At 33.0% G+C, this 144179-nt stretch overlaps 1 protein-coding gene across 2 annotated transcripts; it reads right to left on the minus strand.

Moving 5' to 3' along the window:
- Positions 1–4819: 4819 nt before the first annotated feature.
- On the minus strand, positions 4820–71930 carry LOC150092777 (uncharacterized). 2 transcript variants are annotated; one of them, XM_090414732.1, is made up of 5 exons: positions 71836–71930; positions 27703–27795; positions 14281–14370; positions 7635–7868; positions 4820–5035 (listed from the first exon to the last, which is right to left on the minus strand). In XM_090414732.1, exons 2-4 carry the CDS (start codon positions 27771–27773, stop codon positions 7688–7690), a joined length of 342 nt encoding a protein of 113 aa, XP_090270858.1. In that variant the 5' UTR covers positions 27774–27795; positions 71836–71930; the 3' UTR covers positions 4820–5035; positions 7635–7687. The 2 variants fall into 2 exon arrangements, with proteins under 2 accessions (XP_090270858.1, XP_090270857.1); XM_090414731.1 differs by lacking the exon at positions 7635–7868 and adding an exon at positions 8112–8405.
- Positions 71931–144179: the final 72249 nt, after the last annotated feature.

The raw sequence follows: 144179 nt of genomic DNA on the forward strand, positions 1-144179 counted from the left end.
AAGACCACTCCAGGAATAGACAAAATAAGACTCACAGACCGACCTTACAACACACTTTGAACAAATAAATCTAATACTTTTGAAACTCGTGAACATATATTCGACAGTGCCATTATTCCACAATAACTAAAGACTGCGATAATTACGCCAATTTGCAAACGTGGTAAAAGAAATGATACACAAATCTACAGACCAATAGCTACACTACCAGTCATCTCAAAAATTCTAGAAAAAATAACACACACCAGACTACAGAACTATTTACAGAAGTACAACATCATCTCACAAAACCAATATGGCTTTCAGAAAACAAAAAGCACCATCACTTTATTAGAAGACATCGCCGACACAATAAACAAAGCTCTCGACAAAAACAAGTAAGCTGTTCTTTTACTACTGGACCTAACCAAAGCATTTGACACACTTGAACATGACATACTACTCACCAATCTATACTCAATAGGTATAAGATGAACACTACATGCATGGTTCAAGAACTACCTCTCAAACAGAACACAAGTAACAAAAATAGGTACATGTCACAGTCGGAGTATACAAGTAAAACACGGTGTACCTCAAGGTGCCATATTATCACCCACTCTATTCAACATATACATTAACGATGTTCATAACATATCCATAAGAAGTCAAATATTTCAATACGCAGATGACACTGCACTACTAGCAATCCACAAAGACATTGACACAGCTCTCTGCAAAGCACAGCAAGACCTAAACGAAATCACAACATACTTCCACCAAAACCCAATTCTAATCAACGGTACCAAAACACAGATATTGATCATATACAACCTAAGAATCATACGCCCCGCATCTATCGACACATTTTCACACATACCGCTGCATTAACAACAAAAATACCTGCAAATGTTCCGAAATCAAACCGGTAACACACGCAAAATACCTCGATCTCTATATAGATTCCCACCTTAAATGGACAAAACATATAGAATACCTACACACCAAACTCCGGATCATCGCAGCAAAACTCTTCCAAGTTAAAGACATTATTCCACCCAACATAAAAAAAACTCCTATATCACGGTATCTGCGAATCCCTACTCAGATACGGAATAACAGTCTATACAAATACATCAAACAGCCACCTAACAAAATTAGAAACACTACACAGGAAAATCGTGTCAACAGTGATCAGGACACTTTACACGCAACAACCAATATCCGACAAGCATAGGGCGATACACAGAATTCTGAGCATTAAAAATCTGAACCATGACATTAACAAGGAATTACTTCAACATCACCTATCGAAACAACAGAGACATTTACCGTATAACACGACCTACGACAACTCTCTACATCCCCACACCCTTCAACAACTCATACGGTTCTTTTGTGAGATCACATCAGATACCCACGCAACTCAACAAGCTACCAACAAAGTTAAAACACGTAGATAACTACAGAACATTAAAAAACGAACTCTGGAAAATATACCAACAAAGTTAAGAAACCATTAACACTAATATACACATTGCAAATCACTAGCATCCAATGCCTACATCCCATACATTAACAGTAGCAACAACACAAATAATGAAGGCTAAATCCCACTCTCCTCATAAAAGCTAACCCAACCTTCGAAGTAGGTGGGATTAACGTGCCTCACTCATCTACAAGTAATCCTTATAAGTAAATGCAGAAATTTGTATGTTTTATCACTCTTTCTCAATTATTATTATTATTATTATTATTATTATTATTATTATTATTCTGTATACTCTGTATTCAAAAATTCTGTATAGTCTTCATTGTTAACATTAGAAGAACATATGTTGTAAATACATAATATAGAAGCAAAAAAGTATTATTAAAAATTTTAATTGAAATCCAATGTAGGAATTGCAGCACTTAGTCCTGAATTCTGTTAAATTATAAGTTGCAATGTCACTCAAGATATTTATTGTATGTGTAAATATTTTAACAATCAATAAAAAAAATATTATTTGTCACCTCCAGGGAGTCCAAAGACTCATCGAGGGAGGGCATCTACTCTACAACTCTGCTTCCACCACTCACAATCCACTAACTGACCACAACTACACCAACGCCATCTACCGCTGATCACCACTACTAGTATTTCCACAGATAATCACATATGCTAAGAAGATATTATAAAGATATGATCCAATTATGTTACAATGCTTGAAAATTATATTATACAGAAATCTTTCTGATATGTCCTCTTAAAATACATAATTGGGAAGCAAACTGTGCTACAGAATAGAATTTCTCTTCGCGGATAATATTTCAGAAAGTAGGATGTGACACATTGTGAGGAAGTTTCCTTTAGTTATTATATTGCAATGAGTTACTCGTTAAATGAGAATATCATCTCAATAAAATGTTTTATATTTTTTTATTCCCGTGCTACGTTTTTTAAAGTATAATTATTTCCATAAAGCAACATTCGTTTTTTTAGTATGGATTGTACGTAATGCGCATGTGCGACTTGTTACACGCGATTTGAAAATTAGTGCATTTTTTATTTCTCCGCATTTCTAGTTCTTTCTTTTGAAAATGTCGATTCTTTCTCCATTATTTCATCAGCAAGTTAATGTTATTCCATACGCAAACGCTATTTTCTGTTTGTGTAAGTGGGATGAATTATAATATTCCTGGAATTTACTTCTATATTCTGTAAAATAATGGCATCTGCGGAAATTCACTCATGAGAATTGATGAGCTAAAAACATTGATGCAACCCAAACTGCAACACTAATGGCAAAGAAATCGATCAAAGAATGAGTAATACCTGCCAAAGAATGATTCTTTTAGATATAGAAAGATGGGCGCAATAGTTAACTAATCCGTTCTCAAAGTATCTCATAGAATTGCTTTGCAATACTGAAAACTTTTGTTGCGTATTTCAAAGAGTGGTGAGTGGCCGCGAACAAATATTATGCACTTGTTTTAAGAGTCGTGGAATTGATGTATCCATCAGAAATTCGTTTTTCCCAAAAGTGTTTAATCCCAAGTATATTAGAACTATGGAAATACATTTTAAATAAATAAACAGAGGAATTTGGACGCAAGCAGACTAAGAATTATCTAATTCTTAGCCTGCTTGCGCTATGGTATAAGTTGACTAAAAATAGTACTAATGTATTATGGGAGAAGCGCTTTTCGTGTTTCATATTTATAATCATATGAATAACTTCATATGATTATAAATTCCATGGTTCATTATATTTTGAAAAATTTCATTATATTAATGACATTCGAATGGGAGATTAATTGAAGTGAAGTACCATAAATGGTACTTCAATAATAATGGTACTGACAACATTTGCTAGGGTTAATTTTTTATGTTATATTTTTTCAAATATTTCATTTTTGTGATATATTATGTACTATTATAAGATGTCCTATAAAATCATATCAAGTCTCTTATCAAGTTAATTCTATCTGGAAAGTTTTATCAATTCATGCAGCGGATCTTTGATAACAGATAAATATACTGCACACCTCATCGTAGCGCAAATGTTTAAAATCTAAAATATGTAGTAAATATTAAATGTTTCTAATATTTCGTGATGAAAATGATAGATTAGGACATTAAATAAATCGGATTGGACTTTCTCAAAGGTAACAGTAGAACTTCAAGAACAATTGCATATGTTCTTTGGCTGGTTTGATATTTTATTGGTCAAACGTCTTTCGTTCTCATTCGAAAAGAACTTATAAATGGTCCAATTAAATCAGGATAAGATACTTTAAATACAACAAAAGTTCACACAATTTTTTTATTCTTAGAAATTCATTAGTCTGTTATATAAAACTGCTATGGGAGTTTAAGAGCTGCCTTATATTCTGGGATTAAATTTATATTTCAGTTTGTCGAAGCAGAATAACAAAAGAAAAAAATGGAAATTCTCACTTTAAGATTAATAATTTCTAAAACACATGGTTTATTACCGCACATTAACTGTTAAATTATGAATGAGCGAACCTAAATTAAAAGACAGCTGACATTAAAAAAATAGTCTCCGTGTTTACAATAGTTGTCAGGTTAAGCTGTTCTTGTCATTTATAATATATCGATTTAACTCTCTCTATCTGTGTGTGTGTGTGTGTGTGTGTGTGTGTGTGTGTGTGTGTGTGTGTGTGTGTGTGTGTGTGTGTGTGTGTGTGTGTGTGTGTGTGTGTGTGTGTGTGTGGTATTTATGTACACAGTTAATCGTTCACATAAAAGAAATAGCTGACAAAGACGATCATTGAAAAGGATGCTCATCCATGTATATAAAACCGGCATTTTAGAATTCAATGAGAGAATTGGTCTTCCAAGCGTGAAATGAATGGTAATGAAAATCATCATATGTTGACACGTTGGCGATTTTTAGACATTTTCTCCAAAGGTGTACTTTCATGATAATATATATCTTTGTTTATGTTTTGTTTTGATCCAGTTTACAAATAAAAACAATGTTTTATTTGTCTCAGTGAATTTCTCTTAAAGGTATCGTAAACAGTAAATAAAGGATACATATCATGGAAATAGTTTAGTATATAATTGCTTTTTTCTGTAAATAAATATAGTTAATATAATAGTAGTGTATTCTATGCTATTGAGAATGACTACCTTCTTCACAATTATATGCTATTGCGCATGACTAAATCCAGTAAAACTATAATCTTATATGTGCCACTCAATAATAATAATACACATAAACGATATTTGTATCTGATATGCATTATTAAGAAAGAGGATGCTTCATAGCAAACTTTTATTTGTATCTGTGTTTTTGAAATATAAACAAAACACAAGAGAGTCAGATGAACAAAATACGCTATGTTTATTCATTTATCATCTATCTATATTTTTGATATGTTACAATCACGTGCTATATAATTTATGATAGAGCCATTAGCCTTTGATTATTGGAAGGAAAATTTGACAAAAATGGACCCGTTTTCCGGGATGCAAGCGTGAAAGAATGAGACTGTGCTACGTAAAGATTACAGCAAGATGAGATCATGCAACGAAAGTTTCCTGCAAAAGAAAATAATATCATTAGATGTATGTTATGATTTAATTAAAATAAATAACTTCATCTCATCTTTAAAACAGTATATATAATTAATGCATAAACCATGCAATTAATAAAAAAAAACCGAGTTAAAGGTGTTTATATTATACAGAGTTGCATTATGATTCAAAAACATTCAAAAGAACCCCCCACAACTTTCACTTGCATATTTGTCTTGGAAATGAAGATTTAAATCAATAGTTACACGAAGTTGCAAAATATGAATCTGTCAAGAAACTTCCAGTTATTATTGAAGAATGAGTTTTTTCCTTGATAATCCATTTTTCAGATGGAGGAAAGGATGTATTCTATCACGTAAAGACAATGAGAATTTTGTCCTTTTGCAGATGACAAAATTCCTTTAGTCATCATTCGATGGAAAAAGGGAAAAGTTATCTATAAAAGAAATAAATTAGTGCACTTTAGATATAATGTTATCACGTATCGCTTTGAGGTGAATCGGCCATACTAAATAAATAAAATCTGCATTATTTTTAATATTGTAATACCAATTATACACATTTTATACAATATTTCTGTTTTATCCAGCGAATCCTCTGTTGTTTTATATCATCATCTGTGAAACTCATTATCTCAATAATAATCTCTCTCATTATTATCATTATTATGTTTTTTAACTGTTTCTAGTATGATACTAATCTTTTTTTCTTCCTTTTATTTCTTCGTCTTTAGCTTCTTTTAATTCACTGCCGGAGATAAGCCTCTTTTTGTAAGTATTATAGATACTTCACATATCGTTTTGTTGCTGAACTCAGATCGCTTCTTTTCCTTCTGATATTTCTAAGATCACGTCTCTCCATTATTCAACCGACAAATAAAACCAGTTATAGAATTCTTTTCTAAATTGAAAATAAACGCTTTTCCTGGGTGAATATCAAAAGGATCGATGGAAAAACAGTCCGCATTGTACAATGAGAACGTGAAAAATCTTTGATTACGATCACAAAGAAATGAATCGTATCCAGATCTTTTCAAAAATAAATAACTCTGCCTGCTAGTTAAATTATTATTTTTATTTTTCCACGCACTATACTACATTGTGTAAACTTAAGTGTAAGTATCGTCTTAGAGTAATTCTTTATCCAGTTTATCGTTTTTCAGGCAAACGTCATGATATCAAGAATTAAACCTTCAGGAGCAATCCATTCTATCTTATGGAGAATTTAAATCTACATAAAGTATTGCTCAGTTAACAAAATTCAATTAGTAAAAAACATGCAAGCAGAAGGTTTTATTGACTGAATTTTAATAAAAGTTACATGGATTTTTTAGCATATAATGGATATTTTATTGGATATTTGATCAGTCAGATATTTGATCCTCCACCAATTTCTGTAGCAATTTTTTGCAGACGTCAACTAAAATTTCAATCCTAAGGAATGACGTAATCCTGGTATTCAATTCATTGGAGACTGATTTTCATTCCGAGTCTTGATGATCTCCCTCTAAAAACATATATTGAATATTTTATGTATGAGGGGCGATAAAGGCATTTTCATCAAGAATTGATATACTAGTACTGAAATCTCACAAGGATCAATCAAGGTCCCCTCCAGCCAGGCAGTTAGTCTCAGTAAAAGATAAAAGTGTTTTTACCCTCTTTAAGACACAAACTTATGAAACCATTAAAATATCGTAAATCTTATTGATGTGGCATGTGAATGATCAGAAGAGTATCATGACGACCAAATTCATTCTCATCTCATCAGTTGGTCATCTCTTCAATCTTCAGGTAGTAGATCACACACACGAACACACACGAACACACTGAATTAGAGAGGAGTGAAGCGATTGTGTGAAATGAGAATGAATTAGCAAGCTACTTCTAGAAGAGAAATATGCTGCCAATTTTTCTGAGGCAAGGAGTAGTCAAAGGTAATGAGTAAACTCTGAGACAATACATCTCAAAAAGATGGTAAAGTGTTTTTGTTTCTCTTCTTTACGAGACAAATTCAACTTCCATTCACTATATTTTTGATTATTTCCTTTTGTATTACATCCTTCGTCGCACTCCTACATTAATATGCACGTACCTTAGACGTTCTGCTGTTCTCCTCTTTTAAATTAAGTTTTTATGTCAAGTGCACTTCTAATTCTGACGCAAGAAGAATTTGGCAATGGCAAGTGCTTATAAAAGACTAGTGGGCCAGCAGGAAAAAGATGTAAGGTGTAATAAAGGAAAACTGGCGTTTTAAAACGCGTCGGTATATAAAAAACGGAACTGTGGGTTGTATTCTAGAAAAGCTTAAGGAACAATTTATTTAGAAGATCCCACAACAATTTAATTAAGTTTAAATGAAATAAATATTAAATACTGATTAACCAAGATTATAATACAGAAATCACCTCCACCACTTAGAATAGAATAGATAAATCACCTCCACCATGTAGCTTAGAATGCATACGAGTCACCCATTCACATCAAATACCCATCATAGTACCACCATATGCACGTCCGCCATCACCACGATAACCATTACCATGTTTAAACCTCCACCAATTTCTGTAGAAATTTCTCGCAGATTAACTAAAATTCCAAACCTTTTTACTGTCCTAATTCATATAATCCTAAGGAATGACGTTTATCCTGGTAATCAATTCATTGGAGACTGATTTTCAATTCCGAATTTTGCTGATCTCGCTCTGAGAACATTGGATGGTAAGCTTCTCCTTTTTCCGATCCCTTCAGGATCGTTCCAATTGTCTTGATCTTTTCCAGCTCCAGTTAATTCATCGTATTGACATCCTGCAGCGGTATTAACGCACACTCTCTTGCTGTAATAAAAAATAATAACAAAACTTTTAATAGAAACACAAATAGAAATAATTGATCTGAGGTTTGAATACAAGACCCGTCGTAAACCTGAGTACTCACTGAACACCGATTTCCCTTTCCCCTAATATGAATACATTTTCAACCCCCTTTAATAATACAGAAATTAATATTTTTCGGCCATACTCTATTATATGAATGGCTTCTCCCAAACCTCAGATCGCCTCGATTAATAGAAATCTTACCGTGTTTATTATTACGTTATTTTCTGAACGATGGTTGATAATTAAAACACATCACGAGGAGTTCTCTACTTCCGGCGCTGCTGTGAAGCAAGGGACCTTAGGAACCTACTAACTGAAGAAGAAGGGGATGGAGGAGTATTCATTGACATGGAAAAATCGGATGGTGACAAGGACCGCCTCCGTCTGCCAGGAGTATGCTCCGAAGACCAGTAATTTTGCTCATCTACGGCACTTACCAAGTCTTTGTAGTCACAACTATGAGACATACCGGCGTTGAAGTAACACGTGCGTTTCCTGTTGAGGTGGATATTTTTTTTTCAGGAACATGACCATAAGAACAATAAAATTAAAAATAAAATATGTTATATTTCTGGAATACGGCGACTGATCAAATGATAAAGATGTATATATATATATAGCGTTTAACATTTAGTTTACTCTTCAATATTCGTAGATTAGACTAACGCTTTGCTTTTAAGGATCCACTGGCTTATCCAAATATTTTGCAGGGTATATGGAAGCTATGAAGTGATGAGACGTGCTTAAGCGTCTCGCAGGGGAGATTGCGAACTGCGAACTGAAATGAATGATCATTTGCGACTGAGATATAATGCAAGGTGCACAGTTACCGCTGTATTTCAGGATTAAAGAGGATTGTGATTGCGCATATTAATGTTTCAGCCCCCTTTCTGAAATATTATTACCATTTTCCCAATGTTTGTTTTTGGCTTTGATGTATTTTGAAATTGAAGAGAAAAAAAAAACCTGAAAGTATCTTTTTTGAGCTTATTTGATCAGTGACCGTATACAATTCCGGAAACAAAATTTCATATTGAACGAAAAGCAGTAACATTCAGGTAAAAAAATATTCACATGTTTTTTGATGAACTTAAAATTAAGATTAATATTGAGAACAAGATAGAACAATTAAATGACTTCGGTGTTATAATAAAAAATTTAGATTAAATTATCTGTAAATATGGACACTGCTAGGAAAAAATCATGGTTTTATTAATTTTCCTTACTGTTTTGTTTAAAAAAATTATAGAATAAATAATTACCTATCAAATTGCTTTGCGGATATTTATAACACTACGGTTTCGCACAGTGAATTAAGATTTAAGCCAATGATATTTGAAGTAAGAATGTAAGAAGGGTTCGTATCCTTACGAACAATTGATGAGAAGGATTAAACTAATTAAGAAAGAACTAATCCAAGCAGAAACGAAAACTATAATATTAACAAGCGTATATGCAAAAAAAGGAGAAAAACTGGTTATTAAACTGGGTATTTATCTACACAATCAAGTTTTTCACTGTGAAAAACTTGATTGTGTAGATAAATACCAATAAATGACCGATATAAATGATTTCATTGAGATTTCCAATAACAGTTCTAACAATGAGAAATATATATATTGTTGTGCATATCAAACGTATGCACAACAATATATATTTTGGAGGTTGATTGTTGTCTAGAATAAGGAACAATGAGAACAATATAAATCCAGGAGTGGATAATCAGTAGGAACTGAGGTTGATGAAAAGAATAAATTTTGCATTATTTCTCCAAAAAAAAGTAATTTTACTGTTATTTTTTGTGGAAGAATTTTTCATCATCCAACTTTTCTGAACTCTAGTTTAATGCTTGTGGTTTATTTTATAATTACTGCTTTTGTGAATTCAGTGTATGCGAAGTTTTTGTTCTAAGGGTTAGTTCTAACAATTACTCTCGAGATTACAACTGTCTATCTTCGTTAGAACTTTAATCTCTTTGGATTTCTAAAAACCAGTAATTACTCTTGCTTTTATGGAAGTTTAATTAAGGTATGAAGCATCATTGAATTACCTTGTAGGGAAAACTTAAAGCGATGAATCTCCAAAAATTATAAGCATGGAGATATGCATCTAATTATTTTGTCACCATTCTATAATCACAAGAAACAAGAAATAGTTAAGAAGACAACCAAGGACGTAAGAATGAATGACGTGTGTGTTTTTATTTCCCTTTTTTTTGTTAGAAATCTGAAAGAAACTTTTGTAGAAATGCTTAGAAATGATGAAAATTGGACTAAAAAGATTCATTAGTGAAAGTCGCAAAGAATGAAAACCTGATAAAAAGAAAGAACTGCTTAGAATAACATAATCCAGTTTATGTTTAGAGTCGGAGTTTGATTGCCAGATTACAAAGATTGCATTTTTATTTCCGATAAAAACGCAATCAACATTATTTCAGAAAACATAAAACATTATTTATCAAGTAATGTCAAGGTATTTACTTGTATTTGTCTAGTAATTTGTCAAGTATTTGCTTTTTTTGTGCCAAACATTAATTCTTTCTTTTTTGCCTCTCTAATGTTTGCATTGTTTTTAAAATGCGTTGATTTTTGAACTTTTCTCTTAAATTGATAATCCCGTTTGTTTAAAATCAGAAATAAGTTCTTTTTTGATTAGCGATTAGTTTTAATAAAAATTCCTGCCATCTTATTGTTGTATTTATTACTCTTATTATATTGTTATTGTTGTATTTATTATTCTTATTATATTGCTATTGTTTTTTGTTTATTGTTTTGATTTTAAACAATAAAATCAAAGAACTTATTTTTGATTTTATTGTTTAAAATCAAAAATAAGTTCTTTCTGATTAGCGATTAGTTTCCACAAAAATTCCTGCTCTCCTATTGTTGTATTTATATATAAAAAATATAGTTAAACAACAAACATCTTTTGATTATTTTTTTAAAATTTGAAAAAAATTCATTAGGTAGGATGTATTTTGTTCTCTGTATTACTGAAGAACAGATTAGACAGGGGCTAAGCAGAGTAATGGTCTGCAAAATAAGTTATAAAGCTAAGAAAAGTCAAATACTGGTTAATACACAAAATAATAGTTTCATACATAATCTCAAACCCAGCTCTTTGTTGAGAAATAAATAGTAACTATATTATTCTTGAAAGATAATCCGTCATAGGTTGTCGGTTATTCTTAGGGGATTGCTATTGTGAGTGTTCAGTATTTATGATGTGGCCATTAAATAAACAATCATCAAAAACTATTTGTGTAGATTTACACAAAAAACATTTTATTTTCCCAGTAGCCGCTGGATATTAACGCTAATCAACCGGCCTACGATATAACTTATTCTGGAATTGGCCTATCATTGACCTACTATCTTGCTCTCTCTCTCTCTCTCTCTCTCTCTCTCTCTCTCTTTCTATCTCTCTCTATCTCCATCAAATCGAAGTTCAAACTAGTTTAGTAAAACAAAATTACTGAAATAATTATAGATATTATTTCAATGTTAAACAATCTTAATTTGTCCAAGTTCACTGATAATATTTCTGCAGATTTTCTTTGCCTGTTTATTTATTTATTACGATTCAACAGACATCCACACAGCTTGAATATTGAAGTTCATAAGTGAACTCTCGGTTCTATGCATTAGTAATAAGAAACTGATACTTTTCTTATGGCATTTTTAATAAGAGAATGATTGCATTTAAAAATAAAAACGTAAATCGGAAGTTTTTTAATTGTTTTCTATATACTGTAAACATGTGATTTTCCTTCTGAAATGGTCCTAACGAAAGAATAATTAAAATGAGTCGTAACACTTTTGAGGAAACAGAAAATACAAAATTTTATTTAATTGTGTCCTAAAGAAGCACGTTTTGTTTTTCAATACATTTTGTCTCTGCAAATGTCCGGTCGAAACGATAATAGAAATGGCTGGATAAATTTCTTTATGGATTCCAAATAATAAATTTCACTAAAACTTACCTATTTCATGCAGAGGAATAATATAAATGTAAGACGAACAATCAAAATAGGTGCGATGCATATCTGTAAATGGTCACTAAATTGACTAAATCAATTACCGACTATTCTAGATGTTACCGGAATATCTGACATCGCACTGTTCCATATTACTAATATTAATTTAGGAAAGATAATGAAGGCATATTGATAATGATAGTCAAAAGATAAAAACGGCTGTTAGCTGAACTACAGAGGTTAAAAACTAAGACAGTAAAACGGAAATAAGGTGATATTTCTGGTGTTGGATTTGATTCAAAATACGGCAAGGAAACATTATACGTGTTCTTCGCCCAGCTTGCCTGAGAATTAAACAAAAACCAAATTTCCAAAGGGCAAATCTTCCACATCCGTACGAAACCAACTAACTCATCTTGATCTCAAAAATTTCTTCATAAAGTTCTTTGCGTCTTAGACTATTCGAACCCAGTCGTTGCTAACCAAAAGGGTCCTTACAACTGTTGTCCTTACAAACAGTTGTTCTTAGAACTGTGCTAGCGTATTAGAATGACCAACACTTTCTCTTCTTCTTTCTCTCTATTTTAAAACTGGAAACATTTCTATAACCTGTTTATCATCTCCGTCGAAGACAATTTTTTTTTATTAAAATTTTTATTTTTAATCTGCTAGTTCTAAACATCACGAACTCCTGAGTTTGGTTTTAATAAGAGTACTAATATAGTTTATTCTGCCTTTAGTGAATATAGTGGCATGCTTTAACTTCAGAAAATGTTTTGATATTACAGATAAGTGAAGTACGGACCATTGGAATCCCCAGAGTTAGCCATCGTATTAGTAAAAGACACTTCGAAGTTGCTTCAAACACAGCTTTCCTTAGAAGTACATGAAGTGTTCTACAAATGAATGAATCACTTTTAGTTAATAAAGCTAAACTGTGGTTGCTTGCTCTAAGAAAGGAAATGATTAACACAGTTCTCTATCGATGTAATGTTTGCTTCTCTCTGGACCTTCGTAGGAGATTGAAAGTCGACCGTGGAACGCTTCGCAAACATTTTACTTTGCTACTTGACAAGGTGACTGATTAAACACTTGACTTGGACTTCTGTCCTCTTTAGTTTGTCAGCAAGATTAATTGCAGGTGAGAATGTTTCTGTATGTTTGTATAGAGAAAGCTTTTGTACGTTCCCTTAGGATAAGATGCAATCATCCATAGTGCAGTTTGGTTGTTTCCAGTAGACGAAAACTCCAGAAATTCAAGTGAACATAATGTGTTTTATAATTAAAGTAATAAAACGATAATTATCAAATTATTTGTCCAGAAAAAAAAATCTCCTAAATAATCAAAATATTCTAAGAATAACTGCTGGAAATCAATCTTCAAAAGAATTGTTGCAGAAGAAATTTAAATGCATATAACAAGAATCATTAAAATGTTCTATAGAATTTTGAGAAATGAAGTCCGTTTTTATATTATCAATGGGATTATGTTTGGTTTATAACCACTTTTTATAGCCGCATCTCGTTCACCACAAGACTAGTCATTACACATACATTCACGTTTCGATTCTTAAGGATTAATCTCATGCTGCATTTCTCCAGTGTACTTAGAACAGGATTTTCTAAGGGTAATAGAATTGGCTTAAATACTATAATCGGTTTAAAGCTATAGTGGCTGGATTACTGCGATAATAGACGGTCAAAAAATTTACTGACGTTTCTAAAGTTGAAGCAATTTTAAAACTTGTGATAAAATAAATTTAAATTTATGAGCTAAAACTTCATTTTATCTCTTTGTGATTCAGTTATTTAAAAATCACGCATTGAAATGTGGGCAATAAATTTATTCTTTATCACGGGATGTCTAACTGAATTATTTCATGAAGAAATACGTGGATGTTCGTATGAATTTTCATAAGATATTGCCATATGTGAATTAGCATACCGATTGTGTCCATTGCGAAGTGCATAATTGATATGAGAATGAATCCCTTTCACTGATAGTGCGAAAAAGAGATGTAACAATAGGCGAACTATATCTTAAGTAAAAAAAAAATCACGGAATAATAGAAGTTATTTAATGGATCTTATAAATATCATCATTTCAGTACTTTCAAGAACGAAATTTGCATTTTCTTTTGGTTTTATTTTCTTAATTTTAATTAAGAGAATATTTCAAAAAATAAGGTAAATGTACACTTTACGCTAAAATAGTCTTTTAAAATATACCTCTGTTTATTTAAAAAATTAACAGAGGTTTTTTTTTTATCATAAACTGGTATTTGAAACTGCATGCTTCGATGTAAGAACTTTCAATTTACTAATCGCCTTAAAAATTTACTTAACGGTTTCTATTTACTAAGGGTGAACATTCCGAAAATGGAAAATACTTACTGCAACTTCAAGATTTGTGAATCCAGGTCCTGAAGGAGGTTTTTAATATAATCCAGATTTTTCCTTCTTGTTATCAAATCTCTGATAGAGCTGAAACAAAATTAAAAACGTAAAATGTCTGAGAACCTCATTTAAAACAAGCCGTTTAAATATATTATAAATATATAGCTTATTTGACCTTGCTTAACTTCAAATACTTCATGACTACCGAGATTATTATATATTATGGAATTTTAACCTTTGAGAAATCGCATTCAAATGACTCCGTCTTAAATAATGTGCCCTCATTCATAGTGATTAGAGAAGGAAAATCATAATTTAATGTTTAGGCTCTCTAGAGAATTCATAATGTTATGAGAGAGGTGTAGAAACATGAGTTTTGTTTAACGAAGTGTCAAAAATATCGTCTATTATCTGCACAGATTTATTAATACTTTCTTTCAAATGCATCTTTGAAGATTATGTCATTTTAATCAGCTGTATAAAGTGTTTGAGAATGAAAACAACTTTTAATATGCTCACATTATTAAAGAGAATATTTTAACAGTAATTCTGATTTGTTGCTTTAAGGGAATTGTTGCGTCATAAATCGCGTGAATGAACGTGAATCACTCTCGCAATCCGTTTTTAATGTATTAGTTAAAAAGCTATCCGTGTAACATCATTTATATTATTTTTCTAGATAGTATAACTTGATCATATTAAGATTTTTTTTTCTTTTTGGTACTTTCTTTCTTTTCCTTTTTTTTCTTTTTTCTTTTCTTTTCTTTTTTCTTTCTTTTTTCTTTTTTTTTGAATAAGGCAGAAGTAATTATTCCACCTTTTCTGGAAAAGAAGATCGTTACACTTCCTCTACAGGAAACCATTCAAATAGGCACTCCAATATATGCAGCTGAATTCAGCAAACGAAATAAAATTACGTAGAGGGGTCGCCGACAGGATACCTGCTATAAAAGAACTCTCTTTCTATAGACTTGTAACGTATTTGTCGAGCTTTCTTAAGAGTCATAATGATTATCTTCTTTTATCACGTTTATTAAGTATTTGTTCAACGTATCATGATTTTCTGATTGTAGGAAATCTAAAAATAAAATCATGGTTATTTATCATGCTTGAGTGATATTTTAAGGATTCATTTTTAATATAATAATGCCTATTACGAAAAATCTTTGCCTAGTTCTTCAAAGTTTAAAGAAGTTTCTGAGATTTGATGCGATGAAAAAACTTCTTCTCAGATGATTTTCATTTTATATCAAAAGTAAATTCCCAAACTTAAAAATATGACCATTGATGCTTTATTTATTGGTAATACAATCTGGACTCCTAGATTATAATTTCGTCTAAGAGGTGAAACGTTTGTGTGCTGTAATGGCGTTTCAACTGAAGGTGAGATAGTCAGGACTCATGCGAACGTTAATAGGATTATCCCCCCCAGAAAACATGCGATGCAAATTGGCGAACAAAGATACGCAATTCAAAATCATAACACGCTGACTATAGGCTTATTTGTTTCGTTCGTATTCCAAATAGAGTAAACCTTCGATTTAACGGACAAAATTTTTGATCCGTATGTCACATGTAAAAATGAACACCCTGTTATTTTTGAAATACTTTTAACCAAGATTTGCTTATAATTAAATTAACAGGTTTTTTTTTTTATTAATTTCCTGTTATTTTTAACAAATTTTGGCGAATAGGCCATCGTATGTTGGAAAAACACTGTAGTAATTTAGCAGACATAAACGAGTCACCACTCATAAAACATGTTCGGCGAATGATTAGCACGTGATCAAACCAATCGCACTGTAATTGGTTCCTTTCTCGCGTGGGGGGTGACTTTCTGCGGCAATTTTCTTACATACATGTTCGCAATTTTAGGAAGTTAATTATAAAAATCGAAACAGCAGAATTCAAAAGTTAAAAAAAAAACTTGATAGGTTTTTCGATTACCTAAACCAAGAGCTTCAACATCGAACATTAACTTCACATTAACGTATCTAAAAGTGTGAAAATTGTGTTAAAAATTGAGTGTAAAACAATTTTTTTTTTGTTATTACAGAGCTAATATTGATAAAATTACAGTATAATGTTACAGATATTTTTATTTTAAAAAGTCGTGATTTGACGGACTTTCAATTAACGGACAGCCCCTATTAGTCCGTTAAATCAAGGGTTTACTGTAATCCTTATAAGGAGTATTAGCAGTTAGTGCTTGTCCACAGTGTCAATGACTTTTATAATATTGCGAACAGAAAGATTTTTTATCCCTTTAAGTAAACAGTATTATCTACTACATGTTCATACCTGCTCATAACTACTTTATTCTACAAACGAAATCAAAGAAAAATATTCATATACTTATTTCACTACACGTTACAAAACTATATTCAAAATAAACTCAATTAAAATTTTGGAAGTCTCCTAGATTTATTGCAAAACTCATAATAATCCAATGGCAAATAAGTAATGTTTGCAAGATTAATTTACAGAGTTTTGTTAATAAGCATCGAGACATATTTTAGAACATTTGTAATCAAAAATTCATGCGAACAATGAAGTCTGAAAATTTTAAAGAAAATTGTATTGACTGCATGTTTTAGTGACACGAGAAAAGTTTATATACAAGGAAAATTTTAATGATATCATTATTGGAAAACACATTTCCAACTGTGTTGTTGTTTGACATAACTAATTGACATATCTAGATTAGTTTCACTTGATTAAAGACAGAAGGGATACTGTCGTACTAAATATTATTATATTTTCGAAATTTACTTAATGTCATGGGTGGAATATGAAGGCGATCATAATGATAGCTGTAACATTCTCTCAGGAAGAACGGATTTAATTTCATATAAATTTATAAGACTCGAGATAATTCTATCCGCATGTGTAAATATCGATCATGTCTGGTATTCTTTGGTACGTTTTTCATGAGGGATGAAAGAATTAGTTTTAGCAGAAGAAAAACTTTCCATCCCAATATAAGACCTGGTAACTCAAGCTCGTTTGAAAGACTCTCATAACACACTTTCCATCAGATCTATTTCCAACTTTGCAAAAACTAATGAACAATAACTAACCAATTCCATCCTGGGATATGCTTAATAAACACAAAATTTCAAAGATGCTGACTGATACATTACGCTTCATTATATCAAAAGAAAGAAAACGGTTTCGTTTATTTCAACAACATATAAAATAAGAAAATAATACACAATTATGTAAAATATAAAATAAGAAAATAATACACAATTAAAATGAAATGTTAATGCAATCATTAACATTTCATTTTAAATACGTGGGTGTCTGAAAAGTTTTAGGCCCAACAATGAAAAAAACGAATTTATAATTTCAAAATTTATTTTAATTTTCAACATAATCTCCCTTAAGGCTAATACATTTATTATAGCGTCGTTATCCTGTTCCTGTAGTGATTCTCAGTAAGATCTGCAAAATACCCCTCTACAGCTGCAACCTCTTGATTCGAAGAAAAATGCTGGCCAGCGAGGAAGGGTTTTAGTTTTGGGAAGAGACAGAAGTCAGAGGGAGATAAATCTGGGGGGAATAGGGTGGATGTTCCAACAATTCATAGTGCAGATCCCTTAATTTTCCCATTGCCAAAACACCTTTCTGGATAGGTGCATTGTCCTGATGAAAGATGATTTCTTTCTTCTGCAAACCGGGTTTTTTCTCACGAAGTTTTTCGTCTAGTCTGGTTAAAAGATCGGAATAATATTCCCCGATTACTGTTTTACCCTTTTCAAGATTATTAATAAACAAAATGCCTTTAGCATTCCAAAACACCGATGCCATGACCTTTCTTGCTGATGGAACCGACTTTGTCTTCTTTGGCGCTGAACAACCGGCTTCTGTCCACTGTTTTGATTGCTGTTTGGATTTTGGTGTGTAATGGTGAATCCAAATCTCATCCATAGTAATAAATCGACGCACAAAATCCGTTTTATTCTTGTTAAAACGCTTCAACCACTGTTTGGAGATTTTCAAGCGAGTGATTTTCAAGATTTTGATTTGCAGTGAGCAAGCGCGGCACGCATCTTGCGCAAAGCTTCTTCATTTGCAATTTTTCATGCAAAATATATCCTACACGTTCTTGAAATGCCTGCAGTCTCAGCAATTTCACGTCATTTGACCCGCCGGTCATCCAATACCATACTGTGCACTTGATCAGTGATTTCTGGTGTCAATTTCTGGTTACAACGTTTGAACGTCCTTCACGTAAGTCATCTTCAAGGCTGGTTCAGCCAGGTTTAAACTCGGCAGCCCATTTCTTAATTGTCGAAACGAAGGAGAAGAGTGCCCATAAACTTTTACGAACTTCGAATGAATTTCGTTTGGCGTCAAACCTTCTTTTACAAAGAATTTTATAACCGCACGATACTCAATTTTATCTATTTCAAGGGATACAAACAACACTTTGGCTTTCGATAGCTGTATAAAAAAACTACTTGATAGAATGATTTGCAATTTCATATGGATGCTTACAACAGATGTACCAACTTAGACCCCCCCCCCAAAAAAAGCCGATAGTGCTGCCATCTATGTTCGATGTCGAGAACTTTTCAGACCACCCACGTAAGTACAGTATATTGATTCAAATAAATATTAATATATGTATATGATAAATAGTTGTCACCATATAAGTTTATAATAGATTTCTAACGCACACTTGTGGAAACGTATATTTTGATTAATTATAACCGTAGAAACTTCAAGTTAAATCAAGTATTAGCAAGCTAATATCTAATTTAAGTCTAATTTTATTTTTACATTTTGTTAGACTACAAACGCGGATATAATGATGTGGATATACAAACATGGATATGCTTTATAAAATAAATGAGATCAGAGTAATTTTAAATTTTTTAAAACTCAGTACTGATCAAAATACCGTTATTATTTTCCTTAATGGGAAAATTTTGAAAACGTAGAGTAACACTCAGATATTGACGGCTAATATTAAAATTTGAAGTGTCGCTCTCGCGTTTTTCTGAACCAATTTTGAAAAGGTAGGATCTAAAGAAAATTAGTTGACCGACAAAACTGAATGTTGCTTTTAGAAATAGGAAATAAAATGCTGATGTGTTTTACAGTAAATGTTTCTCAGGCAATATAAAACCAAAAACTGACTCGCTACATTCATGTCTAGCTGTCAACCACTAAGCGATGTGTTTTCCAAGTAATTCAGTATGACTTGTGGGATTTTACTCTCCACCGCCTTTCGAAGGCAATCATCTTTTTTTTCTCGGGCCATACGTATCACTTTTGTAGGTCACCCGTAATATTAAACCAAGAGAAAATTAAGGCTGAGCATGCAAAGTGATAAAGAACGGAAACTTGCTGAGGACGTCATAACTTACGTTGTACGTTTCTTTCAAGCATATGATTTATTGAACCCGACTTGTTGAAAACGAAGGAAAAGCGGACATGTGCACTGTCGAATCCGTCAGTTTTCAAACTGTGGAATACACATATAACAGTCGTGTCAGAAACAAATTCTATCAAATTTAAAATACTTAATGCGACTTCTTTCCTAGTTGGCATTAGCTACAAACATCACGAAAATCGACATGTATTTTTTAATTTTTTTTTCTTAGAAAAACAGGGGGTTATTTCATAGAAATAACTAAACTCTTATATTAATTCATGTTTTTAGTTCTCAAGAACAATTTATTCTTCTGAAGTTTATGACCCTTATGTTATTAGAGTACTCTAGGGCTATGGGATCTTTCCATTTGTGACCTATATCCCCACTATAATCCGCTCGTTCCCCTTCAGCATATCCTATTCCTCCTAGGGGTTTAAATTTGGAAGAAGACTAGTTCAGAAGCCTTAAAGTAGCAGCCTTACCACTGGACTATCCATGAATGGAGACTAACACCAAACCTCAATAAGACCGAGGTGAGCTCTTTCCACCTAAATACCAAATTGGCAAATAGGAAACTTCAGGTCAACTTTAACAACAAAATGCTGCGATACTAGGATTTCCCTAAATATCTGGGTGTTATCTTGGATAGCACACTATCGTTCAAAAGACATCTGGAGAATATATCTTTAAAGATCAGAACCCGTTATAATATCGTAAAAAACTGTGTGGTTCTACATGGGGTTATTTTGTTACTACATTGCGATGCTCCGTTGGGCCTGGTTTGCTCTGCAGCAGAATGTTGTTCACCAGTATGGCTAAACAGTCCTCATATCAAGAAAATCTACACCCAAATAAATGCAGCGATGAGGACAATAACAGGCTGTGTCAAATCCAATCCCCTCTACTAGCTTCTAATCTTGAGCAACATTGGACAACCGAACTTGTGCAGACAAGACGTTCTCGTTAAAGAGTACAGACAAATAAATAGTAACCCCTGTTACCAATATATGACGACCTCCCACATTTAAGTATAAAGCGGCTTAAATCCCAACGGATTCCAATTACATTGGCTGAAGAACTTGTAAATAGCGATTGCAATATTAATTCGAAATGGCTACAAGCTTGGAAGGAAAAATCGCTACTGGACTTACACGAATATATAATTATCAACCAAAATCCCAAAGTGATTGAGCTTCCACGTCATCTATGGAAAAGTTTAAATAGGATACGCACAGGACATAGTATCTGTGCAGACAGCTTGCACACGTGGAGAAGATCACCTACACCTCAGTGTACCTGTGGGGCCACAAACCAAACTATCCAGCACACTGTGGAGAACTGCAACATAATAGCCTACCCTGGTAACCTGAGGGACTTTTTGAGGCAGATCCTTCAGGTCTTGAAGGGCTAGTTGAACACGCACGCATGCTATGAAAGAGATTTTCTTTCTTTATATAAATTATCTTCTTTCTTTCTTTGTAAACTATTTCTCAACTTCGTTGAGGTCAGTGTTCTGTTCTCGTCTTATTTCAAAAACCTTATATTGCGCGACCAAACAAAACTGCGATCGCATTATAAAAAGCCCCTATTTTATTCCCCCCCCCTTACTGTAAAAAGAAGGCAGATATATTTTTTTTCAATCAAAATATTTCGACAGCAAGATGGATGACCAGTAGCTTCGAATTCATCCGAACAAAAGTTATGAAACTTATATAAAATGTCTCTATTTTCCTATCACGCTACGATACTTGATTGAATATCTTCCTTTTACAGTTCCATCCAAACTTTCTTTTCCGTTAATTTCCCTTGAGTATGAAATGGAATAGAAAACCACCGCTACATATATAAAGTTGCAGATAAAACTCATCTTATCATATATCTTTTTATCTATCTATATATTTCTCCAATAGCTAAAAGCCAATTAAGAATTATGAAAAACTTGTAAATAATATCTCCATTTCTTAGGGTCGATCAGTTTTCAGTGTCTGCTTTCTTTTCTTCTGGTGAAGGTTCGATTCCATCTAGAAATGAACCAATATCATCTAGACAAATTAGTTCTTCGCTCTTCAGCAACATAATCCTAATAAAAACCAACACTGAAACTCACACAAGTAAGAGAATCCTTGTCTTTCTATTCTACCTTTCCCAAGAAATAAAATCACGAAATATCTTTGTCCTTCGCTTTGCTCTGTTTCCGTGTACTTTGGATTGCCAAAGCAAGCAACTAAATTCCAGTTAATTGAATTGCTAAATAATTCTGTTTCTATTTTTGTTTGCAGGTTTTTATTATTTTCTCTTCGTTGTTAACTAATAGCGAATCAAATATTTGAGAAGTCATGAATATTATCGAGTATGTGTTATAATAACGCTAGCAAACATCTATGAAATATATTTCCAATCAGGCTTTGTAAATCGATGATAGCCTCGTTATAAATCTACATGATTTTAAATTTACATTGTCAGCATATTATGTTCCTCTATATAATAAAATTTTACTATAAATACTTTTAACTAATATAAAGAATATATTTATCTTTTTGGCAGCTTGAGATAATAACATACTGAAGAGGTATATAATACTTAAAAAATAAATGCTAAATCACAAATTTTGTTTGAAGCACAATAACTACTGCAAATGTTGCAAGAAGCAAATGATGTTACAATAGGACAGGAAACATATTGTAATAATATTCAATGTCACAGGTTCGCGTGTTATTTATTGGAGCTGTTTCAGAATGATGCAGTACGCCATTTGAAGTTAATCTGGATTGGTGTAAATATGAGGTAGTATTTGACACAGACAATTTATTTCTTAAACAGATTGCTACATTTTTCTGTTAAAAACTATATAAATAATTCTCTGTACGCAAATTGTACTTTTTTCAGATTTACTTTTAGTTATATCATAAAACAAAAAAAGCAAACATATTTAATGATTTAAAAAAAACGTGCGTTATAGTGAGAGGGCGCTGTGGTATTATCTGAAATATAAGCTTATCTATGTCGGCTGCTAACACAGTATTCATTACATTGGACTTTATGTTATTATATAAATTCAAAGGTATATGTTTAAGTGACACCCCCATACAACAATAATAATAAAAGGGTTAGAAAATTAAGTATTTTCTTTAATAGTCAAGGTGCCTTTCAGACTTACAACATTCATTATTGACAAACTCATATGAAGATGCATTTTAAAACAATAACACGTCCCATATTTGCATGATTATTGATAAAATTTATTACTATGGCTTTCTTAAAAGCTATTTGGACTACGAAATGTTTATCAAGGACATAAATATATATAATTTGTTATATTCTGTTACGTTCAGGGAAAGATATATTCTTAATGAGCTGATCCCTTAGGTCGCCCAGCTATTCTTTTCAAGAGAGACCAGGTGGGTTATATGAGATTCTTAATGTGTGTTCTGAAAGGCGATATATGAAATGAAATTTCTATTTTCTATTTGAAATTATTTTTGTTCAGGAACTAAACAATAGAAGATTAAGTTGAAAGGGTTCTGAAATCCTGCATTGAGGTAATAACTAAACTCAGGATATTTTCGCATCTTCATTTATCTGGTATGTGCTACCAGATAACGGAAATTATAAGTATTTATCATTTCCAACAGGTGCTAATGGAAGAACTGAGACTTTAGTATATGTTAAAGGGAAGATTTATATGCAGTATATTAATAAGGTTTATTGCAAAGCTGATAAAGATGATACCAAAGCATATCCAATTTAATAAAAGTTTTTTGCTGCACACTGTTATAACTCACCTTACATAAATATAGTTTTTCCTTAAATAGTTTACTAATCACATGTGTGGTATTTAGGCTGCTAAGGTCTGCGTTACAATGATAAATGTCACCTTTCTATGCCTTACTAAAGATAGATTTATTCTTGGATGAAGAAAATTAATATTTGTTACATTAGCCGCAGCTGATGAGCAGCCTAAAAAATGCATGACAAATAATCACAATACTCTTCCTATATATAAATTTTTTTTCAATTAAACATGCAATCTAAACTGAATATAGTAATATAGGACTCTGTGTTGCTGTATTGAGGTTACTAGAACTGTTAACCGTCCTTGCGTCTACCGACTCGAGGTTCTAGTGATAATCAAAGGTTTTATCATTCTGTTCTGCTTTTGTTGTACCTGCGATCACCTCACCAATTTAATTTAGAGGCGAAAAGATAAATATTTCCATAGATGTCCTCGGTGTATATGTTATTATTGTACTTAGCAACGCTACATATACATCGTATATCCTAGTAACCTATCGTTATATTTTTTAAATTGAAAGCATTTTTGTTTGGTAAGGAATTCAGTTATGTTTTTTTTTGTATCCCGTATTTCAAACTAGGATAATTTTACGATTTAAAATGACAGGTACTTTCATCTAACAGCACTTAGACGATAATAATAAAACGAGAATTGGAAAAAAGTAGCTCTGATTTCACAGAAAAACGACATTCACAATTTATTGTGATGGAAGTAAACACAAAGACGCTGTGTACATACACAGGGTGTAGAAGTATTTTAATGCCAACAAGCTGTTTTACTTCCGTTGCAATTTGCATTGTATTCACTATGAATTTGATTGGAAGTTCCATTTTATCGTAGTCTATAGGAAGTCAACGAAATCACCACCAAAAAAAAAAAAATAATGAAGAGCCAAATTATTTTTGTCAATGTCTGAGCTTGTAAAACTTTGGATAGCTATAAAATAGAATGGATTCTGGCTTGAAAGAAAGAAGATGAAGAATTAGCTAAAGATAGCATATGTTCTCTTAGAGGGAACTACACAGAAAGAAAAAGATCTGTAATTGAGTCATAAGAAAATTGCTTATAGAATGCAACATCTGTCGTAAAATATTAAAGACTAACTGCTTGAAAATTTTCAAGTGTTAAAAAGGGTGTGCGTCTTTTCTTTAGCATTACATGAATCATGAGATATTTAAGATAATACTTTTCTTTTTGATTATTGGCATTGGCAGAGGAATTCGTATTGTAAAAGAAAAGATTTGGGAATCCATACTTAAAGTTGATAGTTCGTAGGTAGAAGGACCGGCTTTAGTTATTGTTATTTATAATGCTCTTATAGTTATTGCTGAAGAAGTTTTAAATTAGATTAAAGCTATGTCGGTTTCCATCCTCAGGAAACATGATGTATGAAAGTTTGACACGAATATGGAATTGTCGGCATTATGAAATAACTACGATTATTAAATAGTTTGCCTTCCGTTGCATTTGACACTAAGAGAATTTTTGTGATTAAATGTCAAGAAAGATATTTAAACTGTAAAGAAAAAATTGTAAAATTATTTGAACAAGGTTATAATAAAATATAACTAATGCAAATGACATATTGAAGTAATTTTAATAATATTAATATTTTGTACTAAACAAAATGTAAATAATTATTACACTGTTATTCCACAAATGGAGTAGGATGAACGCATTCTACTCGACAAATCCCACCCAATTTGTCGAGTAGTACTACAGGAAATCGGTGGGCAGTCCGTCCTCTAAATTCGATCATTTAAAGATGCGAATGAGAAGAATACAGCAGCCAGAGTTAATATGAAGTTATGTAGAAATGTTGATATTCTGTTCTATTATGAAAAATCTGATGGAAAATTATGAATTGAAGATGAGGAAGATGGTATTATATAGAAAGTGCATTGAATTGAATCACAAGAAAATTCATTAATAAGATCTGTAATTTCTCAACTAAGAATTTCCATTATCTCATGTTTCTAAACCTCACAGAAATTATTCTGTCATTATCATAGTTATTATATTTGTTACTGAGTGCGTTTTGTTTTTCTCAAATGTTATTTAAATATTACAAGTAATGTTGTTAATTGAAGACTTACATTTTTTAATAAAAATGTAAGATTTGGGAATCCATACTTAAAGTTGATAGTTCGTAGGTAGAAGGACCGGCTTTAGTTATTGTTATTTATAATGCTCTTATAGTTATTGCTGAAGAAGTTTTGAATTAGATTAAAGCTATGTCGGTTTCCATCCTCAGGAAACATGATGTATGATAGTTTGACACGAATATGGAATTGTCGGCATTATGAAATAACTACGATTAGTAAATAGTTTGCCTTACGTTGCATTTGACACTAAGAGAATTTTTGTGATTAAATATCAAGAAAGATATTTAAACTGTAAAGAAAAAATTGTAAAATTATTTGAACAAGGTTATAATAAAATATAACTAATGCAAATGACATATTGAAGTAATTTTAATAATATTAATATTTTGTACTAAACAAAAAGTAAATAATTATTGCACAGTTATTCCATAAATGGAGTAGGATGAACGCATTTAGTCCTACCCAATTTGTCGAGTAGTACTACAGGAAATCGGTGGGCAGTCCGTCCTTTAAATTCGATCATTTAAAGAAGCGAATGAAAAGAATACAGCAGCCAGATGTGATATGAAGTTATGTAGAAATGTTGATATTCTGTTCTGTTATGAAAAATCTGATGGAAAATTATGAATTGAAGATGAGGAAGATGGCATTATATAGAAAGTGCATTGAATTGAATCACAAGAAAATTCGTTAACAAGACAATTTGTAATTTCTCAGCAAAGAATTTCCATTATCTCATGTTTCTAAACCTCACAGAAATTATTCTGTCATTATCATAGTTATTATATTTGTTACTGAGTGCGTTTTGTTTTTCTCAAATGTTATTTAAATATTACAAGTAATGTTGTTAATTGAAGACTTACGTTTTTTTTTTAATAAAATTACATCATTATTAAACACGTTATCGCGTTTTGAAGCCTGAAAAATACTTCTAAGATATGTTTTTCATATCGTAGAAATCATTTGGAAACTAAGCATAACATTATCTACTTCATATATCGAATAAGCAGGTAGTGGTCTCGTACAGCGGGATCATGAAAATCGCCTAACATCCAAAGATAAACGTCTATACTCCGTTTATATTCGAATCCACAGATTGTTGGAAGATGGTACGCTCTGGCATCGGCAACTTAATTCACATTCACATATTATTTTGTCAGGCATCCGGGACAAAATTGAAATGGTTATCAATGAAACGTATAAAATACGGAGATTTTGTTTTTAATTTATGATCTCCGAAGTATAATATAAAATAGAGTGAAGTATTAATTCCAGTTGACGATATTCAAATACCACTGATTTCTTCACATATGAATTGAAACCTTTAAAGAGCACACTTTCCCAAGTGTGCTCTTTAAAGAAAAAATATTTTTTTTGTTTGAGAAAATATATTCTATAACTTCTATAGAAAAAATATAGATTTTGTCATCTCTATTGCTTGCTACAGAAAGTCTCTATGACATCATTTCCTCTTCTACTCCTCTATTCTGTTTTTCCTATATAATCTAATTCCTACTTTACAAATAACGCGTAATGTGTTTTTGTGACTTGCTGTCGCTCGAGTGACACTTGTAACATATTCATCGAATTAATAAACGCAATAACACGTCGGTCCTCCCCTTATGCTTCTTTTCATGTTATTCATCTAAAATGGGAAACCAGTTTTTCTTTTTTTCTAGCTGTTATTTTTTAAGTAACGAGAAAAGATGTTCCACAACTTCAAATCCGATCTTATTGATAGCCATTGAAGCGATACTGATCTTATCGATAGCCTTTGTGGGCAGCCTTGCGTTTCATGTTGACAAAAAAAACAATAGTTATTCCTCCGTCACGAGTCACGAACATGATCATGCACGAGCATGCTAATTCATTGTATCTCTTTCCTGATGTATTCGCATAACTTGAAAGAATCTGTGGTCATCAATGAACTCAAAGCATGCACTTTGAACTCAAAGTGCATGCTTTGAGTTCAAAGAAAATAATTTGGGCTTTTCGTCATCCAAATAAATCAATAAATAATAAAACAAACGAAATAAAAAAAGTAAAAAAATAATACTTTTATGATAACATATAGAAAAGTAAAGGAACAAGTCGTTCCCCTTTCATAAATAGGAAAGAAAATAAAAAGAGCCTACCTTTCTATTTCGTAGTCCGCAAGAACAACAGCTGCAAAGAACAGAACGCATAGAACAACTATTCTGGCCATTTTAGTAAGCAGATAAGATTGCCTGAAAATATAAATTATATTTATTTCATTTTCCTGAAGTACTTTATATATATATTCGGTTATAAAATCACGAGGCAAGTAACTGGATTCAAAATAATTTAATTCACATTAACTTTTACATTCATTAATAATATAAATGAATACAAAATTTAATGTGAATAATATGAGTTCAGTAAATAATCATATTCACAAATATAAAAAAGAATCAGTTGAGATGAAGTGCATTTGAAAGGGCATACATTAAATGTAAATTGCATAAATTAGAAAAATGAGAAATTCAGCAGTACATCATTTAATAGGTGATGGGTGTTCTGGTGTTGAATGCGACTACTCAAGTGATCGACAGGGGTGTGCTAGTGGTTTTTCCCTTCAGTCGTTTCGGAACCTAGGTGACTTTGTAGGCATTGCTCACAAAGTGTTCCAGGTGAGATTTTTTTACAGGGTAATTCACCATTGCTTCTCCCCCCACCCCATCCCCATTTTATCTGGTCTCGGGACCGGCACATAGCTGGGACGGTACGGACAGTTACTATTTGGGTGAAAATAATCAGATGTGGAAGTCGATTTTAATAACCCTATCTTTTGATTAATGTTACATGGAAAAACATTCCATCATCGTATGACGGGCTAGCACACATTCAGTTGAAAACAATGATAAAGGTTTTCGCATCTTAGAATTCGAATCCAACTCTGTCCAACTAATGGGCTTCGACGAGAATGACTGAACTACAGATGCACCTAATTAAAAAAAATACTAACATTAAAGGAGACTCTATGATATGATCACAAGAATGTCTATTTCCCTTGCAACAGAGTAAGGGATGTAAATAAAGTTTATTATTTATTTATTCGTATGGGATTTCCTCCTCTGTTCCTTCACCATCCGTTAGGACTGGTTGAGCCCTTCTAGTGAGGGATTAAGTATGTATTTTATGACTGTAGATCCGTTTGTGTGTTCATGAGCCGGTTTGCCTGTTCTGGGGGACGAAAAACTCCGGTTTCCGGGTGGAAAAACCCTCTACCCTCCCATATCAGAACCGTCTAACTCATCTTTAGTCGAAAGAGACCAGATGAAGGTTCCTCACGTCATGGACGAGAATGAATCAAACCCAGGTTTTTTTGACCAAAGGGTCAGAAAAAAGGGTCTTCATCTTTACCGACTGAGCTACAAAGACTCTAATGTAAGGAAAACGATGTTTATGTTAGTAGGAACAAATAGATTATCTACAACTGGGATTATTTAAAAGATTATGGGAGAATTGTTTGTCACTTATGTTTACTTGCTAAGTCCAGAAATAAAAAAGTAAAATTTTACTAACATAATGCAAAGGTTTGAGAGCCAGAAATCCATGGGTACGGTACATGCAACTAATTGGATTTTTAATTTAAATTGACCTCATAAATGGATACCTTTATGAGGTCATGTTGTTAGAAACTGCGATTGGTTTTCCGGCGATAGTATCTACCTATACGCTGTTGAAACCATCGCAATCAGTGGCCCCATGAACTCCTTAATGTTTTAAACAAACTTAGAAGATGAGAGGAAGGGATTGTTTATCAGGGAAGATTTGAACAATAGAAATCGATGATACATTGAAGTCCTATTTCGGGGAAAAGGAATTTATTTGAGAGAGAGTTGAGCATGAGTGTTGTACACTTGAAGTAAAAAATATGTTACTGTAGTGAGGGAAAGAAAGGATAATATTATGGGCTATTTAATTAAAGAGATAAGGAAAAGTAAAATAATACTGATGGGGGGATTTCAATACGGAAGATGTTAAGAGAACGAATGAAAAAATGACGCAACTGGTCATAAATTTTTATAGCAACTTCAAGTGGCTATTTAAGACAAAATAACCTACTAGACAGGATAGGATATGGGGATTTAATAATAACATGCGGGAATTATTGCTTGACCATATAAATTACTTGGAAATCCTGATAGTGATTATATGAATGTTCAGAGGCGTCAACAGCTAACGCTGGTCTCGTGGAATAAGAACCTCTGAAGAGGAAACAAAAACAAAAAATATTACACTTGGGCCCTTAAAAATCGAGAGCTCGGAGAGAACACTGAAAGGATAATAAAGAAAATTCGCCACCTGGGCGTTACAAACATCAAAGGCATGGACTTTGAATATCACCCAGCTCGATTGTTCCCAGGTTTCCAAAAAGTGGACACGGGGTTTTTCCCTCAATTCTGGTTGTTCATACAGTCCACAATGATGGCACTAACCTTGTTTCAATGTGCTTTGTTCGTGAAGCTGCATTAACTAAACAATTGCAATGCTGTTGGTGCACTCCGCGAATTTCGTCGTCTGAACAAATGTCGACGAGGTCCATTATGGCCATGTGCTCTTCGGCGAATGATTAGTCGTTTTGAAGACAATCAAACCAGTCAGTTCACAACAAGTGAATGAAGTTACTACTGCTGTTGTGGAGCAGGCTATGAATTACAGCGTTGCTGTATCATGATGCATGGATGTGGCTTACTCAACTGTCTGGAAAATTCGACGGAAGTTTTGGCATTTCTATCCATTCAAGATAACTCTGACACAGGACTTGTACCCACAAGACTGAAAGTCAAGTGACACCTGCTTTAACATTCCTTACTGGAGTGGAATTGGAGGTTGCTTGGTTATGAATGATTTTGTTGAGATATGAAGCTCACTTTCACCTGAACGGATCTATGAATACCCACAATTGCCGGGTATGGGCTACGCAAACCCGCATGCAATCCAACAAATTCCTCTGCAGTCATCCAAAGTTACTGTCTGATGCGGGTTTACAGCTTCATTTATCACTGGACCAAGCTTCCTTGAGGACATTCGCAGGCGGGTAACAATTTTGATAAACAATTTTGTTGTGCCACAGCCACAACAGCGTCTATGCATGGATGAAGTCTTCATGCATTATGACCATACATTGATCGATTAGTACAGGAGGTTCTTCGAGAACATTTTACGGAAGCGAGAGTGATCAGCCATGCATTTCACACTGCCATGGTCGCCTCGTTCATCTGATCTGACCCCCTGTACTTCAGGCTCTGGGGATTTCTCAAAGACAACTTTTATCGGGATCATCCTGATAATTTGCCAGCGCTGAAAGACAGAGCTATGAAAGAAGTAAAATTTGAATTACTCCTACTGTGAATGCAAAGATTAATCCAAACGGTTTTATAGATATGAAAAAAGGGAAATTATAACATGAACCAGTTTTTAGTTTAGTTACGTCATCCAGAACAAATTCGAATGATTCTGCTGCAGATGTAGAAACATATGGCGAATATTTTGCAAGTTTATAATGCAAATACAAGTCAGTAGAGAAATATGTCTTGAAGAAAAAGATTTATATAATCTTATTATCTAATTTCAAATCTTAAGGGCAGAGTTTCTCTCTTTGCTGATAACATAAAGTTACGTAGAGTAGTCAGACTTTGGAGTTGATTAAAAAGTTTCATTTGCAGGAGAAGGAATTAATGATGCCGTATATACAGCGCTGTATTCGGTTTTACGTCTCAACATAAAACTGACTTTGAACATAGTCTAGTTTTAATCACGTGTATATCCTGATATAAAGTTAAATTGTACTATATAGACCTGAGTCTCCTGGTGAAAGGCCGTAATATATTAATAATAACAACAACAGCAGCAGCAGCAACAACAACAACAACAACAACAACAACAATAATAATGCTACGATAAAGAGCCAAGAGGCTGTTGGCCTCTTGACTCTTTATCGTAATAATAATAATATATAGGTACACCGGTCTGGCAATTCGTTAGTAGGGGTCTATGTAAGTTCGGTTCACTTAAACCTTGGTATTCCAGGTCTACTTACTCACTGATGAGACTTCAATAAAGATCGAAACCGGTCTGGGTAGTGACCTCTCCTCATAATGTAAAACAGTACTACATCTCGTAGGGGCTGCGTTTTATATTATGAGAAAATAGTAAGGATAGTGATGGAACTTGCTCCACCTTTGCTCCGAGTTGTCCTAGTGTTGTACTACTAGGGCAACTCGTAAGTCAATTGCATGTATGCAATTGACTTACGCTTGGACTCGCCGATAGTTCTTCGGCATGAAACTCTTAGATTTCGATCTCCGAGTTTCGTATCCGGCTTTAAAATAATGGAGGATTTATTATCTCCTTAACTTAATAATAATAATGGCCAATTTCTTCAAGATACTGAGGACAAAATTGACGTGAACAAGACATGGCAATGGCTACAACACGGACATATTAAAAAAGAAACAGAAGGATTTATTCTAGCAGCTCAAGAACAGGCATTACAAACTAATGCAATCAAAGCAAAATTTTTGAACATCAATAATAGCAGCAAATGCAGATTATGCGACCAGAAAAATGAGACTGTAGAACATCTAATCAGTGCGTGTAGCAAGATAGCTCCAATTGACTATAAATACTGCCATGATGAAGTGGCCAAAATAGTTCATTGGCATGTGTGAAAAAAACATGACTTTCCTACTTCTGATAACTGGTGGCAGCATAAAATAGAGACAGTATTGGAAAACGAAACAGCAAATATTCTCTGGGACTTTAGAATACAAACTGATCGGCATTTGGAACACAATAGGCCTGACATCACAATTATCGAACATCGACAGGTTTGGATTATTGATATCGCAGTACCCAGTGATAACAACATTAACAACAAAGAATTGGAAAATATTACTAAATATCGAGATCTGGCAATCGAAGTTGGCCGGCTGTGGCTTGAACACACCAAATTTGTTCCAATTCGGATCCAAATGTGTTCAAAGTCCGTTTTATGTTGAGAGGTATAACCGAATGGAGTACTGTATAATGGCATCATTAATCCCAATAGTTATCGGTGCACTTGGTGTAACTTCAAAGAAGCTAGCCATCTATTTAACGAAATGATCCCATATGACCTATAAAAAACAGCATTACTTTGAGCAGTCCATATTTTACGACGCTACCTGACGGACTATTCTTAGATTCTTGGGTGGAATATGAATTGTTCTGTATCACCAGTCAAACTGTTGTTTAAATGATGTCTTGCTTTGACTGTGTATCAATTATGTGAATAAAATAATAATAATAATAATAATAATAATAATAATAATAATAATAATAATAATAATAATAATAATAATAATAATAATAATAATAATAATAATAATTTAAATGGATTTGAAACATATATTACTATTTAGGAATCAGATGGATAAAATGATCACAGAGCTATTATCAGAAAAACATTGATTGCGACAGAGTGAGTAAAAACTTATATAAGCTGATTTTTCTATGACATCTACTTTGAGAAAGATATTCATCCTTTTTAATTTTTTTAGGGTGAAATGGTATTATGTTCTAAACAATGCGTCTCAGTCAAAGGAATTTTACAAACTTAGAGTTCGGGACGATGACTCTCTTTTCAAACAGAATATTATCTTACCACTATCGAGCGCTCTTGCATAGACGTTGTTCTGCTGCCACATTTTCTCCTTTCTTAGTTCGGATATGAGCTTTGCGGTTCTTTCAGATAAATCAGAAAGCAGACGATAGTAAAGATAAGCCGAAAAGTGGAAGCGGATGGGAAAAATCTGAGAATAAACACTTTTAAGGAAGCAAAGATGTCTCAAAAATAATATTTTTGTTTCGGTCTTTTGTCATATTTCATATCAGTGGAATCGAAGACGTCGAACTGAAAATAAGGATATTACTTTCTATATTTTAGCATGCCATATTTCTTAGCTACGTGAATTATATGGTGGGGACATTTGCTGATCGTTTTAATAATATGCTAACGTTCAGTGGAGTAGGCAAAGAGAGTATTCAGTCTTGCATATTGCTATATTTATATATTTATAGAGTGTTATTTTATTCTTTATTGAGAGCTACATCTCCTTTTATATTTTAATTATTAATAATAAACACGATAAAACGAACTATTTTATTTATTGAAACTTTTGTATTTAAACGTTGGTGTTTTCAGGTGAGAGATGAATTTAAATCGCCAGCTATTTCTCTCAAACTAAAATTGAGTGATTAAAATATATTGATGATTATAATACTCCACAAGGAAAATGCAGTCTACCAAAATTCATTTCTTCTAAAGATATATTAAAAGAAAATAAAAAAGTTAATTCAAACATGTCAAAACCGTACAGACAGTGATTACCAACGTGTATTAAAAGAAATTATCTAACGTTTAGTACATTTTCGTTTGCTCTTTATAAACCTGACAAACAGGTCCAGTGTAACAGCCAACTAAATTGATCATCATCACTCTTACGTCCTTAGATAAATAACGCAGATGTTTCTGTATCAGTTATCTCGTTTTCTTTAAGATGGGAACAGCGATAAAAATCAATTTGCTTTTCACAATCTCTTCTGTTTGTTTGTCTGTTTTTGATATATTTTTCCGTTATTTTCTTCAACACGCAACAGCTTTTATTGCTCGATTAAGACTTCTTCAATTGGATAGTAAACGAACTTCTTAAATGATAGATAAATATAAAGTTTAAGAAAACTTCGTTGCTTTATTTGCGAGTTTTCAGTGCAAATTAGCAAAAAAAGTTAACTGATTTGTGTTCTGTTTACGAAACTCTTATATAAAACGTTAACTCCAATAAGGTGCAGATAGAAGACCAAATATCATAACTCCGTTGAATCAGAAACAATCTACACTATATTTTACAAAAAAACGCTTAATGTTATGTTATGAAAGACTTGTTCACTTTGTACGTTACTTCCATAGAGGATATAACGAACAAAATACAAATATATGAATGCAGTATTAGCTTTATAGATACGTTTTTGTACACTAGATAGATCCAATAAACTCTTAAGCAGATATATTTCTTCAGCGACAATTACATTGATATCATCTCTGCAAAGAGGCCATCAGTGTAGTCCTCTGGCATTCCAAAAAATCCTCCTGATCCGTGGAATTCCTCCTTAGTAGGAAGAGGAATTGCGCGGATAAGTTATCTCTCTGAATTTACAATGCATTGTAATTTCGGATGGATATCTTGTGTAATGGAAGAGTACATATTCTGACAGTACAGAACACAGAATTGCATTATTCCTGTTGTGAAATGTCCTGGAGGATAAAAAATAAAGTACTGCAATATACTAGTAGGGGTGGGTGTTTTTCGTGCTCAAAAATTTGAATGTCTAAGGGTTTTTTTGCTCCATACAATTACGATAGCGTAAGCGATGTTATGAACTGCATGAAAAAGATGGATTTATGAAACATTCAAATTACAAATGTTTTTGTAGATATTTATCAGAATTTCTTTGGAATGCAAAGAATAAGTTGCTTACTTGATCCAGAGAAAGAGAGAGTGAGAGAGAGCGAACTCCGATAATTTTATGAGTTTATCGATAATGTGTCCTCCATACAGAATTTGTAAAATTTCTGGCAATCAAAATTCCTTTGTAAAAATATTATAACCTACCACCCATGCGATTTAAAGATCATATTTTAAAAAAATATGCACTAAAACTTGAAGACTAACTCAAGAGCTAGTTTACGTATGCTGTCGGCAGAGATATATGGACACGATGTACGTCTATCAATCATCCAACATTCAGATCATTGACTGTATTGGACGTAACATCATCCTGTGAATGTAAAACACTAGCGACCTCTCATTTCTGAATTCTGAAACTTGATGTAAACAGAATGAGATATGAGTCTAGTATTTTCAATATGGTAAAGTATATTTTATCGCAATACAAAAAAAACATCATTTCTTTATAAATTATAAAATTGAAATTATATTGTTATAATAGTTAATAGTTATAATATATAACTATAGAAGTATAACTCAAGAAGCACATGACGATCTTCTACGTCGTTTTACTACGTACTACGTCGTCCATTAAGCACTGTCGAACAAAAGACCAACCAGTATTCTAGAAAATATCATTTTATCACCTGATGGACAGCTTCTTATTATTTATGAATAAACAATAAAAAGTTTTAACTTCAAGGTTGGATTTTTGTCTCAGGCTATCATTGAAGTAATCTTTGTCAGAAGCAACAAACAATATAAAAACAGGAAAGACGCACAGCAGCCACATGTACATCATACCTAAAAGTAAATGGAAGTATTTAATGCTTTCTACATTGTGGATACTTTACGTGGTATAAAAATGCAACCATCACAGGACTTTGCTGTCTCCATGGGCATTCCTTTTTACTCAGCATGTGATAAATTACACACACGCGCACGCACTCACAAAGGTATTTCATATCCAAATAAGCAACCTTTGAAAAGAACGTTGTTTTTCTCTCCTCTTTTATTTTTCCGGTAAGCACATGTAATGATGTTATTATTAGACCTACATCGCTTTCTACTCATTACAGCAACGTCAAATTCAGAGCTTTAACACCATCTCTTGTTCACTCAATCAATCTCTACTTCCGGTGATACTTCCTGTTATCAAAAATAAGAATATTATTTACATCTGATGCCGACTTCTAGGTAAGCTGCTCAGATTTCTATCTTTTGCTACTTCAATTTAAAAAAAACAACTTTTTTTCTTCTTCTTGATAATATGCAATTAATTCTGCACATATCAACTGATCATACAAAGAGTCCGTGAGAAAAACCAATATGTTACACACCGTATTAAAGGCGAGTGGATGCAAGTTTTCTCTCGTACTTAATGCTATATGAAAGCAAGTAATCTCATTTTCACCACACGTAAAGGCTAAACATATTTAGATTCATACATAGTACAAATTATGATTATAAGAGGAACGGTTAGGTACACGTCATCGAAACGTATATCTGATATGCGAAATACTTGATATTTAATAATTATTATATTAGTCCATAAATTTTAGTTCCTAGTTCAATAATCTGTTTCGAACATTCAGTGGAATGTTTACGACAGTTGTTGAATATTCATAACTTTCCTACATATTATACTATCCATATATTCAAATGACAAGAAGGATGGATTCGATTGATTATATCACCATATGTCGATGACACATATTGTAGACTAAAGGAGGCTTGTACTGCAATATGTCATGGAAGTTCTAGAAGGGTAAGTAGTAATAATAGTAGGTGTCAAACAATATTCTGGAACATTAGGGAGAATACATAGCTTCGATTTGCAAAACTATTGAAAGAAATGACACAAAGCCAATATTGTTCTGATGAACTTCATGGGCATAAGGAGATCAGTTAGGCTAAATCATTTGCTTAAAGACATTGACTTTCTAATAATTGGTGTTTATTTGTCAAATAAAATTGAGAATAAACTTACTGCCTTTCTAAAAGTCGTGCTATACTCTTCCAATATCATGCAAAGGATGAATCTGTATAACGGATTTCAAAACCATTAGAACTATGTAAACATTGTAACAACAATAGTATATATATCAACGGGTAAAAATGTTTATTCCTATTAATTACTGAGCTGCAATTTTAAAAGTAAAAATAATTTCAACGGCTTGTGTAGTACTGTGGAAGTGGCGTTTGCATCAATAACGCTAGGCCACACGAAGAAAGTGGTTCCCAGATCGAATCCGGTCACCAAGTAGAGGAACCTTTTCTAATCATTTCCTAGACTGGTTCCCGAGTTAGTCGATCTCGGGAAAGAGCAAGTTGGCTCCAAGAAACTCGTTTTTTTTGTCAATTTTCTACGGTCGAGTTCTATGGTCAAAAACCATCAGGGGAGGGACCCTGAGATGGTGGCAATTGTCTGCCTCTCTTCACCGGACATCGTACGTTGTTTACTGATATATAATGTCAATTTGGCTCTTTATATTTGAGCTGTGCATTAAGCTATCTGGTGGCTCCTCAGGATTAATATTCAGTACTTAATAGAATTATTCCTCATCAGAATGTAGTAGTGGCAATTATCATTGTTTGTCAAAAGAAATTATAACAGTTCGAAAAAATAGTTAAGTCATGATTATAATAAGTCCATAGATTGGCAGTTCGATTATACGTAATTAACCATATAAATGCATTTATTTCAGAGGACACAAACAGACAAAAGCGCCTTGCATGCTCTGATATAATACTGTCACCGAATGAATTAGCGAACAGAACTCAGTAAACTAGAAAATGCAGGCATTTAAATTGCATTCAAATGGTAGGATGAATCATTATTACCAAACTAAGTAATAGTGTTGTGCCAATAAGTGACAGAGAGAGAGAGAGAGAGAGAGAGAGAGAGAGAGAGAGAGAGAGAGAGAGAGAGAGAGAGAGAGAGAGAGAGAGAGAGAGGAGGATTTTGGTTGTGCAATGGCTTGTTTTCGGATCGTTTGCTAATCTCCGAGGCACTGATTTAATTTCCTGCATTTGAAATGAAGGATATTAATTCACCGCATTATTTGCTATCATCTTTCTTTTAACGAGACAACGAAGATCAAATTATAACAACAAATACTTAATTAGTTCCTGTTAACTAGACTTGCTAAATGCATCTGTTCAGTTGATGAAAGTGCATTCTGATTATATTTTTAAAGCTGACATTGCGCATTAATATCGTCATACTTTTGGCGTGTTTCTGTCATTTTCATTGATAAATAAATACGTATAAAGTTCATAGCTTAGTTCATAGTTCTTAGTTCATAGATGACTGAAATTTTGGAAAGTTTCTACAAGTTGTTAGCAAACAAATTTTCTTTGTTAACGTCTGTGGAACTAATTAAGTCAGAAGTGCTGTAAATATAAAGAGAGCTGTAAGCTCTCTTTATATTTACAGCACTTTCAATACTGAGATAGAGCGGTTATATATTTATTATTTGTTTTGGTTTTGATTTAGAATAATTATAGATAATTGTGTTTAAGATAATAAACACAATTATCTATAATTAGATCACCATTCACATTCCCACTGATCGTAGAATAATATTAAATACATCATTGTTAACGGATCACCTTCTATGACCTACGAGTGTGTTTTATCCTTAGCTATTTTGCATTGTAAAATTAAGATACGGGATGCTTAATCAACTTAGAAAATCAGTTTATATTCAACTTGTTTACAAATGTAATAAGAAAATTTAATTTAGTGTATGTACCTTACAAGGTGCCAGAATAATATCGAAACAAAGTATTAAACTGGATTATCACAAACAACAACTTGAAATTGGAAGAAGTAAGAAGGGATGTACAGTATCATAGATACCCTAGTTTAAATTAACATGATATTACTTGAAGCAAGAATATTTGTACGTAATCTGTAAATCCAAAGAGATTAGCATCAAAATCCTTTACACTTCGAATGCATTGCAATGTACAGGAATATAAAGAGCACAGTTTAGATTTTCAAAATGAAATTGTAACCGCGTGATAATATTAACTAAATCATTCTACAGCACTAATTTAATTAAATTGATAGAGTGCTGTGATTCAAATTCTTCGGGAGCTTGCAGCGATTTAATTAAAGCACTACGTGTTAGCAGAAATATTTATCAAGTGCAAAATTCAGTAGTAGTAGACTTATATAAAAGCGCTTCTGGGTACATGCATCTCTTTGAGATAAAAGAAGAGGGATAAACATTTGGGAATTAGCGGTCAAAATGGCTTCTGAGTTTAGAAATACTACAAAGATTAGGTTAAAAGGAACATCAGAACAATGAACTCGTTCAGGATTTCATTGTTCTGATTGTTGTGTACATTGGGCTAAGACGTAGTAGAACATATAAGAATCCTCCACACAAATGTACTTGGATCTTCCCGAACTTAACTATAACTCTTCTTTCACAGTCTTCTCCTAATCAGGAGTTTCGGCGCTCCCAAACAACATTCCAAGAAACCTTCGGTGGTTTTAGTAATGTAATGCTAGTAATTTGGTAATAAATGCCCTCAAATATTACATATATACAGTATTATACAGTATTCTATGTCAAATCATTTATAATGAACTGAATATATGCGAACTGAGATTGATCCAAATTGAAATGCAGTCGTATTCATAAATACAGTTGGTTGCTCGAAACAACCTAACGTTCATTTCACCATTAATACACCAGATATTCTATCTGTTCTAATTATCTGACGTTTCCTAAAGATACATTCGGTAATTTGTTAATAAAAATTCTGCTCGTTCTTCATTTTCTTCAACAGCTTTTCTTCAACATTTTCTCCATCTGTCTCTAGCATATGCTGCATGTGAAGTAACGAATTCGTTGATTTCATATAGCTTTAATGAATACACATCTATCTTGCTCACAGTCTTCCTACAACTCCTTTCTTCTCCAATGATCAATTTGTCATCCTCTCTCCAAACATGGTATCGAGAACCAAACCATTGATATGAAATACCAAACTTTATACCATGAAGGATATAAATCATGTCTTTGAAACAGATTTCGTATTTGTTATTGTTGCGTTTATGGAGTCTAATATTCCGATTGTTATGATTCAAATCCTTCTCGATACATTTCTTTTAAATGTAATAAATTTTCTATTTCTTTTTATTGTTGACGATGTTTCAGAAGCATAAGATAATATCTAGCATATAACTCAAACAGAGTTTTTACTTGTAGTTTCTTGAATTTGAGGAAATTTAATATAATATTCCAAAATAGACACGACAGACATTCTTAATTCTCTCCTATATCTCTTGGGAATAACGATAGCAGATTCATTTTATCTTCATTGTCTGATATGTCTATCGACGCGTCCCTTCTATGGCTGGTTTGTCTGCTTCACCGAAGAAAATCCGTGAGATTTCCTAAAGAATGCCCTCAGTTTGAAAGAGAAAACACATTTGCACTTAAGTTCCTAGACGTGCTATTCTTGTCTCGGATGGAATTCGAAATCATGTTTTACCAACCAGGAGGCCTTGATCTTACCGAAACCAGCATGGTTAGACATCAGAATCTAACATTAAAGAACACTGATAATACAAATGATTGAATTTTAAAATGACAAAGAACATTAGCAGTCTTTAACAAATACCACGAGCTGTTTATTGAATTGTATACCCACACGAAAAATGATAGAAATGACCACTTAGGTAAATGAACCATTTAGTTATTTCTTAATATCACAGTTACGCTTCTATGGACCGCTTCTTCACTACTTTAACATACCCTTGTTCTAATCGACTAAAGACTCAATATCTTTTTAAGTCTTTTTCAATCCGGAGTCATTTACGTAGATCCAGACAAAGCATGGGATTTATTGAATTTTTTTCTCAAGCAAACTCCAGTTTTGATTCCACAAAAGAGAACGCAGTCTGAGAACATACTTGATATATCATACCAGAGCACTTTGTCTGTCTTCTGGTTCCTGTTCAAAGACGCTATTCCAGCCATCTACAAATGCAATTACTTTTGATATGTTGTACATTCTTGAGAATGAATCAGAAGTCAATAGAAATATCAGAAAATAATAAACCTTGATAAGAAACTGTTTTTGTGAAGCTATACTATTGCATTATTTGAAATAAATAGCATTGATAAAAATCTATGATTTTTAAAAAGGGTTACACCAAACTCGATCTAGTTAAAGGTATTAGCATTGCTGGTATGCGATGGTAAAATTAATCTTTTTTTTCGTTTTTTTTTTTGGATGTATTTCCTCTTCTGTGTTAACATTCCGACTATGAAGTAGTTTTATTCTTATGAGCCTGGAACTGAAATAAAGTTTTTTTTTTTTTTAAGTGCAATATTTCAAAGTCTAAGATGTTTTTTTTTTAGAATATGTCTTCAGGGAAATTTTCTAGAAACCTGACAGTGGAAAACAACATTGTTTATCTCGCGAGGAGTTGTAAGCAACAATGAGGAGAGCAAAGAACACAGCATCAGTAGACGCACGAATTGTAGAGTCCATTCATCATCAACTGCCCAAAGGTCACATCATAGCCATTCAACTCATTCCTCCTCAATTCTCTCTTTGTTTCTAGAGAAAACTATAGGTATATGCCTAAGGAATCGAAGTATTCCTATCTTGAAGATGATACAGTATCTAGAAAATTATTTAGGAAAAACATATCTGATGTTGAATTATATTATTACCTATTGCCGCTTGGAAATACGAATAAGGCATAGAAATCATTTTTATGCTTCTCTTTGCAGATGAGTGAATAAAAATACATTAGAAGGCTGTATTGCCCTATAACGGAAAAATGATGTGAGAGATTTCAAATAAATGCCCAAATTCGTCATTTATTAATCATATTATACATCTCTCTTAAATTACAGATACTATTGCATCTCATGACTATTAAAAATCAATGTGGACTGCAAATTTACATAGGCAGGATTTAAACCCAAAGCCTTAGGGGTTGAGAACGCTTACGCCAACCAAGCCGGGTTATACGATATATCTGGTATATTAGTAGCCAACTGAATGGATGAGATAGCCAAATGTATCGTTTTGGAATTAGAAGTTGCAGATGAGATAATCATATCACCAATGACTTCTACGATTTAATATAAAAACCTGGCAAGGAATTTCGGCTCATATGGTAAAACATGAAAAGCTATACATATAAATATGATAAATTTATAGTGCATTTCATACAATAATGCCATTATATGTATTATTGTATAATGGAAATAATAAAAACACAAACATAAAAATTCTTTCAGTGCATTTTCAATTACTAACGGAAGTGCAATATTCTTTAACAACAAATTTTTGGGAATCGATTAACAGCATATCCTCAACTTTCAACATTGAAGAAGGTTAAGTGCATTCTAGACAGTGTGATAAGATGAAAGGCGAAGAGAAAACACACCATCTCTTATTCCTAATCCCTAGTAATATACTATTAGGCTGCAAAATATTGGGCATTTGTATCTGCGTTTTTTCTGAGTTGGAGGGATTAAGAAAACACGTTTCTTCTGGGAAAAAATACTACCCACCCACCTGGCCAAATATCGATTAATTAAGTAAATATTTGTTGAAAGAATAAGAAGTTTCTCAACCCAGTGACTAGAATCTGAATCAGGTACTTTACCAACGTATAGATTACATAAACTGATCACATAATTATGTTTTATAATATCGGATATTTTATAAATATTACATTAATTTGTTAGATAAGTGCAGTATGGACTTGTCATTGGCTTCCTCATTTAGGTATCTCCATGAGGTAAATGCATCCTCCCAACCTTCTCTTTGTTGTGACATCATTAATACGCATTCATCTTATATAAAATCTTATTCAAACACTAATTTTCGATTTTTCACACAGCTATTTTCTTAATTACAAGGCCAAATATTAATTGATTCTAATTACGTAATATATAAACATGCTTTGAGTAATTCTAAACTCCCAGTTCAGTTGACATGCAAATAAATCCTTAGAAATGAGACCCTTAATAAAACCTACTTAGCATTGCAGAATTCTAAGTAATTTATTTGAAATATTTTGTCTTGTAAAGGACATGAGTCGTTTCGAATAACAAACAAAAGATCCTTTCCACACAAAATGATCGTAATCTTCGTTAAAAATTAAATAACATTAAATAAATTGAACAAAGCTATTTCAATGCGTTACCCGGTTAAGAAAACACAAAGAATTCACTTAATATTTTAATGTCTTAATTTCGTTGATATATTAACAGAAATTAACTAAAGAAAAGACACAATGAAACAAAGTCATGAATCATGGAGATAATTTTTTGCTTCGGAGCTTTCTTGAAGATATTACGAACATTTGCCCTTCGGTTGGAATGAAGTCGATTAAAATTCCATCTGAAGGGCGAGAAGGCTTTACAGAGATTTCAAACAGAAGGAGAATTAGCCGAATTCAGGTAGCAGACATCCCTGACACCCACCTCCCATTTGGTATTCTGCGAGACAGACAAATCGTCATATAAACTCAAGTTAACAGCAGTTAAATTATTCTTTGTTGCTCGCTCTGTAATTCTAACTAACGAACCATTAGGATGAAGCGGAATGTTAGGCGCAAGCCAGAGGAGCATCTTCAACAGAACTATATGGATAGGAGGAACAATGGCCCGATTTTAATCCAAATCGGACGGATGGTACGCCTACAATGATCTATCTAAACCAAATGGATTGCAAGTTATTCAGTTATTGAGTTATACATCACAGATATCCAAAATACAGTTTGGATATCTGTGAAATACCAATGTAATACAAATATTTAATTCGAGTAGTATATTTAAAGTACTACGTAGCGATTTTAAACCAAAGCTGTTTTCTGGTTCACAGTGATCAAAATATAGTTTTTATTCCGTGTTTTCATTAAATCATTGCAATGTTTAATAAACGTCAACGATATTAATCTTTAATATATTTTGTGGAAACAGTGACAACAATGATAAAGAAGGTTTGATAGAACCATTCTCTTTTGAAAAGTAAAGCTTCGAAATAAGCAACAATTGTACAGTTCCTTTTCTTAAATAATTTCCAATGATTTGATCATTATTTGTAACGTTAGTGACTTGAAAATGCTCCATCGTTAGGTATAGAGAACAAGTAATGATCGCCTTTTTTTTGTCTGTCAATCAGACACATCTACGTCAACCTTTCACTGTGTCGAAATATGAACTTAGCGAATGTCATGGATCGTCTTCGTTATTGACAAATCAATAATAACGAAAAATATTCTGATTGTTCTGATATCTTGGTTATTTGTTTTAACAGATATAAACAGAGTAGTAGCAAAATTAAACACAGAAAGAATTTTTTTAGAAATATTTTTCCTGGAACAAAATACAAAATAAAAATATTTCTAAAAAATTCTTTGTGTTTAATCTAAGAATTTATTTACTTTCAATATATTCTGCAAATTATTAGTATTATATGAAACCGCCACAATGTCTCAGGACTCATTGCGGATGACCACAGTGCAATTTTCATGAAGCTCCAACGACCCTTCAGAATTGTTCCTGCATTCTGCTAGTTTTGCGAAGAAAAAAACAATATTGATGACATCGCCACATGATAACAGTTAATACATTTTCAGTTGAGGGAGAAAAAGGAAAAACAAACTGTTATATTCTTATGACATGATGAGAATCGAACCCACATCTTTTCCATACCGAAAGTCACATGATGCTTTGTGTAATATGTATTATGTAATATGTAATATGTATAATACGCTAGCGAGGAAGAATGTAGAGAAAAATTTTTTATTCAAGTTCACATTGTTGAGCAGAATGTTTCAAAATCATATCCTTAAACTGAGGTTCCATTATTTATTCTAGTACTCTGTTTAAGTAACAGAACTAACAGAACTGAAATCAATACACTGATGCATTCCATAATTACGGAAGTCTAGTTTATAGTCACGTGTTCATTTAAAGGATAACAACTAGTTAAAAGTGTTTACTTCCTTAAAATATACTTATGACATCGTCAAAACTGAGTGCGATGGCTTTTAGGATAAACTCATTCACAGAGAATAAAATCTACTTACCGTTACAGTTTTAAACAATTTGATTTCACGTGTACCATATTTACCTGAGTTCATTATATATATATATATATATATATATATATATGGAATCAACCCAGATGATATCACTTTGTCTGATTACTTCATTATGTTAATAAATATGCAGTGAATATGAACACAGAGGAAGAGTTAATTGACATCATGGTAGATTATGCTATAAAATTGTGGGTCAAATCTAAGTTGATTCTATCTCTCAAAAACTTCTCAAATTGACGTAATCTACTGAAAACCAAACAACATGAACAACACCAAACGAACAAAAATATCCCTATCTCTCGTTTCCCTTTTCTTTCACCTTACAGGTTTCGTCATCTTTCTCTTTCAGCGAGAGCGCTACAGAAAACCGACCGAAGCAGAAGATTACTGGATTAAATTTTGGGTTTCGTGTTGTCGCCTAATCCAGTATGATTGTTTGGTCTGATTCCAACTCACGCTCCGGCAAACGAGATCATGAATAAGTAACGTACTCAACTAAAAGACTCGTTATGTTACAAGGTTCCAAATTATTATCACAAATAAGATTTACGATCAAGTTCCTTCGACTTCTATTTCCACAAAAGAATCGGTAGGTAGCCGCAGGAAGTAGCTCATCTATCAACCACCAGAATGTTTTTTTTTTAGTGTTCTTAGGTACCCGTTACCCGTAATTTATTACAGATACCAATGTTATCGATAATCGCACCTTAAAAGCCATTATATATAAAAGTAGATATATAATATATAAAGGTGTTTTAATAAAATTAATCAGATATTCATTAAACATAAAAAAAACTAAATTTTTTCCTTGTAATTCATATTTTATTTTTGTTGCTCTTTAATTATTATCAAATATTTTTAAAATATAGCTTATAAGATGATATTTTTAGAAATTAAACTTTATAGACTATTTATAATGCAAATCAATATAGTAAATTTATTTGTTGATTGAAACAATTAAAAACTAGCATTTAAAATGAATAAAGCTTTATTACTTCACTTATTCTTACAATTTAAGAAATTTATCTGAAATAAATACGATCAGTTTCAGTTCTTTCATCGTTCTCTGATACGAAAGGACCTTTTGGAGGTTATAGATGTGATTTGTTTCCCTCTTTGTATTAAAGAGAAAAAAAACTCTCTATAGGGACATGCGTGCTTATTACATAACTATTAATGAATGATGAGCGTTTGGCATTCACCAAAAAGTTCTATTTATGTGGAAAATTAATAGGTGTGCCGTATTTATTTTTATTGAATGGTATTTAAATAGGACAGCCACGCATATTTTTCGCATTTTCATGCAAATAAGGAATCTTATCCCTAAATTTCTCATATGGAAATGACTTTGTTTAAAACTTGATGGAATTTTTACTGTTTATTGTTCTGAATCACATTATTGTTTTTCAGAAATTCTAGAAAACATAAAGTCCGCCTTTGAAAAAATCGCAGTTATTTGAAATATGACTTATACACAAAACAGAACTAACTATTAATAATATATTCCCTATTTTATATTCCGCTTATTTATTGCTAACAGTAAAAAGCGCAACCGACTTCGAAAACTAAGGTCAAAGGGTTTCCAACTTTTCCATATTTTATACATAGTGGAATATGTCATTGAATAGTCAATGGTTTCTTTTCGCGTAATATTTACATCGCTTTCAAATAAAATCAAACAAAGGACCTACGTCCATTGTAACATATCGTTGTGCCTATTGAAAAAATAAAATTAGTAATTAAAAATTAAATACCAATTTTTACATTGCAATAATTGTTGAATAGCAGAATGTTTGATGCTTATTACTATTAAGTTATTCCTCTCTTGATCAACAATTTAAATCTTTGTTCCTACATTAATATAGATGACACAGTCTTTCAACAGTGAGAATAGATTTTATAATAGACAACCAGTTATTTTAAAATAAATCCGAAACTGCAAATATCATATTTATGAATTATTCTCAAAACATTGTTCTCTTCAAATCTTTGATGTCATTAGTGCATAAATTTTAGGTACAAATTATATAATAATTTGTCAACATCCATTAAGTTTTTATTCAATCCGTAGAGAAATTTGAAAGTATCAAAATAGAATTTAGACAAAGAAACTTACGAATAACATTTCTGGCTAGATGGGTGAAGCAAAATTGCTTTTCGTATTCTCCTTTGTCTGAGATGAAAAACTTTGAATGGATTGTTTATGAGCACATGCTCACCCATTGAGGGCAGTGAAATTCGTTGTGTTCAGCTGTACTTAAGATATATTTTGGCCTTTTATATTTGTAGCTTTCCGCTTCGTTATATTCCGAAGCTTCCTTGATCAACGGGTTTGGGTGGTTGCTAGTCTTGGTAATGACTAGCAACCACCTTCTCTATGGATCTGGGTGTTTCTGATAAACCAAGGGGCATCCAGAATCATTCTCAGGCCCTTATTTTGCAATCTCTGTAGTTTTAGAATATTTGTATTTGCGGTGTGGCTCCATGCGGGGGACGCATAAGTGATGACCGGCCGAATCAACATCTTGTAAATTGTTCATTTTGTTTGTGTATTCAATTATCTTTGTCTGTTGATTACAGGGTAGAGTTGGGCTATGACCTTGGATATCTTTGAAGTAATGTGTCTTATATGATTGCTGAATAGAAGTTTTCTATCGAGGATCACTCCGAGATATTTGAGTTTGCTCTGCCACGGAATCTTAACTCCCAAAAGATGAATGTCCTCCATACTGTGGATTTTCTTCCTTGTAAACAGTATGGCTGAACTCTTCTGTGGGTTAACTTGGATCCTCCAGTCCGCCAGCCATCTCTCTAATACATGTATACTGGTTTACAATCTTTTAGTTGCCAGTTTTGGGCTCAGAGATCTTGCCATTAATGCAGTATCATCTGCATTAATGGCAAGTATCATCTGCATTAATGCAGTATCATCTGCATATAATGCAGTGAATGTTGTTATCGGGTTCAGAGGGATATCTGCTACGTACGTAGATTGAAAACAGGAGAGGGGCCAGAAGACAGCCCTGGGGTACTCCAGCGAAGACCCTGCGTCTGGACGAAATCGATTCTCCGATCCTGACCTGCATATATCTGTCTTTCAGGTATGAGTGGAGTATTTTTATCAACTTGTTTGGAAAGCTGAACTTTGTCAAACGCCTTCTCTGCATCGATGAAGATGGCTGCAGTACTGATTTTCCAATTGAAACCTTTCCTAATGATTTCTACTAGCCTGTGGATTTGTTGAGCTGTACTATGGCCCTTGGGGAAGCCAAACTGCTCGTCAGGCAAAATTCCTAACCTATCCGTTTCTGCTTGTAGTCTTCTGAGGATCACTTTCTCTGTTACCTTTCCTAGGCTGAATGGTCTATAGCTCTCGGGAAGGTGAGGGGTCTTTCCTGGCTTCTTCAGTGGCACGATGGTGGCTGTTTTCCACGCAGTGGGAAAATGCTAGAATCTGAAAATTGCATTGGTAATATTGACGAGATGAACTATGGTCTTTCTTGGGAGTAGTTTTATTATTCGGTTAGTTATGCCATCAGGTCCTGGAGCCTTTTTATTATTTAGGGACGATATTTATTACTTCAACCGGAGTAGTCGGAGTGATGTGTTCAGCATTAACAGTGTGCTGCCATAAAGTTGTCCTAACAGGACGGTGAATCTTGTGCATAAGGTTGATATTTAGATTTGTATAAGATGGACTGCATTGAGATTCAAGGTTATTTACTAGTGCTTCAGCTTTCTCTTCATCTTTTTGAACTGTTCCCTTTTTTGTTTGTATAGGGGGTATGAGTTGCATTTTGGTGCGGATGGCTCTTAGGAATTTTCAGAAGGAGTGATCTTCAGTCTTGATGTTAGCAAATTTGGATTCCCATTGGTGGTTTCTTTGTTTTTGAAGAGTTTCACGCACTTGTCTATTTAGGTTATTCAGGATTGCTTTGTCTTGTGGGGTCCGGGTGTGTGGTATCTCTTTCTGGCTCTATTTTATGCTCTGATTTGATCCATGATTTCCTCTGGGATGCGGTTGGTTGTGTGGAAGACAGTGCATTGCCTGACTGATTCTGTTGCTTTCTGAATTTGTATGGTTAAGTTATTTACTGCTGTGTCAATTTCTTCCTTTTTACTGATACTGGACCAATATAATCTGGAAAGACCTTGGCCAACCTATCCCAAGGTATGAATGTGTGTGGAGGAGAGAATTGATCTGATGAACCTAGATTAAGCACTATGGGACTGTGGTCAGAAGATAATTCGTTGACTGATTCCAATTTGAATTGGTATCGTATATTTTTAAAAATGACGATGTCTAACACATCTGAGCTACCTGATGGGCTAAAGTGAGTGGGCTCGGTGGGACCTGTCAATACTGCAGAGTTCAGCATTGCGTAGTTGAATAGTGTGTAGCCTTTGCGGTTAATTGTAGAGCTGTGCCAAGCTGTGTGTTTTGAATTGAGGTCTCCTGCTATTATTATGGAATCATTTTGTCCAAATATGGAGTTCAGATCAGTTGTTAACAGAGGAATGGTCGGGGACATATAAGCAGCATAAATCTTGAGACTGCCAGCATTGCTGGTATGTACCTCCACCCCCTGTCACCTTGAGGTTTACGATTTGAGGGTTGGCTATTGTATTATGATTCAGGTATCTCTTAATATATATGGCAGTGCCTCCCCCTCTCGCACCAGTTCTGTCATTTCTGTACATAGTGTATCCACCGATTTTAGGGTTATTGGCTGATCTTAGGTGTGTTTCACCAATCAGGATAATATCAGCACTGAGACGAATCGCAAATTCTTGAAGCTCCAAGACCTTTGTTCATTAATCCATTCGCATTCCATGCCACTATCATGAGAGACTTGGGTTTAAATTTTTTACTCATGACAGATGGCTGTTATAATGGTTTGAGTGCCTTGGAGGAATCCCTTTCTGGAAGATGGTGAAGGGCTTGTCTTGCTGAATTCCTGCAGCATCGTGGCTAGAAAGATATAGGTAACTCACTGCTTGCAGCCTCAGCATATGTTTCGATCGTGGTTGTGGGTCGTGTTCCTTCCTGTGTGGTTGAAGGTGAGGCGTGTCGAACTGGGGGACGGCCCACTAGGTTGCTTATAGTGTCATTACGAAGAGGAACAAGATTAGCGTTTGCTGACCCTCGATTTTTTGGATTGAAAGGGCATCCCTTGTAGTTGGCGGGGTGAAGTTCTCTGCAGTTTGCACAGCAGGAAGGAGTAGTGCTTGGCTTGGAGCAGGTGCTGGTCTGGTGTCCCTCACTGCACTACAAGCACCTGGGCTGACTTACATAATTTTTGGGTGTGCCCGAACCTTTGGCATCTATGACACTGTCCAGCTGATGCCCTCTTTCTAAGTGGCTCAGTTGTTATTTTTAGTCCGTCATCTGTCTGTAATCCGAGACAGTAGTGGGTTGTATTTTAACTCCCTCATCTGAGTTTTTGGTCCATAAAAATGAGAGGTTTCTCCGAGGGCTGACGAGACATGGATCCATTTTTCCTTATCCCTTAAGATGACTGATGGTATTTTTTCTTTAGGAACATTGAGTGCTTTCATCCCTGTTGTTTTGGGTTCTTCCACATTGGTATTGGAGATTTTACTCTTCTTTTTGATCATTTGGAGCTCTGTATCTGTTTCCAAGGTATGATAACTGCTGTCTTGGGATGTAGCATCTTCCATACTTGGGAAGTGTGCAAAATCTGATAACTCTGACTGAATCAGAGTTATTGGCTCTTCACTTATGTCATTCATATTGCCCTCTGTGACTGCTGAGAGGGGGGGAATGTGTCAAAGAGCTTGACTTTTCCCGGCCAATTATCATTCAGCATCTTTCCTAGTCTGAGGAATTCCATGTATACTTTCTCGAATTTGGCCTCATTCAGAAGCTTTGCCATGACAACAATAATTTAGAAATGTGTAAAGACTTTAACCTGCTCAGGTGTCCTGAGCAGGTTAAAGATAATCCTGTGGACTTTTGAGGGTTCACTAGCAAATCCCGTAGACACTCTGGGGTGTCTACCAGCAATAAAATACAACTAGCTGTCCTACAGTAGGCAAAAGGAGTGTCACGAAATCACTTGGCCACACATTGAAATCCTATCTCCCTAAATAAAACCATAAATCCACCACTGGTCCTCATTGCGGGTGGGACCTGCCGGCCATTAGACCGCTTGCATGTTTCATGCAGACGGGGACAGTGTGAAACAAACTGTGTCTGCGCCAGTGCAATGCGCATTTCGTGAAAAACCTTGTAAACAAAGTAATCAGGCTCATTCTAAAACAATACGTCCGTTCACATCAAAAGCCAAAAGCAGAGAACACACTCTCAATGATTCCCACTTGACAAATATATAGTCCTTATCCTTATAAGGACTGGCTTAAATCGGACGATCTCTAGGCCACTCATTCGTGGGCGAAAGACCGTCCAAATCTCCGCGTTGGTTCCTCAGTGAAACTCGACCACCGAGCAGAACCGCTCATTCCGAAGAAAATAATTCACCTGCAAGTACGCCTCAGCTGGCCGTGCCGGAGAACACTTTCCCCGGTAACTCAATTGCTCCCTTAGGGCAAAACCTAAGAGAGCGAACTCATTAACCCAGGATAACAGCAACAACCGAACCTCAGTTAAACTTCATTGGTTCAGTATGGGCATCTCATATAAAATCAATCACCGTATGTGTAAGTAAAGGTGATATCTCAAAAATATCGGACGATCTCTAGGCCACTCATTCGTGGGCGAAAGCCCGTCCAAATCTCAGCGTTGGTTCTACTCAGTGAAACTCGAGTACCGAGCAGAACCGCTCATATTCCGAGGAAAATAATTCACCGGCAGGTATCCCTCAGCGGGCCGTGCCGGAGAACACTTTCCCCGGAGACTCAAAGTGCTGCCTTAGGGCAAAACCTAAGAGAGCGAACTCATTAATCCAGGATAACAGCAACAGCCGAACCTCAGTTAAACTTCATTGGTTCAGCATTGCCATCCGTTACCCTATATGGGCATCTCATATAAAATCAATCACCGTATGTAAGTAAAGGTGATATCTCAAAAATATCGGACGATCTCTAGGCCACTCATTCGTGGGCGAAAGACCGTCCAAATCTCAGCGTTGGTTCTACTCAGTGAAACTCGAGTACCGAGCAGAACCGCTCACATTCCGAGGAAAATAATTCACCGGCAAGTACCCCTCAGCGGGCCGTGCCGGAGAACACTTTCCCCGGAGACTCAAAGTGCTCCCTTAGGGCAAAACCTAAGAGAGCGAACTCATTTACCCAGGATAACAGCAACAGCCGAACCTCAGTTAAACTTCACTGGTTCAGCATTGCCATCCGTTACCCTATATATGGGCATCTCATATAAAATCAATCACCGTATCTCACGGTGGATTCGTACTCTCACCCTTCACCCCTTGCGAAATAGTCCTTATAAGGACTGGCTTAAAGGGGCGAAGCAAGAATGCTTTTCATATTCCCCGTTATCTGTAGAGGACAGTGTAGGGATAAGGTAGTATTGAGCAATTAAAGCTCTGATCATGGCAGGAGGGTAACAGCAATAGCCAAGCCTCAGTTAAAACTCATTAGCTACAGCATTGCCATCCATTACCCTCCAAGGGTATTGAATTGAATAAATCAATCACCGCATCTCACAGTCGATTGATTACAAAATTCCCTTGCGAAATATGTTTGCGTTTATATAATATGTAAAATAGATATATAATATAAAAAGGTATTTATATAAAAGTAATAAAATATTCATCAAACATAAAGAAAAACTAATTTTTTCCATTGTATTTCATATTTTATTTTTCTTGCTTTACAATTATTATCAAATATTTTTAAAATATAGCTTATCAGATGATATTTTTAGAAATTCCAGCTTTATATTAATTTGTATTTATAATGCAAATCAATAATGCAAATCAATAATGCAAATCAATATTGCAAATTTATTTGTTGATTTAAAAAATTCTGTTTATCATTAAAGAGACCGACTTTCTTTGTTATATATGCTTGAGTAAAGGACGCATAGACATATGCATTTTTTTCATCAGAAGCAAAAAAATACGGTTAACCTTAAAAGGATAAAGTATCGTTGGTTGCAAAAGAGTCTTGGAAGGAGCTTTTGAAATATTGTTTAAGTCTTGGCTACATTTAAAAACTCTACCTTAGCTAACCTAACCAATCTGGCTGCTTGAATATTGTTCCAGGTACATTAGCTGATTACGGTGTAGACTTCTTTTGTATTAGGAACTGAGTATGATATGCAAATTATCTGCCTTCTACGGACATGAACTGTTGTTGGTATTTGCGGTTTCAAAGAGACTGGGAAGTCTTCAGTTTTTATTAGGTATGTTTCGGCAAAAAAGTTTAAGTAGCTCTTCGATTAGTTTTTTTTTTGAGTCCGTCCCATCCGTCTGTAAGCATAAAATAACAATTCTTCTATGAGTGAACGGAATCTATTGAAGTTTAGTTTTAATTAGACCATTTCAGTGGAGAAATCAGGCAAATAATTCGAAATAATGCGAAATATGTTAAAAAGAATGATAAATTGTCGAATGCAGTCGTACATACTACGTCACAAACAGTTTTGATTCAATTGTTTTAATAACGAATAGCAAGTAATCAAATAAGAATGCTATTCGTTATTACAACAATTGAATCAAAACTGTTTGTGACGTAGTATGTACGACTGCATTCGACAATTTATCATTCTTTGTAACATATTTTGCATTATTTCGAATTATTTGTCCGATTTCTCCATTAAAATAGTCTAATTAAAATGCGAAACAAGGATTTTTATGATTGTTTGGAATTACTTCATTACGTGTGTTTTTTTTATAATAATTTTTTTGTGAATAAGAGATTCAACATTTCTTTGTTTGAAACTAGTTTAAATTAAATAAAAAATGTTAGTCAATGAGAAAAAATAAGTAACTAGTCTGTGTTTTCATTTCATAAATGCCGCAGATTCGGCTACAAATACATGTAATCAAAAATATTTATTAATTTTATTTTAGTGTTATTTTTTCTATCTTTATCATACTGTAAAAATTAATTCTTCAGTCTATTACAATGAAAAGCGTGAAGAACGTCAATTCTTTGCCTGAAGTAAGTGCTCTTTATCGGAGGATTGATGTAACATTAAAAATATGAAGATTTCTCGCAGTTATAAATATAAGAATTTACGAAAATATTTCTCAGAACTTGCTACCTCAACGCCTACGAAGCTAAGTAAATCTTAAAACGCATAAGTATATTATCAAAAAGGAAAGAAGATTATAAGTAAATTTCCAGTTGAAAGAAGTGAGATGCGGACTTTCTCGCAGCTCTTATGTTTAATACTCAACACGCTCGAATGGATTTCACTGACGTGATTTCTGGATGCGCACAAACACGACACTCTAACGAAAGATAACTTTAGATTTAATTGATATTTTAAAAACGCTAAAGTTATTATATTAGAATGATGTTTAAATATGATTACAATTTGTCTACGTCTTCTCTAACAGAAACTGTAGAACACGTGTAGTAAGTATTAAAGTGATAAACAAATTCAGTTTTATCGGCAAGCAGAATAAATGCGTAATATATTATTTTGTAAATAAATAACTATTTATTTATTACTTCGTGCACTGATTAATATATTATTAATTTTAGTTATTATTATATGTTAGACTCCTTTGTAAGTAATGAAAAGAGTTCGGGTCTTTTAATTAGTACGATAATGAACAGTTTATCTTAAGAGTTATATTTTTTCTAGTACTACCAATATTTCGGAAGCTATGGAAATTCATGCCTAAAGTTGTTTGCATTAATGACATAACATCAAACTATTATCCCATTATTTTTAATATACGGAAAATGATTTACGTATCTTTTTGAAAGGCAATATCCCGTTCATATTAGCGCATAGAAATAATCCCATCGCTAACTCTCTACCTCCGAAAACCAAGTAGTTGATGTTGAGATGCAAGAAGTCTAAGAGCATTTAATAGACACGAATAGAATTGCCATTAAAGTTTAACTTCTCTCTCTATTCTTGATAAAAAAGATAACAATTTTATATCAATTTCTGCAGTATATTGTGCAAACCATTTCTTTTCCATTTTGTTTTTTACATAAGCATTAAGGTGCATTCTAAATTATATTTATATATAGAACACGACTTTATGTACTTCAAGGATGCGATGTTCCACTTAATTTTTTCTTAAAGAAAAAAATCTGTTTTGATTTCATTTTCTAAAGAAACTTCTAACACAGGAAACTCTCGTCTGGACTTTCCTCTCTTTTAGAAAAAAAAAAAGTCACCCGATCCTGTACGAAAGAATTCATCAACAGTATATCTCTATACCACATCATTAACGACATCTTTTGTGCATATAATACAGAACGACTTGGCATTTTTTAAATAAACAACTTCCTCGCGTTTCTAACAGTAGCGCATAGCGTATTCAAGTAGATTAAAAAAATGTAATGATAAAAACATTAAGTACGGTATTTTGTTGAAAGGCGATACAGCATGGAGCCTGGACACATACACACACACACATGTTTTCTAGGCTCCATATATATATATATATATATATATATATATATATATATATATATATATATATATATATATATATATATATATATATATATATATATATATATATATATATATATATATATATATATATATATATATATATATATATATATATTAGGGTTACCAAGTAATTTTATAAGCTTGGTTATTTAACTCCTAATCCCAAGTATGCAAACAATTAAGTTTGCGCCTGAAACAAAGTTCAAGTCTAAAGATGTTACAACACCAGGGCAACTCATTGTAAAGGTGAGTAAAGCTCTGATAACTATTCTTAGTATTTTCCCATAATGTAAAGCACATCTCACTAGAAGATGTATACTGCAATGCATTATGGGTGGGGTCAGTATACATCTCCTAGTGAGATGTGCTTTACATTATGGGAAAATACGAAGAATAGTGATCAGAGCTTTACCCACCTTTACAATGAGTTGTCCTGGTGTTATACCATCTTTAGACTCGAACTATGTTTCAGGCGCAACTTAATTGTTTGCATAGCTTGGGATTAGGAGTTAAAATAACCAAGTTTATAAAATTACTTGGTAACCCTAATATACAGTATCCCCAAGTTAAGAAATTAATTACACATATATATAAAGGCTTACGTTTTATGGCATAAATGCACATAAATAAAAAGCTGGACCCAATGAAGTGGACTCAGAAATGGACGTGTGTAAGAAGATGAATTTTATGTAATTTATATAAGAAGATGAATTTTGTATAATTTATATTTTGAATATACGAATAGCCTTTTGGTAGGAAAGACGCTAGGAATCTTTATCTGGTCTCTTTAGGCTAAAGGTGAGTTAGCCAGTCTCATACGGAGGCAGAGGTTTTTTCCTCCAGAAAACTGCAAATGAAATCTGAAGATGCTGTAAAGGTATTATAGAAGGATAACACTGAGCTTTTGTTCTAAAGATTTGAGTTTGAATACAGGGAGAGACGTATCAAGTGTTTAAAAGAACTGTCAAGTAAAAAGCCCCCCCCCCCTCCAAAAAAAAACAAGGTAAACATTAGCAAATGTATTGCATTGATGGACAATAGCATTCCAGGAAGACTGGTTAAGGAAATTACAGTGGAAGAATAAATTTTTGTGGTTATTTAGAGACATAACGTATGAATGGGATTAACACTTTTATTCGCATATATATCTTTTTTTAACCAAATTTAGTTGCTTTTATTTGTCTTTACAAATATTTGAAGTTACAGTTTCGGATTTGAGCCAATTTCAAAAACTTTAATTAAGTTAGAAATATTTGGATTTAAAATAATGATGAATTCATAATATATTTTCACTATATGAAGCAAGAACTTTTCCACTATTTAAAGAAATATTAATATTGAGTTTAAATGGTGTGTTTTCCTTATTCTTAACAATAATAAATGACATGAAGCTTGCGCCGAAATCATTGAGAACTGATTGGCGATTTATTTTGATAATATTTTTATTTTAGCATACATTTTCACATTTAACTAGTGATCCTTAAACATAGTAAGAAGCGATGAAGTAATTCCAGTCAAAAATCTGTTTTTTTTTTTTTTTTTTGGTGGAAAACGTCATCTAGTCTGTAATGTGAATTACATTTTCATAAGGTTTAGATCTCTTTTTAAAACAGCAGGATAAAAATTACTAAACAAGACGTACAAATTTCCAATTCAATCCGAAACGCAACTATTCGTGTTTTACAGGCTTGTAGGGTAAACAGAATGCTGATTTATACGAATTGCTTCCTTAGATTTCACAACCACAAATATCACGGAGAAGCAATAATCCACTGTGGATTTGTAGACCATTGCATATTTACTACATGCTTCAAACTAAACTATAGTAAACTGCGAAGTCTAATTTATATATATATACTCCCACATCAGCAAACGATGCCTAAAAGTGAGGATAAGAAATGAAATAATAAAGACGTAGAACTAAAATGAATATTTTGAGAGTCATCGCTTAAGAAAAAAGAGAAATAAAACTAAAGATTCCAATTATGGTTTCCAGAAAATCCGTAGATGGAAGTGGGAAATCAAAAAAAGAGAAAAATAAAGTAATAAATAAATAAACAGGGAAGAGTAATCTCATAAATAGGTAGTACACGTGCATGTGATCCGGAGGATTTATTTTGTCACATGACATTTTATGGATAACTTTATTTTTTTCTTGCATCTATATCTTGGAATGTCTCATCATAAAGGCAAATTGTGTCCATATTCTGGTGGTACTGAAATGTTGCGTGTAAGTCCTTTTACGTCAACAATTTCCGAAAGCCTATCTGTAATTCTAGCACAATAAACAAAGGCAACCGCTTAATTCTGTACATTTTAATCCCACTCATCGATTCTTGAGTCATTTAGTTTCGTCACAGCATTGAGAAAGAGATTACAATGTTTTGATTGTCCGGTACTCGCTTTGAATGGGTAGGATTCCTCAGAGTATAAGCGATGTTTCTTGGAAATATAAGCAAAATTAACGGATTAGAAAATTGCGTGCAACACCACACAACACGTGGTTGCAGATATGTTTATTTCTAAGAACCTCCCTCTCACCTACAAATGATAGAAAATGCTCATAACGTTATATATTTGATACAAATAAACGTGTCATTTTAAACAATCATTGATGAAACAATGAAATCAATGAACCAATCACAGCGCTAACTATATATCTGTTTGGTAACAATCAATAAATATACCATTCTTGGTTTCCATCTTTTTTGTAAATATATGTTCTGTTGGTCTTTCCCAGCTGTCCTTGTATAACAAATAGGAATGCATCGATTCGCGAGGTTATTCATCAATTCTATTAAAACAATTTCTCTGTTCTCTTCTTGGTTTTATGTTTCAATATATTGTATTGATTACTATTTCACGAAAGTATATTTTTAATATAAGGAATGATTAAAATAAAATTAAATTTTTATAAATTGATTTAAATGCTCATAACAACAGAGAATGACAACTTATGTATAATATGAGGGGTGAGATATTAAGATGAAGCGAAAGAAAACTTAAAGAAATGAGTTAAGAAGGAATCACACGTAAAAAAAAACAGAAATAAAAACTCCCTAATAATCAAAGAACTATTAATGGAAGGATGCTGCATATTATCACAAACTGTAAACTAATGTGCTACGAGAGTCCAACGCGAGATGTTATACGGAGGATTAGGGATGCACAATTATTAATTCTTCAACCAGTCGATTAAAGAAAATGACAGAAGACAGAAAATATGCTTAATTGAAAGGATTATCAGAAAAATTGCAGTAAATCAAGATAAGGAAAAGAAAGCGAGATGAATGCAATACATCTCTATACGTAGGCTAAGTATGAATAAAAAGTATGAATTGAAAAAAAAACATAAAAAACAAGAACAAATGGTGAATAAAGCAATAGAAACAGCAGCTGTGCACTTTCTGGTTAACCCTTCTCAAAATAAGAAATAAACATGTCCCCACAGAAGTTCCGCTAATACTGAATGGAGCAAATCCTCTGTCTAGAGAAGCATGTCTTCATTGATTTCTAAAACATAGCAGTAAACCTTTCGTTATAATTAAAGAGGATTCTATTTCTTTAATGATTCGTTAAAGTTCATTGTCTTCTCTTCAGTTAGCCAAATTCATTTTCTCTCAGGTCACAGAACAACTATCTCCCAGTTTATAGCATGCTGAGTAGTAACATGTATCGATGAGAGAAGAAAGCTACAAAGGTTCATAGGTTGTAGCATAATTATAATTTGCTAAGATTTCCCCAAGTGGCTAAACATAATCTTTTAATGGCTTTATCATTTTATGTGAATCGCACAGGAGAAAAGTCGAAAAATTATCGCACATTGGCCGAATAAGAGTTAGTCTATTCTAGAGACCCAACATCGAATTTTTCAAGCCTTTCAAATCAGCAGTTATCAAGGTGATGGTGGCTTACCATTAAGTAATGAAATCACAATTTTCCCACATAGAAAATTGTGATTTTTCTATGTGGGAAATTCTTACGTTTCATCATGGAGTTCTACTGCGTTGCTTACCATTAAAAAGCGTTTAGCATTTTATCCTGCAAAAAATGTCAATACACCTATGTATAATGAATGATCTTTATGACATTTCAGGAAATTCTAAAATATTGAGCAGTTGGATGCATAAACGGAATATTAGACAGGCGCCATTACTACATACAGAACGATAGATAAATGGGTTTTGGATCATAGAAATTTTTGGGTGTTGACAATTAAATAATAATTATTTCTCGATCATAAAAATCATTATTCATATTTTCTGAAAAAAAAAAGAGACTTCATTGTGATCCTCATCGAATACCAGATGCTTTCTCATTAATGTCCAATATGAGTAACACAAATAAGGACATCCGTGCAATAAATGATCATATAACCAGTGCCATAAATCTTTGTGCATTGCATCAGATGATCAAAAACGATTTTTCGTAATGCGAACTGACGAAAGATCAATCGCACTGTAGGAAGAAAAAAAACAGATAAAATATTTGAATGTTTTCCTTGCAATACAGAATATTTCTTTTTTTTCGTAAGTCCTTAAAAGGACTGGCTTAAAGGGGCGAAGCAAGAATGCTTTTCATCCTCCCCGTTATCTGTAGAGGACAGTATAGAGATAAGGTGTTATTGAGCTATTAAAGCTCTGATCGTGGCCGGAGGATAACAGCAATAGCCGAGCCTCAGTTAGAACTTCATTGGCTACAGCACTGCCATCCATTACCCTCCAAGGGTTTGAATATTCTCGCCAGCAGATATTCTGAAATTAAACTCTACACATACAATTCAAATAATGTGTTAAGTCAAAACTGTCAATGATGACTTTGAGTAAAGTGTGAGTGAGAAGAACTGCAGAGATTCTGTTTTGATGAAAAGTCAACTGAACTTATTTTTTTAAAAACTACAGTCCTTCAGAATATGTTCAGTACATGATTGTACAGGTAATGTGCATTGTGATTTGCAATCAGCAATTTAAAAACAGAATATTAAAAAAGTTAAGGTTATGTGTCAGAACTTAATAAGGATGTCCTAACCTGTATATAAAATAAGTTTTATTTCTGTTGTAAAACTTGTGTTTATTACTAACTACTAAACTCGAAAAATAAATGTAAGAAATTTGATGTTGTAACACTCAAGAATGATGACAGCATGTAATAGATCAAGAAAATATTCGCATTAGACTTTCATGTATAAAATGATGTCGTTACTCATTCCATGCCAATAATAATGTTTTATTAAAGTTGTCATGGAAACGCTTGGAAGAACTATTTTCGTGTCATCGTTCGCAGTATTGGTTTTGTCAGATTTCAACAAAGACATTTCTAGGTGAAGATGGTTTCTAAATAACCATTCGATGCATTACATGATTTATATCTGCCTATCGTAATTTGGATGACACCTGGGATGTGTTCTCTTCATCAATTATTGATGCAGTTTTAAAATGGTTTATCACAACGAGTTACGTTTATAATGTGCCCATCGCCTACACTTGCTGTTAGATGTTTCATCATCTCATGTTAACAAGATAGACAACTGGCTGATAAACGCATTTTTATTTTGTTAAGAAAGCAGGTTAAAGCAGATAAATGTTTCATAATAGGATTTGACAGTATTAATAACAATTTATGTTGGATATCACTTTTTATCATTCAAAAAAAAATTTCTAATTCTGAAAGTGAGAATTTATCTTGCGTGTCTGCAATGTGGAAACCATCTTTCTTGAGACCATCGAAATAAATAATTCTGGTCTTGTTTTGTAACGACGTTTCGTTAAGTAAAAAAAAATAAGTGTCGGTTTTAAGGATAAATCTCTGACGTGAATAGTGTAAACATTTTATTAATCTTCTTTCTAAATAACCACATTTTTCTTTTAGATGTTCAAAGATGTTCATAGAATAGTTTATTATGTTTTATTAGCGTTCTCCCTTTCATGGAAGTTTCTTAATATAAATTGGTCTGAAGTCTAACGGCACGAAAAGCAAAATCCACACACACACACACACACACACACACACACACACCGCAATAATATGCTGACTGTCGATATATCCCAGTTACTGCAACACAAGGCACGCAGCGTCTGCTGAAGCTGCTATTTTGATTACAGAATTTGAAATTTGTAATCAACAAGCTAGACATTTGTTATCATTACGACAATTGGTCTAGAATGATCTGAATATATCAACAGTTATAAGAATTCTACTTAACTAAGAAAACAAAATTAGTGTTCTTGTGTAGCATGTTCTGTTTTACGCTTACGCAAAAACCTATGACCCCATCATGTCATGCAGGATTTCAAAACACATCGGATACATGAGGATGAATACAGCACAAATCTTAATCTCCTAGTCGCTTATATATATATATATATATATATATATATATATATATATATATATATATATATATATATATATATATATATATATATATAAGCGACTAGGAGATTATATATATAACTCACTTTCCGGTTTTTCTCGTTCTAGGCGGGATTCAAACTTAGGTTTTTCCACCCAAATTTATCATCGAAATCGACTGAGCTAAGGAGGTTCTCTTTTATAACCGATTTGAAATTTTTCTTGGCTCCACTAAATAAGGAAGAAGTCAATCTACACGCGCGCGCGCGCACACACACAGGTGTCAGTTAGCATTTTAAAATTCAAGAGATTAGAAGCATTAGTTTACAAGTATTATAAGTCTTAGCAGTTCATTTGCGGAAGAGCTTGTCTGCATACCCAAATATTTCATCAATAAACGAAGAAGTCATGCATACTTCTAAGCCAACGTTTTAAATCAACGTATTCGTTATCAACAAACCGCAATGTTATTCTATTGAGCAGAAGTTTCATTTCCGAAATTATGTCTTAACTGAACAATAAAACAAGTTCGTATTCTTACAGTATCATTTATTGCACTAAACTAGTTACTGTAATTACGGTGATTAGTAGAGCCCTCCGCCATGTAGTCGGTAGCAGCGACGCTCGTTTGTAATTAAGACCTTGGCTGGAATTCTATCTAGGTAGCAATAAGGACATATGACCTGACATTATATTAACCGGGGTCATATGGTATGACACCCACCAACCCGCCAACCAACCCACACACACACACACACAGGCGACGAATTAGTGCTGAGAAAACTAGTGCAGAGCGTACCTCAGCCTTTCCGACAGCGAATGTCTTGTGAATCTGACCGCAAATACTCTACTCGTTTCCATGGAGATTTTGTTGATTTTAGGGAACGCTTGGGTGATACTGTTTGAAAGAAACATGTTTTTTTTTTTCAGGTTTTGGTATTCACAGGTTTATATAACACTAGTAATTTTAAAATATGACATTCGTGCGTTTTTGTTTTTAATGCTAAACTTCATCAAGAGTAATGTTACGGTTTCGTAAATCATTAGAAATAAATGCTACAACATTATTCCTATTCATTTTAGGAGTGTTCTGCCACAATGATCGGTGTCCAATGAGCGCACATCCACTACATTTTACGTTTGGGATTGTTGAACAACATTGAACAACTCAAATTCAGTTTAGTCTGCCATCATATACACAGTTCGGTTATACCAAGAATAGTTTTCATATCCTTCTCTTCACTAAAAACACAATGATGACGTTAACCAGAATTTCGTCCATCGTATTGCTGCAGGCAACTTTAATTAGTAGCTAAGTATCAAAAGATATGATGAGTTTATTTCACATTCAGTAACGACTTTCGGTTGTTATAGAATTGCATTCAAATATTGGCTGTGGCTCTACTAAACGGAATTATCATAAAAAATATTTTCATTGAGGATTTCATTTATCTCTTAAATTACAGTTTCTAGCAGAATAACATTTGAGTCGCATCTATGTTGCTCAAATCAATTAGAGGATATTTTGGTTTTCTTGTAATTTATAAAAGTTAAGTTATAAAAATAATTAACAAATGTAACACATTTATTTTAAAATATTCTTAATATACAACAGTGTAGAATACGCAAATGCGTAAAAAATCATGTTAAGACTTGTCGAAACGTGTCTTAGCCGTATTAGCATTTGGGGGGGGGGATATAAAAGCGTGGCTTGTTGCGCTCACTTCCACAGTGCATAATTATAACTTCAATCGTAAACTTTTGTCACCTACCATCCATTAATTTATTAAAAATGGCAGAGCAACATAATATCCCGGAATTCATGGCTTGGAGAGCCATTGGTCGATTAGAAGCTGGACAAATGCAGCAAGTTGTCGCTGAAGCGTGTCGTGTAGCTCAAAGCGTAATTTCGCGACTTTGGAATCGCTTTCTGGAGACGGGAAATGTTCGAAATCGTCTTCATGCCATAGGTGTATATGCTCGAAGACCAATGGTTTGCATCCACTTACTGCAAATCACAAAAGAGCCCAAAGAATATGGGCACAGGAACACCGCAATTGCACAAATGAGGACTGGGCTCGTATACTTTTTAATGATGAGTATGTTCAGTCTGCAACCAGATAACCGACGTATCTTGATATGACGTGAAAGTGGAACAAGGAATAATCCACAGTTTGTTCGTGAAAGACCCCATCATCAAGGTGGAAGTTTGATGGTATGGATTGGAATAAGTATAGGTGGCCATACTGATTTCTATTTTATCAGAAACGGTTCTTTAACAGCCCAAAGGTATCGCGATGAGATTTTGAAACCTATAGGTCGTCCATATGCTGCTGCAATTGGCCAAGAATTCATTTCTATGGATGACAATGCTCGTCAACAGCGTGCAAATTTGGTACAAGAGTGGTTTGAGGAAGAAGGTATTGAACGAATGGACTGGCCTGCCTGTTCACCAGATTGTAATCCAATTGAACATGCCTGGGATGCACTAGGTAGGTGTTTCTGCTCGACTGGTGCCACCATGATAGCTTCAAGAGCTCGAAATTCTCTTCCAGAAGAGTGGGGAAATATCTCACAAGAACTGTTTAATCATCTTATCCGGTCCACGGTCCATGCAATCAAGATGTACCGCTGTTTTGGCTGTTAATGGAGACCATAACCCCTGTTAAAAATTAACAAAAGAGTTTGGGGCTATTTTTATTGTTATTCTTGTTAAAATTATTTCACGCAAAAATGTATAATTGTTAAATTTGTAATAAACATCGGTTATTTAAACAATATCTCATCAATTACACCCTTTCCATAAGTAAAAAATATTTATTCATGCGTAAAGTACCCAATAGTTATAATTATTTGCAGAATTTTATAATTATCCGACAGAAACTGAAATATCCTTCAATTGTTTTGAGTAGTGTATTTGAAATTTGGAATTTATATATCATTTAACTTTGAAAATTAGTACAACAAAAGAGTTTATTTTTAGTGAAATCAACCAACCTGAATGGAGCAGTATATGCACACCAACTAATTTTGCTACAACAAGATTTTCTTTTAATTTCCAGTATTTGAGAATTTGACAGTCCTTGTATGATTTTCACACTTCAGGAAATTATCACTATCTTGTTTATTTGAGGCTTGGATCGGATAAATATCACAGTGTTTGACTTCAGTATAGGTGACCTGGTATATAGGTTCAGTGTTAGTCTTCCGTAGGGTAATGTGCTACAGGTTGCCAACCTTTTGTGGATGGGGTTATCATTAACATAACCTCAAAAGTTAATGATGTGGACTATCTTCAAATGGAATGCGATAACAAAATTAGAAATCGATATTTTTACGACGTGTTATCCGAATATCGTGAACCTTATACTTATTAAAATTTTGAATTTTAAATTTTCATAATGGGATTCAAAAAAGAAATTATCGAACTCAAGTTAATCGAAACACAATATACAGATAATTTTTCAAGCATTACGTTTCATTATTCATGAGTTTATTTACAAAAGGATCTCTGGTATTGCTCACGCGACACGGTGTGAATAGACATGGCGATGAAGGCGTCACATAATTATTTTTTGCATATTTTATAATATCATCCTCTACATATAGAAGCGTCATGAAGAACTTAAAGATGTATCATAGGATGCTGTTAAGATATCTCAAAACCTTTCACTAGTTCAGCAACTCATATTTTAAAAATAAATATAAAAGTATTATAAAAAAATAAAATCTGGATAGAAAAAAAAGTAAACGAAATTGCAATTTAGCTTTATCCGTTCTAATGATATAATGCAATGTATGTACATTGTATAGTGACAATTATTTTACAATAAAAAGCTGTTTTGAATTTCATGTAAAATGTGAGGGACTACATGACTGTCAATGGTTCTAAGCCTTTTTTAAAAGGCGTAAGTCACTCTGTCTCGGCCGTTATCGGCAGAGACAGAGTGACTCGATGGAATGTAGTAATGACGACTAATTCCATCTACGGCTCGAAGAACCTTATAGAGGTTTTGAAATAAAGGTGCATGGCTTTAACTAACGGAATAAGAATAACCATCTGATTCATCTACATTAAGTTCACAAAAACTAAGCATTCTTGTCAATTCGTGAATTGTAAAAGGACCGTAAAGACGTGTGCATTTTATAGCAGTAATGCAAAAGGAGTTATAGCGTGATAGAAATACATAGAATATAATTAGCATAATACGTTTTAATAAAATATTTTTAATACAAAATGTAAAACTATATTTTAATAACGATATAAATAAAAGAACAATGATCTATAATTTGTGAAAGTTTGGTCAAATTCAATTCAATCCCATGATTAACTGCTTAAAAATCAAGAGAATTTATCAGGATATCAGTTGTTGCTCATGTGGAATTTCATATGTGGGGAAAACCGGGAAGTCAGGAGAGATACGGATGTCAAGAGCATCTGTACACGTATTCCCTAATGTACGTATAGTTATTTCTATACGTATATTAGGGGAAAAAATCAGGACTAATGGAAGACATACAACAGAGAAAATTACCATCGAAGTTTACTGAAATTAGCCCACATTGATTAGTTTCTTCATCAGAGCTTCCAAAGTATCGGAAAATATTTAAACAATGCCTAATTAATATAACAGGAAACAATGTATGAGCCTAAATCAGGTTTGGTTATCTTTCATCACAAATTGGCGCATGCGCATCTTGTATATTCAACGCATAAGATAATTTTACGCTACCCAACGTAATACAACATGAATCGAGCATCCAACACTGTTAGTCTGGTTGAAATATTCAGAAATACATACCGGACATAAACGTTTAATAAATGACAAAAATTTTAATGATAATTAGAAAATTATGTTATCATATTTTTTTAATTATCATATCATATCATATATATGTTAACGCTGAAATTTAAAATAACACAGAGTGTAATAAAGTATTTATTGTATATTACATAAGATGCTACGTATTCCACAATTTAGATTATATTGAAATTTAATACACGTATAGAAAGTTATTTTAAACTTGTGAATTGAATTTCAGTACGAATTATAAACATATTAAATAATCAGAATCGGAAAAAAGTCTGTTGTAAGCATGCTAATTGAAAGAGAAAAAACAAATTTCCCAGATATATTCATTGCCTATCATTTGATGCCATACCGAAGTCACACCGTTTTCTATCTGATATATACGAAAGCTTTTAGTAAATCTATTTCGCATTTTAATTTAATTGCAAAGATCACTTGATCTTTTGAAGAAAATTCCTTACAATTCATTACTTGGTGAACGATTATTCCATCGGATGAATTGCTTTTCGCTTAATTGTTCGTCGATGCTCACCAGAGACCAGTTATTTATCAGCATAAATGTGTTACAAAACCCATTGTAGTAATTATATTGTTGCATAACAATGTCTAAAATCACAAGTTTTAATAACATTGCTTGAAACGACAATAATTGCATAGCTTAATGAATTTCTAAGGCAAAAAAGTATAATTTTTTTAATATATTGCAAATTCTTATTTATGATTTTAAGTCCTAATTCTAAGATTCTCCATACAGAAATAAACAGCAACCACACCGTTTAGTTAGAAATATCTAATTTCGAATTATGTCTAGAATGCGAAGAATCTTTACAAGGAATTTTCAACTGAATGCGAGTTAGCTGGTCTAAGGATTTTTCATCCTGGAATGTGGCCAGAGAACGTATTATCAAATTAGATAGAGAAATATCCGTTATCATTGTTAACTGATTAAGATAATGGAGAGAAACTTAACTGGCAAAGGAGTAGACCATTGAGTCTGATATGTTAAGGAGAAGAAAACATGGACACAGAAGATTCTTAGAAGCCGAGGAATAAAAAAAATATCTTAACCTATTATTATCTTGTAGAATTATTCACACATTACCTATTACCATCATCAAAATTTATCATCACAGATGTATATGAAGCTATTGGCATACTTCATCTAGATCTAGACAGTGATCTAGACTTAAGTCTCATAGCATTCTGATACATTAAAACATTTCTTAGTAGTGTTCGGGTAGGATGGGCAGTCCTAAGTGACTGCCCAGAAAACAAAACTTAGGACTCATGACTGAGTCCTAAGTTTTGTTTTCTTGAAATGGTACTGCACAAGTGAAGTACCATTTCGATAAAACTAGTACGAGTATCAAAACTTCACTTTACTTGGCAGTAAAGTGAAGTAGCTGGTCATATCTCAATCGACACTGGTGATCTAGTTAACATAAAGCAAGAGAATAGATGCGTTTCCTTCTTCCATCCTTCCTTCCATTGATTGTGCATTAAGCATGTACAATCAATTTCTTGTAGTACGTATTGCAAAGAAATCTGATGCTTTGTATCATTACTAAAATTTGTCAAATCACTCCCAGTTGCTATTAACGCGAATAATCATTTCAGTAGAAGACAGGGGTATATGATATAATTGTATCTGGATAGTTCATGGAAAAGGCAATTAATCGAATGAACAATTCATCGAACGACAATTCGTCGAAAATGCAATTCATAAAAAAAAAAAATTCACCGACAATTTTCGAAAATGTTATGATAAAAGTGATCCATTTAGAATAAATACTGAACCGTGCAGAGTGAAAACGCAATGCTGATTTAATAGGGAATAATTATAGAAGAATATGGTTTCCTATTATCATTCTTGTCCGATAACTGTTTCATGTCTGTTCATAGGACTGATTTGTTTGCCTGTTTCCGGAAGGAAAAGCCCAGCCTACTCAGGTTCCATTATTATTATTACTAGTATGGGACTTCAATACAGCAATTATTATGAGATGAATTTTATTCATCCCATATTAATTCAGATAGAATTATTATGGGATGAATAAAAGTTTCAAATAGTGGATCTGATTCAGATTCGTTTTTTGAAACGTTTACAAGAAAATATTGAACTGTTCAGTTTTTAATTCAGCTATATGCGGGGGCAACAAAAAACAATGTGTGCACCAAATTATGTATTACAATAACTCTCTGACTTAGTGGAATTAGTAGAAGCTGTCTGAAGGGTTCGGTTTTTGTTCTAAATGAATCACTTTTATCATAACATTTTCGAAAAAAGTTTCTAAATTATATTAGCAATTTAGCTTTGATTGAATCAATTTAATGATTTTAGTTAAAATTTTTGATGAATTGTTTTTTCGACGAATTGCATTTTCGATGAATTGTCTTTCGATTAACTCTTTTCGCGATGAATTTTCATCGAACCGATATAATATTACATGCTATAAATGACAATAATAAATTCTTTAAGAAAAAATTGGATTTGACTTTAAATCATTGCGTAATGATGTTGCTGAGAAAAAATTGCATTGAAAAACGCGTCTCAAATCATTTCATGCTTTTGTATGTTGTTTACAGTTTACAAAAAAGAGGCCTTTACAGTTTCGTTTTTATTAAGCTCTCAAAAACGCGTCACTTCATTAAAGTTAAACAATGCTAAGATTAACACCAATAAAAGTATATTCGCCGCGCTTACGCAACAATATTGAATAAGACGAGTATGGAAATATTGCACTAATTCATAGGATTATAATTAATATATTTAAAGATAGCTAAATAAGGTTATGACACAGGATTTATCTGTTAATCTCATTTGTTAACTGGTTTGTATGGTTTGCGGAGATAACTCGTGTCTTGCTATCTTAGCTGTAGTATAAAAGCTCGTAGAGAAGTTTTTTGTCTCTTGGTGGGATGGCTTTGAATCTAACTCTAAGAACCGCAAGAGCATTAAAACCATTTAGCAACATCTATCTTAGTTTAAACCTTGAATGAGTTCGAAATAATTTGAAAAACTTTTACAATTCAAAAAATATTAAATAAATTTTCATTGTAGTATTGTGAAAACGTCAAAATAAATTGACAGAACTGTAGAGTTATAAGAAAAAAAAAATAATATCGGCAGATCAATCAATGGGAACATTGTTCAGCTAAGTCCGATGCCGTAGGGGATACATCCTTCTTTTAATAGCACATTATAATCAAAACTATTTCTTTCATTTTGCTGCTTTTTCCAACATATTAAGGCTGTGGTCTCTTTGAGTGGGAGTATAGTACCTTTTTCTTCAACGTGTATGCACGTTCAGGTCGAATGTTGGTAGATGACTCTCGCATCTCGATGAGGAACTCTGCCCTTTTACAAGAGGACTGAAGTTGAATGAAAGGAAAATCTTAAAAGGCCCGTAATTTTCTTAGATTGTCGGGCCTTGTGAGAAATTGTGTTCAGAGAATGCAGTGATGTGCTTCTTTATTTACGTAATGATGATGATAATAATAATAATACACAAGTTTGAACATCGAACGACTGAACGTACTTAAGCCCCTTTATATGATGCATCACTGCCTAACACCTCTGCTTAACGTGAAAGAGATCATTTTCAATTCCCTTATTCAGAAACAAATTTAGAATGCGTGAAGTACGACAATTCGAAAAAAATTTAAAAGACCATAATTAATAACCAAACAAACAAAACATTTTCTTTGAAGCTTTCAAATAAATGCCCGTTCATTTCAAACATATTTATTGGTATTTTCAGAGAAAAATAGTTAAAATAGCAAACAAAGAAGTATAATTTACTAATTCGTCTGTAAGGATATTAGCTTCCATTTTCTTTTTCTAATACAGAACAAATTACTATGCTGAAGTGATTTACTATAAGAAACTGTATCAGAAACGTTACTGCCTATTTGTATTTGTGATATACCTCCTCCTCCCTACCAGTAGGCTCGATTGCAATTTCAATTAAAACTAATTTCTCAGAAGATGCTAATAGAAAAACCTTAGCGCCATTATTACGTTAACATATGAAACGGTATTGCACAAAGAACTTGTTAATCAATCCCAGAAATGGTAGAGCACTACCGCTCTGAAGTTTCAATGAGAAACAAATATTTATCGCAGTGATTGCAATGTAACATTTTCGAGACATATGTTTTGTGTTGATGAGAAATAAAATTAATTATTGATTTTGTCATGATAAAAGCTAATAATATTACATTTATTATTGGAATGACGTAATTTTTATCGTTATTTCTTGGCAATTGTTTGATATATGATATTTATATTCTGTTCTAATTGTTGTCGTGAAAACAAGAGACGCGTGGTGCATTGTTACGTTTAACGTTTCTAGTGTAAACACTCAGTTTTCATTGTTATCACTGAGCTCCCAAATATATTATTGTATCTTTACCACTTCTTTTTTTGACGACAATATACCGTTCATTTTATAAGTATTGATTATATACTAATTTTGATATGTTATTCCCAAGAAAATCCAAGATAAAAATAGTACTTTTATTTTGCAGATTATTGCCAATAGAATAACATGCGCAAAACATGTTTTTCACTGTTATTGCTATTTTGTTATTAACTGTAAACTGAATTATTATTGTAACAATCCTCATAACTTACATAGTTACAAGTTTCGTCAAAGGAAAACATTATTATTAAGGATTATATTAAGACAAAACAGCAAGAAAAACATCAAATCTTTTGAAAATGCTGACATCTACATTTTTAGCTTTGTTGAAAATAATGAAACAAGCAAGAACAAAATAAAAAGACGAAATAGAGTACAAAAGCAATTTACAAACTTATAAAGAGGATTTCTAACCAGAGGAGTGTTCTTAAATCTCATCCTTTCGTTCACTTGACCTAGCGAAAGTTTTTCACTTACCTGGTTGGATCTTTTTCCAGTCGACCGCAAAACGATTACACACAAACTCCGTCCACCGCAGGAGTGCTACGTCCAAGACCGAAGTTGAATGTGGTTCTCTGAATGGTCAGAATTGCTTTTATAGGTTTCACTCGAACTAGCACAGGTGGCACTTTTTAATTAGCAAGTCCTTCTCGACTGTTTACTTTTTTTTTCTCTCTTTCTGTCGGCAGCAATCGAAGAGATACGAACAGAATTAAACTGGTGTCGTCATCGACGAAGCGCTCTTTACGAGGTGCGCAAGATACTTACGCATGTCGCGCGCACTTGCTATTGGCTCGTTTCAGTACGTGTGTGTGTGTGTGTGTGTGTGTGTGTGTGTGTGTGTGTGTGTGTGTGTGTGTGTGTGTGTGTGTGTGTGTGTGTGTGTGTGTGTGTGTGTGTGTGTGTGTGTGTGTGTGTGTGTGTGTGTTACGCACATGAAGGAAGACAGACTTAGAATATCATAGACAGCTAGATGGGCAACTGTATTTAAAGTATTGAAAACTGGAGATAAAAATAAAGATATATATATATACAATACTTAACTGAGTATTGTTTACTTGAAAAAAAATACTTTGAATCTAAGTTTTAAAAATATGGAAACTATATTATAAATTGAACATAAGTTTTAAAAAAAAACGAAAAAAAATTGAACTTGGAGTTTGCTGGTCGAGTGATTACCGCCCGCTATCCAGCAGGTTTGAATCCCAAGTTTGGAAGTGCAAAAATAATTTAAAAATGGAAGATGAATAATAGAATTCCTTAGCTCACCCATAGTATTAATATGCCAGTTTACATTCTTCGTAGGAGTCACATAACAATATGAAAATATCATTTTTTTCTCTTTGAAATCTATAAGTATGAATAATAGGAAAATAACTCCTTATCAAAACAGTTATACTGAATAAAATGAAGTATATATATAAACGAAACACTATGTTGCGTTATGCTTTTCTAGACATTCATAGTTTCCTTTGTCTGACACACGATAAGTTATTGTTCATTATACAGACAATAAATAATAGGAATATTTGTTATCGTAATGATATGTAATTATTGAGGATTTATAACGATAGCAACTGGGTTATGTTTCATTTTTAATGGCGAGACTGAGGCTTATGATAATCAAAAATAAGAGACAGAGTCGTATACAAACTAATTGATGATACCAAGACAATTTCCTCTAACGCACGCTTACAATGTTAAGGTTTTTGTGTATAAATGAAGCGAAATGCAATAAAAACTTAGGAAAATAAGTAGTTTGTTGTAGTGTTTAGGAATATCTCGATGAGATGATGTCACAAGGGAACTATATACTGTCTATAAATTGATTTATGAAAAAGTAAGTCGGAGTTTCCGGTAAGAAGCTTTCCCTCCTGTGTATAAGAACTATCTCACAGGTTAAAAAATCTCTTACAAGTTTTTATTTCTTGCCAGAAAGAAATTTATAAGATCTATTAAACTTAAGAGAGAGAGAGAGTTAAGTAGTCTCACATCCTGATGATGATAGAACTTTTTTCTCCAAATTACTAGTTCTTCTTCCATCCGGGGAACTAATTCGTTAAACAGACGCAATAGTGACGTCATGAACTTAGTTTCCTTAACCAAATAAATGGTACCGTGGAGAAGGGATTTGAACCGTTATTTGCAATCCACAAGTATATGTTGTTCTCGCAATCTCGCTACGAGGATTGGGTGAACAGCACGCGACAAAACTAGAGCCTTCTTTAAAAACCTATAATTCGAATATGTGAAGTGCTATTTTATATTTCTCATAATTTTAATGAATTAAAAATGTTCAAGATATTTTGCAAACTTCCTTGTGAGGTAAGAGTTTAAGCATGGAGATGTGCTGGATCTGTTAGGAATTGGAGCTTCATCAAAGGATGATCCGATTTCAGATCATCCATAACGTACTGCTAGATAAGTCACAATTATTCTTAGACAGGAAATCTTGATTGGATCACTAGAACTTTGATTTGTTATCTTGGCTTCCATTATTCTTTGCAAATAATGCATTAGATGCTTCATCGATTTCACTCATCGTATTGTTAATAACAGGAATGTTTCCATCATGCTGACATATTGGAATTCATTCACGTATGGATATCTAGGAGGAAAAATAAATAAAAGATGCCACAAAAGATACGTTCATAAATATAAACCATTTCGCATTAACGATATTTGTTTTTGTGGCTTTCAGAAACGCCAAAACGTGGTAAAAAGAATTTATTAGAATCACTGGAGTACTGCTGACTTTGTCTTTCATTTTGTTTCCTTCTGTGTTTCAGACTCAGTTTTCTATTATGGATATTTATCGATGAAATTTTTCCTATCTGCCACGATATCTAATTATTTATGATAAATAATGGCCAGAATGACATTTATAGATCACGTGATACGTTAACAATGTACATAACAATGATTGTTCGTTTTATATATATTTAAACTAATTGTCTAATATGTATTACATCATCACAATTCTAATTTTAAACATAGGAAAATAACAATATACAAAGTTTAGTGAAAACCTTTGCGAAAGGTAAACTCCAAGGAAACGTGCATTGGACAAGATTTTATTAAGCTAAGTAGTGCGTGTTTTTTTTTTTTTTCGCGATGACCAATAAAAGGAGCAATCCAATTGTTTCGAAAAACTTAGAAATAATAAAATTACGAACTTTGTTAAGAGAGAGCTGCGAAGTAGCAAAGAAGTATTTTCAAATTCAACCCTTCAATCACTGCCATAGGCAATTCCATGTTTTTTCGTTGGAGAAAATTGACGCAATTGGACACTCTCAGATAAATTCTGCGCACAGTGACGCAATCATCACCTCACATGACATACTATAGAAAATTGTTAGTTTCGTGCTATATGCTTAACAATAGCCTTAACTAGGTTGATTGTTAAACATCAGACTATTGTTACATTTATTTACGTTGCACTACTAGCCCTATTTTTAAGTCATAATGGATGAACATAATCGTGTTTCTAAAGTATCTGTCTACCAGTCAGATTTGAAGGGCTTATGTTGAATTTATGATATTAGTTAAAAACTTTAAATTGGTTTTAAATTTATGATACAGTAATTATCCGCTAATTTGTAGATATACTGTAGACATTGAAAATAATACTTGATTTTCAAAAATATGTGCAAAATAATTCGTCAAATGCATCACTACTTGTGCTAGATAACTATTTAGAATGCCTGTGGTCAGTAATCAATAGTGTTGATCATAATAGGAAAAACAATGGATTTTTTTTGGAGTTCGATAAAGGGATTTAAAGTCAAATTTAAAGTCACTGCTTATCCAAGAGGCGTCACTGTGGTCTTAAGACAATTCGTCAGGAACGAGATCGCCTTCGTCTGAGAAGGTTGCATGAACAAACAGAACTTTGTGTGTGTGTGTGTGTGTGTGTGTGTGTGTGTGTGTGTGTGTGTGTGTGTGTGTGTGTGTGTGTGTGTGTGTGTGTGTGTGTGTGTGTGTGTGTGTGTGTGCGTGCGTGCGTGTGTGTACGTGCAGCAGTTGACCGAAGCATTTAATGAAGGCTGTTCCTGACTCATATCTCACCGAACTATGCACAGAAAATTGAAGAGGATCGGCACTCGCATGCCTATACAGAACCTGCTGATTTTTGTGAACAATCGGATAGTTCCTCTACAGTGGTGTCAGGAACGCAGTGATTGGATTGGACACTGGAAGACTGCAAAAGAGTCATGTGGTCCGACAAGTCACGGTATACCTTGTTCTGTACCTAGAGTTTGGTGGAAATCCCATGAAGCAATGAACCGGGCTTGCCTTGTAAACGCAACGCAAGATTCTGGAGGTTGTGTCATGGTATGGGGCATGTTCTGTTGGTACGAAACGGATTCCTTGATATTGCTGGAAGGTCGAGTGCCCGTGTCCACCTAGAAGTATCTGAACATTGCTGCCGATCAAGTTTATCCTGCAATGTTGACCTTTTATCCAGTTGGTGACAGTTGTTTCGTGGATGATAATGCAACTGTCCACTACCCGAGAATTGCCCAGCAGTGGTTCAGTGAGCACGATAGCGACTTCCACCATCTCCCGTGGCCAACAGAAAGCCCTGATCTGAACCCTATTGAGAATGTATGAGATCTTAGAAAAATAGATTCGGGGGGAGAAGTCCTCTTCCTTGAAATCTTAGCCATTTGAATGCGTGGTATGTTGTAGACTTAGATGCTAAAAGATTCTAATTCAGTGGCCTGTATACAGTATAACCTTCATTTTAATGAATACATAAATCATATTTAAGCAATAGAAAACCTTAAAATTCAAATTAATCAGAAGATAAATTGCAAGAATTTCATAAATTAAAATTATTTATTGCATAAGTTCTATCGCTACCTTAGGTTTGTATACTCAATATAATACCAGAACTAATAACAGAAACAAGAATTGGTTTTCAATGCCTGTTTATCTTCGACTGAATGACTTTATAGGTCTCCAATTCATTTTGGAGATGTTTTGATAGTTTCCAAGGTAAGATACGGGAATAAAAACAAGAGTAGTTTAACTTTATCGCGTATCTTTTAAACAATATTTTGAAATGGTAATATTTTATTAACCCTTGGACTCCATTGAATTATGTATGATAGTGGAAATAGAAGAGAAACATTTTCTCTATATATACAGTATATTCTTTGTATATGACTCACCAATGCTTGTTTTTGATTATGCCAAACTAACTAAAAGGATGAACACTTTTATTCTGTGTGTGAATTTCATCTTCACCCGGTTAAAGTATAGAGTTACTAAAGCTATGAGGTTGTTATTAATTGGATATTGGCTTCCTGCCTTTTTTTCCTGAGATGGAAAACTGGATTTTTCGAGGAGAAATGGAATGTACCTTGCCTGTTTAGATTTAAAAGGTTTTCATTGTCGTATTGAGAATGCTACGCAGAGTATTGGTGGTCAATGAAGTAATTTGAAAACTTCACTGCGCAGAATCTGTAATTGTTGGAGAATCCACTCAGAGTTCTAACGTACTGTGGTTTTTATGAGTGGAATTAACATTAAAACATTTTTTCAAAAACTTAAGTGTATTGGCCTTTATTAATATATTTTTATATTTTATTATTAATATATATCTGATAACATCAGTAAACAAGCTATTATTAAATATCTCTCCGATATAAACAAAATATAAACAAGAAAGGCTGGAAATATGATAAAGAAGAAATAGAGAACCACGGACAAGATACAGAGTGGGAGTTAAGGAAGCAATTGATAAGATAAAGGGTAATAAACAATTAAGGAATTAAATGGCAAATAAAATGATAGAAAATAAACATGACTGATGAATATAGTAAGAAAATAGGGTGGGAATGGATGGATGGCATAGCACGTCTTTTGGCCAAACGGATGAAGGCGAAGAGTTGAAAAACCAAGTGACGATTCAAAGGGGCGATGGAACCCTTGGCAGAGCAGAATCTGTGCTAGTTATTTATTTAGTTAATATGGCAAAATATTAAGAACTAATTAAAGGAAAGATTGCATATTTTAAATGACTTTGATGCATTATCTTAATTATATTATTTTTATGCTGCTCATATTATGCCAGTAATACGTCACATTTTTATGCATTTAAGCCATGTGGGGCCATTTAATAAAAAATCATGATGGATATTGTATATGTCGCTGAATTCGGGAAAAATAATTCCTCAAGAAAGCAAAATAAGCACAATAAATCACATATTATTATTAATCCGCTATATATATTTTCTGCGTTATTCCTATGTTACGAATATTACATCGATTTTTAGAAATATACGCAGTCTTATGAAGATTAGCAGTAATTCATATTTTAATATTCGGAAACGGTATTTTATGGGCTAATTCGATAATAAATTTTGCTTCAGTGTTTCCACGTGCATTTGTTCGTGCCTAATGAAGAAATAATTCAAGTACAGAGCCGTAATAGATAGCGAGCTATTTTATTCTTTTCATTATAGGAAAAAAAAATTTCTTTTGCAATTTTAAATGCTTAACGCAGACATAAAAATAATTTCTTCAAATAAAATCATCGCAGTGAAATTTAATTCCCTTTTTCAACAACATATTATTTTAATTTATTATTTGACACCAGATATTGTGCAATTTATAACATTTGACAGCCCATTGTTATCGCTTCGGTATTTGTATTAATTTCCGTGAAGTTGCATTATTCTGGTTTCAGAGTTTTATTAAGATTTGATTACTGCTCTGAATGTCTAGTAGAGGTACGGTAAGGTAAACTGTAACTATTTGGAGAGTTTGAAAAAAAAACAAAACACGTGGCAATTTAGTAATTGAGAAACTGATATTTCGTATAGAAAAGGTTTTATATCTAGAATAAGAAGTTTTTTTAACGTACAAAATATCTTTTATCCCACACTCTCTTGCATAATGAGATAAAATTGAAGAACTGTTGTTGTTCTTTGGGTGTTTAAAATGATTTAGTATCGTTCCTAAGAGTGTCAGGTGATTACAAGTTACACAATGTGAGCTTGGTGTTTGAAAACTGGCATAAGGTAATATTTTTCTAATAATATTTTCACTATACTTGCAAGCACTGTATTTTGTTTCTGTTTTAGCAACTTTGTTATAAGATGAAACATCAAGGAATTCTATAAAATGTATATTAATAAATATTCTATAATGGGACATTTGTTCTAAGCGGAAAATTTCTTTAATTAGTATATATGCATTATCATTTCAGCATCTCAATAAAATAAATATGCCGTTACTTTACATTATAATTTTAGCATCTCAATGTGACGAAGAATTAAATGTATATGGATACTTAAGATGCTTTGTCATATATGGTATTTTATGTAGTGTTTCACTAAAAAATTGATCTCGGTAAAGCAGAGTGACACGAGAAATTCAAACAAACTTCGGTAAATTAAATTCTGGCTATTGCTAAACACAAAATATCCAACTACATCAAGTAAAATCATACAGTGACAGCATAGTGGTCTACGATAAATTATTCATCCAAAGTTTAATACTGAATTATAAGCGTTACAGTCTCCTTTTGAAGGCAACAGTGAAGTAAATAAAAGACAAACTAGTTACTGTTGTATGGCAATAAACGCCGAATGGGTCGTATTATGTACTTGTGTGAGATACGCCACCAGTGTGGATCACTGATAACGTCATTGTGTGTAAATTCGCAGAGTCATCTCGTGCGTGTAGTCCAGAAAGACACCATCACGCACACGAAATATTCAGGGCAATATTAAACAAGTAATGTCGATGTACACAAAATATTCCTGTCACAGCCTCATCGTGCAACAGCAGTTTGTGTCTGATTAACATAAGTAAACGAAGGATCTCAAAGGTATACGAAGTCCTGGGACTGTGTATTAGTTTTCCAGAGCAAACAACTCTTTCAGTTTTTCTGTTAATTTTTGTTCAAATTTATTTAAAATAATTTTAATTACTTTATAAAATATTTTAAAATTTAATTTAAAATTCAAATTTAAACATTTAATATTAAAAATAATATGCATTTCAAATCATTTTAAAATAAATCTCTAAAAATGCTCAGCCACAAATCTCATAGAAAATAGCTTAATAAATAATAAATGATTGCACAAAAGATTGCACGTAATTACAGTATTACTTGAGTAATTGTTGTGAGTCTTGTTCACATTTCATTATTCACAGTTTATTGTTTACAGTTCATGACCGAGAGTGTCATGTATCGTAGACATGATTCGCGTTAGTATCTGAGACAAGACTTTCAATTATGAACTGCAAGCAATGAATTGTGAACAATGAAACGTGAACAAGACTCACAACATGAACTGTAAGCAAAGAAATATGTGACTGACAACAAAGAAATGTAACAAGACTTACAACAATGAATAGTACGCAATGAAATGTAAACAAGATTCACAAGAATGAACTGTAAGCAATGAAATGTGAATAAAGCTTACAACTTGAACTGTAAGGAATGAAATGTGTGACGAACAACAATGAACTGTAAGCAATGAAATGTGAATAAAGCTTACAACATGAACTGTAAGGAATGAAATGTGTGACGAACAACAATGAATTGTAAAAAAATAAATGTGTGAAGAACAACAATGAACTGTAAACAATAAAATGTGTGACGAACAACAATGAACTATAAACAATAAAATGTGTGATGAACAACAACGAACTCTAAACAGTAAAATGTGTGACGAACAACAATGAACTCTAAACAATAAATGTAACAAGGCTCACAATAATGAACCGCACACAATGAAATGTAAATATGACTCACAACAATGAACTGTAAACAATGAAATGTAAATATGACTCACAACAATGAACTGTAAACAATGAAATGTGAACAAGGTTCACTACAATGAACTGTAAGTGACGAAATGTTAAAAAGACTCATATACTGATCTGTAAGCACTGAACTGTGAACAATGAAATGCGGACAAGGCTCACAACAATAAACGATGAAAAATAGCAGTTGTATTTTATAAACCTATATTCAAACTTTTATGCATTGTTTAAGATTCTGTGTTAATATAAGCCTAGAAATAAGTTTCGAGTGATTAATTTTTTAAAACAGGATTATTTTTAATCTGATTTTCCCTTTTAGTCGTTTCCGACCGTAGGTGACTTTGTAGGTATTGCCCACAAAGTATTCCTGGTGAGACGTTTACAGGGTAGTTCACCATTGCATTCCACACCCTCGACCCCAGTTTTATCCGGACTCTGGACCGGCATATGGCTGGGACGTATTTATGACTGTAATCCATGTCTGTTCACGGGGACGAATTGCCTGTTCTGGGGGACGAAAAACCCGAGTTTCCATATATAAAAAACCCATATGAGACGGACGGTTAACTCACTGTTAGTCGAAAGAGACCAGATTAAGGTTCCTCACTTCACTGACGGGAATCGAACCCAGGTCTTTCCGACTAAAAGCTTTGTCTGTACTGACTGAGCTACGGAGGTTATCCGTTTTTAAGCTTATTTTTAAGCCTGTTTTAAATTATAGTTTAATTTAAATTATAGTTTAAAGATAGAAAATTATAGTTTTCTATCTTTAACCCTTTAAACTGGTGTCTTTTATTCCCAATAGCTACTGTTTTGGACAAAATCTGAAAAAATTTACACCTTTGAAAGTTTACCTTGAATTAAACGTATTTCATGTTAATCCAAATAGATCAATTTGAAGGTAAATAAACTGTTCCTCATCGTTATCGCTTCGCAATCATCTCTCGAACGATTCATGAGAAACGTCCAACTATTACTTTCACTGTTACTCAAAATGCGATATTTGAAAACAGATGAGCGGGTTAATATTGCTCGTAAGAACTTACTGCTTTATTACAAACAGGAATAGTGTTGATCACTTTAAAGTCTCGCTGTCGTTTGAAGAGCTGAATAATAAGCCTGTATAAGAGATCCTGAATAATCTGTCTTGTACCGACAACTAATATCTCGCTTCGTGCATTTACAATCAGCAATAACCAAGGCTTTATTAGTTCTATTAATTAGCGTTTGTCAATTAAGTTGAGTGGTTTCCCGTGTGCACTCCCTTCCTCTCAGATGATGGAGAAACCTTAAATCTCTGTCTTACTCCTCCCCACTTTAATCTCCAACTACCCGTTTTAATCTGACCAGATTAGTAATGCAGTGAATCTTTAGGTCTGTAATTTATTTTTAGGACTGTCCTTTTGAGAATATAGAACAGAATATTCCAGCGTAATTTTACTAAATACAGACACATACTAATATTAAAATTAAATGATGGATAGAAACAATTAAGTTCTCTTTATAAACCATTATCAGAGAAAATTATGATTAAAGCGCCGTATCAAGGAGACTATAATCTATAGCATAACACTCTTTTCCTATTTGTAACTAAAGTCGAATTCGTATGAAGATAAAATACATTTAATGTTGCTATACTAAACTATACAGAATTAAGCACACTGTGTATTAATAGAAGTGGCCGATGAAATCTACCAGTACAGCAAACAATAATAATGATTGAATATTGTTGTGAGATTATTGTCCTAATGTTCGAACAATTGTTTGTTGATTAATGATTTTCATTGTTCACTGATCGACAATAGCGAAACATTCGATGAGAAAGGTAGTCATATTTTGAGAGAGTACCGCGTGTTATTCAAACCTGCTCTTTGATATTTTTGGGTTATTATTCAGCAATTTTTTCGAGTCTTTTTAGTACAATGTGAAGTGTGCCTTCTAAACAATAGTCTGTGGGCTTGAATTCCACTGCAGCATGGAGTTTTGTAAAAGTGGTAAATGAAATACATTGTTGCTTATGATTTTCATTGTTGCCTGATCGACAATAGGATTAGTTTTCAGCGAAGGTTATTTCTGTATAGGAGAACAAGAGCAAGATAGAACCATGCATTGGAGAAGTCCAAAGATAAGAAGCTATTCTCCATTGTATATCGCGATAACATTTGCGCATTGTTGCATTACGTCTTTCTGTTATTTGTTCCTCGTAATCCTTGATAAAATTAAATAAGGAAAGTTATTATTGCTACTCTGAACGGGTTAATACCGGTTTGTTGACCTTAGAATATTTGAAGAATCTGACGAATAAGAACAACTATAGAAAAACTGAAAACCAAATAGCCTAATGTATTAAGTTCATTTTGATGTATACTTAACTACGTTATACCAAGTATGTAAAAGTTGTTTAGTCAGTTTTATGTTTGTGAGAAAGAAACCTAAGCACCTGCAAGATAGCCAAACACATACCTAACACCTGACAAGTAACTAAATAAAAAAAACTGAATTGGGGAAAAAAAAGGGAAATAAAAAAACGATGTGAACATTTTGTTACTTTTATACTATTTATTTCTTTCATCCGTGTGAAGTTCCTCCTCGTTCCTCAAGCCCTCCTAATGAGAGATTAAGTACGTATTTGTTGACTGTAGCAGCGTGTGTTCACCGGACTGGTTTGCCTGTTCTGAGGGACGAAAAACCTAGGTTTCCTTTAGAAAATAATCTCAACCTCCGTATGAGACAGGATAACTCACCTTTAGTCGAAAGAGACCAGATAAAGGTTCCTCACGACACCACTGGGAATCAAACCCAGGTATTTCCTACGAAAGGGCTTCGACCATTAAAAACCTTGTTGAGTACAGCTGAGATCCGTAATCCAATATTGTTCTGACCAAAGACATATAATTTTACCATATCGTGTTTTCTTCTACATGTTAAGCTTCTTTTAATTAAACCTACACTTTACTGTGTTATACTACTTGGCTTACTAATATCATTTGGGCACTTAATTACGCAGCTGTGTATCAAAATCCTCAGGTGCCTACGTGTAACTTTCAACTTGAGTAATAGAAGTGCTATTAAGAATTTTTTAAATCACCAAAGAGCTTTTTCTTGCAGAATTAGAACCGAAATACGGAAGTAATTTATATCCATTTATAATTTAAAAAAAAACTTAATGAACTAGTGGAAAAATGAATGAACCTGGAAATCTAAAGTGATTATTGTAAGCTACTTGTAAGCAATAATTTGTGAAAACATTTTCCCAGGAGAAATATCGTGTGCTAGTCTCTTTATTTGTACAGAAAACCGACTAAAATTTGAATACCCCTTAACGTCTTGAAAATGCATGGATTCTTCCTTCCTTGGAGGTGAGAAATATTTATAAGATGTTGTAAACCTCATAATATGGTTTCATATCATAAGCATGTTTTCATGCTTATGATATGTTCAATAAATGCCGTAGAGATACAGCGAGGATGTTTTCCTTCCTGGTAATTTTGATTTTTACTCCCATAAATAGATCTAGCTGTATAAAAACCCATGCCATTGAGGAACATTCACAGACTCTTGATGGCATTAGTTACTTAGGCGCAATAATAAATAATCAAAGTCACATTTCTTTAAGATAAAGACCGCTTCTTTAGAAAGAGGTGTTTCTCCATCTACCATTCGACAAGAATTTATTGGAGAAACGATGCATTTTTACACTGAAAGAAAAGTAATCTTGTCGAGTGCGTGAGGATGCTGGAATACGTAATTTCATGAAATATTGGATCTATTTTTAACAAGTGCCTTATTCTACGAAGCATAACTTAGTGTGCGTTTCTTTGATAATCCTAAATTGTGATTATTTCAGCACTTGTTATGACGCTTGAGTAAGCTGCAGACAATCAATTCATACGGAAGTTCAGACTATTTAAAGCTACTTTATATTATTACGTAAAGAGAAAGTGAACATTGTTACAACATAAGAGCATACATTGTTAGAAGATCACATTGTTAGAAGCTCACAGCAAAAATATTTGCTCAAATTTACAAAAAATGTTCAAGTAGAAAAAATTAAACACTGTTAACATAATTGCATCTTTTACTTTTTCATCTTCATCTTTTGTATTTTGCATCTTTTTTAATTTTTCTCTGCATTTTGTTATTAATAAATAGATGATACTCTTTTCGTTAAGTATATTTCATCAATAACTTTAATATAAATGCGGAAAAGAAACATATCAAAGATTCTAATGACACAATAAATCCGTTATATTTTTAAAATGATGTACTCAAGGTAATATTTATAAGGAAGAGTTTAAATGCTCCGATTGTACCATAAAAAGTATTTCATAAAAATATGATATCAATATGTTTTAGTAATTCAAGAATATCAGCAGACTTTGATGTTTATTGCCAAAAATATTCCGAAACTATATAATACAATCTCTGGTCCATCACTCAAATCAATTTGTCTTCGTCAAGAATCCTGCAAGTCAGGAAGTTTAGACGGGAAATGGGGGAGTAGTTAAAGTTCGGGTCGATGCTTGTGTGGGAAATTCAAAACTGCTGACGGGGTAGATCATGTTAATTCCATCGGATAAATTTCGTAACAACTAAGTTATAGTTTTACTCACAAATAAATGTGAAGTTTTATTCATATTGTGAAAGCATAGATACTTTACAATATGTGCATTAGAATATGAAAGTGAATTACTTTATATATAAAGATAAACCAAGGATATATTTTTCATAACACACTGTTCTAAACTAGTAGAGAAATCAAGTGTGTGTGTGTGTGTGTGTGTGAGTATGTGTGATTGTCCTACATTGTCATGATCAGCAGCCAATGCACTCTATTTTTTACAGACAAGCCTTATAAACTCAAGCTCATCTACAGCAAGCTTTTACAAACATCCGTGGCCAAGGTGGGATTCGAACCCACCTTGGGGAAGGGATATGCTGTCCACTTGCCCAGCTAGGCCGATTGATTGAAGGGAATAATCTGTCCCACCCTCGAAGTTACATTCGTAACGAACGTCCTTGTTTCGGTTCCGATTAAAATCCGGTGCATGAACATTTAATGTTTTATTTATTAATTATTTTTAATTATAATGAAATACGGAACTTGAAGTTTTTTTTGTTAGTTATGAAAATCCACCCATATACCCCTTTGGACCACCCTGTAGTTGGATACTAAATGTTTATTACACGTTCTTCCGAAAATGGACCCAAATCGGGGATTCCGATACTTATTTGGATAAAATGTACGTTATTTTGTAAAGGGCGTCCCAAAATTCATGCAAGATTTAAATTTAGCGCCATTTGTGCGGTAAAGTGTTGCCAACGAGAAACAAAAGACAGCGTGACAGCTGACAGTTCAGGGTTATTAAAAATGGAGCGCTACACGAAAGAACAACGCATTTTCATTGTTGAGCAATATTTTAAAAATAATGAAGGTTTGGCAGCTACAGTTCGCAATTTTCGTACAAAATATGGTCGGAATAGTGATTTAACTTCATCAACTGCGAAAATATTAATTAAAAAATTCAAGGAAACTGGATCAATTAGTGATCTTATACACTCTGGCCGTCCTTCAACAAGGCGTTGAACAGAAAACATCGAAGCAGTTCGTGAGAGTGTTGCTGAGAGTCCAGGAATATCAATTCGGCACCGTGGTCTTGAATTGGATATTTCGAGAAGCTCTTTACAGCGTATTCTCACGAAAGATTTGCATCTTTATGCTTACAAAGTTTAATTGACTCAAGAACTAAAGCCTACTGAACACACACAGCAAAGAGAGTTCGTTGAATGGATTATGGAACAACAAGTGGATGCTTATTTTTCGAACAAAATCATCTTCAGCGATGAGGCTCATTTTCATCTTGATGGCTTCGTTAATCAACAGAATTGTCGCATTTGGGGTTCAGAAAATCCACGAGTGATTGTTGAGAAACAAATGCATCCACAATGTGCCACTCTTTGGTGCGGATTTTGGGCTGGAGGCATCATCGGTCCATTCTTCTTCGAAAATGCGACTGGTAAGGCAATAACAGTTAATGGTGCTCGCTATCGCTAAATGATAATCCAGTTTTTTGTGCCTAAATTGCAAGATATGGATGTGAACGACATGTGGTTTCAACAAGACGGTGCCACATGCCATACAGCCCGAGAAACAATTCAATTACTGCATGAGTCATTTCCTGGTCGTGTAATTTCCCTTTTGGTGATCAGAATTGGCCGCCCAGATCATGTGACTTAACGCCGTTGGACTTTTTTCTTTAGGGTTTTTTGAAGTCTAAGGTTTATGCCAACAATCCCACGACCACCCACGCCTTGAAGGAGGAAATTGAGCGCTGTATCAACGAAATTCAGCCACATTTATGCAAAACGGTCATGGAAAATTTCGACAAAAGAGTGCGTATGTGCAAGCAAAGCCGTGGAGGCCCTTTACCCGATATGCTATTCCATTCATAACCCTATACTGTATACTTTATGAATCAATAAGAAATTACAATTTTTAATTAAAAACCTGTGTTTTCTATCAAAATTACTTCTTATGTGAATTTTGGGACACCCTGTATATTGGCTACCTTTTGCTAGAGAATCATGTATTACGGCGAACTTATGCCCAAGGCACTGAGCGAATGATTTTGCACGATGTGCAAAAAACTGAAACACTTCCATAAAGTATATTATTTACATAAACAATTTTAATATAGAACTTTACTAGATGCTTAAAACAAACACCGGAAATAACGTTTACAACGGTAATAGAAAACTTCCCAAATGAGAAGCGATTTCTTTTAACGGATAAGCAATTTAAATAATTACTGAAAATACATTTGGTTCTCAACAAAATATCGCCACTTCTAATAAAGCAAATAAAGCGAAAACCGCAACAATCACTAGAAAAGAATTAAATTTCATTGTTTGTCTTTATTGTTTGCCAACAATTGAATTATAAAAAGCCAATGTTTCATAGCAGAAATAAGTATCGAAGATATTTAAATGAATTTCAACTATTACGTTCATTTAATATAAGTGGAATAAACAGCAAAATTCGGCTTTGAAAAAAATGCGGTTCTAGATTATTTAATTAATCTCATGAAATTCATTAACATCGATATAATAATAGTAACATTTACTACAACAAAAGATTTTTATTTCTTTCTTCAAGTTTTCAAATAATCCAACATTTCTCTTTTGGATGTGCAATCGCGCCGTCTACATAGTGATGAGAAAAGCAAAATAAAACACGCGAAAAATATTCTCCACAGAGAACATTATATCTTTTCCCCTTAATGACAGTTTTCCAGGAGAGAATAATTTTATTCATCGGTGCCCATCACAGGAATAGTCCGGAACACACAAAATAAATATCGAAGTGTTTCTTTCCGCTCACAATAATTTGATACTCAAGTAGAAACGCCTAGCTGTCCGTCAGCGAGTAGCGTTCAAGGCGCGCGCACACACGCACACACGTACGAAACCATTACAGTGCTTACTCACTGTTCCAAGTTACTGAATATCACTTCAGTAAACGAATGGGCGCCGAAGTTAAATTGCACGAAGGCAAAGTTTCTTGTCGATTTTGTTTGCATCGACTTTGCGAAGACACATTGCGACTTCCCGCACTGATTTCTACGTATTGAATAAACCAAAAGACGTCTTTAGATTCGTGCCCTGAAAAGTTAAAAAGTAAAAGAAAATAAAATCTTCTTAGGAAGATAGACTGTTATACTAAATTTTAAGTCTTGAAACTTAATATGATGGGAGTCTTAATAAATGCAATAAAATTTTTCGTAAAAGAAAATTATGACTTTTTTTTTTTAAAGTACTATATTGTAAAAATAGTATAAATTTTTCTACTAAAAGTGAACTAAAATATTATCAATTTCTCACCAAAAAGGAATCGCGTGATTGAGTTACGCGCATGACATTGATGCGCGTGAAAATTTGGCACATTGGCTTTAGCGCTTATTCCATTGTTGGAAAATTCTCGAGTTTCATCACACGTGCTACTAGTGGTCGAGACGCATTCGATTGCAAAATAGAGAACTGACTATTCTTGTGAAATGTAAAGGTCCTCGGAGAGAAAGATAGAGAGAGATTTTCAGCTGTCTAGTAAGGTTGGAGTATTCTTTTTGAATTTCAAGTACCAAATCGAACATAACAATGTTACTCGTAATAGAAAGGAACGGTAACCAGTATTTTTTGTAGATTTTTCTTTAACCCGAAACATAATAGCTAAAAATAAAAAAAATCGATTAAAAATAAGCGGTAAACGATTGTAAATTTTCACGAGTTTTTCAACTTCGACATCGGATGTACCTGTAAGTTAGAAGCCCTTCTGACACACACACACACACACACACACACACACACACACACACACACACATACACACATCCATATATAGTATCTGGAGTAGGATTTCCTAATTTAAATAATCTAATCCTCATATTTATAATCTGAAAATATAATTTGGAATATTATTTAATGTTTTTACCTTCTAATAGATAAACTAATATAACTAATATAACTAATTAAACTAATAGATAAATTTCTATAGATAAAACTAAAACAATGGCATTTTGTGGACAAACTCCAGTTAGAAGTAAAATAGTTATTAATAATAAAATAATAGAACAGATAAATACTTTCAGTTATCTTGGATGCGAAATATCATACGAAGGAGAAAAAGACATAAAATTAAAAACTTCAAAATTTTTACAGATTACAGGCCTGATAAATAGAACACTCAACCCAAATACAGTACAAAAAGAAACACGCTTGAAAATATACGATACTTTAGCAGTGCCCACATTATTATATGGCAGTGAAATTTGGGCAATAAATAAACATGATAAACAAAGAATAAAACAAGAGAAATGAGATTTATGAGAAGAACTGCAAAATATTATTAAAAAATATTATTAGATCAAAAAAGGAACGAAGACATTGTAAAAGAACTAAAAAACAAAATCAATAGAAGAAAAACTAAACAATTATAAACAAAAATGGATTGAACATGTAAACCGAATGGCCAACACCCGACATCCTAAACAAATACTAAAATATAAGCCAATTGGGAAGAGAAGGCAGGGTAGACCTCAAAAAAGGATATTGGATGGATAATGAGACCGGAACAGACCAATATGTTCTATACCCGTTATTAGTCTTATGATGATAATGATGACCTTCTAATAGAACATCCTTTGGACTTAATTTTATAAAACGTGGGTCACTATTTTACATATATGAATAGATTCGGTGTTTTCATAAAATTTCTGAAACACTGCATTAGCACTGCTTTCTGTATGAATTTCAATTAGATCAAATTTAAATCAACGGTATTTAATGTACAAGTTGTAGATTAAAATAAATTGTTCAATATTTAATTAAACTATTAATTACTTTTAGCTGTAGAGTTCGTAAAACTTTAATTTTCTGAATAGTTTGCTTTTAATTAACTGAAATTATTGAAATTAAAGAGGAATAATTTAACACCATTTAATTTAATCCTATTAGTCTTCAATAAGCCAAACACCAGCTTAGAAAACACTCAAATATATACTCTAATTTTAATGCAGTAAACAATACAAAGGTTAGCAAGTGTTCCATGCAGTGTTTGAGTCCTAACTGCGTACTTTTATAAATCGATACGATGATTCCTCGTTAAAAATAAATTTAATAAGATTATGTAACATAAAATAACATAAAATAACAAGCATATCAATACGTTTCCTTCGATGTTTAATTCGCATTTAATTGCTACATCATGCTTCCTCTCTTTGTGTTCTTTTTTGTTCATCTGTAGCGTATGCAATTCAAAGTAAGGAAGCATGCGAAAAAAGTTTTTTTTTTTTTTTGAAATAATTTTGTTATTCCTGTCATTCCACTCTTTTTCACAATTAAATTTTTCCGAGTTGCTGAATTTCGTTTTTGTAAACGAAGGGTTGTTAAGTCGCAAGTGGGTAGTTTTGTGTACATTTTCACTTCAAGATAAGCTTATTTTATTGCGTACCTGCACTTCAGTAGAGAGAGAATAAAGAGTAATAGAAAGAGAGAGAGAGAGAGAGAGAGAGAGAGAGAGAGAGAGAGAGAGAGAGAGAGAGAGAGAGAGAGAGAGAGCGTAGAGAAAGAAGATCAAAATAGCTCTTCATCTATATAATCCAGTAAAATATCTTAAGAGCACGACTCCTACTTTTACAAACCTTTCAGATTGTAAAGAGTGTTTCCTATTATGCATTAATTAATTATGTATTACTTAATTAATGACAGTATATGTAATGCACATTCATTAACTTATGAAAAGTGAGATAAAAAACAGACACTTTAGCCGTAACGACAATGGCATTTATGTAACTTCTACAGCGTATGATGAAAAAAGCTCATAATAAACATAAAAATAAAAAATTGCGTGACGACAAAATACATTTTGACGTCACACACACAGTGAAGATAAAAATCTTCACTGCTTTCTTTAAAGGAGCTGCAGTTACCAAACTAAAACCATCTTACTCAACCTTTTCCTATCTACCGTTGTGGCATTAGTGGAAGCATGGATCCGGTCCAAGGAAGAAAGAAAAGATACCATAAAGGGACTTCAGTGATGATGGCATTACAACTGAAGTACTATGGCCAATTATAAGGAGAATATTCTTATAAGGATGCTGTTGGCAAGGCAACGATCATTGCACCGTATTTTTGAATTATTGTTTATTATTTCAACACTACCAGTACAACTGGACAATGTGATCATCGAGTTGAATTAGAGAAATTCATATGGTGATATCATTCAAGTACTGAGTCCACTGAATCCTCCATTCTGCTTGATACACTGCAATATTCAATGATATTCAGCCTTTGTTTCAGATGCAAAAGCGAAGTAAAATTGTGATAGTGGTTGGAAACCCTGTGTTACAGACATAACCTTCGGCATACGCAGTGGTAACACAGAAGCAAAGAACAACAGGAAGATTGAACATCAAAGTGTTCGTATATTCACGTTTCATTACTTCATTTTCACCTTCCAGTGTGTCTGACAGTGTCCACCATATTTCCATGGCACGAGTCTTAAGTTTACCTTATTGATTCAAACAAAAGAATTGATTGCATGAAGACTTCTAGCATTGAGGACAAATGACAATCAAATTAGTAATTATAATCAAAATACTTTAATGTCAATTTTCATCTATTTTTAAAATGCATTCATTTTTATTTGGCATCTGTTCTGAGAACTTATCCTATCACTAATAAAGTGATAGGATAAGTTCAGTCTTTTCTAAATTAAGAACAACATCAAGTAACAGCCAATACTTGTCCATCACCTGGAAATAATCTGATTACAATTATAGATTTTTGCATTCATCATCCGATAGACATTGGATTTCCTACTGAATTTCTTTTGCTACGCATAAATATGGAGTGTTTGTTATCTTTAAAGCCTTAAGGCTTCTCTACCTTCACTGATCTAGCTTTTCGTTTATCAATAAATATAATAAGAAATATTATTTCAATTATTCCTTATTTATCGAATGCAGGCCAGAAGATTATTTTTTGCCAAATCTTGAAAGAATATTCAGGATAATAACTTCCTAGGGAATCGATGTGTCTTATGATGAAACTTGTCATTATATTACTTTGGAAGAAGTGCAATGATGATCATTCATTGCTATTTAATAGTAACTGACAAATTAACTTACAGTGTGCAACATGTCAATTGTTCCAATAATACCCGGGATATCTCCAACTAACGTAAAATCCCATTTACTACCTCATGACCCAGAGTTTATTCCTGAGCTTGAATCTTTTCCCACTAATTTTAAGATATGTTACTCACACATTAAAAATTAAGCGATACGCTGCATCAATGCTTTACTCTTCACATTTACCTTCAAACTGTCACTATATTACACCAATAGAGTGATCGAGTTTATGATCAGTTGGGAGTCTTTATGAAAATCTTGAGATTTAAATTTCCCTAATCTGATCATATCCTCACAAAAACATTTTTTTGTGTGAAGTGTTTCAGGATGATCTAAATGGATTATCTACCATGCCAAAATTTGCAACTATATCACTGAATTTAATATAAATGTATGATCGACGAGTTGCATTTATGTATGAAATATTAAAACATTTTTTGTCTCTCTCTCTCACACACACATAGGGACTATTTAATACTTATGTTCAAGTTAACTATTAAATAAAAAAAACCAAACAGGTTGAATTAATAAATGTATACTTGTTTAATGCTATTGATTTAGTTCTTCGAATTGGACTTCTGTTTATTTGGTTCTTGGAACTGGATTTGTATTTGTTGGCGGATAAGAAGAAGGAAATATTACTGATTATTAAGAGAATCATTTGGAACACAGACACGTGGATAAAATGTACAGAAGAAACAAAATAAGAAATTACAGCAATTTATGCAGGAGATTACCCATTATAACCAAAAATATCTGAAAACAAGTTGTCTACCGGGCAAATCAGAAAACGGAGATGACATGTGTGTGTGTGTGTGTGTGTGTGTGTTATCCCCGATTTGACTGTTTTGCTGGACGAAAATCCAGCATAACCAGAGGGAGGTTAGCTTGCCATCTACGAATGAGAACTTTTAACTGACCTTTAGTTAAGCGCTAATATACGAGGGTAGTCTGAAAAGTTATCGGCCTAACAATGAAAAAACGAATTTATAATTTCAAAATTATTTTTATTTTTCATCTAAATGCAGATACCAAAGAAAACATAAAATTAAACACTGAACCGAAATTAGAAGAATTTCTAAATTACTACACAGAACTGTGGACAGACAAATATTTTTAAAAAGACAACTGGCAAACAATTAACGAAAATGAAAAGGAAATAACTGAAGAAGAATTAGAAATCAGCCTGAAAGAAACAAAAAACGGAAAATCACCTGGAGAAGATAAGCTAGGTTCAGAACTATATAAATACTCAGGGATAAGATTCAAAGAAAGAATCTTATTATTTTTAAATAAAATTTACTCAACTGGTATCCCCCCAGTAGAATGGAAAAAAGCAATTGTGATTCCTATCTTTAAACAAGGTAATAGAGATGACCCTAAAAACTATAGAGGTATCAGTATACTAAATTCATGTTAAAAATGTATAGCAAAATCTTAAATAACAAACTAATGAAATATTCCGAAAACTTTACTCTAGAGGTAGAGAACGGATTTAGAAAAGGGCAATCATGTATAGACCCATCCTTTTTGCCTAAAATTAATAATAGAGAAAAGAAGAGAATATAATTTAGAAACACATATTGCATTTATTGACTTTGAAAAAGCATTTGACAAAGTTAAAAGAAACATTATTTAACATATTAAAAGAAAGACAAATACCAAATAATATCCTAAAAGCTATCACAAGTATATATGAAAATAATCAAATACAAATAAGATTAAATCACGAGCTATCATATACGAGAGAGATAAACCAAGGGGTCCGACAGGGATGTCCTTTCTCAGCAACTCTTTTTAATATCTACTTAAATGAAATAATAATAAAATGGAGTAAAAATTTACATCAAGGAATTAAACTTCCTCCTATTGAACTTAAACACTCTTCTCTTTGCCGACGATCAAATAATAATTACAAATTCTGAAGATAACTTACAGAAAGCTATTTTAAATCTAAATGAGATATCCAAAGATTATGGTATGATAATATCAACGGAAAAATCAAAAACTATGGCCTTTAAAGGACAAGATCCAGCAAGAACTAAAATAGTAATAGATAACAAGATCTTAGAACAGGTGAATTCATTTAACTACCTAGGATGTATGATCACATATGAAAATGAAAAATATATAAACGTAAAAATTGCAAAATATTTAAAAATAACAGGAGTAATTAACTCTATATTTAAACCAAACCTAGTTCAAAAACAAACCAGACTAAAAGTATACAATACATTAGCCCTACCAGTCTTAATGTATGGAAGCGAAATCTGGACAATAAAACAAAAAGACAAACAAAGATTAACAACAGCAGAAATGAAGTTTATGAGAAAAACTGCAAAGTATACCCTATTTGATCACAAAAGAAATGAAGATATTATGAAAGAATTAAGCCAAGAACCAGTAATAGAAAAAATTAAAAAATATAAACATAAATGGATGGAACACGTTCAAAGAATGAAAACAGAAAGATTACCAAAACAAGCCTTAAAGTAGAAGCCATTAGGAAAAAGAAAACCAGGACGTCCTCTTAAACGATTCAACGATGACTTCTAAGGCCGGAACAGGCCATGATAGGCCTAAATCCTTCATACGTATGATGATGATGATGATAATTTTTATTTTGCAACATAATCTCCCTTAAGTATTAGTATAAGTATTAAATGTATTAGTCTTAATCTCCCTTAAGACTAATACATTTATTCCATCGATGCTCCAGCTTCATTACCCCGTCCTTGTAGTTGTTCTCAGCAAGATCTGCAAAATACCTTCTACAGCTGCATAAACCTTTAGCGTAAACGGGCCCTTGATTAAAAACAAATTATCTTTAAGTAGGATGCGGAATTCAGACGTTGAATGAATATCGCGATCTATTATAGAGGCACAAGCGCAGAAACTCCCCCCCCCACACGAGCACTTGTCTAGTATTTTGCATTATACAATTTGGAATGGACACGTAATATTTTCTTGGATGAACACTCAATTCCATGAACGTTGGGATGTACCTAATAAAGCGCTCGTGACTGCATGTACAAGGGTGGTCTGAAAGTTATCGGCCTAACAATGAAAAAGCGAATTTATAATTTCAAAATTATTTTTATTTTTCAACATAATCTCCCTTAAGACTATTACATTTATTCCAGCGAAGTTCCAGCGCCATTATTCCGTCTCTGTAGTGGTTCTCAGTAAGATCTGCAAAATACCCCTCTATAGCTGCAGTCACCTCTTGATTGGAAGAAAAACGCTGACCAGCGACGAAGAGTTTTAGTTTTAGGAAGAGAGAGAAGTCAGAGGGAGCCAAATCTGGGGAATAAGGTGGATATTCCAACAATTCATAGTGCATACCTCTTACTTTTCCCATTGTCAAAACACCTTTGTGGGCAGGTTCATTGTCCTGATGAAAGATGATTTTTTTTCTGCAAACCGGACCTTTTCTCACGAATTTTTTCGTCTAGTCTGGTTAAATGATCGGAATAATATTCCCCAGTTATTGTTTTACCCTTTTCAAGATAATTAATAAACAAAATGCCTTTAGCATTCCAAAACACCGATGCCATGACCTTTCCTACTGATGGAATCGACTTTATCTTCTTTGGCGCTGAGCAACCGGCTTCTGTCCACTGTTTTCACTGCTGTTTTGATTCTGGTGTGTAATGGTGAATCAAAGTCTAATCCATAATAATAATTAGACGCAAAAATCAGTTTTATTCTTGTTAAAACACTCCAAGCACTGTTCAGAGATTATCATGCGAATGCCTTTTTGATCTGCTGTGAGCAAGCGCGGCACCCATCTTGCGCAAAGCTTTTTCATTTGCAGTTTCTTGATGCAAAATATATCCTACACATTCTTTTGAAATGCCTATAGTCTCAGCAATTTTACTTAGTTTGACTCGCAGGTCATCCAATACCATATCCTGCACTTGATCAATGATTTCTGGTGTTGTTACACTTTTTGGAGTTCCTTCATGTGGATCATCTTCAAGGCTGGTATGGCCACGTTTAAACTTGGCAGCTCATTTCTTAATTGTCGAAAACGAAGGACAAGAGTGCCCATGAACGTTTATGAACTTCGAATGAATTTTCTTTGGCGTTAAACCTTCTTTCACAAAGCATTTTATAACCGCACGATACTCAAATTTATCCATTTCAAGACAACACTTTGCTTCAGACAGCTGTTTAAAAAACCTACTTGATAGAATAACTCCCAATTTCACATGTATGCTTATTACAGATGTACCAACTTCGAAAAAAAATCTTTCCGATAGTGTTTCCATCTATGGTCGAGGCCAAGAACATTTCAGATCACCTTCGTAACTTTCAACCAAAAGTGTTTCTAATCCAGTAATTTATAGCGAAGGAGAAATATCTTGGAGTTCTAGTAAATGCGCTATCAGTAAATACAACCAACCATATATATATATATATATATGTCATCACCTATGAAATAATTAATTTCTCTTGCTCCGAGAAAACATAATAATGGTTATCAAAACAAAAAAGTTGAAAGACTAGAAATATTATTCATGCTTATTTTGAGGTTATCCTTAGCGGTTTCTAGTTTTTTTTTTGTCTTCCTGTTACTTATTAATTCTTTTGTGATAACAAGTATGTCACTCAATTAAAACTTTAATTTTGTTTCCAAAAATGTTAGATTTTTTTTTGTATCTTTTCCCCTGCTTTCTTCGAAGTTTATCAAAGCAGATGCCTGTCATTAGGACAACAGAAAAATACGCGTGGATTTTCTTATTACTTAATATCTGTGTTAGATAATTGTGACAATTTTAAAAGAACAGTTTTAGGCATCTGATCTTCTCTCTCTGAGAAGCCACCTAGATGTCTCATTTAAATGTTTAGAGAAGTACGCGAAATTTCCGAAATTATGGCAAAATAATCATGTGAGTAAAAAATATGTTGTAAAAAATTTGTGAAAAAGTTTTAATTATTTATAATACAATGAGGGCCAGCGATGCACTACATAAATTAATTCCGAGCATTGTGATAGTAACATGGGGAGAAAAAAGGTGTGTACACACACACACACACACACACACACACACACACACACACACACACACACACACACACACACACACACACACACACACACACACACACACACACACACACACACACACACACACACACACACACACACACACACACACACACACACACACAAACCGAAAACATTTTTTCAAACAGATTTCTCTACATCAGCTTTCATGTGATGCCTAGTTTTTCTTCAGGGAGTAAAAACACAAGAATGTAATACTATCATCTAACTAAGTCGACAAAGATTTTTACTTCACTCTGCATATTTATACAAATCACCAAAGACCAGTCAGTTATCTGAATGCTTTCTTTTTTTATGGAAAAATCAGCAAAGTAGTGTCATGTTTTAGAAATCACTAATTTAAAATGCAGCTTTTGTATTTACACAAGCTTTTCACACAACTGCCAGATAATCCTACATTACCAAAGAACGCGTTGCTATGCAAATCGTATACTCTTGATAAGAAATTTCCAAAACCTCATTATTTTTTTGCATCAAAGCAACGAACATCATTTTCAAAACATACCACAGCACGCAATATATATTTAAATAAGCAAATACTTTCTGATGTCTGATATTAAAGGTCATATTATATGTCCATTGAATGCCTTCATCTATTTTCTTGTGTAACCCGAACATAGAACTAAATATTGATACTTACAGAAGAAATTATTCGTCTTATTTCTTCCATGATCACATTCCATAAAATACATTAAAATTGAAAACCCACACACACACACACACACACACACACACACACACACACACACACACACACACACACACACATAGTGTATCTCCATCGTCACTGGTTAATCAATTAATCATTATAATCACCATGATCATAGTTGTTATTAATATTGCTATTTTTTCATTTACTGAACATCTATATTTCAAACAGAATGCAGTGTATTAACTATATACATGTAAATAACCTGAATGGTAATAATAATCTCGCTGCAAAATGTATATTTATTAAAAAATGAATGAATTCAGAATTGTACAGTAGCGAGCAAATTAATCCGTAAAACTCACATTTTAAAAAAATAATTTTGCAAGAAAATAAGGAAAAAAATTAAACTCCAACTTCACCTAATAATTTACATGTGCTTCTCTGTTCCTAATAAGTTTATTAATTCGCTTAGGCATGGACTCTTCCAATGAAGAACATATTTTTGTTATTTCTGCATCTCGAAACCATACTTTTACAATGGGTTGCATTATCCTTTCTGTCAAAATTAAAGTTTCGAAGTCTCGTTTTCTGTATGGTCCACAAATTTTCTATTGGATATTAATGTCAGAAGAGTTGCCTGACCACTGAAGCAATTGAATGTTGTGACTTTTGAGGAACTCTTTCACTTTTTTTGAAGTGTGGCATGGAGACAGATTCTGTTGGAAGATGAGTTCTTTGTCTTTCTGAATCTGTAGGACCACTCTTTTCTCCAATATTTTTTTGTATTGGTCACTTTTCATTATACCGTCAACAGGCACAAGTGCTCCTGAACTATCATGTGTGAAACAACCCCCAGAACATTTTTAGCTAGGTGTTTCAGGAGCTTGTTAAAGGTGAGGAGTCTTCTCAGCCGCTGTTTTGCCAACATAGGGAACTCGCTCTCCTTGGACAAAAAATGGCTCACATCTGGCCAGCTGCAGCCATGTGTACAGCATTTGATCTGCCAAGTCTATTTAAGTCTACATCTGAAAATATTGTGTTCATTTTGCTTTTCCTAATTAGTAAACGATCTTGAGTCTTGTAGTTTTCCTTTTTCGTCCCCCACATTTTCCTGTTCTGTCAGGAGAAAAGGCACCTGTCTCCCTAAAGCTCTTGAAACAAGCATTAATAGTAGCCAATTGTATATAAGTCAATTGTATATAATTATAGCCATTGTATATAAGTCATTACAATGCATGCAAAATTTTGTGTTTTTATATAGAATTATGCATATAACAAGTATTTGTACGCATATATGTGTACATGTATATATTGTAATAGTAATTGTAATGTATATATTTTCAAAGTATGTTCGCTTCAACATCTCGATTATAATCTGAGTTGTATTTACAATTTTTGTTTATGTGACCCGTGAACTTAAACCTTCTCTCCATCATAACTCTAAGATCTCTAGCATCATCAGTTACTCCAAGAATAATCTCCCCAATATAATACGCAGTTGAATATCTCATCACGTCAAAATGCATAGGATAGTTATACCATTTGTCAACACTTCTAGCCTATTCAAATCACCTTGCAGATTCTGTATATCAGTAGCAATTTTGACTGTTCTTCATATCTCCGAATCATCAGCAAACAATTGAAGAGCTCATATCACGCCCTTCCCAAAATCATGAATATAAATTAAGCAACAATGGTTTAAGTACTGATCCCCGGAGAACTCTGATCACCTTCAATGTATTCACCCCACCATATACAATTTTCTGATTTCTGTCCATCAGCCATCCATTTATCCAACCCAACAGTTTATATTCCATTCCAATATTTCCAGTTTACATCGATAGTCAGACGTATCAGTCTTTACACCACCTTTGGGCAATGGGATTTTCATGCATTTTTTCCATTTCTGTGAGATATTTCCTGAGTTAAGATTAAAATTACACAAACACGTCAAGAGTCTAGCCAGATCGACTGAACATTCCTTTAGCATACATTAGGATATCAGCTTTTGGTATACTTAGAATTATTCTTCCGTATTCATTCTTTCTTTTGCTTGCAGCATAATAATAAAATTCTTTTGGGTTGATTTTGGCCTGCATAGGTAATTTCTATTCAAACTCCAACTTAGCTTTACTTTTTTGGCCTGAGATTTATATATTTCATAATGTCTCTCACTTTTATTCTCACAATATTTCTTAAACATCATCTTCTTCTTACGAACATCTTGCCTCATTAGACTGCACATCTATTTCATTCCATTACATTTGTCCCATGTAGCAGAGGCATGGCAAGCTGGCTACATTATTATGCCAGTAACTTTCATGAGCAGGAGAAAGTCTACAAACCGAGATAATGCTACTGTTTACGGGACAACCGACGCGCCGCCTACTCAAAGACCTCATAGAGTAGGTGAGAAATCAGCAATGTGGTCAGCCAAAGATGTGAAACATGTAGCCACCCTCAACATAAGATCGCTATACCGACCTGGGAAATTGCAATTAGTCCAAGAAAATTTAAAAAGACCGAAATGGAGTATTTTAGGTTTATCAGAGACACATTGGTGCGGAGATGGATTCATGGATTTACCAGAAGGAAGACTGTACTTCTCAGGAAGAAAAGATAACATACACAGAGAAGGAGTTACATTACTAATTGAAAAGAAACTTACACACTCAGTAATTGAAATAAACCCAGTGTCTCCTAGAATAATAACAGCTAAACTTCAAGAAAGAAAAAGGTCAAACAATTAAAATAATCCAAATATATGCGCCAGACAGTAACCATTCAGAAGAAGAAATAGAAAATTTCTATGAAGAACTACAACAGGAAATAGATAATCCCAAAAATAGAGAACTCATGATAGTGATGGGAGATTTTAATGCTAAAATAGGACAGTTCACAGCAGACAAAAAAGATGTGATGGGGAAATTTGGATACGGAGAGCTTAACGACAGAGGAGAACAATTACTCCACTTCTGTAAAGCAAACGATCTAATGATTGCAAACACATTGTTCTATCAACGCCCTAATAAAATATACATGGGCATCCCTCAGATGGTAATATAAAGAACTGCATAGACTATATCATCATAAAAAAACAATGGAAAAGATCAGTAAATAATGTACGAACATTAAGAAGTTTTGATTTTGACACTGACCACGAAATATTAACTGCCAAAGTGAAGATAAAATTCAACAGGAAAAACAATATCAGAAAAGAAGAAAACATCAACCTATCAAAACTAAAAGATAGCTCAAGCAGAAGTCGATTTTTAGAACAGATGTGCTTGAAATTGAAACCCTCCATCTTACAGAACAGCGGAAAATATTGGGAAAAAGGAAACTTAGGAAACAGTGTTATCAATTGCAAAAGACACTCTAGGTTCTAAACCCAAAATAAACAAACAGTGGATAACCCAAGAAATCATAGCTACCATAGAAGTGAAAAGAGAGGCCAAGATACTTGTAAACCAACAAAACAATGAAGAGAATAGAGAAAATACAGAGCACTAAAAATAAAGTTGATAACCTCTGCAAAAAAGCCAAAGAAAAATGGTTAGAAGAAAAAGCTAAGAAATGCCAAGAAGCATACCAACAAAACAACCTAAAAGTCTTCCATGATACTGTAAGAGAAATTACAAAGGAATTCTCAGCAAAAGCAGTAACAATGATAAACAATAAGATGACTGAAACCGGGGATATTGAATATATAAGAAAAATCTGGTCAAACCATTTTAAGACTATCTTCCACCAAGGAAACAAAACTACAATGCCAACAATAGAAGAAAATAATGATCACCCAAAAATTGTACAAGAAGAAGTTAGATACGCCATAAAACAGATGAAAAACAATAAAGCACCAGGCATTGATACTATCCCTACTGAACTGTGGTCATATGGAGGCAGCATATCAATAGAATATTTAACAACCCTATTCAATAAAATACTACAAACAGGAGATCCTAGATGACTGGAGAACTGGAAAGATCATCGCAATATACAAGAAAGGAGACAAAAGAGACTGTAGAAATTACAGACCAATCAATTAACTCCCTCACACCTATAAAATATTCATAAGAATTATACAAAATAGATTAAAAAACACCTACGAAGAAATGATAGGCATAGAACAAACTGATTTCCGAGGAAACTATTCAACAATAGACCAAATTTTCAAATTGCACCAACTAGCAGAGCTCAGTTGGGAAGACCATAAAGAACTATATTGTTGTTTTGTGGACTTTAAACAAGCTTTCGATAACATCAACAGAGAAATGCTGCTTAAAATTCTACTAGAAAAAGCAATAGACAAATATATAATACAGTTTCTGATAAAATATTACTCTAAGACAAATGCAATAATTAAAAAGGACACACTCACAACAGAACCCATAGAGATCCAAAAAGGAGTAATGCAAGGATGCCCATTATCCCCATGCCTATTCAACATATATCTAGAAGAAGTTGTAGAGAAGGCAATAGACAATGAGCCTGGAATCAATGTCAACGGTTTAAACATAAATAATATCAAATATGCAGATGATCTCGTCCTTCTTGCAAGAGCCAAACGAAACCTGTAAAACATATGGCATTACAATAAATATACAAAAGACAAAAGTGATGAAAATAGGGAGGAACAGAACTACCATCTCAGCCACCCTAAACGGAGAACAATTAGAACAAGTAGACAACTTCATATACCTTGGATCAAAACTAACAGAAACAATAGATGAACTCAAAACAATCAAACACAGAATAGCGATAGGATGGACCACCATGGGAAAATTACAGAAAATCTGGAAAACACAAGATATCTAAGCAAGCCAAAATCAAATTATATGAAGCAATAATTATACCAACAGTCATCTTATGGAGCAGAAGCGTGGACAGTTAAAAAAAGAGAGGAGAAAAAACTGCTGGCATTTGAAATGAAATGCTTAAGAAAAGTCTGTCGAAGCGTGTGTTCACGGGGCCGGTTTGCCTGCTTTGCGGGATGATATACTCCAGGATAAACTGGTGAAAAAACCCTACTGTACATGCCCAAGACCGGCTAACTTGACTATGGCTGAGGAAGATCCTTCAGCTCCTCACGTCACCTACGGGAATCTAACAATCTAACACTCTGCGACCTTAAGTTGCTTCTTTCATATGTTGATTGAGAAAATTGTCTCGCAAAAGCTCAATAAATTCTCCTTCGTTCTTATCATAAGTTTTCTCTTTTGCCCAGTCGATATTCGGATATTTAAGTTACTCATAATGATTACTCATTTAGTAGCAACTAGGGTAAATTGGCAATGCATTTCATCGTGCCCAGCAGCCGCACTGCCAGGTCTGTAGGAACATCTTACCACATATCTTATCCTGTTAGTCTCCATTCACAGCAACTAGATTCACTGATTACATCATTAACATTATTACGTTCATCAGTTACGATCATAACTGGACTCAAATAATCGAATATTAGTAGTATCCCCCCTTCTCTAATATCTTTTCTGTCTTTCCTAAAAATACTATATCCTTTGCACTCGATTCCAGTTACGAGATTTAACTCTAAGAGAGCCAGTTTTCACTAATACTAACTCCAGGCCACAGCGTATTCACCAAGGACGAAAACTCAAGTACTTCGTTTCTGATGCTTCTGGCATTTTTGTATAGACATAACAAGTTATTCCCTTGCTTTTACTTATATTTAAATTCTAGTCTGCTTGGCCCAGTTAGGTTCCTTTTTCTTTCCACACTTCAGACTCTCTCAAAATGCTTGAATCCAAAGCGTAGTCCATCTCTTCAGCAGGATAATACGCGTGAAAATCGACATTCTTATCACTGTTACGTCTGCACATCCTAGCTGAAGTTCCATAGATATCCTCTGCATTCTTTCGAAGATAATCTAGTTTTCGTGACCTATCTGTATTAGATCTCATCCAAATAAGTAATTTCTCTACGCATTTGAAACTAAACTGATTAAGTGCAGGCCGTCCCTTTTATACAAGTCTTTTCTGTCAGAAACCTCACTCCAGACATCCAAATCCACACACGTATTTTATCTACATAACTTGCACATTGAATCATTGGCTAGCATAGTCTTCCTCCTAAACTCATTACTAATCGTATCTCAGTAATAAATGAACGATTTTTATTTTTTCAATTTTATTTGTCGCTTCTTCCATGAAGAGTTTCTTATCTTTTTGACTATTAATCTGCATTATTCTTTAAATATTTGCTTCGGAACAAAATACTGTTGAGAGAATGCAGTAACCAAATAAGAAAATTGACTACAATGATAGAGATTTTATGAAAACATGAAGAAATAAAAAAAAAAATCAGCTAACGCCTTTTTATTCCCGTATACGGGGAGCAGGCGAGGCCATTTAGCCCTATCTAACTTTTGGAGACTGAGTGGGCAGTTCAATTTCCACTGGTACCCAATCAGAGACAGATGGCCCAAGGCTATCACTAATTAAGCGGTACGTAGTGAAGAGAGAAGGCTCAAATGTGCCGCCATCTCGTGGTCCCTAAGCCTAACACAATATATTTAATGTCTGAAATAATGTGGGTTCTACGGTCGATTTTCTTGAGTTTAAAGGACGAAAAACCCGAGTTTCCGGGAGGTAAAACCTGCTTACCCGTGCCAGAGATCGACTAACTCGGGAACCGGTCGAAAAAAGGTTTAGAAAATTTTCCTCTAGTCGCCGACTAGACTCGAAACGAAGTCTTCCTTCGTGCGGCCAAGTGCGGTGGTGTGCAAACGCCACATCCACTGAACTACACAGGCTCATTGAGAATTGCACAAACATGAAGAATTGAACAAATTTGCAAAAATAAAAAAAAGAAGTAGATGTTCTACAGAGTTCAATAATTAATATACGAAAAGAACTGGCGATATCCAGGATGATGAATATCCAACATACATAGGAATTATAAAAATTTGATTTTTATCTTAACAGGTCATTGTTTGGGCATACGCAAACATGGAATTTTGGACTGCAGATCGTCATCGATTTCAGTATGCTAATTATTAAATACTATATAAAAAATTAACCAGGATTATTTAATGAGCATAAGTTACTTTTATTTAATGGGCTTAATTTGATATCAACTTAACATTTTCAACAAGAAAATAATTAACAGACTTTGCAATATTCATTAATACTTCTTTCTGATTTTTGTAACGATCTATATTTTATTAACTTCCATCACAGTTCAAAGGAACAAAAAAAAACCAAACAACTAAAATATATTTTCCTTATTGTGCAAAATATTTCTTTGCTTTACAAACTTGCTTCTCGTAACCGGTCGATAAATGCAATATAGTGTTCAATAACGGTAGCCGACGAAACATGAAAGAAAAATTTGCCGAAATTTTTTCTTTAGCGTGTTGTATTTATTTGTACAATGCTATGTGAGGAGTAGTTTGGGGATGTGACAAGTTCGTTTGCAGTTGTCGCGCCGAGCTGTTGATTTCACCTAACGACTTCATTTTGTCTGTTTCATGAAACATATTAACCTTAGAACTTTCTTGAGAAGGAAAGATCTTCGTCTATACTAACTCGAAACTATTTTTGCAGCATCAATAACGTAGATGAACAGTTTCGTATGTTTGTATTGTAAGTTATTGGTTGTAAATTTAGAGATTTGTTTTATTTTCTTCCAGATAAAGAACAATTTGAAGGGCTACACTTTTTTTAGATGCCTTCTTATCCTCACATTCTATGATATTACAGCAGATCGATTCTATTGGTACTCTTTCCATTAATTCAGAACTTATACATTACGTCACGATCATCCCACGAATAAAAATAAGCGAATTAGTATTGGTTCGCTTATGCATATGTTCATTAACATATAAAACAATAACTGCTTTCTATTCAACTCTAGTCTTCACGATATACTAATGAAAGAACTAGATATTAATTACATTTAAGATACTAATTTCTTGAAAATTTTGCAGTGTGATGAATCAATGTCTACGAAGGGACAACACATTCATGAAAGGAATAAGATAATTTTGATAATAAATCATTTAAAAAATAATCATATTTTAAATTGATATGCTATCTGTACACATTAAATGCAATGTATAGTAAAGAAATGAGAGTACTTTGAATTATTTTCTTTATTAGGAGTATTATAATAGTAATTTATCCTGTAAATGTCTCACAGCTATTTTATCAAAATATAAATGATAAAATTTTTACATCGATTTACGTCATGAATAATTCATCTTCTCTTTTGCCCGAGGTTAAATGGTACTAAGTTTGAGGCTGATAACATCGTGATTTTTTTCTATTAATATCGCTCTTGTTGTAGTCAGAATTCGCTGAACCTTATGCTACAAAAGTTTAGTTTGCGAATATTAATAAAGAAAGTCAGAGATCTACTGTGTATTAATGTTTATGCTAGTAGATTGCAAATTCCTTTTTACAGGTAAAGATAACATGGAATCAAATACGAAAGAAATTATCTAGAAACATTAAATATAGATTGTGACTATAAAGTAATCGAACAACAAATATTTTTAATAACATATTGCTACTGACTCTAACTTGGAACAAGTTTCTTTTAATCCAAATGTTTTTACTCTCCCCAAATATTTGTTGCGTATTTCGTTTGTAGTCAGCAAAGTTGGTAGTATACTCTTTAAATGTATTTGCTGTTATTAAATATTTTTCTTACTAGATATATATTCTTTTATGTTTTAATTTTTATTTATTATTTTCTATTTTTGCATTTTTATTTATTTTAACATGGTCCCGAAATCCTGCCTCTTAGAAAGTGAACACGGAATTTTTCAAGCCACTTCAGACATCCCGTAAGGGGGCAGTAGGCTTACAATGGACGATGAAATTCATCACCCATCTAAAAAATCACAAACGCCCAAGGCCACGGTGAGAATTCGAATCCCGTAGCCTGTTGGGTGGAGAGCTCATATGCTAACCATTCGGTCAACCAGGACGCGAATTGATCACTGAAGACTTTCCGATAGTATAATGATGATGACTGATGATTCACTAATGATGATAATTCTTGTTTTTTTTGAGAATGAAAAAGACCGGGTTTCGGGAGAGGAGGAGGATATCAATCACTTCTTATGAGAACGACTAACTCATCTTCAATTAAAAAGCATTTTTAAAGATTCTTCGAAACTGGATTCGACCCAGATATTTCTATCCTAATGGAAATTTCTAGAAGCACATTATGTCCTACTATCTAAGAACATACTAAAATATCCAATACGCAAGTGATGATATATGATATATAATTAACGTGGGCATTCTGAAAAAAAAATAAATGCTACGTTTTGCTTCTAACTGAATATCTTTACGAATATTTTTAAAAAGTTTAGATATGAAGTGTAAGTTTGATATCTAAACTTTAAAAACAATTCATTGTCATGAAAAGATGAAATAATGATGACTATAGTTTAAACAGTTTTGAAATATATTCATTTTTTTAAAAGTTAAATAAGGCTTACTTCCTGTATGATAACAGGACAAAGTAGATAACTTCAAAGCACAGGAAGCATATGCTTCTAGATCGACAGGCCTACGTAAACCTTCAAGTGGATGAATGTTTATCCTTATTGATTACTAGACTATCTAACAGCTGAAGTGTCAAAAGTCATTGTGATATTTCTCCCTGATTTAGTGTGTAGCGTACGGCTCTTACGCTAGAGTATGGCTTCGTTTACTGCAGTGATAAAAAGAGTAAACAGTTGACGCTAAGGTAAGAAGATACGAAGAGTGAATGATTGGATTTTCGCAATTTTGTTTAGTGCCAAATATAATAATCTCTCCAAAAGATATAGATGGAGGACTTCGATATATTAGCATTGTACTTTACGAAACATAATCAATAAGTACAGTATCTCAAGTTGTTAGATAAACCAGTTTCATCAATATTCTTTAATGATATCGTATCAGATAATGGACTGTTAGCTTCTTTGCCTATAGGAGGACATTGAAACTAAGTTAAATATAGGAAGTCATTGCAATTAGTCTTTCGTATTTTAATCAACGATATAACTTTATTGATGTGCTGATATTGAGTATTATGAGCATATTTAGTATTATGCATAAAAGCATGATGTATAATAATAATTATGATAATATTTATATTCTAGCTAGGAATGCATCTATCTGGGAAATCATAGTTTTTGAAGCAATTGGGATGAGTGCTTATATTTGGAGATATAGACTACCATGTTAACCTTCGTTAATCTGTATCTTCAGTATAAAATGATCAAAGAGAGAGCATGTGCTCCGCAGAACGTAGTTTATCCATTAGTCAGCATATTCTTGTTTCCTACAAACTGGAAGTCAACTGCTTGTTATGGACATTTGTACCACAAAAGACGTAGATAACAAGCTTCCTTCATAATACGGATTTAAATTTTTATTAATCATTTTAAATGAGGGAATAACTAAAAACAGGAAAGCATCTCGCAATCTGAAGATCAAATAACCACACAGTTTTGATCAAGTGTATTAGAAAGCTGAATCAGTATAGGTTAATGACCCCAAGAACTCAAATACAGAAATTCAGTCATTACTTTGTCTGTCCCATCTTTTTCTTCGCGTTAGGCTTAATGGCCAGTAACGACCAAGTCATTGAGCTCCTTAGAAACCTGATACTTCTTAATATGGAAGTAAATGCTATCTTCGTTGTTTGCTATGTTATAAATTAATCTTCCAGTCGATTTACATTTTTTCGGGATGAAAAAAATGGAGTTGCTTGGAGGAGAAATTCGCCTGATGCGTATGCGACCAGAGAAACTCATCTTCAGTTGCGAAACACTGATAACAGTTATTTGTATCCAACAACAGATTCAAAACCTAGGTTTTTCCAATGAAAGGTCATCATTTATTCCGACTGTGCTAAGGAGGCTCCCCATGCAATTTCCATGAAAGTAAATTTACGATGATGTTCATTCATTAATTTATTAATTTTTATCGACTCCATCAAGAAAAGGATGAAAATACTTTAGTATTAGTATGTTATTATCTAGATGCACGGCGAGTAAAGACTTTTTTCACTTCAGGCCATTTTCTGCAGGGTGATGAGCGCATATAGGATAAGAAAAATCATCCGGCGTATACTGATTTGTTTTGAACATATACGAATACATGTTCAAAGGTGTATAAATGTTTTACGGACGTTTTAGCAACCTATTTTACAGACCGCATAATATTATGGAATTGTTAAAAGTTCATGTAAATGTTAAAGTTCCTATTTAGGATTAGATGTTGATTGTTTTAATTATGTTAATATAACTAGGATTATCAGCAGAGTGTCTATAAACATCATTTGTGTTCTGCAGTTGTTCTTCTGTTTTTCTAGGAGCAAAAATACGAATCTCTTGAAGTACACTGCCTTCTACTATTGTATGTGACTGACTAACCCACTTTCATTTGAAAGCTTTATAAAAGTTCATTGGGTAGGTTTAGAAGCCAGGTCTTTTCAAACAAATTATAGTTGGATGGTGTTGGTTGTAACTACTGCATCAGCAACGAGGGCTGAGGTCAAGCGGATATACTATGTATGTTAATTGCTTATATTGGTTTGCCTGTTTTTCTGGATAACCAACTGGAGTTTTCGCAAATAAAAACTTCTCCGACTCTTATGAGACTGGCTTACTTATATTAATTACCAAACCATAGTTTTTTAGATTATGATATGAGGACTCAGCACATAAAATAATTGTAATAAATATAAAATTAAAGGTTATCTAGAAGTTTGGATTCATTTGTTTGTTGCTCCGTTTTTGGCTAAAGCAACAGATTCATTTATCACAATGTTCTAGAGGAAACGCATTCTGCTGGGTGCTGATCCGGATCCTGTATTGGATGCATACTGAATTCATACTAAATACTGCATTCATATATATAGAAAGGTTTTTTTTTTTTACCTTGGGTGTATTGTACGTTAAAGATACCAAGAATTTCATACTTGGTTTTAATCCTTATCCCAAGTAAGCAAAACAAAGTTTTGTGCGTGAAATATATTCAAGTCTACGCTACTTGTATATAGAGAATAATGACTTCATATCAGTTGCTTAGTATGTATCCCATAATGCAAAGCACACCCCTTTTCGGTAATGTTAAGGTGCGATGTAAGATCCCACGAATGAGCGGTCCGCAGGACCAAAAGTCAAAATCTCGGAGAACCGGTAGGCTCTACACCGTGGCAGGTTACCCCACCACCGAGCAGAGCCACTCATTTGCGCATTTAAGGGGTAACAGCAACAGCCATGCTTCAGTTACCTCCACAAGCTACGGCATTGCCATTCATTACCCCCATGCTCAAGCCCCGGGTGGCAGCAACAGGCAAGCCTCAGTTAAAACTTCATGGGCTGTAGCGGGCGTGTATAATTCAATGCATAATGGGAGGGGCCACTACCCAGACCGGTTTCGACCTTTATTGAGGTCTTTTCAGTGGGAGCCAGACCCAGGAGAGATATCCAGGCTGAAGTAATGCAGAAATCATATATAACTCATATACAAGCAGTCAGAAGGTGCTTCACCTTCTTAATAAAAATCTCTATGAGAGAAAGATGTAGAAATTATTTTTTTCACCTTGGGTGTATTATACATTAAAGATATTGGTATAAGGATTAAAACCAAGAAATTTTATACTTGGTTTTAATCCTTATACCAAGTAAGCAAAACAAAGTTTTACCTACTTGGGATAAGGCCTGGCTGGCCGAGTGGTTAGCGTATCCGCTTTTCAACCAAGAGGCTGCTGGTTCGAAGCCCGCATACGCATGGATGTTTGTGATTGTCCACTCCCAATATTGAGTGGGTCGTCATGGGAGTAGTAGACCCAAACCCTCTCGCAATGGAAGACGCCTGCAGTCTGTAGAAAAATAGTGCTTAATTTTTTTTTAAATATGAATCCAGTGTGAAAATATATTCGCCATCTTTCACACTTTTTGTATTGTGCTGCATATGTATTCAATTTACAATTCGTTCCCCACGAAACTATGCAGAAAGTGTTTTTTTCTTTTTCAAGGGAGAGAAAGATTGCATCTAGTGTAGGTAGCTGTTTTTTTCTTAAGGGGGAGGGGAGCCGATGATTCACACTGCAGAATAATTTCAGATTATATATGGAACTTCCCTTCTTTTATCAGGGTCATACATTATCCAACTTTTTCAGTGTTACTACCACGTACGCTTACACACGTTTTGTGTTACAATTTTGTTGTATTTCTTCGCACAGAACATTTGATTATATGCAACTCCCAAAGATGAATTTTAGGTACGTGCTGAAGTATATATAGTGAATGATGAATATGATATTATTCTTTCTTAATTTATTCTCTGATTTACTGAACGACTAATGCATGTCGGTGTCCCACTTCTTTAGAAAAAAACACGGTAGAAGTTTTGAAATTTATTAAAGAAAAAAATATTTTATGTGATCACAACCTCCAGTGTCTTTCAAAGATATTGTGATACTCCAGAATGTGTGGAGGTTAAACCTTCTACTTTATTTAAATTTATACAACAGAAGCAACATCAAAGAAAATCTTATTCTTTTTTGGTTTATTGAATCAGGTTTTCGTGCTTCTACGTACTTTGAATTTCACTCAAGCAGACGTGTGATTTAAATCCAGCAGACACAGTTTCATTACCCATGACAATAAAAGTGATTTATTTGCTTTATGCATTTCGATTTATTTGTTTCTGTAAAGAAATATTTCACTGCAAATAATTTTTGTAAACTTAAAACTAAGTTTCAATATTCACTTAGTATTTGTAATTATATTAATAGTATCGTCTAGTATAATTCCGATATATACTATTCACTAAACTATATAAATATGAATAACATACGCGTTAAAATAAAAACAAATATACCAGATCTTTTTAGTAAATAATAGACGGTTTTCAACTATCAGATTCTTGGAGAAGTAATTATTATTGTTATTGTTTAATTCTGGATAACATATCTAATCAACAATTTTTCTATTAAAATGATCTGCAGCAACGTAACTCAGTTTAAATTTTCGAGAATAAGTTCAAAACATATTTTCAAGTGAGAAAATTTCAAGTGAAATTTTGTCACTTTTCGCATTTCACAAAATGCGTGAAATCAGTGAAAGTTTGTCACTTTTCGCATTTCACAAAATTTCAGTGAAATTTTAAAGAATGAAAAATTTTAAATTAAGGCTGAAATTTGAATTCAAATAATATTTAAAAATTTTCTTCACAAAACGTATTCGTTTTGTGAGGAAAAAATTCTAAACAAATAACGTACAATACGGGATTTTTCAGTATTCAATTGTCTAATAATTTTAGAATGCATTTACACTCGTAAATCCGAATGCCATTTCTTACGTATATATATCCTCATTGTACCGGTAATACTGTTTCGTAAGAAGAACTCCTTTTGGTTGTAACTAAATCAAAATGGCAATCCTGACTTACATGAAACGTAACAGTTGATTCGGCAGTTGACTTTCAACTCTTTATTGGATTTACAAATGTTCCCCAAAAGAACAAAAAATACAAGATTTCTGACGACAGCGTCTTCCTTATGTTGCACGAAGTTAAAGACAGTACTTTCAGTCTTTTTTGGAAGACATAAAACGAAAGGAACACACGTTGAAAGCTTGTATGCTAATTCTATTCTCTGAGTGACCGAGGTAGTTTTAGGACTCTCCGTATTTTGGCATTTTGTTGGCACTGGTGAAATCCTAGTTTACAAACAAATGCTGGATCTTTGTTTGTTATCCTACAGGGACTTAACACTCCACTAGAAGGATGTCACTTGTGCGTAGCTTTACTTTCAGAAGTCGACAAAAGGTGAACGAAATTTCTTAGATTAGAATTAACTGTTGTTTTTAACCGTTACGCTTATAAAGTTTTCCCTAAAGAGTAACTGGAAAGTTTGTTAATAAACGAGAACAATATGCATGCAAAAGAGTAAAGCCTTTCGCAAAAATTTTAAAAAATTACAAATTTCAAAAATTACAAAAATTTCAAAAGGCATTGCCCTTTAACGTGACAATTACTCTCGTCCCATTTTGCAAGTAGAATTTTGAACAACACACTTTATAAATTATTTTACTGCATCCATCTATATAATTCCATAGAAAATATACGCTTAGTCGAATGATTGACACTTTCTTCAAGGATAATCGCTTGGAAAACAACGACAGAACTACTTCTGGAAATTGTAGAATAATTTAAGATTACGTGCGGTAAGGATGATGAGATTGGATTAATTGTGCTATAAATATATCTGAAGAACCTTAATAGAAAAGCGGGAAGAATGATACCTTTTAAATGGAATGATCTATGTTGTAATCCCTTGCAGCACGCTAGAAATGCATATAAAGGCTTATCAACTAGAGATGAGTTAAATTGTTTAATACAAGAATTATACATTTCACTGGCTACAGACGCACATATTTATCTCCTCATAATAGAAAAACTGGCAGAATAATATATGATCCATGGAGATAGGATTAATATTAAAATCAAAGTAGCATATGATGACATTTTTATAATGGGAAAGTATGAGACAATTTCTTTATTATATATATTCAAATGGATTTTAAGACTCTAACCTTATTGTTCACGTGTTTTCAGGAAAATCATTGTATGCAAGGAGCGCTGTCTGGTATTGGGCCATCGATCTTTTCCCCATTTGATACAGTGCTCAACGTGAGGTTGCAAAAGGTCTTCTATAAATATTTATCAAGCTAAACTAAAAGTTACCGAAGAGATCAGTGGGTGGAATCATTTTTTTTTATTTTTCTTGACTTACAGTGTTTTATATTCAGCCATTCCAGTGTACAAAATGGTGGGATTCGTGCTAACTGAATATTTGGAGAGAGTAAAGTTGCCATAGAGATGTAATGAGATACAGCGAATATATTACTCTTTGAGAAGCGGAAGGAATATATCAAGGAGTTTAAATCTTTCTTCCAAGAGTCATACGTAAACATCAAATGTAATGTTGCAATCCAATTCTTCTTTATGGACCTCGAGTGTGCTGCAATAATTCTCCTTACCACACACACACACACACACACACACACACACACACACACACACACACACACACACACACACACACACACACACACACACACACACACACACACACACACAGTAGTGGAGACCTAAAGGACCGTACTGATTTTAGATAAAGTGATAAACAGATTGGTTTAATCATCACAGTGTTCATGTGACTATTCTCACGCATATAACAAAATATTATAATTATACAGTCTGATAGATTTTGATGAAATTTGGCTTGGTTGATATATATTAAAAATTTCCCATCAGTTTCAGTATTAGTTTTCAATTGCCAATTTAACATAGTCGAAACAAAATGCAGTTTTTAAAGAACATTCTTTCATTTCCATAATTACGTTTTATTATTCGTTATCTAATTTGAATAAAATTCGTTTTATTCAAATGATTGCTTGTATTTAAATAACACGAAATTTTCATAATATTCACAGTATACGTTTTTGCATCCACTGCATTACTAAAAGTGAAAGAACTTGTCTCAGAGTTCTGTAAAACTTCTATTGAAAATTGAAGAAGAATCAAATATGAAATCATCTTCTGATGGGACTAATATTTTTGTCATTTAAAAATTGAAAAATTTTCCATGACTGAATGCAAGCTTTTTTTTTCTCCTCTTACCACATTTTCTTTGTAGAATTTCTTCCGCTAAATTAAAATTTACTTTCTATCCGAATAATTGAAAAGAATAAAAAGAATAATCACATGAACGTCTTAAGATCTGCAACTCATCGCTATAAAAATAAATACTTACTTAAAAAGAATTAGGGTGTTCTTGTTGAATGGCATTTTCTTCTTAGAATATAATTAAAGGCATCGGAAAATCAAACAAACAAACATAACCGGAACAAGAAAAAAAATTAGAGTAGTTAATTAAATAACGTTACTTCTCAAAGACGTGCTTCTTCTTCATCTCAGTCTTCAATTCACAATTGTATAAACAAGAAGTTTTTACGATTGAAAATGAAGAAGTAAATTTCCAATGGCAGTCCTTACATCTTAATTTTCACATAATATAAATATTGAAAATTTCAGTGCAGGCGTTTCTAATAATAATAAATTCAAAATATTATTTTTTCGTATATATTAATCAATTTTCCCTCTACACAATTAGGTCTAAATCTATTTACATGACTGTATACAAGAATATGGATATGCATTCGTAATTCTTAGTCACGTTTAGTTGTGAAGAATATTTTAACTATTTATCTCGGAGCTAATGAAAATTCCTCAAGCCGAATGTTAATACGATTTGTATTTATTCTTATTATCTTCGAAATATGTCGTCATGTTTGCACTTTTAAGATATGTGCTAGCTTTCAAATGTTAAATCAAATAAGGGAATGCAAAATATTTCTATTTTTTATATTTTTAATAGAATAATGTAAATCCATTTGCATTTCATGAAATAGAAAATAGGTTACTTCATCGAAGTAAAATAATATATTTCATTCACTCAGAGATATTTAACTAAAGGAATTTAATCCATTATGTTGAGCTGCATTGCAAGAGTATCAGAAACAGTTTGGATTAATTCACAATACGTACTGTAGTGTTGGAGGCATTTGTGTTAATTTATATCTGTAAATGATTTTAAGAAGAGTTTTATGAAATGGACCATGGAAGCATGACATCGCATACTTCTCTGGCTCTAATGAAAAAAATAAAGATACAAATAAACTTCTATTAGATTATGGGAAATTGTTCAGATGACTCTAAGACATCTAATCCTGTATGATGGATTCATCTTAAAATTAATTTAGCACATATCCATATAGATCGGTTCACGACAATTCATAGCGGGGAAAATTCATCGAGAGGAAAATTCATCACAGAAAAATTCATCGCGCGAACTATCATTGATCGCGGAAAAAATTCGCTGAAAATTTTATTCGCTAGAAAATTGAAATGATATCGCATTGATATAGATATATGAAAAGTAAATGCAGTGCAAGATATTTCACAAAATATAATTTTATTATATATCTATGTATTAGTTCATGCGGTTAGCCGAGTGGCTGGTTGCTTCGCAACCATATGCCTGGGACAAAAGTGTCCTGGGCTCGATTCCCGTTGCTGATGTGAGAAGCTTAGGATCTTTCTCAGACATAGCCAAGTTACTCTGTCTTGGGCGAGGACTGCAGGGTTTTTATTCCCAGTTTAGCTGGGATTTTTCCTCCCGTTAGCAGGCAAACCGGCCTTGAGAACATAACGTTTCTACAGACATAAGATACAATGGGAGGTACAGAGCCAACCACCTTATCCTCGTATATAGCAGTTGCGGTTATAAGGAACAGAAACCCTCGACAGCGTAAAGGTAAAAGGTAAAGAGGGTAAAGATCTATGTATCATGTATTTAGATTGTAATTTGGATTTTCATAATATTTTTATTCTTATACAGCGAAAGTTATATTGTATTGATCGGTAAGTTTCCTAATTTATTTTTCGTCTAAAAAAGGTATAAATATTCTTTCTTACTTAGATACTACAGGTTCTCTTGATGGAATATTAATATTTACAAAACCGGAATAGGATGGTTTATGGAAAAAGGGCACCATATTTAAGAATATTTATTATGCGAACCGTTCAGTGTTTTCCTGCGCGCTTAGACACCTCCAGATGATACACACACACACACACACACACACACACACACACGCACACACACACACACACACACACACACACACACACACACACACACACACACACACACACACACACACACACACACACACACACACACACACACACACACACACGCACACACGCACACACGCACACAGCTACTGAACACACGTGTATACTTGTATTTTGAAAATGATCCACTTTTCCTACATAAGAAAGATATGTTGTACGCTGTTATCGTTAACAGAACTAGTTTAAAAGCATTGGTGCACTTTTGAATAATTATATTAAAGAAAATGATAATAAAATTACGTAAATGCTATCGTAATGATGTAAATCAGCATTAGCTAAATTTCCATCTACGGCTGCCATACTCGTCTTTACCTTTTTCTCCAATGCTAGGATTTTCAAACGAGAAATTCATCTCTCACCTAATAACAATTACAAACATCCATGCCTATTGGGAGTTTCGAATCCACAGCTCATTGGTGGGAAAGGGTACGCTATCTAGTCGGTTGTTCGCCATCATTGTTTACTTACAATTTACAATTTGTAAATAGGGAAACGAACTAAATAAATAAGCATAAAAAAATTTAATTATTATATTTAGTTTTCCAGGCATCTCTGTTTTGAGACAGACAGACAGACAGAGAGAGAGAGAGAGAGAGAGAGAGAGAGAGAGAGAGAGAGAGAGAGAATCTGTGCTGATAAGGTGGTTAATATACTGCCAGAATTGTTTTGTTGCTCCTCCTCTCCGTCTTTGTCATTTGAGGGGGGGGGGCGTATAAAAATAAGATGTCAAATTAGGGAGAAGGAGGATGTCTCAGTTGATGTCCAAGCCAATCAAGTTGACGTCTGTGTTGGGTTTCAGTCAAGGGTTCTTGGTTTGCCTCTTCTAAAATACTGGAATTACGAATATGATCCTTCCAAGAGTAACAGTCTTAAGCAGGTTGTATTATAGCTATTAATGGTTTTTATTGCTTTTTGGGTGGAACCCTCCCATGTTTCTCCACGATACAAGAAGATAGCCTTAGAAGTTGCTTTGTAAAGCCTAATTTTTGTTTCCAAGATAATGAGGGACCATTTCGACATGTTTCTTAGATTCCCGTGTTGATTGAGAGTTTATACTTTCTTAGTAATATACCATTTGCACTATTATCTGAGCCCAAGTATTGGAGGTCTTCTACTTTTTTCCTAAAGATTGGTTGTCTTCTGTAATGATGGAACCTTGTACTATATTTTAAAGTATCTTAGTTTTATTTCATTTAACTGTCAATCCAAATATTTTCGAAGCTTGGCATAGTTTGTCAAAGTGTTGTTACGCCTTGGCTAAATATGAGTGTATTAATACTATATCGTCTGCATAGCTGAGGTTGTTAGCCAGTTGAGTTGTTACCGACATCATATTTCTGATTACAATTTACTTTTCAACGGTTTACAAGAGAAGTAATTAATTATGTATTTCACTTTGGGAACATCCATCTATATAATTTTTTTTTCATTAAAAAAAGACTCAATATGAAATTTAAAATTTCTTAGTGTCATAAAATTTAGTATTGGAGGAAAAGTACAGACTAATATTGAAGCAGTAGATTTACGTATGCTGATTTACATCATTATGACAGCATTTACGTAATTTTATTATCATTTTCTTTAATATAATTACTCGAAATTGCACCTATGATCTAAAACTAACTCTGTTAACGATAGCAGCGTGCAAGATGTCTTTACTATGCAGGAAAAGTGCAGTGATTTTGAAAATGCACGTGTATTCAATAACTGAAACACGTCACCTTCCAAATTAGTTCATATAAAAAAAATATATCACTCCTGGACGGATGTCTAAATGCGCAGAACAGAAAAATAGAGAACGATTAGAAGAATCAATATTCATAAATACGAGTATGTTACCCTTTCTCCCTAACTATTCTTAAATATTTTGTTCTCTCTAATAACTATTCTAACTATTAATAGAATAGTTAATAGGAATAATAGGAATATATAAATAGTTAACTACAAATATTAGTTGGATATAACTATTGTCTTTAAATATTCTTAAATATGGTGCTCTTTCTACCTAACGATCTTATCCCAGTTTTGGAACAATTAATATTCCATCTTCCATTCCTGTAGTAAGAAAGAATAATAATAACTTTATACAGAATAAAAAAATTTCACAACACTAAGTATAATTGAATTATTTTTCATATATGGGAATGACATGAAAGATGATTTCAAATTTTCTTGAGAAGAATTTTCTCCCAATTAATTTTCCAAGCGATGAATTGACCGGACACGATATAGATCAGGTTCAAAATGATGCTGTCGATCTCTGAAACCATTAATAAATGTTGTATTAATGGTTATAATATTTTTAATAAATTATTAATAAATTTACTAATAAATATTTATTTTTAAGCCAAACAGTTATTTGAAAGGCCATGTGCTTCATTTTGGTTTATATACTGCTTTTTAGGTATTTTTACTTGTATTTTTATTGTAAGTTTATTTTTCGTTTATACACAAAACTCTTCATAAACTACGACAAAATATTAGGCAATAGCTTCTATATCATATATCAAAGCATATATTTGCTTTTACACTTAAAATGCCGAATAATGTGGTGAAATTTTATCTAATTCCTGACAAGGATATATTCAAATGAATTTAAACAGAGAATGAGAATTCAATTAATAATAATGATCAATAATATAAACTGGGGTAATATAGAACCTTACCTTATAACAAATTTCTATTGAGATCATTAACATGATGTATTAAGACTTTTTGACATATTGCCAAGAATGTATTGAACTATTTCCTGCCACCTCTCTTCCAAAGAAGAAGAAATATGAATCACCAAAGTGATAATATCGGGATAACCATCACGATCAATGTCGCTGATCTTCTACAAGCGAAACTGAGCAAAATAAGATAAACTTGAAAGTGCCTCTCCTAAAGGCGTCTATCATTAATATCCACCAAGTATGCACACATTAAGAGACGTTAGAATAGAGGGAGGCAAGTCAAAGACAAATACTTTCTCCAAAAATAACTCGAAAATGATCGGCGAGAGAGATTTGTGTTTTAATTCATCTTTCTTGACGTTTGACAAATAGCCACTACGACAATTTAACGGAAGCTTAGAAATTACTGCAATGCAACTTCAAAATGCGAACACAAAATAATGGTAAAAGTGAGCATAATGTTGGATACTACAGAACAAGCGACAACCGCATACCGATACGTTTTTATATCTTAAGTACTTCGCTGTGTTCCTGAAGCACTTCCCTCTTTGCTTGAAGATCGCAGTGTTAATTTTATGTTGATGTCATTTATCTCTGAGGAAATGCGAAAGAAAATACACAAAAATATTTCGATGTACGTATAAAAAATTGTATATTGAAAGCACTTATAACAGATTCACATTCATGTTTAGCGTGCACACATCAACCAAACATTTTACTTGAAAATGTCAAGTTTCTGCCGGAGTATTTCAAAACTTTCCACTAATAAAACGACTGAGGAAAAAAAGGAAAGAAAGATGAGGAATATTGTTTGTTTACCCCCACTAGAGTGCGTAGCAGTAAGTTCATTAAATTGTAAGCTCCTGGTTAGCAACATTGCTAATAGCTAGATCGATGTCTAAAATTTGTCAAATATTTTTCACTCGCTGTCTCATTTCATCATTTTTTGAACATCACCAGACGTATTTATTTAAGAAAAAAAAGTACTTCAATTTCTACTTCGAGTTTTACATAGTGCGAATATTTATTTCAGAGTGGGCTACAATATTTCTTGCAAAACGTATTTGGTTATAAATGAAAATAAATTTCACTTCCAAGTTTCTTGTCGATCCATTCGTTTTTCTTTATTAAAACACAAGCACGGAAGTAAAAGAAAAATGTGCTGAAAAGTAAAACATTCTCAGGATTAAAATGCCGACAAATGTAGAAGTTATAATCTGTCATCGAAAAATAATGTGATGCTAATGAAAACAAAATGCGAACTGTGACATGAAAAGCAATGTTTAAGTTGCCATTGGAAAAAGAAATGGAAATTATTTTTTTTAAATGTAAATTTTTTCTTTCCATTATCTTACCTATATGCAATAGCCTATTCATAGAACACATGACGATGGTTATGAGGTGGAAACAACAATGCTTTGACTCTGAACTTTTCTATCAAAATATACACTTTTCACCAAACTTTTTATTTGCCTTGAAGTATTGTTACGTCAAACGTAGGCGTATTGTTACAAAGTGCTTATGTCGGTATCATTTAATGGAGACAGAGTTTTTGTAATTCTCGCCCATTATTTTTAATATTAACTGACAGCTTTGTTGACGATGTCAAGTCTGACTTTCTTTCAAGCAATCGATCTCCAAGTGAGTGAGGATAAATGAAAAGTGTCGAAGATTTCTAATTCGCTCTTTATTAATCGGATTAAGACAGATGTTTTTCCACTTTAAAATATATATAATTTCATTTTTGTAGCTAAACTATTTATTTATTTGAGAGATATCAAATCCAGAGATTTATGTATTGAGTTTAGATTGAAAAAAAAAAATTTGTCTTTCATTTCGTTTTAAATTCAACAGAATTCAAAATTACAACGTCTAGAAATACGAATTTTAAAAAGTCGTATTTCTAGACGACTTTTTTAAAATTCGACTTTTTTCTAAATTATTCTCAAGAATGATTATTCAAAAATGTAAATGTTTCTATAGAAACCATAACTCAGTCAGTTTCTCACAGGCCTCTTCAACCAAAGGCATCGTTGTCTATTGGTTGAAGAGGCCCACTGCGTTTTTAAAACGTTGGGATTTGAATAGAAGCTGTAATTCTATTTTGAATATTTTTATTTCAAGTAAAACAATGCCAGTTGTCACATTAATAACAATAAAAATTAAGTATATGTGTGATTTTCGTTCTTAAAAAAAGAGTAAAATGCTCTGAATGAACACATATGCAATTGTTTTATATTTATGCATATCAATATAGGTTAATTTTCATTTCAATAGTTACTGTCTTTGATATAAAAATCTCATATAACTCATATACAAAATATTCAGATAAAATTTCAAAAAAAGAAATAATATTATATTTGAATGCATGCGGCCAATGTGTTATGGCAGATAAAACATGTTAATTATTGCAGAAATAAATGCATAAAAAATGGTCTAGATAATAAAGTATAGAACTCCAGTGTTGTTTTCTTCTACATAGTAATATGCAGAATTTTGTTTTGAAATGCAGTCGTTAAACAAGTCTTTTGGCAGCACGGAAAGAAACCTTTATTCCTATTTTAATTCATTTGCAATGTAATTATCAAAAGATCTTAAAAGATCTTTGAAATCTGTTGTAATTAGGTAACGGCAGAACAGTTCAAATTTTACAGTCTACATTCTATTAAAGATCTCTCTGCATTGTCAAAATAATAATAGTTAATCTGGAACTGGAGAACATAACGAACTTGATTCCAAATACTTCATCTAAAGGTCGATAACACTTTTGGGTTTAGTTAAAATGCCGTGACTTGATATAAAGTGAACTATTGAATTTGATGCTGAAATTAACCTTAAGTCAATATCATATTTTACAGCGCGTGGTCATCTGATACGAAACAAGTAACGCAATCTTAATTATGTTGGATTATCATAGTATCTCTCATAGTCATGAACAACATAATGCCAGAAAAATGATATATACTTTTAATTCCCGTTTAAAAAAAACCGTAGAGCACTAAAATAAAAGAATAACATACATGAAAACGCATATTTCAGATTACTAGCTTTGTTCTTGTACTTTGCATTCAGAATTAAACATAATAGGAGGAATAAACCTGATTCCAGTTTGTCCGTAACTAAGTTGTCCATTTAAGTATACTTTTCCTGATTGTACAGAGAGAGAAAACATGATTATCGTTGATCAATTTAGCAATTTAGCTTATCCATTAAAGCTTAGAACTCTTAAAATGCAGTCGCTTCGAAAAATTCCGATATGTCCCCTACAATTATACCAGTCATTTATGCTCTACATAAGTTTAGAAATGAGAGTAATATATAATTATGAAGCATAATTATACATCAAACATTATTCGGTTTCATTTATGTAATAAGAATACTAAAGGAGTCATCCGTCTATTGTGAAGAATCATTTGCGAAAAATGACTGTCCACTATAATTAACTCAATTTCATTCCTGAGTTACACATAATTCTAACCAATGTATTGTCAACAGAGTCATTTACATTTATATCACAAAATAAAGGACATAATTCTTTAAATTAGTCTATTAAATTTTTGTGAATAATCTGCCCAAAGGATTGTATGCGATATATTTCAAATGAACGTTTAAAGAAAATAATCAGAAAGTAAAATGGAAAAAATGTTTATTAAAAGGTGATGTCATTGTTTAAAATGTCTCGTAAAAAGTGACGGCATTGTTTAAAATGTTTCTTAAAAAGTGATAGCATTGTTTAAAATGTTTAGTAAAAGGTGGTGTCATTGTTTAAAATGTTTCGTAAAAAGTGATGTCATTGTTTAAAATGTTTCTTAAAAAGTGATGACATTGTTTAAAATGTTTCGTAAAAAGTGACGGCATTGTTTAAAATGTTTTTAAAAAGAGATAGCATTGTTTAAAATATTTCTTAAAAAGTGATAGAATTGTTTAAAATGTTTAGCAAAAAGTGATGTCATTGTTTAAAATGTTTAGTAAAACGTGATGTCATTGTTTAAGTTAAAACAACAACAATAATAACCATTATTATTATTATTATTATTGAAAAAGATTAAACCGATTAAAAGACATTGCCCCGACACGCATAAAAATACTAATCTATAAAGCATTATGTGAAAACATTACGCAATCACATCATATGTATTTTGCGCAGACTACAGACTTAACAAGTTACAATGGTTGCAAGATAAAATGGTAAAACTGATATTCTGGGAACAACCAACACTTATGCAGGCAGCATGGACAGAACACAAAATATTTAAGGTGAAACACTTATGCCACTACACAGTCATGTTAAAACATTACTACAGTCCAACCTATAGAGTAACCAGAACAACATATCAAATAACAAGACCACAGTCAACAAACTACATAACATATAAATACAACAATCACTACGGCAAATCCACCCGAAACTTCTACATACCTGACATGATAAACAAACTGCCGTTCGACGACAGAAACCTAGGAACATATAAAGAGCTGAAACAGGCGCTATACAAATATTATAGCGAAGAAAATTAGTGAAATTCCTGTTTCGCTCTCTCTCTCTCTCTCTCTCCCCTCCCCACACACACAAAAAAAAACCTATAACAAACCCCTCTCAAAAAACACCACTACAAGAACAGAAACAAACACACACCATCTCCAAAACACCACTACAAGAACAGAAACAAACACACCATCTCCAAATCCAACCGAACCGTACTTGCAAAAAAAAAGTTAAACTGTGTAATAGCAGTTGAAGTCTTCCAAGAACGTACCAACAAACACTAAAATCAACACCTGGCTTGCGAACAGTGTAGAAACAACCACCAAACCACCGCCATCTATTATCTTCCTCAGATAAGCTCTGCAAAGCTTCGAGGAAGAAATCAGAAATGTCACCCAAAAAAACAAAAGAAACAATTATTATTATCATTATTATTATTAATTGTGTATATGTATATAGGCTGTATAAAAATAAGCTATGATATTGATACTGAAAAAAATATGTACATTTTATTAAAAAATCACTGTACTCTACATTTCGTACTGAATAGAAATTGTAATAGTATGCTTTATTGTATATATGTAAATACCCTGCATTATGATAAACAAAATGTTATTACAGTTAAAAAAAAGAAATTAAACGAAATTATTGATATTATGTATATATGTATATATATGATCATATTTTGTCAAACTTTGAAAAAAAAAATTAAATTTCAACATGCAGTATTACAGTTTACATTGCAAGTTAACTTTAACAATAGTACACGTAAATTATGGTGGTATTAAAATAGTAACTAAAAATACACGAATTATCCTGTTATAGCATTGCACATTATGCAAATTATAATCATATTAATTAATTAGATATTGTTTTTGAAACACATGAAAGAAAAGTTATCATTGATTAAATTCTATATCATATGTATGCAATTTATCAGAGACAAAATAAAGTATTAAAATATTAAACTATAAAATTATTATTATTATTATTATTATTATTATTATTATTATTATTATTATTATTATTATTTGTAGTAAATGTGTACCACACATTTGGAACATGTGTTCCAAAACGCAATTCTAATCAACGTCACCAAAACACAGATGTTGATAATACACAACCCAAGAATCATGCGGCCCGCATCACTATCGATATATTGTCACACATACCGCTGCATTAACAACAAAAATACCTGCCAATGTTCCGAAATCAAACCTGTAATACACGCAAAATACCTAGGTCTCTACATAGATTGCCACCTTAAATGGACAAAATATGTAGAATATCTACACACCAAACTCCGGATCATCGCAGCAAAACTCTTCCAAGTTAAGACATTATTCCATCCAATATAAAAAAAATGCTCTATCACGGTATCTGCGAATCCCTACTCAGATACCGAATAACAGTCTATGCAAACACATCAAACAGCTACCTAACAAAATTAGAAACACTACACAGGAAAATCGTGTCAACAGTGATCCAGACACCTTACCGACAAGCGCATGGCGATACGCAGAATTCTGAGCATTAAAAACCTGAAACACTATATGCAAGGAATTACTTCAACATCAGATATATTGTGACACATACCGGAATTACTTCAACATCAGTTATCGAAAGAACAGAGACACATATCGCATAACACGACCTACAACAACGCTCTACATCCCACACCCTTCAACAACTCATACGGTTCTTTTGTGAGATCACATTAGATACCCACGCAACTCAACAACCTACCAAGTAATTTAACGTAGATAACTACAGAATATTAAAACACGAACTCTGGAAAATATACTAACAAAGTTAAGAAACCATTAACACTAATATACACATCACAAATCACTAGCATCCAATACTTACATCCCATACATAAACAGTAGCAACAACATAAATAGTGAAGGCTAAATCCCACTCTCTTCATAAACGTTAACCCAAGCTGTGAAGTAGATGCGATTAACATGCCTCACTCATCTACAAGTAATCCTTATAAACAAATGCAGAAATTTGTTTTGTATAATCACTCTTTCTCAAACTTTGAAAAAAAAAACAATTCTGAATAATCTTCATTGTTAACATTAGAAGAACATGTGTTGTAAATACATAATATAAAGGCAAAGAAGTATTATCAAAAAATTTTAATTGTAATCCAATGTAGGAATTGCAGCACTTTGTGCTGAACTCTGTAAAATTATAAGGTGCAATGTGACACAAGATGTTTATTGTATGTATAAATATTTTAGCAATCAAAAAATTATCTTAATAATAATGATAATTTTTTTCTTTAAATAATATAAAGAAAAAAAATTATTATTATTATTATTATTACATGCTTGTATGACTCAAGACCAATTAATTAGGAGCAAGTAGTGTTATTATTTTAGCTGCATACGTTAACTGACCAATCGTCAATTAACTCTATACTCTATTGTACCTCAGAGAATTCGGCAGTGGGCCTATTTGCTACAGACAATAAAGAATGGTAAGAAAAAATATAGCAGTAGTAATGTTCGATATAAATACATGACATCAAAGTCAATTAAGTTACAACTCAATGACAACAAAATCCAGAAAAATATAGAATGTAATGATGTACTGTGGAAACAAAGAAAGAAAGGAGGTACTGTGGAAACAAAACTTCTATAAAGTGTAAAAACTTCTGAGTTTGCTAAGTTTCGTCTAGTGTTTACTGCTTTCGCTCTCCAACCGAAAATTAGAACCATTCAAAAAATGGGTTGGGATCGCACTGCGATGACATTGATGTTTGCAAATGCATTTAGGTGGGAGATGTATTTTATCGCTTGGTATAAGATTCGCACTCTTACTGGGGACCTAATGATTAACACATTTTATGCTTGGGATTCACGTTAAAAAGTAAGTCATTATGAAAAATTGAATGCAAAAGAACAAGGAACAGTTTTACAGCGTAGATATAAAATGGTGCAAAAAATATTACAAAAATAAAATTATGTCTTTGGAAAATGGGCATTAGAATAGCGAGAAGTCGGATTATAGTCAGAGAGATATACTTCCAAGGAAGTATATCTCTCTGACTATAATCACGCACACACACACGCGCGCGCGCTACGCGCCTTCGAAAAGAAAAAAACAAACGTATTACAGTCAACCAACCTATATCGCAATAGTAAAAAAGTTGCGATACTTTTTTATAGATTTTTTAAACTATTCTATATACTCAGTTTGCGGAGTTGAAGGAGGGAGGAGAACTTTGTCATCTCTCTATATGACATAGCCTAATTCACCTTCACATGAAAAGAAATCATTTTATATAAAAATTCTTCGCATTCTTGAGGAAATCCAGTTTCAATTCAATTGAGATCTTTTCAAACTAAGAGCCAAATTGCATGTATTGAAGAAAATAGGGATTTTCTGTGGAGTTCCAGAGGGGTGGTGTTTCTCCTGCTGAGCGTTTAAGATTTGAATGGATTCCTTATGGTTCTTCTACTACAGGAAATATTTGAATACAGGGTCGACACAGCGGTAGTGTCCAAGCATAACGATTCAAGCACTGCGTATTTAAGTACGATATTAATCTGGTCACAACCTGTTTTGCAATCAAGTCCTCATCCCTGCTAAAGAAAAATTCATGATATTTTAAAATTCCATGGATAATCTATTGATACTAAAAATCTTATCAATCGGCTGGTCATCCTCCTATACAGATGATGCTCACCTAATTCTGATTCTGCAAAACATCGATTGAGTGGCGCATTGGACTTCTTTATTCGAGATAACTATGTCCACCCTGTTGAAATAGACTCCACAAGGCCACAGCGGATGTCCTAAGGTATTCTTAATCAACTAGACAGAATAATGCCAGGAGGCGCAGGCGTCCACTGGCAAATGATGTACCCACATGATCCCATCGATACTCAATGGGATTCAAATCAGTGATATCAGGCAGACATGAAACCCTAGGATATGCTCCTCGAACCATGCTTGCACATTGCAAGCCTTGTAAGCGAAGGCGAAGTCTCGCTTAAAAGGCTTCCATCGGGCCACGAGGGTCCTAAGCAATCCTTAGCTAGGAATTAGCGGTCACGGTATGTTCTATACATATAACAGGATCGAATAATGTCTACGAGAACAATCTCCATATGATTACCCCACCACCATACTGTTTCCGGGCAATCGTGCAGTATGGTTGTCAGTAAGCAGTGATGGAACACAAAATAACTACAATGAAACACCAAGTTATGTCAAACGTACTTCAGTGACAACAGTAGAAAAACTACTGACATTCATCATAACAAATAACAAATTTAAATATAAATACAAATTTAAATAAATACAAAAATAAATACAATTATGTATTCTATCACTGTATCACTGTATTTAAATACAAATATAATAGAATACAGCTAGAAAACAATAAAACCAAATAGAATACAACAGAGTACTGTAGAGGGCACCATAGTATAATACATTACAACTGAATACAATAATCACAGTGGAAAAGTTATCTGGAGTTTCTCTATTTCCGACACGATAAATAAAAATTTCCTTTGAGTTGAGATTCCAGATAATACTCTAGAACTATTACAAGGAAACGGTAAGTTATTTTTATAGGGAAAGTATCCTATAATCGCAATACTCCTAATGGAAATGAATGGTAAAATCGAACTATGGCTCTCTCAAGTACAATATGCGATCAACTTGATAAATTACAGACACATAAGCAGTCAAATAAATATCAGTGTATTTTAGACACCTCAAAGAAACTAAACTGCATAATAAGATTAAACAAACTAATGTTTCGTATTAAGTGCATTTCTTTATATAAAACTAGAATTAATACAAGATAATGTAAAACCGAATCTGTGGGCTACCTTTTAGCATGATCAACACTATTTTATTAACTGGTGCTGCGCCAAATTATATAATTGCGTAATTAATAGGATAATTTTTTAAAGAGAACAGAAGTCAATTAACATTAAAATTTATTTAAATGTAATATAATTAAGCAATATCTTATAATTAAAGTAATAAAATTATAAATTTCACTACGTCAATTATATTATATTAATGGTTACATTAATGATTAGGTTATTAAAATATCCCATTAATATTTAGGAAGGAATTTTAATAATTTTACGTAACTGTTAATTAATATAATTGAATGCTTTTGCTCCTAAATAAATCGATTGCTCTTGAAGAAAATGTAACTTCTTTAAGGTAAATTATGAGAATGAGTGTTAATTTTTGTTGAGTATTCTGGAGCAACATGAACATCTCTATAATGAGTGTCTACAAAAAAATCTGTTTAGAGCACGTAACTGAAGTTAAGGTTATAAGTCAATAAATGCTACAGACAATTGAAGAAGAAGAAAAATAACGAAGACAAAAGCATTTCAGAATAGGTGATGTGGAATGATGTTGTGTTCAATGGAATTTCGCTTAAGTGGATTTCTTTAGTGAGATAGGAAACATCTTACTGTGCGCAATGCATTTCGGATATAAAAGGTGTAATTTGACTGAAGATATCCGATTAACGTCACAGAGAAATGGAATTCCTTCAGTAAATAGCAGAGTAAGCTAAATAATGCCTCACTTTGTTCCTTTCTGCGAGTTGATAGACTCTGTTCTCTATCTTAGCTTTTGTCTTAAGAAAAACAAAGCCTCAGAACTGCAGGATGTATTTCTAACGCACATAAGATTAATCTAAATTTAGATTCTAGTGGGCAGTTGCCAGAAGCCAACTTGCGAGAAGATGGATACAAAATAAATAAATAAATAAAACTTCGTGCATTTAGGCTTGTCTTGCCGCTAGTTTATAATAAGGTCGCTCACCACAAAAGTCTACCGAATCTTAGGATTATGACTGCGCATTTTAAGAAAAATAATAGCAATTGCTTAACTACATATCTTGAATTCCTTTCAGGCTAACGTGCTCTCTGTCATTACACAGAGGGAAATGTTTATGATTATATTAAATCATACGCCAATGCACAAGTTAGGATGAGAGAAAACAAATTGCAAGAGGAAATTCTTTACGTGGTTAAAAGACATAATAAATACACACGTAAAGTTCAATAAATTTTGTTCGCATCTTTGGAAAGGTTATGTGAATTTTAATCTTTGCTCATCGCATTTTTTTTCTTTTATTCAACTAATTAATTTTCCCTTATCTAAACTCGAAAATATATGATAGTTTAGCAGCTGATCTCATTCAGAGCGAGTTTCATTATTTTGTTTTTTTATTTGTATACGTAAGTAGGAGGATTGGTAGTTTTAGACAACAGATAATGACTTGGGAATGTCTATAAAGTAATTAGCAGCTGAACTGTTTAATTATTCACTTAGGGAAAAAAGCAATTAATATGGAAGAGTGATCATATCATTCAGTTGTAAAGATTTTTAATATTTGTATTTTTGTTGCAGTTCGCACGATCTTGAGAGATCTTTCGTCTATGGCTGCCTTTCTACAATTGTGAAAATAAGAATTTCAGTTTCTTGACATTCATGCGACTATTTAAATAATATGCAGCTGGGAATATTTATAATTCTTGTACTTAAAATATTATGACAGGACTGCATATTTTCTTAGGAAGTTTGAGGCTAACCGTGTACGAAAAAATTTTAAAATGCTATTATTTCTGTGCAATAATAGGTGGAAGGGTGCGTTATTTTGCAATCGTCTGTTCCATCTCCACCAGATGGCGCTCATGTCACGATGAAAGCTATCCAAGGTAGTATAAATGTGTGATGTGCTGTTAAATGGAAGATAATGATCAACATGGTGTAAGGAACGTCAATGACGTTCCTTTGGGGTAAGGGGTGCAAAATAGCATTGCAGGGGGGGAAGGGGGTAACGGTTGTTGGGTCACTGTTCTGTAAGCTGTCCATGCCGTGCTGGAGTTAGGTTATTCGAATAACGGAAGTATTCTGAACTGCAATTTCTGCGTCAATAGCGGGCCTTCACGACTCATCAATGATCCTGATGAACGTGGATTGTCGTAAATTATGCAAAACCATAGATGAAAATCTGTGGAACACTGACAATGGAATTTAACCAGGGAGACCAGAATCAATCCTATCCTCCTTCTCCTCAGTTTTGGTCTGAAGTAGGCTGAGTCAAGGTACTCATGTTTAGGCTAATCATCAAAGACTATATTCATAGTTCCCATTGGAGAGGCGTCATTGAGATGATCTCCTTTCCAGCTATTCTGTATGACGGTGAATGGAAGATTAAGAAGAGCAATCACCTAGTAAAACAATCACCAATGTCATAGCAAGAAGAAACAGGCACTAAGAGACATATTTTCCTGGAATCTTAGATCCATGATAACTGTAGAATAGTACTATAAATGATACAAAGTGCCTATCCATTGTGGTTGATTAGTTACCAACTTAGTCAGCCATGCACCATGCTAGGTTGCTGATATTGAGTGGGAATGGTTTTCGCCGATTACAACAGCCACTTATAGGTGGAAGGTTTGGCAACAAGAGGGATCTATTATGTATACACAGATTGTGTATATTTTCCAGTGTTTGTATTCATTCTATCATATGGTAGATACCGAATACCGAAACTTCATGAAATAATGTTCATAAATTGGTTTTAAAGATTTCACTTAGATTAATGCTCATTTGGATCGAATTAATTTTTGAGCGGTAAGCTGTTTTTCACATATATGAAGAGGATGGTGAGCATATCATTACGTGGTACAACGGAACAATACAACCTTTGGTATTTTAATGTTTTCTTGATTTTTTCCTCAAATACATATTTCTAAAAATAAGCGAACTTCTTTATATGTTCTTGTTAATGATGTAGCAGTGAAGAACAATGGAAAGCGATTATCGGTAAACTAAAGTTTGACATGCTATTCGATTTTTAGCCAGAGATAAAGTTTCTGTTATTGTTGATATTACAGTAATATGTTTAATCAACAAACTATAGATTAACATATTGAAATGCCATGTGCGCTGGGGAATCACCGATTACAAAATGCTCCCAACCTACTTTTACTGTGATGTAAGCAAATTTCAAAATGGAAAAATTGATAAATGAGATTTATTTGTGCCTAGGGATCTATACAATATTCTAATAAGGAAGATTCAAAGGTATTTTTCAAGTGATTATAGAAAAAAGTTTCACATAAAAAAATTGGAAAAAATTGACCCTTGTTGGAAAATTTAATCACTAGAGTAGGAAATGGATCTCGGATATAAAATATTTCAGAAAACTTTTAAGGAAAGGGGAAAGATAATAATAATAATAATAATAATAATAATAATAATAATAATAATAATAATAATAATAATAATAATAATAAATAACTGCTGAATTTCTCTTCGGGACATGCAATTATTCATTAGTAATACAATACTCCAGCCTCAAGATGTGCCCGAATTAATATGGAGAGAAGACAATGGAAATTGTCTCATTGATTATGTTATTGTTTATATACCAGTTTCAGTAGGTGTAGGATGTCAGATTATACATGGGATTTGAAAATGGAACTGATTCACTATGTAGGATTGAGAAAGATAAAAATAATACCATACTGAAGGGATAAATGTGAGCAAAGGTTTTTAAACTCTTTTGAAGTACTATATTATGAAATATTTTATTACTGACAGAATCTAATAACACATCGATTTAGAAACAGATTTATTTTTTTCGTATTAAAATTTATATAATGAATGACAGATAACCAGATACCACTTTAGCTATATCGACACTGCTGTGGGTGTTTTTCAATCGCAGGTCTGAAGAATAAGGTAACTAATTCGAAGCAGTAAATCAAAATCTGTAATCTAAGAAGATTAGTCTATCTTAATGACCGCTATATTCTTCAAATGCGTCTAACACACTAACTAAATTTTACATAAAAGATATGAGACAGAAAGAGAGGTTTATATTCACGCATCAGTAAAAATGGTAATAGCCGTGCATCGCATATTAAAAATCTGCTTGCATTTTAAGAGATCTCCCATATGGCAATACCTCATTGTATGCTATCAAAATTACAGTATCGCTACTGTCCTTATTTCGTCATATTCCACTTTTATATTTGTCTCCCATGAGAACCATGAAAGAGAAATTTAGAGAATCAGGACTTCTAGTAGAAGAATAGGACTAAGATTGGCAGAGTTTCCAAGATAAACAAAACAACCAAACCGACTTTTAATCTAAACCTCAAAGGTATTTGTGGGTGATATTTAATAGACGCTAGTCATTGGTAGAGTTAAGAGAGAGTTTTTCAAGGTTATTACTTGCTCGACAGAGTTCCATTTTCTAATAGTCGAAAAATTTACTCTTCTTCTTGAATTAGTTTATCAGATAGCATATAAAATCCTCTCTCTTTCTCTCTCTTTCTACCTACATAATTCTCTCTCTCGAAAAATTAAGTGCTGGTTTGAAGTATTTGGGTTACAATTCCGTTTAGGAACAACTAACAACTTCAACAACAATTAACAACTTCTTCAACCTAAATGCGAGCAAGAGCCCATCCCAAATGAAGGTAACAAGCATTCGTTTTGCTTGGAAACTTTGCCTATGCAACACAAACAAACAGAAAACAAACCAGACCAACATAAATTTGTCGGCCTGTTGGATCAAGCGATTGGCTAACCAGGCCGGCAATTTCATTAACCGGTGTGAGACAACTGGGCAATTTATTGTTGGCTTTAAAAAGCTTAAAAAAACTCTATGTTTGGTTTCTAGATCAGGTTTCTGTACCAGGTAAAAAATGAATAAAAAATACAAAAAAAAAGTATAAAAAATAATAAAACTAGAAAACAAATCTTCGTCCGCCTAGTGTAATAATGCACTGTAGGCTTCAACGTTTGGGTCACTAATTTCACCTATTTCGACTTCTTCCTCTTATAATTTGCTTCGTGTTTGTGTGTTTTTGTTTACTTCAATAGCAGAGATGTTGCTAAAAATGGAATCCTTTCTCCTCCACTGTAAATATTTTACTATTCTCACTCAAACGTACACTTAATCACACATTGTGTGTGTGCAATGCAGTGTAACTGCTACGCATGCCTTGCTGAAAGTGAATTAACTGGCTAATTCACTTTCAGATGACAAAAAAAAAAAAGTTCTTCTCGCGCTGGAAGCAATTCGAATCCAAGTCATTCCCGTAGAAATAGCGATGAGGATTTGATCGCTCAGGCAATCTTTGACTGAAGAGCGACCGTGGATTTCGCTGGACAATAGCCATAAGAAAAACTAATTTTAATCACCTATAATTTTAAAATATTATAAAATGTACATTTCAATTTCACCAGAGTGAAAACCGTAAGAGAAAAAAACTGTTTACATATGAAAAACAATTTTTTCAAAAGATGTAACCATATTTACTTATAAGATCATACTTCTTGAAAGCAATTTATTTATGACAGAAGCGCGCATTGTGTTTTTTCCTGTCGCTAATAAAGTTTTTTTTCTAATAATTTCAAAGAAATACAATAAAGCTATAAAGTTTTAAAGTCACCTGAAGACTGCCGATTACTTTATGGAGATAAATCGTTTCTCAGGTTATTAACATTAACAGCCGCCTGCTACTGGGAGATAATTTCTACGTCGTTAAGAGAGGATAAAGTTAGTCTCTAGGAATAATGAATCAAGTGGAGTTTGAAAGACATAAAAGAAAACAGAGCTTCAGGCATGGAAAATGACTTTTAAAAGATTATGGCAATTTTCCTTGTAAATTCAGAATTTCCTCTCTATTTAAGTCTCGCCCAATTAATTCCCATTCTACCATTTTTAAAGAATTAAATTTTAATTAATTCTCAAGAATTTTTTATGACTGAAATTTAGAGATACAGTAGCTTCTTTAATTGCATATCAAAGTGATTTTCACAATGTGAGTTCAAACGAAAATGAACTCAACTTTAATAAATATCGTATGTGAAAAACCAGTGCTGTAGATAACAGTAAACAAACAATTATTCAATATAAAATGTTTTTCGTATTATTAGATGAAAGATTATTTAAATGATTCTTATTTAGTACTCTCATATCTGAATAATTCGATTTTGTCTGTAGTGAAAGAATTACATTGTTTAATATAATATAATTCGGTTAGTTAATGACTGATTGAAAAGCAAATTATATGTTGTGAATTACCATTTAAACGAACATTAGGAAACGATGTTAAAGTATGAACGATATGAGTGTGTAGATGTATGAAACATGCTTGTCTATAAATGTGAATCATAAAATTCTGAGTTCGGAATTCAAAAGGTAATGCAATATCTTCAGTAAACTGATATATTCGAGAAACGGTCTACGTATTAGCTTCCAACGTAAGTTGCTCGTGAGATATCGCTCAGAATTAGTGACAGATGGGGACTAATGTCTCAGTAAAAGTTACAGATGATAGTCTTGACACTACTGAAGGAAAAGTTACTCTTCTGTGTCATATCCGGTCTGTGTAGAATAGCGCAACTTCTTTGTTGTGTGTGTGTGTGTGCGTGTTTGTCAGTGAACCAGACATAAGCTGTTGCCACTTTCGTGTATTGAAGTCCATCATAAGACTAGATTAAAGAGATATTTTCAATAAGTGTCACTGAACAGGAAAGGGAATTTCATCACCCACAAGTAAAGTACCGTAAATACGAAGGTATATACTGAGTCAATCGACTTTAAAACATTTTTTTCTTTCCTTAGTTTTTGATGGAGTCTACAGTCTTACGATTTTTCTTTTGAATAAAGCAACATTGTTTTTTATATCTTGGAAAACGAGACGGAAATAGTCGTTTATCTCTTTCTCTCTCTCTCTCTCTCTCTCTATTCATAACTTCTTTCTTACTAAGTAGATTCCATTACCTAGTGGAACTTACTAAACATAGAAACTTTCCAATTTTAGAAAACCGATCGCTTCAGAAGACAGTGAAGAGATTTGTGATCACTGAACTGGAATTTCGACATAAACCGCTTGGATGTTTGCAATCGCAATAAATTGGTGAAAAACTAAAATCTAGTCATAAAAATAGAATCGTACATTCTGCAATTAAGAAATATTTGATTTTTTTCAAAGCAATAAAAGAGGAATTTCTTTCCCATGATGCAGACTTCGAATTTCAGCTAAATGTGATGGGATTTAATTTTCTACACATTTTTTCATGTGCTCACCTTTATTTTCGGAAATTTCGTATATAAATACCTGACATTGATGCAACTAATAGGGGAACACTGATTCTAAAAGTTTATTAATCCACAAGAATAATAAACTTTTTGTCGGAAATAAAGACTGTCCGAATTCCTAAATAGAATGAATGAAGGGAAGAACTTCTATGTTTCCATAACATAACCTTGAGACATTGCACGTTGGAGAATCAATAACAGACGGGTCATTACGATGGCACGTAACTTGTAACAACTATTATCGCTAAAACTGTAAACAGTATTTGCTACCAGTGAAAGAAGATGATTGATTCTATAGAAAGGAGAAAATAGGAGCAAAATAAACCAAGCTTCGAAATAGTGTAGCCTTAGTAGAAAAGATATGTTGTTTTAAAATGCTGTCCACCATCTCTTCTCACACGGAGCATGCGCCGTTGGAATACAAAAAAGTGTGGCAAATTTCATTTATATACTCTGAATCGATCTTCATCAATCAATGAAGTTATTAATTAATTATTTGGAAGGTGAGTAGTAGCACAACAAGTGGTTATTCTTTCCCTTTTTCTTAAATAGCCTTTGTCAGTAAAGATGAGCAACGGACAGTGATATGATTATTTTGGATCTATCCGTGGTTTCATCAGTTTTCTCTATTGAAGTACGTTTTTATAGGTTGAAGTTTAAATGCAATGCTCATATTATAAAAAAAACGTTTTCTTTGATGATTAAATTTTTCAGTAATAATTCAACAAGAAAACTAAATGGCATGTATTTAGCTTGCCTTGTGGTATTTTAATTATATGAGTGATACCGAGTTAATTTTATATAATTTTAATGTCTCATTTTAGGATGTCACATTTTATTACTGAGTGGTAAGTGATTTTTATTGGTGTTAAAACGCGATAAATTTTTACCTTTAACATAATCATGAAAACAAATTTAATTTTCACAATCACTTAGGAGATTATTACACAATTTCGGTTGAAATTATGCAGAAGAAAAGAGAACACTATAAAAAAAGAGAGGAAAAAACTCAAAGAAAAGAATAAAATGACATAAGCTCCGAAAAGAAACAATAATTATATAATATCAGGGCGTTGGTAAACATCACATACCCACACAAATAAAATGAGAATACTGAAGCCCATTCAACTGGAAGCATTCAGAAATTTAAGAAAAGAACGTAAGCCAGATACATAGAAGCCAATTTTGATGACATAGGAAGCTAGACTGAATTTATTAGGAGATATGGATATAGGCATGATGACTCCATCATCATTCAAGTGCCGTTTATTTTACATTATTGTTAAAAATGGCTTATTTGATATTATTGTTTAAAAATGGTTTATTTGATATTGTTTAAAACTGGCTTATTTGATATTATTGTTAAAATGGTTTATTTGATATTGTTTAAAAATGGCTTATTTGATATTGTTTAAAAATGGCTTATTTGATATTATTGTTTAAAAATGGCTTATTTGATATTATTGTTAAAAATGGTTTATTTGATATTGTTTAAAAATGGCTTATTTGATATTATTGTTTAAAAATCGTTTATTTGATATTGTTTAAAAATTATTTATTTCCTATTATTGTTTAAAAATTGTTTATTTGATAATGTTTAAAAATGGTTTATTTCCTATTATTGTTTAAAAATGGTTTATTTCCTATTATTGTTTAAAAATGGTTTATTTCCTATTATTGTTTAAAAATGGTTTATTTCCTATTATTAATATCCATAATCTAGATCCACTCACCAGATATACGCTATGTTTAAGATTAGATTTCATCTAGAATTAAAGCAATCTAAGATTTTGCTCTTGTGTTTCTGTCTCTCACTAGTTAAATAATAATCAAAATTTTTTTACTAATAACGAAAGAGAGAGAAAGCTAAACTAATTAAAATCTCAATTTATAAGTTAAATCCCGAAACTCCGATTAGCTTAGTTAGCTAGAGAAAGCAGTTTGCTAATAGACGAAGCAACGTCAAGGTGAATAAATATGCATTCTTGGCTAGAAAAGGGATAATGATTAATTGACTGCGTGCACTTTACATGCGATGTAACAAGAGATCGGTTGCTGAGATCCTAAAACCGACAGCAATTCCCAGGATGGATTGAAGTGTTGCTTTCAAGGAGATGGATATATATCTTAATTAACCACAAACAGAATCACTCGGCTGTTAACGGAAAGCACACCTTGTCTGTGGGGAAAACGAAGTCATGATATATTGTGCATGTTTTGTGCATGGAGGTTTTCTTTGTTAATGGAGTTGTTAACAGAATGCTTTTAATACTAAAGTAATTTACTTGCTAACGTAAATTAAGTTTGATATTATTAAGTGAAAGGGAAAAAAGTTATATTAAAATTTAAAACAATCGACTTCAATATATTTATTATTAATAGTTTTTGAGGCAGAATGGAAAACTCATCGACAAGCCTTTCCTGAATTCGATGAATTTTCCTGTATAAGTGATCGGAATGTTATCATGCAGGTTTTCGAAAGCAGATCCGACGTAGACTGGTTAATCCTTATTACAGTTGTATCCTAGATCTGTATAATTCGTGTGTTCCGTCGGTCAGTTTGTTTGTTTAGTGGGAAAAAACCGAGTTTCCAGTAAATAATAATAAAAAAAACCTCACCACACCGTATGAGATGAATTACCTGATCTTCAGATGTAGAGCTCTGATAAAAGTTCTTTACTTGCCAGACAGTATTCAAACCTAGGTCTTTCCAACCAAAGTGATTCGTCGAAGCCGATTCAGCTACTGAGGATTATAATCTTATATTACAAAAATTATATTCTAAATTGAAATCCTAAAAATGAAATGAAAAATAAGTGCCTACTAAGATGTAAGGAATCTTTAAGAGTTTTATTAGTTGAGGGTTTTGAGCTCGTGAAACAGGCAAACAAGATGAACAATGTACAAGATTTATGGACAATATACACTGACTTTAGATCCTTAATTGTTTTTTTTTGGGGGGGGGTCATTCCAAAAATCAACTTGTTTGGCATTATTATGGAATAAATTATTATTATTTTTTTATTATATTATAAATATAATAATCAATACGGAAAGATCACTCGAAGCGTCTACATCCCAGATATGCCAAATAAACTACCTTGTGAAAACAGGAACCTTACAAACTACAATAGCCTGAAAAGAGCCTTAAGGACATACTATGAACGAGAAATACCCATCCTAGATTCATTACAAACTAAATGAAACACGATATATTAGTTCAGGTTTTCCAGTTCAGTGACGCGTTATGACTTTCAAATTATCGTGTGTGTGCGTGCGTGCGTGTGAATGAATTTCGTATCCCACGACTGTGCTGAATATTAGACCTATCAAGCATCAGCCTACTTCCAACACAACAACCAAACCAATAAACAATGACTAACCGGTGTCATCCTCAGATAATAAAAATCTGAGGATGACACCGGTTTAATAAAAAGTTTCAGGGTTGCCAATTGAAACTTTACACCTCAACTCGGATTAACATGAAGAAAAGAAAATAATCCCTTTATTACAACTACAGTATTCAAATAAATTAAAGCAAAAATTATTAATTGTAAATATATATAATTTGTTGTTATTATATAAATACTCTAAAAAATTAAAAATAGCATTGCGAAAAATTGAAATGAATTAATTCAGAGAAAAGAAACTGATAATGTAAATTGTAAATAAAAAAAAATGTGCCACACATCAAGAGATTAAGTAACATCCCACAATACGTAACAATTAACAATAACTTTCGTGATAACTCACCTCTGATACAGATTATCTAACTAATTCTTTTGGGAGACTTTGGATATAACAATGACGATGTAAATATAAATAAATTTATTTTAAAAGTTTATTATCGGCATTGTAATAATATTATACAATACTAAACAGTAAACTATTCACATGTCGTTAGAATTGTTTTGCTAAATTTTTCAAAATGTGCCTTAAAATTAAAATAATAATAAAAAATAGTAAAATGTAATAAAAATAAAATTAAAACACTGCAACATGATGTTGAAGTGAAACATTTAACCTAATATACACAGTACTTAATTATATACAAGTAAAAGCTTGGAAATGAAGTGATGAATTCTGGAAGAAAAAAATTAAAAAAATAGGGATAATGAACCGGAATAATCATACATTGGCAAATATCCCTAACATTCTGATTATGCAAATATTAACCATCTTTGCACTTTGTGATCCTTATCATGTCTAATAATAAACGAAAAATCTTAATGAAACCATTAAGGATAGTCCTGTGAACATACCACCATTTCTAAAGATTTCTGTGTAATGAATACTAATTACCGATCTAGTAACATATTTTTTCATTCTTATTATGTTGAAATGCAAAATGATGAATGTATTCAACGTTATGTGCGGTTGTTCAAAAATATATTATTATTCTTCAGTCGCATGTTTTTGCGATGTTGCTGTTGTGATTATTAAATGAGCTAAGTGGGGATATATTTCCAGTTTCTATTTAAAGGATTATTACGTAAACACCGATTAATCTGAACCTAGCATTCTTTCATTGTAACCACATTATTGTTAGTCCATCTCTTAAAAATGAGAAAGCCCACAAAGAAATTTTTATTTAAGACCATCTCTTAAATAAGAGATGGATAACTTAATATTTAATATACAATATATACGAACTAGTACATTTATGAAAATCTGGCAAATGAAATATTTGTAATTAATTCCAAAATTAAAAGTTTGTAATCTCGAGATTATTACTATTACTATTATTATTACTATTATTACGGGCAACTCCAGGGAGTCATTAGACTCATCGAGGGAGGCCCGAAATCATATTCATCACAACCATTCAACATTCATACAGTATCTATCATACCTCGCCTTAAACTCATTCATTGTCACAGCATCCACCACACACTCAGGGAGCGCATTCCACTCATTCACTACTCTAAAAGTAAAGAACCCAGTTCTAACACCTTTACTAACCACACTTTTGCCCAGTTTCCATGGATGTCCCCTACTCCTCCCACAACTTTTGCACAATTTTTGCAACCCACAAATCCTCAACCTCTTCTCATAAGGTTCATTCCACAGACCTGCTATCATCTTGGTCACTCGCCCTTACGACACAGGCACAGAAATATGTCGCAAAAGATATTCATCTTGAAATGCATATCAGTTCAGAACGGCGACTATGTTGACGACAAAAAGAAAAATTTCAATCATATTTACACCTCTTGTGAACTTGTGACCTTTATTCTAGATTATATTAAATAAAAAATCACATTATTGTGATTTTTTATTTAATACTTAGTACTTCATATTTAGTTCTTATTTTTATTTAGTTCTTAGTACTTCTGAATAAACAACATCAATAGCGAAAAATAATATATTCAGTATTTTTAACTTGAATTGGCCGTCTTCAATTCCATAAAAGTCAAATATCTGGAAATCCATTGTAATCACTACAAATGCCAACCTTCGTCTGTACAAAACCACCAGACATATTTACATATGGCGCACAAACATAAAACATCACTACTCAACGAGGCATTAATATCATTAATAGCTTTGGAACAATATGCCTTCGTACAATACAAAGATACAGATGATATTCCTAATTTGTTCGTGAAGAAATGTAGCAAATACCCTAAGAAAAACAATAAAAGAAGTCCATTGAGATAGTGGAGACACCAGCTTAGACATTCACCCTCAACTACGTTCAGTACTCTTGCTATAGACCAACGGACACAGAAGACCAAGACAACAGTACATAAGTAAACATCTTTTGAATATGAGGCTTGTGAATCATCTGATATTTATCATTTAGCATAAAACAGAGCAACTTGTTTTGTGCTAAATGGTAAACATATTGATATAACAAAAACTCCATGAGTTTTTGTTATATCAATATTTCTACGCATATTTCCTTATTCAAAAATGAAGTGGTGATGATTTTTAACTAAGTACATGAAATTTCAGCGGCCATGTTCTCTTATCTGGTAAGTTTTCCAGCCTGATACTTTTTCCAGACAGGCAATTATTCTATCCATAAATGGGGATATCAGTTTAGAGGGGGTAATCTAGTTCATATCATCAGAGGAAGGCTCAGTTGGGATTAATTGCATACACAAGTCTGTAATAAATCTGGTTACCCAAAATAATAACCGAGATTATCTGTAAAACGAATGAAAGATACTGAATTGCGAAAACCAACCAAAATTTAAACGTAATTACTTTTTCAATTTTGGCTAATTTTCATAATAATTTAAAGAATAACACATTTTCATAATTTTTTCAGGATAACTGAAAAAGAGTTGTATTTGAAGGGGAAAAATGAATTTCTTTTATTTCATTTCATCTAACAGTGTATCGAGTATTCCGAAGATTTTTAACATCAGTCTCTTATTTGAAAAGATATCACTTGCGTCAAAAAAAAAGATTTAAATTATACGAAGAAGCTATTATTAAAACTATCTCGCGCAAAGATGTTGATGCTCAGAGAAACAGAAAAAAAAATGCTTCAGAAGAGCTCCGTCAGAATCCTTTCATTCCAAAACGATCATAATAAACTCTCAAAAAACTCTCTCCTGTCTTCATTTTTATTTTTTTAATTAGATCAACGTTTCTTAAACATTTTGAGAGTGAATAACACTACATAAAAAAAAACATTTTTTTCTTTCGCGAACTGCTATGAAAGTGCTCTTAAAATTATCGAAAATTATTATTGTGTTGTTTTTGTTAATATTTAAGAGTTCCAGGGAGTCAAGGATTCATCAAGGGAGTATATACATCACCCAGACCAGCTGTCATACCTTTTGCTTAAATTCATTTACACTAGATGTACTCTCTATCCCGAAAGGCAAACTATTTCATCGATTTGTGAGAGAAAAACCTAACTCTTAGCCTTTTTTGACTATAAACAACCTTAACTTCCATGGTTGCCCCTACGTGTTCTCTCCCCACCTTCCATATAACAAAACAATTCATAACATGATATCCTATAACACCCCATTAAGAAGTTTAAAAACCTCTACGATATGATCCCTCCTTCTCCTACTATTGACAGAGTCTGTAATTCACGTACTCGCAATCTATCCTCATAATCTAAATCCCATAATCCGGATATAATATTTGTAACTCTTCTTTTGCATCCTTTCCACAGCTTCTTTATCCCCTTGGAACCCGGGAGATCAAATCTGCGCACAATAATCCAGGTGTGGTCTTATCAAGGTCTTTATAAAGAGGCAAAATGACCTCTTTATCCTTACATATGGTTTGCTTCAAGATCGCAATTGTCCTCTGAGTTGTACTTGCAACTTTTGCTATGTGGCCTTTGAACTTCAAATTCCTATCCACCATTACGCCAATATCCCTAGCCTCGTCAGTTTCTTGTAGCATACCTCCGCTAATATAATATGCCTCTGGAAATCTCATCACACCAAAGCACATAACTTTACACTTACTGACATTAAACTGGAAGCCATTTTCGTTTGCCCAAATTTCCATTCTACTCAAATCATTCTATAAGTGCCAGATGTCATTGCACATCTCATGTTAAATCTTCCTAATGGCATTAATGTATAGATTGAACAACAATGACCATCTGAACCCTGAGATACACCACTAGTTTCCTTAAAGCTGACAGATTTACACCGACTGTATACCATTTATCTGTCTGTCAACTACCCACTTATCCAAGTCAAGAGTTTATATTCCAATCTCATATTCTCCATTATTAAAACGTATGAAAAACCTACGGTGTTATAATAAAACTTCAGTTTAATATAAAGCAAAATAATCACTAGACGTTTCGACCTTCACATATTAAGGTCGTCATCTGCAGTATACACATATATACAAAGAAACGAGCTATATTACAATCTACATGGCATGCTAAAGTTACAGTAATTTATTCATTCTCCAGTTTATGCAAGAACCTGTAATATGGTATCCTATCAAATGCCTTAGAAAAATGCAACATTATCATACTGTATTCATTCCTTTTATCCAACTCGACCGTAACACTGCTATAAAATATGAGCAAACTGCTAAAATGTAACGTTCCTTTAGTAAACCCATGCTGTTCATTGAGGAGTATAACTTGTTTCTCTACTCATTTCTGAATGTATGCAAGTTCTTACCCACTTCTCTAAAATCTTCAGCACCACACAGTTATGGCAATGAAACGTTCAGTACAAAATATTTTATCAGGAAACATACGGTGCATAATATTATAAATAATAATTTTATCAAATGATTAGGATCAATCACTTGAAAATTCTCTTGAGTCGAACCTGAACGGAAACAAGCATGAAATGTAAGTGACGACATTTTCAAGTGATTGATCAGGATCAGTTTTAGTTGGGTAAAACTATAAAATTCCTCAATCACTTAGCCCATTAAAATTGAAATGTTATTTTCAAATCGTTGGATACAACGTTTCATTTGTTAAGTTTGTTCCTCAGTGTTATTATAACTCTCGAATATTGTTTTCTGTGTTTCCTGAAGAGATAAATCGAACTTATTCAAAAATTGAATTATATCTGAATTGTGCAAGATCTATTTCTGTTTGTATCTGTTTTAAGGAAGCTGCACTTCATAATTCACT

Source organism: Typopeltis vanoorti, chromosome 25, assembly GCF_054136105.1.
Source record: "Typopeltis vanoorti isolate ZY-2024b chromosome 25, IOZ_Tvanoo_1.0, whole genome shotgun sequence".
Lineage (NCBI taxonomy): Eukaryota > Metazoa > Arthropoda > Arachnida > Uropygi > Thelyphonidae > Typopeltis > Typopeltis vanoorti.

Excerpts from the sequence above, each read along its gene's own strand:
- LOC150092777 (XM_090414731.1), bottom strand. The coding sequence starts at position 27,773 with ATGGCCAGAATAGTTGTTCTATGCGTTCTGTTCTTTGCAGCTGTTGTT. Across the intron at positions 14,371-27,702 it reads GCGGACTACGAAATAGAAAG|CTCTATCAGAGATTTGATAA; the intron begins GTAGGCTCTTTT and ends ATTTTGTTTCAG. Across the intron at positions 8,406-14,280 it reads TCACAAATCTTGAAGTTGCA|GAAACGCACGTGTTACTTCA; the intron begins GTAAGTATTTTC and ends CCACCTCAACAG.